General features: G+C 39.7%; 4 protein-coding genes across 4 annotated transcripts; 3 read left to right on the forward strand and 1 right to left on the reverse strand.

Annotated features, from left to right (window-relative positions):
* The first annotated feature begins 6859 nt into the window (after positions 1-6859).
* LOC131371207 (leucine-rich repeat and immunoglobulin-like domain-containing nogo receptor-interacting protein 3) lies at positions 6860-53114 on the forward strand. Its single transcript, XM_058419055.1, has 3 exons — positions 6860-7308; positions 45370-45885; positions 45978-53114. Exons 2-3 carry the CDS (start codon positions 45415-45417, stop codon positions 47319-47321), a joined length of 1815 nt encoding a protein of 604 aa, XP_058275038.1. The 5' UTR covers positions 6860-7308; positions 45370-45414; the 3' UTR covers positions 47322-53114.
* Positions 53115-54985: 1871 nt separating this feature from the next.
* Positions 54986-81540, reverse strand: onecut3b (one cut homeobox 3b). Its single transcript, XM_058418006.1, has 2 exons — positions 80125-81540; positions 54986-61967 (listed from the first exon to the last, which is right to left on the reverse strand). Exons 1-2 carry the CDS (start codon positions 81170-81172, stop codon positions 61675-61677), a joined length of 1341 nt encoding a protein of 446 aa, XP_058273989.1. The 5' UTR covers positions 81173-81540; the 3' UTR covers positions 54986-61674.
* A 14000-nt stretch (positions 81541-95540) lies between these two features.
* On the forward strand, positions 95541-104298 carry pias4b (protein inhibitor of activated STAT, 4b). Its single transcript, XM_058418050.1, has 11 exons — positions 95541-95673; positions 97876-98209; positions 99393-99477; positions 99631-99672; positions 99827-99917; positions 100232-100357; positions 100503-100608; positions 102100-102173; positions 102853-103013; positions 103403-103536; positions 103865-104298. The coding sequence occupies exons 1-11, from the start codon at positions 95647-95649 to the stop codon at positions 104026-104028; spliced, it is 1344 nt and encodes a 447-aa protein (XP_058274033.1). The 5' UTR covers positions 95541-95646; the 3' UTR covers positions 104029-104298.
* Positions 104299-106166: 1868 nt separating this feature from the next.
* map2k2b (mitogen-activated protein kinase kinase 2b) lies at positions 106167-112166 on the forward strand. The gene is made up of 11 exons (XM_058419042.1): positions 106167-107155; positions 108189-108399; positions 108916-109062; positions 109338-109415; positions 109522-109573; positions 109836-109960; positions 110125-110329; positions 110457-110509; positions 110612-110673; positions 110786-110831; positions 110963-112166. The coding sequence occupies exons 1-11, from the start codon at positions 107067-107069 to the stop codon at positions 111071-111073; spliced, it is 1179 nt and encodes a 392-aa protein (XP_058275025.1). The 5' UTR covers positions 106167-107066; the 3' UTR covers positions 111074-112166.
* The last annotated feature ends 6619 nt before the right edge of the window (positions 112167-118785 follow it).

A 118785-nucleotide genomic window follows, 5' to 3' on the forward strand; every position in this document is an offset into this window, starting at 1 on the left:
TGGCCAAATTTTATCCCCATCTAATGTATTTTTTTTAAATGGCAGAAAAATTGTAACAGTGAGTTAGGAAAATTTGGAAAACATCATGGATGTAAATATCATTTTGTTGCATCCCAGCAGGTGTGTATCCCAATTTCTTCCATGTTTTTGATGCATCATGTGGAATATTTTTCATTTCTGCTGATTGAGCGAACTTTCTCACCCTGAGCACAATGAGTATTAAGATCAAAATATTCTCCGAAAAACATTTAGGGTGAAATTTCCATACCTTAGTTAGTCACCCTAGTCTTTTCTGTTCATCTACATTTACGATGAGAAGGAAACTTCTTTTCTGTGACATTCAGTCTAAATAAATTTTGTTCATATGTGTATCAACACAACACAGACAGGTTTTGTGATCAGCACTGGCCAGTTGATCTACTGGACATGACAGTTACGGTCAATCTTATATTTTTTTTTAGACTGGACTTTTACTCTTAAGATTACTTTTAAGATGCTGAAATTAGAAACGTCAAAACATAACAAAAAATATGTATTTTTCCAATCGTGACCAATGCATTATGTGAAACATAGCATCTTTGAGAAAGGCTTAAGCTCTGCCCAGCTCACACAATCACATAATGTCATATATCCCATTAAAGCCTGTTTTCTGATGGATACCTGACCCTCACACACATATGTGGGCCTTCATCAAACTGCCACAAAGTGACAATGTTAAATTCTCTCCCACCTCTGTGTATTTTCCTAACATGTATTTGACATAAAACTCCCACATATTGATTGCTATCTATTGTTTGTTTCAATCATGACCAATGCATGACGAAGGCCTAAGCTCTGCCCACCTGTCCTAATTACGTAATGTCATAAATCGCTCAAAATCTTGTTTCCTGATGGACGCCTGACCCTCACACTCATATCTGGTTCTTCCTAAAACAGCCACAAAGCTGGACGCACACAATTGTATAAAATGTCTTTGTATATTGCATTGAGATTTCCCTTGACTGGAGCTAAAAGGCTCAAACCTGTTCCAGCACAGCAATGCGTCCATGAAGTCACGGTGTCCCAAGTGTGAAAGAACTTCTCGACCTCGAATTCAACCCTGCTGAACCCCTCTGAGATGAATTGGAACATAAACTGTACATCAGGTCCTCTTGCTCAACACTGGTACCCTGACCTCACTAATGCTCTTATAGCTGAATGAGCACAAAATCCCCACAGCCACACTCCAAAAATCCAGTGGAAAGCCTTCCCTGAAGTGTGCAGGCTTTCTTAGTAGCAAAGAGGGGAAACAAATACAAAATGGGATGTTCAACAAGCACATGTGGATGTGATGATCAGGTGACCTTATACTTTGTGTGTCAATTGTCAGCATACACAATTATGTTGTACATATTTAGAATAAGGAGTTTGAATTGCGATACTATAAGAAATAATGTAATTGCAGTTAATCCATTCCAGCCACTGAAAAATATTACCAATTTCCAACACTATAATCATATTAATCATATAAAAACAGCTGCTTATGGTGAATGCTGGCCATCTGTACTCTTTAGCAAGATCGCTCGTGCTGCTATTTTAGCGATGATTTCTTTCTTAATTTCCACTAAAAGTAGCTCCCTTTTGTTCTTGCTACCATCCTTGCTAACTTTCTTGGGACCCATGGCGCTATATCTTCACTAAATCTCACACAAAACGCAAAAAAAAAACCCTAATGCACGATAAGAACTATGTAAACTGTATGGTTGCTTACAAAGAACTGACCCAAGCCAAGCATTCCATGTCAAGGCTCCTCACAGGAAGTCGTGCCACCAAGCTTGGGTTAAAAATAGAATGCCACCAATCTGTCAAACAAAAAAAAAAACGTGCGAAAAAAGCACGTAGCTTTTGAATGCATGTCGAAGGCAGTGTTGGTATCGTGGTTGACTCTTTCCAAACAGCTTTCGCCGACTGACAAAAAAAAACCATAAAATTCGTAAACTCGCTTTGGTTAGCTTCGCTTGGCTTTCTGTTGACGCAGACCAGTTTCGGTGTTCGGTTCAGTTCTTTGTATGCCAAAAATGCTTCGTGTGCCGATTGAAATTTCATGCAATATTTCAATTCTTTACGCAAAAATTCATAAGGGAGGGCATTCATAAGGGAGATCATTATACACGCATGTACACTGCTGGAAATTCCAACAAACCTCAGTTGTAAATGCTCTCCCAGTATTTTTTTCCAAAATAATGTTTACTGATGGATTTATCAGATGATTATACTGGAAAAAAAATCATTAGTTAATAACGTGCACAGTATTTTGCTGTATGAACAACTTTTGAACAGGACACTGCTGTTCCGGTCCAGTATTTATCAGTAGAAACAAACTTTATAGCCAGTCTCAAGTCTGATATAAAAAGAGTCAGTGAGACGTGTGTTTTTCCCACTGTTGGATAACCTTACACAGAATTTTAGCGGCTGAAGAAACACCTTGAATTTTTAGATGCTTAAGAACAAGGGACGTCTCAGGGAGAGCAGAAACGGGTTTGATATCAGCATTTACTTTGAAGATACAAACATTTGTGTGGGAAAGATTTACCGTTTTTGTGGATTTCTGGAACTTTTCTATGAATATTTTGCCCCTAGTAGGTTAGATAAAAACAGAAGCATTTATGAAACACAACAATTTCTTGCATCCCAGAGTGTCTACTTTCATATAAGCTTCATATTAAACACCACTGTGGAGTGAGACATGGCAAAGACATTCAATGCTGAACACAGACACAACAAAACAAGGCACAAACTCCATTTTTTTGGCCTCTGGGAAAAAGAGTTACGCCTCATTTGCATCGGTGAAGGTATGTATTTTAAAATGTTCCAGTAAATAAAACTGGCACAGATTGATATTTATTGTTAAAGAAAAAAAAACAATACTATACGATATGAAGTTATGTGAATTTATTTCTTCTTTTTAACTCCTTGTCATGACATATATTATATATTTAAGTTTCTCGGTCTTAGCCACTGTAACAAAGCTTCAACTTGAGATTGCTCACATTTTTAAGGCAGAGCTTTAATTTCTACATTTAATCATCCTGAAATGTTTTACACTATTCACCTGTAGTGTCTCACCTTTAAGCACATTGTTTATTACCATATATATTCATCATGTTTGATTTAAGCCGCTCGAATCATCAATCCCAGCTTCCATTTCCCACCATTCTCTCCCTTGCACTCCCTCTTCCTTATAAACTTCACACACATCCCCTCTCTCTCTCTCTCTGCTGATTAAGGCGAGTGTGTTAGAGATGGTCTTCATACTCTCTTCCTTCGCTCTCTTTTTTTTTCTCTCTCCCTTTTCTCTCTCTTCCTGCTTAATGCTCAACCTAATGAAGCTGTCAGGCCTGATCTATCGTTCCATGCAACACTGCCATATAGATTTTGAGCGAAGGAATGCTATTTGTTCAGAGCTGCAAGCAAACACAAGTAGGTAATTGCCTTATGTATCACTGAAGACTGGTCAGTGCCTGAGCAAATGAAGTAATATATCTGAATGTGCATGTATAAATGTGGCTGAAAAACAGAGATATTAATTTTGCTCACATTGTCACGCAAGTTATTATAACCTCAGACCTCGCTGGGACTTTTCCCCCGCAATCTAACACTAACCTCAGGCGTGCTGTGATTATAAATCCACAAGCTAAACAAACTGGTTTGCTGATTAGCGTAAAAGATCGGGACGCTAATATCAAGAATGCATTCCTTAATCAAGAGAATGTGTTTAATTGTAAAAGTTGAATTTTACTCGCAAACTTGTGATTGAATCAACCTTCCAGCTGCAGCGTTCATTGTTGGGTTATTTATGTTTTCGGAGGCTCCAAGAGTTAGCAGCGCATGCTTAATGTGATTGTGGCAAATTTATTTAGGTTTAATGAGTTTGAAAAGTTTTTTAGACTCAATCAAAAACTCAATAGCTAAACCAAGTAAATCTAAAGTTAGCCTTTATCTTCGTTACACTGATTTATTACTTTATTTTTAAGTGAATCTGGGTTTGCAGTAGCCTGAATAGCAGACCGACAATAATTTTATTATTATTTATGATATAATTATATCATTTGTTTTAGTTTTCTTCTTATTAAATTTGTTGAATAATACAAAGGAGAAAAAATAACACTGGGTTGTTCTTTTAACCCAGCGTCAGAGTTACACATCGGATGTTTTGTAGTTTATTTCAGTTTTTTTGTTTTATTATTACCTTAATTTGGTGAGATTTGCTTGAGATATCCTGGTTCGGTGAAAGCATCTTAACAGTTCAGATTTCGACAGAGAGAACTTGCTGTGTTGATATCCAGCCTGCTGCTTTGCATAAAAATAAAAAAAAAAAGTTAACAATATGCCTCCCATGTTGTTGGAGGCTTTCATAGAATTAATATTCTTTCATTTCTTATAAAAAAAAGTTGCATAAAGTTTACAGATTTTATTTGTGTTCGATTATTAAAGAACTCCAATGCTGTTAAGGAATATCTTGAAATAAGTTTGACCAATGCTAAGAATTCATTTTAATTTTTAATAATAACTTTTCTGCTAGTCGCCATTAAAGATTTGATAATAATGGGAAGAAGCAGGTGGCAGAGACGGCAGCAGTTGAAGGTTAATGCTTTATTCTAAAGATAGACAAACAAATCCAAAACAATACACCAGAACATGGTCATAATACAGGCAAGGGAGATGTGTGTGTGTGTGTGAGAGAGTGAGAGAGAGAGAGAGAGAGAGAGAGAGAGAGAGACTGAGCCCAGGTACAAACAATAGTCAATAATGAAATCAATAATTAGGTGCATTGGAACATGTGGCATGGAGCATGTGTGTTGGGAGAGCTGTGCATTCTGGGAACTGGAGTTCAATGCTGATTCTGATCCACCCCCACAAGGGGCTGTTGTTTCCTTAAAAACCCTGTTCATATGCACACAACAGTGTTGACCTTAGACAAGTGATTTGTGAAAAGTTTGTGCCATGAATAAAGCTCACTTGTAAACCACTAACAGAGAATCTTCAGCCCACACCATTCTGAGTGTGTGTGTATTATAGCGTCGCTTTTACTGAGCAAAGGTATTTGTTTAAATACACATTTTATAAAAGCTCACTGTGGGGTGTATGCTAGTTTTAGCTAGCGAGCAAGATATTATGCTAACAAACATGTAAGTCTGCTTATTTATACATCTCATATTATATAGGTTACATAAATGTATTTGATTGTATGTTCGTTGCATTCTATTCGTTGTCACTGTCTGTGACCCATTTCAGTGCATCCACCCAGTATGTCCTTTTGTCTTTTGTTTTTAAGGCGTGAATAAAGGGGTGTAAAGTGTAAAGATGTGTGAGATAATGCAAAAGAAGAGGAAAGACTGAACAGATTGCAGACTTCAATTTCTCTAAACAACAAAGAGGATTTATTTTGTAATGCTATTCTCGAAGGTGGCCACTTCAGATGTGACCTCAATTTGTCTCACTGAAGGATGGACTTTAAATGTCTTTGTGCAGTTGAATCTTTTAAAAGTAAAGCTGGCTTTTCGGCAGCACTCACTCTCGGAGAGAAAAATAAATAGCGTTTCTGGTTAGGAAAACACGGGTACTACAGGACAGCTGATTATATCTCATATTCCTTTTAGGACTGAACAAAAAATCCAACATCATGTAACCTTTATCTATGCTATAATGATGTTCATGAAAGGTCAGTGGAGTCATCATTTGGATTACATGTTTCAGCGTCTCATCACTTAGTTTGCTTAATCCAATTTTATTACATCCGAGCTCTGTGCTGAGAAACAGGGTTAAGCCACTGGGATCATGCATTTAGTTTGAAAGCTAGCTAGCGGCGTTCTGAGCTCAGAAAAGTAAATAGTGTTCCTACTATCTGTAGCTGTATTTGTATCCATTCAAAACATGGCATGTGTTAAATCTGATATTCATATTCAGTTACCACCCTATAGAAAATGTTGCACTATTCTATACCACATAGAAATATCTGAGGTTGTTCTTTTAACCTAATCACACCGATCAGGCATAACATTATGATCACCAAGAGGTGATGTGAATAACACTGATTATCTCCTCATCATGGCACCTGTTAATTGGTGGGATATATTAGGCAGCAAGTAAACATTTTTGCGTAAGTAATTGAGCGAGTTTGACGAAGGGCCAAATTGTGATGGCTATACAACTGGATCAGAGCATCTCCAAAACTGCAGCTCTTGTGGGGTGTTCCCGGTCTGCAGTGGTCAGTGTCTATCAAAAGTGGTCCGAGGAAGGAACAGTGGTGAACCAGAGACAGGGTCATGGGCGGCCAAGGCTCATTGATGCACGTAGGTTAATGCTGGTTCTGATAGAAAGGTGTCAGAATACACAGTGCATGACGGGTCAGGGCTGTTTTGGCAGCAAAAGGGGGACCAACACAAAATTACGAAGGTGGTCATAATGTTAGAAATGAACAAAATATCTTAAACATAATAAAAGGTAACTCAACAGCTGGTCCAATAGGATAGGTGAAGAAACATACCCAGTTCAGTGATTTAAAAATAACCCAACAAGGAGAAGGTGTTATATCAGCCCTTAGCTGGGTTAATAGCTGGTCTATTTTCAACCGAACAATCTTTTACTGTGGTGTTATCTGTTTACACGCAAACGTGTTAAAATAGTCTGAGAAAAATGGCTCCACTGTATATGTGGGAAGGTGTAGCATCATATTAATGGCCTCTCTCTCTCTCTCTCTCTCTCTCTCTCTCTTTATCCACAAGCCCTAAACCAGTTTACGCTTTCGAATCGCGGCTGCACTTGTGAGACGCTCCCTTTCATACGAGTCGGTAGAGCGAGCGGTGAAAACACAGAGAGAGAGAGAGAGAGAGAGAGAGAGAGAGAGAGAGAGAGAGAGACTCATTTTGTGGGAGGCTGAGAAAAGAGAGGAACAGACACATTTCCCACTCCCATCTTTAATGCCCTTGCTATTTAACGGAGACTAGTTGCTATATCCCGTTATACATCTCTCTCTCACACACACACACACACACACACTCCAGGCTGTAGGAGGAGAGGAGGTGAAGAGAGTGTGATTGGCATGTGGGAAAAACACACACGCACCTACACACACCTGGAGCAGAGGAGAAACGCGGACGCCTTCGCTTGACTTATGGAAAGAGGGAAAGAGGTGACCGAGAGCGCGCGACAGCACACACACACACACACACACACACACACACACACTGATACCTAAATACCTTTACATCCACAAACTCACACCGACAGACAGATGCGGTGGGAGCAGGAAGCACGCTCCAGCTGTTGGTAAGTAAAGTTATTTTTATTTTCTCCCTCTCTCCCTTTTCTCTCCTAAACACACAGATAACGATGATAAAAAGTTACATTCGGGATAAATTCACTCGAGGTTCTTGTGTACAATCGGGAAATACAGCTAGTGTGTTTAGAGTTGTGTGTCTGCCCAGGAGTTTAAACGCAGGTTATTGATCACTTGATCATTTGACCAGTTGTGTAACAGCTGGATGAGAAGGTCAGACACAGATGAACAGGTAATATTGTGGATCGATGGAATGACCTGAGAGCTCCGTTTGTTTAAGCTGTTTCTATACTACAAAGAAACTATACTAAACACACCAGGTTGTCCGATTATAATCAGATCTTTATTTCATCATGGGGATCATCCGGTGTCCCCCAGATGAGATGAGGTTCAGTTTTGAGTCTGGATCTTCTCAAGGTTTTTTTCTTCCTAATATCTCCTCAAGGAGATGTGCCTTGCCATATTTGCCTTGCTCATTATGGATAAATATAAATTATTAGAAAAAATATTTAAAAAAAAAAATTAATATTCTGAATTTTTATACTGCGGTAAATTATTATTTTTCTCCTGTCACTGTCAGATTTTATTCAGTTGTTAGTTTTAAAATATATGTTATTCAGTACCCAGCATCAATTAATCAGTACAATCAAGTAGAGGAAAGCAGACTTTAAGGGGTTAAATAAATCATTCAGGCATTTTTCAGCTTTATAAATGTGCTGCTCTCATTTTGCTGGCACTTTGTAAACAATCCCCATCATAGTACATCTCAAACGTTTATTTTAGTATTCCTCATATAACCGAACACGGTCCCGTCATATTGAAATCCACAGTTGAAGATCAAAAAGTTCACGGAGTTGTTCTGAATCGATCGAGTTTCCTGTAAGGGCTTAAACACTCTGATTGTTTCGTAATCGCTCTGCTCCTCTGCACAGCAATAGTCCAAAGTTCTAGCGAATGATATTTTGCCTATTCCTTGGGATGCTTTTAACATGCTATTATATTTATATATATATATTTATTTATTTATTTTATTTGAAGGGTGAAAGAAATGCAAAGGATATCTTCGAATATCAGAAACTGTAATAGATTTGTGTTTGTGGAGTGATGAACTGAGATCAGTCGCCAACATGATTCACACTCTGGGTCCCTCTCGTCTGCAATTATGGCACTGTAATGTGTGATATTGAGATGCATGCTCAAATTGTGTGTGTGCATGTGTGTGTGTGTGCGTGCAGACACACACAAACCTGCAGCTGTATTACAGCAATACTATGTGACCATCTCGATCCCAGATACGTAAGCTTACAGATGCTTCTGTATGGTTGTATTTTTGCCTGCATATATGTTTGTGTGTGTGTGTGTGTTGCACACACATTCGTGCTTTCTCCCCTCAAGCTCACTCACCCTGCCATTATCAGCAGGAGTGTGTCTGACAGGTCCTTTACCATGTTGCCCTGGGCAATAAGGACCTTTAAACAGGGAACAGGAATAGCTTCAAATGGTGACAGGAACATCACAAACAGCTCAACAGAGTGAGGCAGTAAAAAAGTCCTGAAAGCATCAGCATCCACTTCCTTGTCATCGATTCTAATGTTTTGTTAAGGGACAAGTTTACTATTTCTGATTATTTCACCATCTATGCTGTGACATTCCCCACTGGTTGCTGTTTCCTCTTCACCTGTGTTCTACTGACTGGCTGGTGTTGAGGAATAAATTATGTAGAATGTCTCAGTTTTAAAACCAAGATGTTATGAAATGAATCATATTATATATTAATCAAGATCATAATCTGCTGACACAAGGAATAAGATATGACAACCGCCCTGAATTTGATTATGCAGCATGTCGTGTTTTCTTTGCTGCTATTTCATATTTGTTTAATCAGCTTATGATCACTTTTAATGTTGTGAAACGTCCACGAGACAAGTTCCTATCACTATCACTTGTGTTATTGAGTCGTTCACTCACCAAACTCTCATTTTTCACACTTTTCACAAGTTCAAGATGCTGTTATAAAATAAAACAACCCCATGACCATTTAGATTCAAGACTTTGCTATTGGTGAGCTTAGTTACGATCACTGTTTAAAATGATGAGCTCCATGTTCATGCTTTAACTGTTTTGGCTTGCTTATGTATTTATTCACTCATTCCTTTTTATTTATTAATTTCTTTATAGCTAGAGTTTAGTAGTTCTACTTAAGTAAAGATGAGATGTGCAAGTTTTAAGACAGACCACTCTTCACAATAAGCTTGAGCTTGTATGTCAAGAAAGCTCCGCCCCTTCCACGAACACTGGGGTCTTCTGCCCGTGTTTTGGAGGTGTGGCATTGGAAACCATTTTTGTATTTGTTTTGATCTCAGTCACGTGGAAAAACTGTACAATTTGTGATAATGTGTGTTATCATAAAAGGCAGGCTATAATTTGATCCAGATTGTGGCCTGTATATTTAATCGATCGCAGTGCAAACAAGAAAGCCATGAGCTGTAGAGACATCATGGATCCATACAGAAATCCAGATGCAGCTTGCATTTAAATGAGTTAATTCACACACTAAATGTTTATTGTCCGTTTAATTCGAGCATCGAATTAAAAATAACTCAGAAACATTAATCTTGCAGGATGTAAAATGTAAAAAAACGTAAGACCTTAAAAGCGGACACAGAATAAGCCTGACTTATACACACATAACTAATGAGTTTGTCCTTTAGGAGATAAGGGGTTTTTCTAATAAAAGTCTAATTTGTAAGAGCATTGTGTGTTTCAACTGTGGATTTATTAATTGTTGCCTTAATAACAGACTCAATTATGGAGGCCGTCCAAAACGCTGGTCCTGTTGGCGCCACTGTTCTGTACAAAATCAACAGATTACAGTGAATATACTACATTGTTTATTGTTCTGATTAACTCAGACTGGACACACTGTGTATCCTGTGGACAGGGTTTGCATCCTAATTGTTCCTGAGTGTTGGAGTGTAAAACTAGGAAGGGAGAGCATGTGTGTGATTTCTAGATAGCATGTGCCACATCCTGTCTTGCACTAGTCCATTTCCTGTGTCTGGGTTCCATAATGCCAGGTGGAGCATGTGGCGAGGCACACCTTGTCTTTCTGGACCTATGCCTGATGAGAACACCATCATCATGTATGCCCAGTCTGGGCATACACACCCGATTGTCTGTTCCAGTGGGGCTTTTAAACTCGTTTTCTGGATTTGCATGAAATCAGACAGTGACAGACCTCCTACATGTGCCATGCAGTAACTCTCTTTGCTGGCATTATTAATGCTGGCTGCGTGGGTTTCTATTCAGTCCGCGTTATCGACTTGTGCACTTTAGGAGGCTGTGGGTGTGAGTGACTCGCCTGAAGGCAGTGTGTATGAGAAAATCTTTTGGCTGCTATTATTCAATTCATCATTATTCATTATATATATATGAGTATATATATATATATATATATATATATATATATATATATATGAGTAATTCCATTATTTTTACCGACGATGTCACATATAGTCCCTATCATCTTCTTTAGGAAAAAAAAAAAAAAAAAGAATTAGAAGTGAGTGGGAGAATCAGAGAGTAAAGGAAACACGGAAAGCTGCTTAGTAACAGAGAAATCAATTACACGGACAGTAGTTGAGTGTTTTTAACATTTGGCCAGCAAACTAATTGAAATTAAGGCAGTGGAATTGCAGCAGATAAACAATTAACCCTTTCAATGCCCAAGAGTCTCATAACACACTCTCATAAAACTGGACACCTTTGATAGATGAACTGTAGCTACTGAATAATATACTTTAAGGTGAATAACTGAGTAATGAAATTGTAAATGGTTAACCAATAGAAAGAAGATGGGAATTAGCAGTCAGACCACAAATGAAGAAAATTCCTGCTGCAGAAACAGCAGTTTACTGAAGGGGAAAGGACCTGGTCATGGTTACAACCACTTTTAGCATTGTCTGTATAGTGCTATTATAGTTAAAATGATTTTAGTTATTTATTTAGTTTATTTCAAGTGTAAGGTCTTCTTCTTAAATGAAATGTAAGGGATATCTTTGAATATCAGAAATTGAAATAGATTTGTGTTTGTGGAGTGATGAACTGAGATCAGGCGCCAACATGATTCACACTCTCGGTCCCTCTCGTCTGCAATTATGGCACTGTAATGTGTGATATTGAGATGCATGCTCAAATTGTGTGTGTGTGTGTGTATGTGCATGTAGGCACACACAAACCTGCAGCTGTATTACAGTAATATTGTGTGACCATCTCGATCCCAGATACATTGTTCTGTAGCAGCCAGACCAAAAATGGAGAAATTTCCCCCCTGAAGAAATGGCAATTCATCGAAGGGGAAAGGACACAGGACATAAAACTCCTGGTAGTGGTTACATTTGCTTCACTTTCTGTAGGTGAAATCTGACCTGTGAATCCTCACACGGTGATCCTTGGGTTTGTGAGCCAATAGAAAACAAGAGTTGGACTGTGGTCTGAAAAATGATGCTGGTTAGGGTTTAGCTGGTCAGTGGCTAGTGATCTAGTTAGCAAAAGTATGTTTCCTTAGAGTCTTACATTCATTTTCTACAGCAGCACCACTTATTCCCAGCGACATTTCAGTCTCTTTTTTCTCTGTCCTCTAAGCTTCTAAGATGGCGGCGAAGATATGGCTTGCTAACACTTCTAACAGTTTCTACTGACGTGTCACATGGCAATTGCGACTCAACTAAAAATACTGACTTGGGAACTACAGGAGCAGTATTTTTTGTGAACTTTCTGGAATGGTCCCAGGCTTAGGCAGTAGAAAGGACTGATGCTTAACAAACCAGACCCGGATCTGTGTACACCTACAGTAAATTGCCTTTTCAGTCTTTTTTTAGGCTTATCAACATTAATTATGATGTTTCGACCCATCTCTCTAATAACTAACTGCAGCTGTCTTCCTTCACTAAGCTCCTTAAGCCACTTGCATTTAAAAGCACCATTTGCAGAAAAGAAAAACAGTGCCATGTCTCTTATTAGCATCATTTTGTTAATCATCTTCACACCCAGCCTTTCAAGGGCACACCATATCAAGCAAATCTCACGAATGTGTGAGCACATGCCCTGAAAATCAGCGCTAATTGTCTAATTCTTGCGTTAACGTGTGAAGCCAGCAGAGCATGTGGGAAAGACATGCTTCAAGGTCAAGGCTTTATCTCTTCTTTGTTTTGGAACAGCGAGGGCAGCAAGAGACTACCGTTTCCATGGAGTTTACTCCATTACCCCCCTTTTCCCATTTCAAAGCAAGGTGCAAAACACATTTCTCACACATTTAAAGTTTTCGAATCGGAGACGTTTCTGGGCATCGAAATAGTTATTGAATAGATCTAATGATGTACAGTGCATCCTGGGTGCCGCTGTTTTCACTATAGATTTAGTGTTATTTTTTGAGGTCTAGCTTTTTCCCGATAGCTAGTATTTTTAGATATGGAAAAAAAAAAAAATCAGGCTTCGCACCTGGGTCAAAAATGATTCACAAGATCTCATGCAGCCTTGATCAATAATGCATTTGATTAATCATTAACCTATCAAAGGGGCAGGTGTCCGGTGGAAGGCGCTCGAGGGAAATCACACCCCCCGTGGACATAATGAGCGTTGGATTCGGCGCTTTATGCTTGCAAGATTTATTCTATTGATTCAATTTTTAATGCCCTCTCAAAAATAGCACAGCCAGCCTGAGCCCCAGCGCTCGAGCCCTGGCTTCTAAACTGAATGGCAGCAATCAGAGAGGGCAGGGGAGAAGTGCTGGGTTTAACAGGAGTAGGCTTAGTAGGTTGTGTTCCATTTATTCTTGCAATATTCCTCAATTATGCCATGCACCAGAACTTAGGTCTTTCTTTTCAACACACGTAACTGTAAACACTGTGCATATACTGCACATACTCTGTGTTTCTGTCTCCTTTTGATTAGCAAGAGATTTAAGCTTCAGGCTCCAGGATGCTCTCTGAGCAGAAGCGATGCTGATACTCTATCCCTCGTCAATCGGAGCGATGCTTACCAATCATGATTGTCTGTCAGCTCGTGGATGCAGAAGAGATCAGCTATTATTATACTACAAGTGCCTGGTGATGTAGCATACAAGATCCTAGATATTTAAATGTGGAATATAAACGCATCAGTGGCACTGCTTGGTTCAACACCAATGCTTTCGTCGGAAATAAAGGGCATAGGATGTGTAACTCACACTATTTAAGGAGATACATGAACAATAATCTGATTAAGCAGGTAGTAAGTGCACCAGGGGTTTAAAAAATCCTCTGCAAAATTTGGTCAGTTATAGAAAATACATTTGATACATGATATTATTTGGAAATATTCACAGTACTGGCAGGTCTATAGCTACTATGATTAATATTTAATTAACATTACTGTAAATTGACCTTCCTGTTTCATCAAACATCACAACGTCACTAATATCAACAAACCAGGGCAAATGAAATGGGTTTAAACTTGCAGTAAAGCTAATCGGGACACCCGTTAGCTTTTGATTAGCTACAGCTGCTATGTTTAAAGAGATAATCCATACAGTTGACAGCTATTTAAATCTAGATTATAAATTATAACAAAAACCATTAGCAACAGATGGTTTTATTACTAATGACTGGCATCTTACACTAAAACTAATCCAAAACAACAGCTGAGGTAACATTAATGTTGCATGCTAATGATCTAATCAGAGTAATACCTAGCTAGCAAAGGTAGTTCACTAGCTACTAGAGAAACAGTGAAATGGATGGATTAATAAGCAGTTGTTAGATTATTTTTTTTAAGGAAAGGTATTTAAGGTTTATATTTGCATAATATTTTACAGCAGTGATTTTTCATGCTAATATATGCTTATTTGAATACAGTTTAGTCCTGTAAATGTACAGCTTGCACTCTGTTGAACACAAATACAGTGTGCCTTTACTGTAAACATGTTTTACAGGGTGAATGCTGTAAATATGAATTAATATGCAATTATTATTGTGTGGGAATTTTTCAGGGTCGTTTTTTTTATACAGTGCATCCAAGTAATATGGGCTATTATTTTATTTCTTATATAACTTACGTTCATAAATAATGAAAGACACAAGTTTTGAGTGTGTGTGTGTGTGTGTGTGTGTGTGTGTACGTGTACATGGGAAAAGTATATGAGACTAAGGCATGACTAGGACTCGCGAAACACCACTGAAGCATGAGTAGTGACAGAGCCGTACTGTTTCTGTCCACTGTCCTCTTTATTCTGTCCACTGTCACTTACTCCTTCACTCTCTTTTCCTGTAAGAAGTGACATTGCTGTCATTATTTCCCCCAGTGCCTTTCTCCTATCCCTCTGTGTGGTAGTCAGTTCTCCTGTCTGGTTTTGTTTTTGTGTTGTTACACTAAATATATTCTGTACACAAGGCATTTTGACTCTGTGTGTGTGTGTGTGTGAAGCAAGAAGTTAATCATGAAGGCCAAGCTGGTGTAATACGCAGACGTTTGTTCTGCTACATCGTTCAGCAGCGACGGAGCGTGCGCCTCAGATTCCCGTCACTCCATCCTCTATCACGGAGGAGCTTTTAGTGTCTTTATAGTGATGTAAGGACATCACCTCTGACTCAGTGAGCCACGAAAAATAGAATTTGAAAGAGAGAGAGAGAGAGAACGAGAGAGAGAGAGAGATTGCTGAACCTGGTGTATTTTGTTTTGAGGGGGTGGATCCTCAAGTATTAGTTCTACATCATTGTGTCAGAGTCTCTGTCTCACACACACAGATACACACACACACACACACACACAAGACCTTGAACCTATATACACACACACAAATACTTGTCCTCCACACCTCGAATAAGAACCAGCAGCCTCTTACATTCACACATACTTCAATAGCCAGGCAATTGTGCCAAAAAAAAAAAAACACTCTCTCACTCTCACACAAAGTGTGTTTGAACCCAGTCACCCTTCCAGATCGGCTCCGGTGCTGTTAGATAGGGGAGAGACGTTGGGAATTAGTTATGACTAAGTGTGGAGAAATTCCAATCGAAATATGCTAATGCATTATGTAAAAAAAAATAAATAAAAAAATGCTAAAGTCGTTTTTTGGGGTTTTTTTTTCCTAAATCCTTTTCAATTAGATTTATCTAGGCCATGGATGCGTGTGATAAAATAATGGCTAAAAAAGATAATCATGATTATATTTGTTTAATATTAAGACCGTTAGAGTGGAATTGCAAAATAGTTGAATTGCATCTTTTCAGTTTAAATAGACAGAGCAAGAGGTCTGCCTTATACTGTGGCTTAGTTTAATATAGATAGATAGAGAGATAGATAGACAGACAGACAGACAGACAGATAGATAGATAGATAGATAGATAGATAGATAGATAGATAGATAGATAGATAGACAGACAGACAGATAAATAGATAGATAGATAGATAGATAGATAGATAGATAGATAGATAGATAGATAGATAGATAGATAGATAGATAGATAGATAGATAGATAGAATATGTAATGAGTGTGAAAAAAAATACCAGGGATATGTCAAGCACGTAAATTATGGTTTTAATAAAAAAGATCAGTAGCGGCAGTCTAATTTCTAGACTTATTTATAATTAAAAGCTAATTATAATTAAAAATTTCTGCTTGTACAGAACTACATCACATTCTGATTGACAGTGGTGTCGCCATGGCAACATAAACAACTCAGTTGAATGTGCTCGTGTTAGTGAGTAGAAATGGCCACTACATGGCTTTTGATATTTCTAGAGACATTGGGAATATTGTGTTTGGTTTTAATAAAACCATCTGCTTTAACTGACATTTAAGGGTAAAACAGAGTCAGTGTCAGCTCAATATTAGGTTGAATATTAATACAGGTTTGATATTAGGAGCGATTCCCACATCATGTCCATCCCTGAGAAGATAAAAGCTCTTACTGAAAGATTTCTGATATCGGTGTAATATCTTAAACAGAACTACGAGATCAGGACATTCCTTCACAGCTCTCTCTCTCTCTCTTTTTTTAAAACCACACGTTCTTATCGCTGTTCACGTCAACGCCGTCTCCGTGCCGTGCCTGAGCCTCTGTGAGTCAGAGCGAAGAGAGAGAGAGGAGAGAGGAAGATGAGTGGCGAGCAAGAAGTGAGAAAAGACAGCTCCACTTTTAAAACAGCACAAACTGCGTCAAGCATGAAATGTCATGATCATAGTTTTAGTGCGGAAAAAGTGCTGAATTATTCATAGAAGACTGCTGGTATGTATGAGACAGGGAATCAAAGCTGGATTTCTGACCCTGTGAAATTGATGACAGAGGAAGAGAGGGGTGCGCCGAGAGGAGGGAGATGAGACAGAGGGATTTGGAGAGAGCCAGGAGAACAAAAACAAATGGCGAAAGACGGAGAACAATCCAGAGACGAACTTTGTAACACACACACACACACATACTCACAAATTCCAGGATCATGGGTGTGATAAACAGTGAAAGAAAAGACAGAAGGGATTAGAGAAGCTTCTGCTCTCAAAGGACAAATAAATGTCACCTCTATAATAACCGTTGAGGATACACACACTGTACACCGAGAGACTGCTACTGTACATTACTGCTGACGGTGGACATATTGTTCTTCTCATCTGGAAAAATATCAATGTAATTTAGATTTAATACTAAATCAGAATTTATTATTAAATAAGTGTCAAAATCGTTCCAGGGAATATAATAGTGGGGCAGCATGGTGGCTTAGTGGTTAGCACTGTTGCCTCACACCAAGAAGATCCCAGGTTCGAACAGACAGGAGCCTTTCCATGTGGAGTTTGCATGTTCTCCCCGTGCCTGCGTGGGTTTACTCCGGGTACTCTGGTTTCCTCCCAAAGCCCAAAAACATGTACATTAGGTTGATTGGTGATTGCCCATAGGAGTGTGTATGGTTGTCTGTCTATATGTGTGCCTGTCCAGAGTGTACCCCTACCTTTCGCCCCATGTGTGCTGGGATAAGCTCCAGCAGATCCCCATGACCCTAATTAGGAATAAAGCGGGTATAAACAATGGATGGATGGAATATAATAGTTGTTAATCAAAAAATCAAGATGGCAGATGAACGTAGAGCCACTTTTTTTGTCTGTGAATTTTTCTATTTCTTAGTGGAATAAATTCAATTTAAACAGCGCTTAACGTCAACGTTTCTACTCAGGAACTCAGAAACTTTCTACTCAGGAACTCAGAAGCTCTGAGCTGGATTTTTTTTTTTTTTTTTGCTTGTTTACTGTCAGTATGTTTTTTTTTTTTTTGTTGTTGTTGTTTTTTCGATCTTGAAAGAAAACGAGACAGTGAATGCGCTGATGTGGGAAGTAGGAAGTTCCGAGTCAGAAAGTGCAGAGTTTCCAGTTGTCATGAATGCATTAAACTGCAAACGCTCGTCTAAAAATACTCCGCGAGAAGCGAAGGTTCAGCTTCGATTTCTCGAGCTGGAGTACGAAAGCATTCTGAAAAGGAAAAATATAAAGAAATAAGAAAAGAGTCAGGGTTGTTAGTCAGATTGTTCATTTTTTTTTCCTCCTGACTGGAAATCAGCTGGCAAGTAGCGCTCATCTTTTTTTAGTTGGTAGTGATCCTGATAACCTGCAAACTAGCTTGCATAATAATAGCAATAATAGTAAAATGTGTCTGTTTTAGATTTTATTCTTGATCCTTAAACCTGGTTTAGAACTAACGCATGGCTTTGTTTGTACACGTTGAAGCGGCGGTAACGTGAGTGGCATTGGTGACGTTCTCGCCTGCGTACTCCATGCACACGTGTAGAAGTGAAGCGGCGTTACAAGACCGTAGACATGGCTGCCATCTTGAAAACATGTATATCTAGTAGAAAAAATATGTAATCCAGCCTTCAGGATATGGCCCAATGACTATTTTACTAGCTTTTATATGTAAAAGTGTGTAAAGCGAAGCCAAAATAAACAAACAAAAAATCAGTGTGTGTGTGTGTACTGTATATAGTTGGCTTTTTGAAGCAAAAATGAGGTCAGTTTTCCATAAACTTGGCAAAGAAGAAGGGGTTTAATTCAGAGTTAAGCCCATGATTCAACTATAAATGAATAAAACATCTGAGCTCATGCCCAGCCTGGTCCGCCCACCCTTGTGTCGTGCGCGCTGTCATTTAAGACTCCATCCTGTTTTCTTTTTGTGTTTTATCACAGGCATTGACATATTCTGATTGATGTTGTTTTTCAGTCTTTTAGAATGGAAATGTGTGTGTGTGTGTGTGTGAGAACATCAACAGCGTTACAGTCTCTTTAATAATTCGTTCGCCGCCTCAGATTTAAGACTTCTGTTTTCCGAAAGGGCGAGGAGAACGCTTTATTTACCGAAGGTCCTGCTTTATTTAACGTCTCACTGCAGTAAATTATTCACGAACGTTCTCCAAAGGAAAGGCTCTGTGATTTCTGCTTGATTAGATTGCGTTAAGGAGAGGTACAAAACATTTCCACACACATGCCCTGAACACAGAAGCCATAACTTGAGTTTAAACACAAGTCTGTGGTGAGAGCTATTCAGAGTATTCAGCTAAGGAAGGAAGGGTGATGTTTCAGCGTTCGTTAATTGAAAGTGATGTGAAAGTGACTCAGGATGTGATCATCCTGACCAATCGTATGAGGTTTAAGAGTTTTTTCCATAGATAGATGGCTAGCTGATTGGATAATTGCATGATTGAGCGGGGTGTTTCTAATAAAGTGGCTGGTGAGTGAATTTAAGATAAGATAAGATAAGATAAGATAAGATAAGATAATCCTTAATTTGTCCCACAGCAGGGAAAATTTGCATAGTTACACTGGCAAAGGGATAGTAGCTAAAGAGGAAGATAATATCAAGGCAAGGTGACTTAAGCGAGAGACTTAAAAAGACTTCACATAAAAGTTATATAAAAAAAAATACACAGAGTATACAAAATATATAAATATACAATAATAAGAGTAAACATCATTTTTAATCTGTTATAAAAATATACAAAATATATAAAGAAAATAATAATAGTAGTAGTAATAATAATAATATAAAATCAATCTGTTATAAAAAATACAGAAATATACAGAAACAAATATTATTATTATTATTATTAATAATAATAGTAACAATCTGTTATAAAAAATTTATATATACAAAAATATATCTGCCGCAGTAACCTTGATAAGTACAGTTAGACTGGAATTCATGCAAGTTTTATGCCTTCTTCTAACTTCTTGTTTGTCAGTTGTTGTTGTTGTTTTTGCAGAATTCAGGGCTACAGTAACTTCCTCAGATGTCTAGAACAATGATAGACAACAGCCTTTTTTTATTCACTTGTTTACTTATAGATTTGTGTGATAACTGGAGGTGGTGGTGTGCGAACCACGTAATAAAAGAAAACTGTTCAGCGGTACAAAATCTAAAGCAATTTTTTCCTCTAATGCCCAACATTAAATCTGCAGAACAGATTTCAGTAATCTATCACGAGGTCGGCTTCGTCTCCTATCTCGGATCTCATCTGCAGCCTGTTGTGTGTATAATCGTATTCACTGTGCTCTCCACTAACACACAGTGTGATGTGAACAGTGATGAATGAAGACGAGAACGGAAGCGAAGCTCACCAACGGCGTGACGATTACATCCGAACACGTTTCTGTATCCGTGAAGTTCTTTACGCTTATTGTCTATCTGCAGCAGGTGACCCTCAACTGACCCTCAGGTAACCTCACATCAGCATCTGTGTCTCTAACATCCTGAAGCGTGGGGTTTATGCTGGTGTACTGCTGTTGAGGCTGTGGGGTTGCATTCTGCTGAGACATGTTGGGGTTGTCCTTCTTTCTCTCTGAACCATCCTCTTTCTCTCTAAGTGCTTTCAAACCCTGCAGACCTCCTGTGGTGAGAGCCAGATTCCTGCAGCTTTAAGAGAAGATGAAATCTCTCTCTCTCTCTCTCTCTCTCTCTGTCTCTGTCATGAATTTCATCCTTTATAAACTAGGAACCTGCCAAAATCTTGCTTTTAATTCTGTTATTTTTTCCCCACATCACTATGAGATTGTGTAACCTTGCCATCCTCCATTCTCTCCATGCCCCTTTTTTCTCTCCTGTTTTCAGTTCAGCATGGAGGCAGGCGGTGTCACCTCTGATTGGCTCCTTCAGAGGCTGGGTGTAATCATTTTCCACCCAGTTATACTGACCATGTTGCCACAAACACACTTAGACACATACAGAGAGAGAGAGAGAGACAGAGAGAGAGAGAGGGAGGGATACTGTATATTATTATAATATATACAGTAGACATACTGTCTCTCTCTACACACACACACACACACACACACACACACACGCGCTTAGTAGCAAGATTGAGTCGGGAATTTTTTGAAGTTTCCACCATTTTTCTCATCTTCCTCATGCATTTTCCACTCTAACTCGCTTTTCCACTCTATCAGTCTAAGCTTCTTATCTCCCCTTCCTCACCCTCCGTCTGCCTCGCCATCCCTCCGTCTTTTCATTTCCCCTCACACCTTCTGGATTTATTGGTCATTTCTTGCCATCATCTGCTCCTCGACTTTGAGAGGCTCGTTTAGAGCCGGAGAGAGTTCGGGAGAGAAAGAGCTCGGTCGCCGCTTTATCTTTTCACAACCCAAGGACACTCCTGACGTTCCACTCTTCATTCGTTCACCTGGCAGAGAGAGATACCGTCCTCCCAGCTTACCTCCTTTTATTGTCTCTCACTATATCTCTGGTCTAGCATCCTCTCTCTCTCTCTCCTTCTCTCTTTCTCCTTCTCTCTTCCTCTCCCCTCTCACTGTCTTTCTTTCTTTCTTTCTCCCTCCCCCTCTCTCTTTCCTTCTCTCTCTCCCTCCATCTCTTATTCTCTCCCTCCCTCTCTCTCTCTTTCTGTTCTTCTCTCTCTCTCTCTCTCTCTCTCTCCTCACTGTCTCACTGTTTCTCTTTCTTTCTTTCTTTCTTTCTTTCTTTCTTTCTTTCTTTCTTTCTTTCTTTCTTTCTTTCTTTCTCCCTCCCCTCTCTCTTTCCTTCTCTCTCTCCCTCCATCTCTTATTCTCTCTCTCCCTCCCTCTCTCTCTCTCTCTCTCTCTCTCTCTCTCTCTCTCCTCTCACTGTTCCTCTTTCTTTCTTTCTTTCTTTCTTTCTTTCTTTCTCCCCCCTCTCTTTCCTTCTCTCTCTCCCTCCATCTCTTATTCTCTCCCTCCCTCTCTCTCTTTCTGTTCTTCTCTCTCTCTCTCTCCGTCTTTCTCTCTGTCCTTCTCTTTCTTTCTCTCTCTCTCTCTCTCTCTCTCTCTCATCCCCCCCCTTGCCTGGCCCTCTCACTCTCTCCCTCCTCTTTCTCTGTCCTTCTCTCCTTCTTCCCTCATCTCTCCCCCTCTTTCTTTTTTTTCTTTCTTTCTCTCTCTCACTACCTCTCTCTCTGTCCCCCTCTCTTCTCTCTCTCAATCCCTTTCTCTCTCTCTCTGCCCCCCCTCTCTTTCTCTCTCTCAGCAACAGCATGCTAGTTACTGTGTCCTCGTATCTCCTCCAGCCTACAGCAGGCATGCCAGTTCTTTTCATGAGGCAGCTGTAATTATTTACCGAATTGTTGGACGCTGGCCTCCTTCAGTCGTGATAGAAAACTGGTCAAGATGGATTTCTTTTGTGTTTCTAGTTCAGTGCATCGGCTCTAATCCATTTGATTGGACATTCTTTTCATGTTCACATTTGAGACGTTGTGGAATATAATTCACAAAGATGCTTTTTTTAAATTCGAACCTGTTTCAGGGGAAGTGCCGAGGAGAGAAGCTTCCTCTTGGTTAGTTAGTGCTATGTGAATGGCAAGCTGAGCTGTACGTGTTCGCTCATAGCATTCCATAATGGTGATAATAATCATAATAACAATGATGTAATAGTTTCTCAATGTGGCATAAAGAAATATTCAGATTTGCAATACTTAATAAGAGGTGAATAATGTTTGGCAAAAAATAAAAATAAAGAACTAAAACTAATATATCATCGCTATCCAAGGAAAAATGTCAGTATACCTTTTTTTTTAAAGCAAAATCGTCAACCTCTGCAACGTTGAGAATAACTGATACCTTGAACCTCCAGCCAAAGGTCAATCATTGATTTTTAAATTGTATCAACAGACTCCAGGCCATATTTTCTGGACACGGTTAAAGTGAAGGGCAGAGCAGTCAGCTGAGTTGGACTGTTACAAAGGACACTGACCGGATTTACCTGGTAAAGCTTTTCCAGAAGAGCCTTTAAGGATGGCTTGGGATCATCTGGAAGAAATTTTGATGCCAAAACTGTAGGGTCTGGTGAATGGATTGGAGTGAGTTAAAGACTTAACAAAAAGAGATAAATATATACGTGAGCATCAAACATGCTGAAATGAAAAATAAAAAGGAATAATTAAATATGGAAATAAACAAAATGAGAAAATATAATAATCACTGTTTTATTTTTTCACCTTTTTAGATGAGCCTTTTTTTATTTAGACTCATGCTAACAAATACAACAGCAGTATAACAGAAGGCAAACATTAGTTAGGCGTATTAGGTCCGATCCTACCCCGAAACCCTATTCCCAGTGGACTCATTTACAAAAGACATATACTGTACAGTAACATGTGAAACACAAAACACAGGAACACAATAAAACAAGGGCAAAAGGATGCTAATTATAATACACACCGATCAGGCATAACATTATGACCAGTTATTATGACAATTATTGCATTGTCATGCTTTGGGCAATGTTCTGCTGGGAAACATTGTGTCCTGCCATCCATGTGGATGTTACTTTGACACGTACCACTTACCTAAACATTGTTGCCAATCATCTACACCCTTTCATGGAAACGGTATTCCCTGATGGCTGTGGATAGTGGATAATGCACCATGCCACAAGGCAAAAATGGTTCAGGAATGATTTGATGATCACAACAACGAGTCTGAGGTGTTGACTTCCCCAGATCTCAATCCAATCGAGCGTCTGTGGAATTTGCTGGACAAACAAGTCCGATCCATGGAGGCCCCACCTCGCAACTTACAGGACCTAAAGGATCTGCTGATAACATCTTGGTACCAGATACCACAGCACACCTTCAGGGATCTAGTGGAGTCCATGTCTCGATGGGTTAGCGCTGTTTTGGAAGCAAAAGGGGGACCAACACAATATTAGGCGGGTGGTCATGATGTTATGCCAGGTCGGTGTATTGAGCCTGTGATAGATGAAATCAGGGAGAGAGAGAGGGAAAAAAAACAGAAAGTAAACAATGCGCAGAGGTAAGTCAATATCAGTTTTCATGATTGATATGTTTAGAGGCTTCTCTGTATTGACTCGTGCAAGCAAACAACTTGTATATAACATATATCTCAAAATTGTGCTTTGTCCAAGAGTGTGTTGATGAAGTCAGTGTTGTTGTGTTTTAAGCCAGCAAGCCAAATGACTTCATTAGATTAGGCTTTTTATTTTGTTGTTTTCTTTCCCCAGTTCAAGTTGTGGTATTGTTTATGAAAAACTCTTGACACTCACCCCATCGCTTCACATTTGCATAAAATGAAACTCACTGCTTCACTTTTTTCCTTCACCTGATGCAACCAGCCCAGACATTGCCTCCTATTGCTTTAAATCTCCAACTCTCACTGAAACTAAATGACTCCCAGCCCATTTAATCCAAGAAAAATGGTAGACGAAGAGCTACCAGTTAAATAGCCGGTATTTTTAATGCCACCTAAAATATCCGATGCATCAAAACGAACAGAATTAAGAAAACGCCCCGGCTGCATTGACCCTGATTTACAGAAAGGATTGGTTAATGAATTTGGGTGTCCATCTTTCCTCACTACATCCCTGTTTATCAGTTATAGCTGACTACCACGGCTAATAGTCTGTTACTGAAAAGTTAAACTTAGACTCATTTTTCAGGACCAGCTGACGTAAAAGCATGGGTGGCTGACTTACTCGTTATTTTGCTATTAATTAGTAATACATCAAACCAGACATCAAAGCACATAACCCAACACAGTAAAATGATGCAAATGATGAAAAGCCCGTCGCTGAAAAACTCCTAATGAACTGTCACAGTTTCAAAAAAAATAAAATAAAACAGATCAACGTGGCACAAGTTCACTGAACATAATAGTCTTTGTGTCCTGCGCCATAATTAATGTGTACTGTCATAAAGCAACAGCAGCTTTTCATTTGACAAAATGTTACGCCACTTACACTAATTATTTATGCTCTGGCACAAGCTTCGCAATACCAGTGTGAATGGATTAGCATAATGTGTATAATCTAGCCTTGAGTTTTTAAACTAGACGTCTTTATACGCCCGAGCGTTGTCCCAGCTGCAGCTGGATGTTGTCCACTGTATGTAGGGTTGCCAGATTGGACTGAAGATTTCCAGCCCGGCTACAGCTTAAAACCCGGCCATTAAAATAAAATACCAGCCCAAAATGCACACTGTTATAACTAATACAATAACAAACAGTTATAACAGTTAATAGCTTTCTGATATCGGCTTAACGAGTAGAACGATTACAACAACCCGCTAAAGACTGAAGTCTGATTGGACAGAACCTTACTGGCTAAACTGAACCATATAATTAAAGCGTCCACATTACTTTATTGTAAAGTTCTTTTGAATAGAAAATTAAGAAAATATCACGTTTATAGTCAAAAATAAAAATCCGCCAGTTGCATCAAAAACCAGCCCAAATTTTATCAACCCGCCCAATGCACTTTTTCCCGGTGAGACGTGACCAAAAAGAGGCCAAGGAGCCCAATCTGGCAACACTATAACTGCATGTCTCTGGATTTCCTCACAGCACAGACAGCGATATCTATCTATAAGCTGGAACGGTGGACTCGGATCAGCGGATGTCTTAAGGTTGAGCCGGTTCTATAATGTCGATCATTAGTATGTAGACAGAAACTGCACAGACAGACCAGAGGGGAGGCTCGAAAGTCTGTGCCCTTTTGCCCTGTCGCTGCACACTTATAGTAATTGTATTTTATATGATCTCTGGGGATTTACAGAGCAAAAAAAGCCTGGAGTGAGCCCTGTTCCTGTTCTTGCCTGAGATCTAACATCAGAGCTGAAGTGTAATTGGCTCATCTGCATCCTGGAACATACATATAGTGTTTGATTGAGCTTTGGTGCTGTAAAGTGACCCCCTCTCATACAGCGCTTAGGATATTTCACCGTAATAAGCCCCAAACTGTCATGGATACGCACTACAGCATCGGGTAACTGAACCACAGAGAAGAGAATTAATAGAACAAACTGTAGTAGGACATCTGTTCACAGGCATTTTTCAAGGTTTCAAAAGCAACCTTTTTTTTCCCTGCTCACTTATTTACAGAAATAATTCAGGCAATACAAACACTGACTCTGCTTCCTATTTTGAGACGCCGACGCTGCTCATGAGGAGACGACAGTCTTGTCTTTCTCTCTGGAAAGTTTTTCAACTCCCGGTCTGAATAACAGAATGCTTTCCTACATGAGGTGAAAAACCTACATCAAAATTTAGTTGAAGTGAAACCCAGACTGATGATTTCAGCTGTAACAGAGATCCATCGAATATAGTTTTCACTTTTAACCAGGCCAACTTGCAGGAAAGTTAGAATTGTGTACATGGAAATTAATTACCTTATTAATTATGTACGAATAAATGAGAATGGGCATGCGGTTATAGGAAAATACATCAACGTCTGATTCAGAAGGCTGTTATTACCTCGTTTGTCTGCATGACATTTACAAGCCACATCTGAAATTGTTTTACTTTTCTAAAACTACAGCAATTTTCCAATATCATAATTTTTATTATTTCCATTTGCATTTAAAATCTTAAAACAGTTATTTCCAGTTATTATTTAACATAAACCGTATAATCTTTCTCCGGCTTCTGTTCATTTCTCTCTTCCTTGAAGTTAATAAGAAAATGCTGCTTATCTTGTTACCACAAAAACCACAAAGCCCTCCATGCTAAAGACTTTTTAACATCCGAAAACGTAAAGAAACTGCTTTGCCTCTGACTGGTATAAAGCTGCAGACTCCTTCCAAAAAATGCAAAATAAGTATCTCCTCACAGAACATGTCAACATGTGGCTCATCTGCCATATGCTGTAACTATAGAAACGCTAACACATAAAAACGAGACACTATAATAAGTGTGATGATTTTATTTCACTTATGACAGATACTAAAAACATGAGAGTTTTGTATGGAAAATGTACAAATGCTAACCTTAACCCTAATCCTAACCCCAACCCTCATCCCAATCCTAACACCCAACCCTAAACGCTAACCCCAACACTAACACCCAAACCTAACCCTAAAAGTAACCCCAACCCTTACCAACCCTAACACCCAGCCCTAACCCCAACCCTAATCCTATCCACAACCCTAACACCTAAACCTAATCCTAACACCCAAACCCAACATCACCCCAACCCTAACACCAACATCCAACCCTAATCCCAACCATCACCCCAACCCTAACAGTCAAACCTAATCCTAACTCCAACCCTAACATCAACACCCAACCCTAATCCTAATCCCAGCCATCACCCCAACCCTAATCCTAACAGTAACCCCAAACCTAACACCCAGCCCTAACCCCAACCCTAAGAGTATTTTACCCTAACCATAACCCAAACCATCACCCCAACCCTAACACCCAAACCTAATCTTAACCCCAACCCTAACCCCAACCCTAACAGCTAACCCTAACACCCAAACCTAATCCTAACCCTAACACCCAGCCCTAAACCCCAGCCCTAAACCCCAGCCCTAACCCCAGCCCTAACCCCCAGCCCTAACCCCACCCCTAACACCCAGCCCTAACACCCAGCCCTAACCCCAACCCTAACACCTAACCCTAACTCCAACTCTAACACCAGCCCTTCATATTATTATTATTATAATTATTATTATTATTATTAGAGTCAAGAATGACACTGTTGCACTGATATCCTCCAGCTGTGATTGTGCTGTTGTTAATTTATGATTATCCTTCATCACTGGTTAAATCTCTTGGCAGCAAACAGATTTAGTTCAGAAACAAGATTAAAAAATAACACCCCCATATTTTTTTTGCGTCTGTATTGTTTGTTTTTATTATTCCTATCCCTCAAATATAGATGAGATTAAGATATGTGTGAGGTCTGTGAATAGATTTTGAATTGATGGTAATATAATATGTCGGGCATGAACAGATTTATATGCAACACTAAGGCTTACCTGAAAGCTTTGATCTTTGAATATTTCATTGCCGTAACATTGCGCATTGCATACTCTCTTTAACAGAACCACTGATCTATCTAATGTGGACTAATTTAACGGCTTGTACAGTATGGAATTTGTGTGTAACCGTGATAACGTCTGTCAAATAATGTACGCGCTAATTTAGCTGCCTAGTCTACAAAGGATTGGCTTTCAAATGAGCAAAATAACAAACGTGTTTAGCATATTAAACATGAGGATTATGCAATGTGGAATGTGAAAAATACAGAGTGGTGTCGAAGCAAATAGATGAATTTAGCGCCTACTTTGTGGATTTTCAAGGCTGGAGGTCACCTTGGGAACGGCGATTGTGTAAACAAATGAATATGACCAAAGGCCAGGTATTAATTTTGGGGAAGTGCTGAGGTTTTGTTTTAAGGACAAAAAAGGACAAGTTTATTAAAATTGTGGCTTATTATTACTGTGGCAAAGTTGGTTTCATATTACTATTCAGTACGAATTTTGACTTCAGAGGGAGCTTGTGGAAAGGTTTGCATTTACATACGCAGATAAAAATGAAAGGATTTTGCTGCCATGGGAGTGGTTTCATCCAGGATAACCCCGCCCCCATCGGCAGAGCGTCGGCTGGTCTCGCCGAATGGTTTGATGAGGATCGACATGCAGTAAATCATATGATCTAAGCTTCACAGTCACCATAACTTAACTAGGTTAAACACCTATGGGATTTTGGAGCAATGTCCAAAGACTCTCTCCATTACCACCATCATCCGGTTTTTTGAAAAAACGATGTTCATTACTCCAGAACATTTCCAAAGACTTGTAGATTTATGCCACTGAAGGCGGTGACCCGATACACATGAAATCGGATTATTTTTTCCTTTAATTTGTCAGCTGGACATGTACACATGATGCACTTTTGTGTATTTGGAGTCTCTTCAAGACCTACACTTGTGATTGCTAGTAATGAAAATTAGCATGTGCAATTTGTTTTACATGTGATGCATTTGCATGTGATGTTCTTAAGGGATTAGTTTTTCTTTTTTTTTTTAGAATTACTCCTTTAACTGTACATTTTATAAGACTATACTAGTAAATTAGTATTTTTAGTGCGAATTGCATGTAGGTGGGTGGGGAGTTTTCTGAGAGCTCAAGAAGATACCTTTGTTTATTCAAGCTACAGCACTGTACGAAGGAAACGATGAAGCTAAAGTGTTTCTGTCTGGACGCAGATTACCACTCACACACATATGTCCATCTGTTGACCTTCACCGCAGGACAAATTTCTTTGCCTTCTGTTGTAGCCATCGCAGTTCACTTCCCTCCATGTGGTGACTGATAATTAAGTAATGCACTTTACTAATCCAAGCTATATTTAGACACTTGCATGTGGGGGGGAAAAAAGAGCTATGTTGGAGCTAACCCCTGACCCTGCAGATCTTTTTTTTTTATGTGACCAAGCTTCACTTAGGAGCCATCATGTTGCCGTCAAGTGTCAAACATCCCGCTGACAGCCACTGCTTCTGTCCTGAAATAGCATTTTGGATGCTGACAGGCCGAAGTCTGGCCATCAGTTGAGGAAAGAGATTGAAAAGTGGCCAATTCCAGCAATGCTGTTATAATTGGATGGAGCTGAGCCGGCCATCTGTCATACTCTGATCTTGAAGGAGGAACCGACGCTACCCGTGTCCGTGTCTGTGTTGGTGGTATTTTGCGATCACATATGTAAAGACTTTTTAGGGATATATGCACATAAAAGTAAGACCGAGTCAGATCTAGGTGGCACTTTATCTTGCTAAGCCTCTATTACTTCTTTACCAGCTCACAGAACCCAATTATCTCCTTTTCACTTTGGCAGTATTAGACTTTGTGCCAGAAGCTACACTGACAAAGAAAGGGACGTGTTCTGACTCCGTCTCAGTGCAATGACAGTCTTCCTTTTCTACTCAGTAACAATGTGAGCCTTATCAGCTCTGCTCTTCTGTTTTATTATCCACTCAGCCTTCTGTGTGCAACTTGATGGAGTGTTAATTCAGGCTCATCCAAATTTGAGAAATTATGCAGCACGACCGAAAAAGATAAGCTGGAGAAATGAGTTGAGCAGTTGTGAAATCCAGAATAGCTGTGATTTCTTTGAATTCTTTGTTTTCAATTCGCTTTCACGAGAACCTTAAGATTACCTTTTGCTGAATATGCAGAAGTGGCTACCATGATGGAAATCTCAGTTCACTAACACAATTCATTTGTGTGATAGCTATCATTCGGTATTAGCTGTATTCACTGTTGAGCAGTGTTGTATGTGATGATTTCCTATCCTCTGGACCTGCCTGATTCTTCCCAATGCTCTATTTCCGCTTGGAGCTTCTGCACCTGTGACTCACATTCAGCTGGATTCCCTTTAGATTTGTACTTCCCAAAATCATTGTTGCACAAACCCTTGCTTTAGTGAATAATCTCAACAGTGTGCTGTAGATTTGGACTTAAGAACTGCTTTAATCATAAACACTGCCCTCTGCTCATCTCAGGACTCGTATTCGCAATATATCCATGCTAAAAATCCTTTCAAAACACTTTGAACATATCCTTAACGATTTATCGTTAAAATCCCACTCATCGGTGTCACCCAGAAGAGGTCGAGTTCCCTTTTAAGTCTGGACGTTTTTCCATTCCACTTTACCTCTGGGATCTAAGTCTACACCCACATCTGGATTTCTAAGGCCGATTAACAATCATGCTTATTCTTAAACACGCTATACGATTCAAATTGAATTGTTAAGTATTTCCGAAACTAAAAACTTGTTATTGGAGCATAATAAATAAACAGCGTCACCCGTGCTTTGGGTTTGTAGGACTTTCACAGGATTTGTTGCCTCTGCCTAAAGTCGAGAGCTTGACTCTATCTGCATAAGCCAAATTAGTCACATCTGTGTCTATGTGCTAGCTTATTAGCCAGTGATGTGTCTAAGTAATCCCATAATATGGTTCACAATGAAGAGAATTAGCATAAATTTCAGAAATACTCACAGACAGAGAGAGAGAGAGACAGACTTGTCCAGAGCTGGGGTTTTTGTATTTTGTATAATTTTAGAAGTGGACTCTAAAAATTACTGCCACTTAGCTTGCCATTCTCCTGATGGATATTAGCAGTTAGCTTGCTTAAGCTGTTATTAGTGCGGGACATAAAGCATGTCTGAAGGTGCCTTGGTGCTTACTAGAGTAAATCCTGACATTTAAAATGCTTCATAAAACATTGGAGTATTGAGCTAAAGTAATGTAAATTACAGGCTAAAATCCTGCATTACATTAGCTAATTAGCTAGCATTGATTTGAGCTGCTGAGGGTATAACTGCTTGTAGTTAAAAATTTATACCGACTGCGTTTATTTCAATGTTCAGGCTGAAGTCATGTTGCATGTTTAGAGACGACCTGAAATTAAAACTGACCCTTTCTACCTGGCTAGTTTGCATCCATGTGTATGAATCATTCCTATTAAAGCACTTAAAACACAATTTTTCCTGTGATCCATCATAACCCCTACTTGTCCCTAAATACCCTACATGTCCTTTAGCTTTCTGAATATGTCACCATGCATGTGGATGCAGTGAATAGGAATAATATTAATCTATAATCTCATGTTATCTCATTCTCCATTAACAGCAATTTTAAAGAAAAACATTGTGCCTGTTTTGTGTGTGTGTTGGTAGTGATTTGAGATAGTAGTCTTCGAGCGCAAACTCTCTGATACGCTCTCTGACCACTGCTGTGATGCTCTTGACCGATAGGCTGACCGCATAGATGATACGAAAAATTTTAATTCTGTAAAGGATCTTTAAACCCACTTGGAATAATGTTTCTATTCTTACTTTAATCGCATATCTACTGTATTATTAGAGGATCTTCATATAGTCTTAAATAAATGGAGAATTGATCAATTACATATACAGTCATATAGATTTTACTGAAATTTACTCAGTGTTACTAAGTGTTAGATTACGGCACTGTTACACTAGCCCTGGATATTACACCTCCCTGCCAATAGAGGTCTCCTTTCTCCCTTCACTGAGTTCTAGTTGACCACTTCTAGGTCACTTCCTGTTTGTATAAAGGTATATAAGCCCTAGTTATGGCACGGTTTGTAAATGGTGTAGAAATGTGGTGGTTATAGTTGATCTGTGTTTTAATACTCATTCACATCTTTAACTTCTGATTTCGCTACTGCTTGCTTCTAAAGTAAATCTTCTTCAGTATAATCATTACAGCATATTGAGTCTGTTCTGTTTATTTTATTTTAATTATTATTACACTATTTATTTTTTGGTCATTTGTAGTAGGTCCTGTAGCGGTGGCCCTCAACTTCCATAGCTGGGATATGTGAAATACAGAGTTTCGCTGTGCTGCAATGTAATATGTGGTAATAACAAAGACGACTGCTTTCTTCTTGTTCTTCTTCTTCTTCTTCTTCTTCTTCTTCTTCTTCTTCTTCTTCTGCTTCTTCTTCTGCTTCTGCTTCTTCTTTTATTTACACTTAAAACTTGTGAGGCATTCCAAGACAGGCATGCTTCTTAAAATCAGGATACATTGAAAGCTGTGCACAAGGTTCATATTTTATCATCTCAAACGAACACTTTTACTGTGCTGTATATCAAGACATGCTGCTAGTCATGGTGTATTATTTTGAGGATTTTCAAGAATGTGCCATTTAAGCTCTTCACCTCAGTCCAGACCCCAACTGTAAGAATTTAACATGGGATTCTGGTTTGTACTGATCGACAGGTTTGAGACAAACGCTTCTTCTTAGTATTCATGAATGTAAATTATATGAAATACAAGGCTGACAAGTGAAATGATGATGAAAGTAATGAGATAATCTCCCCCTGAAGTGTTTAAATGGTTTTGTTGGCTTTTTTGCATGCTAATAGAGACTGGAAATAGGTCAGAAGTTAGATAAATCATATATTAGATATTATTCTGTTGCTATTTTTAGCCAGCGTAATCATAGAAGAGGTAAAACGTTGGGCCATTGCACCCTTTTGAAACATCAAATGCCCTCTTGAAGGACATGACTAACGAACTTCACCCAAGCTAATGGAGTATTGTAATGGCCTTCAAGATGGCACAGCAGATTCCCCTTAGGGAAATTAGCAAGGGCACGTCAATGAGAGCGTGTCAAATAATGACTAATGAAACAAGGCCCTGTTTCCTCTGCAGTGCACTAACTCTCAGCGTCACTGTACACACCTTGCTTAAGAGTTCAGAAGTTACAATCACGCTGATCCCTAATGCACACCGATAGCTCTCTGTGATAAACAGGATGCTTAGCATGCACGATTGTTCACAGTGCTTCTTTACAGAACGGTAGGTGCGTCACAAATCGCATATTTATGCACCTTTATGCGACTCGTGGATGAGTCGTGTGTTCACGCTGAAAATTCCAACAAGAAGAAGAAGTGCACTTCAGGTACCTGGATGATGCACTTATTCAAACAGGAAAACGAAGCGTGGAATGTTGGACACTTCATGCTATTTAACACTCGCAGCTTTGCTCATGTAGTGGAAGAGAGGCGGGGCTACCAGGCGGTGACACCGAATCAGAAGAAACTTTCAAGGTGGTCTTCAAAAATCAGCCCACATTGTGTGATTTATTCTCAACCTTTTTAATATTTACAGTATTTTGCTAAACCGCATTATATTACGAGTGTTTGACGTCATCAGGGAAACGTCTTATACTTCCAGTAAGTAAAAAAAATGCATTAATGAGACGATACGACTCTTCTGACTTTCATACACTAGACAGTAGTGTGTAGTACGTGACTTGGAACGCGGCAAATATTTTAATTATAAATGCTTTTGAGCAATGAAGATCCCTGAAGTGACTAAAGCATTAAAATAACTAAAAGCCTCGAGTGAATACAGTTCTATTGTACATCTGAGTATTTGTTCTGTGAATTCATCATGTTCCTCTCTGCTGCACATTTGCAGTCTTCACATGGCTCACAAAAGCAGCGGGTAAGCATTCGGGCCACGTACCAATTCAATTCCCTATAGCAACATGCTGTTAGCCCTCTACCCCATCACATTAATAACTCCTAGAGGCTCGGTTAATCATGCCACAGGTCTCTCCGCAGCCTGTCTGATATCGGATCGCTTCACATTAGTCCTGAGTCAGCCTGCATTGACAGATCCCTTCAAACAGCCAACTGTTGCCATTTGTTTTGGCTGCTTTTTTTTGTTTGTGTAGTAAATCACAATGGAGCATGCTGTTACAAGAAAATAATCCAGGACGTGTGGTGGTCCAACACGAAGCAGAGTTGGAGTTGTTACAACCTCCACTAACATAAAGGTCCAAAGCCTTAATTATAAAAAGCAGTTTATATAATTATATTAAACCCCATTTTGACCAGTATACTGGTATTCCTTCCCACAAGCAGAATTGAAATTTTTTCAATCAGTATAAACAAATGAATTATTTTATGGCCAGTCTGATATAAAACGAGTCAGGACTCTGTTAGCATTCAGTGTGTGTTCTTCCCTCTGTTGGATAACAAGAATTTTAGTAGTTGAAGATAAACACCTTCAGATTTTAGATGCTTATGAACAAGCGCTCGGGTCTCGGAGAGCAGAAATTGGTTTGCTTTAAAGATAGAAACATTTGTGTGGAAAAAAAGAACCGTTTTGGAACTTTTCAATGAATATATTACCTCTAGTAGGCTAAGTAAAAACAGAAGTACTTATTAAAAAAAATACAAATACTTAAACCTCAATACCCCTTTATGGCATACTCTCAATCTCCTATCGATCTCAGTGACACGAGCCAATCGTGGGCATCTCTGAGGTCGTGTAGGCAGAAGAGGGTAGAGTTACGTTGTCCTGGCAAAGATGCAAAAGTACTGCTAGGTTAAAAGAAACTTCACATTTATAATATATTTTCTCAAGATTATTATTTGAAGAAGAAAAATGTCTGAGTGTTGGTGGTTCTTGGCCCAAAGTAACACAGCCTTTAGAAAAGTTTGAGACTACATTAATGCTAATTCAACAAGAGGAACTTGTGCTACTGCACACACACACACACACACACACACACACACCTGCTCGCATATTTTCAGAATGATTTTATTGGACAAAAGATTCCAATCTCATACAAATACTAATTAATTTAAAGTAGCAATTAAATCGTCTGCACAGTCTCTATTTGCTACAAAAGAACGACGCCGAAATGTGCAATTATTCACATCTTCTCACACATACATGCCCTAAATGCTTCAGAGACCGAGAATAAACAAGCTGTGGCATTATGGTGGGTTTTCAGACAGCTGCTCAGCCCCTTTTTCTCTGCATCTGCCTGCTCTGGCTCCCACTTTCTGCTCACGCTCTGCATGCAGCCTGCTCCTCTGTTAAGTATTACTGACAGGTCAAACAATACACACACACACAGATAAAAACACATACTGTATCCACATCCATGTGCAGTATATTTTTATCACAGAATGTCAGATTAATGCACGTCAATGGTGTCAGTGCTTCACAATGACTTTGGGCAGCTTTGTGTCCATGCCATGCGTGGGTCACTGTAACCATCACACACACATACACACAAAAGAAGGACATCACATCCCTTCTGACTAAAAGAACTTGTTATGTAACCCAGTGTCTGTGTCTTAACCACTAGACCCACTTTAATCTGCATGTCTATATATGCATCTGAACGGATTCCATAAATCTATTTCTATACCGCTGCATTAGATCATCCCCAGGTGACGCAAAAGCACATGCAAGCTTATGCTAAGGAAATCCTGTCAAGTGGAAGTGAAAACTGTCCTCACTTTCACCTCTTCGTCCTTCCTATCCAGCTGCGAAGAACAGTAGGGTCAGTTTAGCTCCTCTCGAAGTCTTTTTGTCAGTCTATAAGATTATAAATGCACATGCAAGGAGCCCATGCTGCTTTAAGACAGGACAGCTCTATATTCCCACTGTGCAGTCTGACTTTGAAATATTGTCACAGTCTTGCCATGCCTGGGGATATGCTCACTTTCCTAATTCGAAGACCTGGGTGATTTTTAGAAATATCTAAAAGTGGCTATAATCATGTTTAAATTAATTATAAATTCCCATTTCAGCACTTTTTGTGATTTTTATTTTATTTAACTCAGTATAATAACAGCAATTATAAAAAAATTTTTTGCATATCTTTAAAATCATGGTTATTTATTCCATTCAAAGTGATGGCTGTTTGTGATATGGAATGATAGACCTAAAATAAATCCTACTTACTGTTACTATTATGAAACAAATGTGGTTGATCCTGGTAGCACAGGGGTCCGATATAAGCATAAAAATATTCTGCATACACACAGGAGCACAAAGGAAATACACAGAGCCATTCATACTTCCAAACATTTATTAGTCAAGTGTTTCATGCCTGTAATCATGCCGTGTCTCCTCTGAATAGCAGGCATGGGAAGCAGAAACCCTCTTTAAACCCTCACGCTTCCGCTGTTTGTTTCACTTTGATTAGAATTTATAATGTACTGTATGCTTTATCTGTGTTTTTAGTTATAATTTATCTTTATAAAAGCATTCTGAAAGAAATCGAGAATTATTCAAAACCACCTCATTCATGTTTACTGCACTATGCTACACCTAAACCTACTACGATATTGTATTTCGACGCAATTATCCTTCACAATCAGTACAAATAATGTGTTATGAATAACCAATTCATCATATGCAGTATAGTTGTATAGTAAAATGTCTAGGATTGAGGGTTTGTAGCTAAGATTTTCTGGTTATCACAACTGTGATACTTTACATGACAATTTTAATAATGGACATTGTCTCAAAGCAGCTTTACAGAAGTATAGAAGCATAGAAAACGAACAAGCCTCAGGCGATGGTGGCTAGGAAAAACTCCCTGAGATGAAGAAACCTTGGGAGGGACCAGACTCAGAAGTGAATTTTATCCTCATTTGGGTGATACTGGACAGTAAATAATGTAAATGTTGATAATGTCCTTTCTTCAACTGTTTATAGTCACGAAGAATTGTGCAGCCAAGAGCTCTTGAGGAACTAGTAGTTCAGTGTAGTTTCAGAGTTCATTATTGACTTAGCACTAATTCCTTTCTGCCGAAAGCTGACCGAGGCAACGGCAGTTCAAAGGCAGCGCGATAGTCTCCAAGTGGTTTTATCCACAGCAGTCCCCTGGGTCACAGGCTGTCCACACAAATCTATCCCCTAGCAGCAGTGAGCACCACCAAGCGACGAGTCTCCAACCAGGGGTAGAGCGTCTGGATGGATCAGGCAGGTCCGGAAAGAAGAAGCGGTTACACTGGACACTGGGAGCTCGGGAGTGGGATGTATAGCATGACAGAGACCGACAGAGAAAAATATTATGTATGCTTGTGATCATGTGATGTTTAAAGACAACCCTAAATCATTTTTGCAGAAGTACAGAAAGGATGTGTTATGAATGTGACAACAAGCATTTGTGTGTACTACACTCCGTGTAAATTTCCTGTCAGGAATAAGCTCTCACCACTGTGACCCGGGTTCGATTCCATCCCACTCACTGAGGGGTTAACTCTTAGTGCCGGTCCTAAGCCTGGATAAAATGAGAGGGAAGAGCATCTAGCATAAATTTCAAATCAAATATGTGGATTGTATGATCCACTATGGTGACCTCGAACAAAGAGGAGCTGAAAGACATCAACAGCATCTGTCAGGAATAAGCTGGTTACATCAATCTGCAATCTGGGCTAGAAAGAAATCAGCCCCAGTCTGTATTTACCATTACTGTGTATTTTTATTAACGTTCCACAGAATGGAAAAACAATCCACTATACATTGTTGTCTATTTACCTTGCAGCAGCTTCGTACTTGACTCGAATAATTCTGGACCCAAATATGTAGGAATAGAAGCTGAAAAGATGGCATTTGTAAGTTGTTCTTATTTATGAATAATGACAAAAGATGGATGTAAAAACTCTCGTTCCTCGCGGCGTTCTTTATTAATCGTGTGATGTGCAAACGCCGCAGACGACGATCAGAGAAACAAACAGTGGTGTTTGTGTGACTGAAACAGCAGTGTACACACACGGCATGTGTCGGAGGCAGGGGGCTTTTATCCCATCGTTGTCCCTCTCCCTCTCTCTCTCTCTCTTCATTATTTGCTGCTTGGTGGGTGTTTGTAATCAGTGTGAGTTTGTATGAGGATAGAAATTAGTCATAGCAAATGCACATTTCCCCCTTGAGTTACACAACTCATTGCAATGGCAGCAATTAGGAGATAGATCTTACCTGCACAGTAGAGTTGTATTAAAAACAAAAAAACCTACCCTGATTATACACCAACGGAAATATACAGTGTAATATAAAAAAACTACTTTAATGACCAAGAAACTTTTATGGCACAGGAACATTTCCCCTCTCATTAGACGAGCTCCCCAAAATAGCTAACCAGCTAGCTAACTTCTAATAGCTCATATTTGTCTCAGGGTACAGTTATTACTGGGATTTTCAGTAAGTTTAAATGTGTGTAATAATCTTCTCCTCAGCTTAATTGCGAGTAGAGAAAGAGGTGAAGGAGCGAAACATGATTTTAATTTAACTTTCAGCAAGATAATAGTACACGTTTAGCTTGTTAGCGTCACCTGATTTAGGTTTTGTTTTCTATAGTGCTCTTGTGTTTTTGAATCATTAGGTGTTGTGGTTTTCAATGCAGATCTGATACTAGCAAGGTAGATGGCTAATGCTGGTGTGTTCGGCTTAAAAACAAGGCTCGGTTGAAGGGAAAATGATTCTCTGTGAAGTCTTAGAGGCTAGGTTATTTACCTCGAAGACAAATAAAAGGAGAAAGTGTTATTTGTTATGGTGGTTGAGTCTCAGCATTACGTTGTGGCAGAAATTTGGGGTTAAGTCTTTACTGGCTAAGAATTAATATAAGTTACCATTACAGGGGAACTCATAGCAGCTCAGAAACATTCTTCCTTGATTCCCTTTTAACCAAAAAACATTATATTATATTCATTATATCATAACATTATATTCAGCATAGTTTTAAAATGTCTAGGATTTAAGGTTCAGTAACTGGAACGTTTCTGGGTATCACAGCTAAGTGATGTTTAACACTCCCTAAATCATTTAACAAGACATCTAAAACAGTGTTAAATGGGGGAAAAAATGTTAAATTACTTCCATGTTTGATGATTTATTAGTTTTACTCAGTTTTTAGTTTAGGGGAAAAATCTCATAGCAGGTGGGAATCTATAACACTGTCATGTGGTTTGATTTCTGTCTGTTCAGTTTATATAGCAGAAGGTTATGTAATGATTTAATTAATTCCCTCAGGTTTTCCCTGTGGTTTATCTGCAGATATCCAACCGCACCATGGTTTGTTCAGTGTTCATCCTCAGCACACACTCCTTCCTGTTTCACTCCTTCATTCTACTCCTTTCCTTGGCATCCTTGCTCTATTTGTGCTGTGAATGATGAAGTGATTCCCAGGCCACGCTTTCGCTTTCTTATTCGGCCTTGTGGTCGAGGGCAGAGTGGGCATGGTGGTATGTAAGGTGATGGCTGTGTGTTGGCCCGTGTGATGTTTCTGCACTCACAGTATAAATCACAGTGCAGGGAACCGATCCCAGGGCTGTACACTTTCTTCATGCATGAGCACATCAGTGCCTGCAGGACCTTTATCCTTCATGGTCATCAGGAAGAAACAAGGGCATGCACAAAGCCGGATGCATATAACCGACCTGGTTTTAGTAACATGTTACTAAATGGTCTTGAATCAAGGGATTATATGCGTTTGGACCTTTTTCACTGTTGTGTTACAACCTGGAACTGAAATCAATAGTCAGAAAAGCCAACAGGAGGCCAAGTGTAACTCTGAAATCTAGCTCATAGTGTAACCATAGACCGGACACTGTAGGGTTTGGGCTAGGATTTATGAAGGATTTATCTTGTTTGGGGTTTGAATAAGGACATGTTAGAGATTCATTAAATATCTAGTCTGACAACAACAAAGAACGCCAAAAGCAATACATTTGGAAAAATACCCAGTGATCCCAATTTACCCTGAGAAAACCTGTACCACAGTGAAGCATGGTGGTGGTTGCATCATGTTGAGCTTCATCCTAAGCTGTTTTTTTAATCATTATTTTTTCATGTTCATTTTTTTTGCACGCTGCTGCACAGCTTATATGCTGATCAAACATTCAAGGTTATGTCTACAACTGAATTTTTAGATTTTGTAGAAGGTTTTTTTTTTTTCGTAGAAAGTAAATAAAAATGTATAGCAAGCTTCTGAAAAAGTTGTTCTTGTTCTAAGAGGGCGGGACCACCATTATGCTACTGGATCTCCAGGGACTTTCGGCTGCTCTCTGTTCAGGGTCACTGCAGCGGATCATCCTTTCCACATATTAAGCTCCTGAAAAATAAATTCCCAAAAAAGCAGTTCAACCTTCAACAAGTGGCTTGTTGCTATGCAACATCCTTATAACTAGAAATGTTCCAAACATCCAGTGTTTGAATTTGTAATAGTGTAGATCTTAGCAGCAGGGTCATTTTTAGCTGTTCCAGTTTGTGTGGCTTTTCATCCGTCACAACCTCAGACAGACAAATTGGCATGGAAAGAGTAATATTTTGGAGTCTGACTTACTCCATTTGCAGCTTTTCACTAAATCTTAACCATAGCTTTAGATGCAGGTCACTTTTTCTAAACGTATCCGATGTCTATTATTGTATTTGTTAAGATATTGTGGGTAGAAATACAACAGAATGGCAGCACTCCAAATCAGTCAGAGAAGAGATGCTGACTTAGACTACCATGCAGAAACACCTTTCAACCAGTCAGGCTGTGTCACTGTAAGTAACTGCTGAAATGTATAATGCATTGAAGTATATTACTGTAGGGACTGCAAGAGCTCTTGCACCAACAGTATTACACCTGTCCTTCTTCCTCCCCAACTGCCATCGAAACAGTCACATGCTGGATGCTGAGACACCGGCTGTGTCCTCATTCTGCCACAAGAAATGTCTAAGCCAGAGCTTGGGTTTTGTTCACGTGTTTGATGTGACACAATACTCCGGCAAAGCTTGCGCACAGGTTTTGTAATGGGTTTTATTGTAGCTTTGATGTGAAAGCATTAATAGGAGCACACAGTTTGTGGAAAACTCCTTAAATGGGGTGCACATCGCACGCAAACAAGACGGAGAGAAAAAAGTCAGACTCTAGTGCAAGAACCTATTTTTAGTATGGGAACAGATTTCAGAAGGATTTTAAAATAACGTTAACAAATTCCTCCTCCCAAATCTCAAGCCATCTCAGACCATGCATGTTTGCGGGGTATTTTTGTAGCCGAATTATTTTAGGGTAAATGTGACTCACGGGACTTATGATGACAAATAGAACATGTTGTTTTGAATCTTTTACACAAAAGACTTGTTGACATGAGGGGATTATTATACTGCTCTCGTTCCTGTGTGTCTATTTATAAAAACATCTCATTTGCATTTACATTCTCCATAAAACTGAATTTCGGCCTGCAGATGTGTGTGTGTGTGTGTGTCTTCCACAGTCTCCTGTCTGTTTTTGAGCTTATATTATGGGATGGAGGTAGCCAGGAGTATCTGAACACCACACTGCCTGTGTGTCTGACAATCCAGACTATCTGACCAAAAAATCAATGTGTATTTATAACTGTCTGCTGCAGCGGTGACAAAGTAAAGGCCGACTTCACTGGGAGCCTGTATTCTGAGCCTTCAAAAGAAGAGTTCCTTTCTTTCTGTCTCTCTCTCTGTCTCTCTCTCTCTCTCCCCCTGGAGGAGGGAGAAATGTTAAATAATGGATCTTGAATAATGAGTGTCTAGAATACATGGCATGTCTGGCATTCTCAGCCTCAGTTAATTTGTAGATGACTGCAGTCAGTTGGATGTCTTTAGGCAAATTGCATTAATCAGTAGGGCTGCAATGAATGTTTGAGCCATGGAATGTTTCTTTTTTGGCCAAAAAATGACCAATTTAAAGTCCATTCCAAGAGATGCGACAATAATGAAATATTTCCTCATAGCAGTGTATGATCTTTACTATATATAGTATATATGACTTTTTTAGATATATAAGTGTGTGTGTATTTTAGTTTTACCAGACCAGACAAAACCATAGCATTAAAGGCTTCCTTGACTTATTATACTTTCTTATATTGTCAAAAGTTTCATAAATTGGAAAATGTATGCATACAACGTTGAGTTCAATCCGATTATCAGCTTGTTTGCATGAATCTGTTGCTGAAAACCTTTATTTTATTTATTTATTTTTGCACTGCATTCTGTGCAGTGCATTCTGTGATCTATAATTGCACATTATCAGTGTCCAGTGACAAAATTTCAGTAAAATGTATGCAATGGAGGCCAAAAGGGGAAAAAAACGACATTCCAGCACATGGTGTGCAGTTTCCTGTTCCAGTTCTCCCCCTGGCGAGTAATTAAATTCAGTTTCAGGCAGGATTTTTAATTACGGCGATTCACTATTAATCACTGAGTTAAAGCTATAGCTTCATCTCCGAATGTCTTCTAAGCCACTGTATTCTTACTTTGCTATTAATTATCCATAGGTCCATGAGAGCAAAGACTGCAAATGTACCCTGAAGAGTGTCCCAGTCTCCCAGCATGACCATGCAGAGTCTGTGATGACAGATAGCCATCATAATGAGAGTGCAGCTGAAGGCAGAAAGTGGAAATGTGGAGCATAGTACACAGGGATGTGCAGAATTAACGCGCTACAGAATATTAACACGAGGCATAGATGCACTAAAAGGATATCGGTCTCTGACAGGCATTCCTTTACTCACCATAAACACTTGATTTCTCACAGTCCCCTGGAGTGCTGGTGGAGTAAGTGATGATGACGTACATGTGAGCTGAAGGCGTGTGAGACACTGTGGTTCTTTTTTTTTTTTTCTTTCGTGATGGAGTCCGCTAATGTGTTAGTGTTAGTTTGAAATGACAAAAAGTGCCGTGCGAAAACAACAAACTGTATCTCGGGTGCTATTTGACACACAGCTCAATTGTACCAGTACATCAGTTTAGTGGAGGAGAGTGAATGTCTCAACCATCAAGATACTGAATGTGTCAGTTTTTATCGATGTTTTTTTTAGTATTATTATAATTTTCACAGTCAAACCCATATGCTAAAATATCCGTGGAGAAACAAGCAGAATGCTAGTTCAGAAATGTGTACTTTTATTCCACTGGCCTCTAAGACTTTTTCAGACCTCCTGCTGCTTGATTGGATTTTCTGTGCCAGTTAGTTGCTGTCTTTGGATGTTCTATTTTGTTTCTGACAGATGGATTAGTCTGTTGATATTTGTTCATACAGTATACCTTGATACCTTTTATAAAGTCCTTGAGCTCTGTGAATGTTTAATCATTTTCATTTCAGGCCCCGTGGTAGCTGTTGGCTATTAACATGTCGCTTCATAGCAGTGTATTGTGAGTTTGCTTAAAAAAACTAAAGCTTGTCCATCCTTCCTCCTATTTTTTTCCCCCGCAAATGTGGTCACCTGCCAGTTCCCATCCGTTAGCACAACAGCTACAAACCAGAGAGGGTGAAGGCTAACACATGCTTCCTTCAAGTCAGCCAACACAAAAAGTCAGCCAAAATGCTGCTCATGCTGCATCACAGGGCATCATAACACACCCTGAGGAAAGGGCTAGCTTTCAGCATGCATCTCACAGACATTCACGATTGGCTAGTGTCACTGTGGCTGACTCTGTGATCTCTCCCATTCAGACACTGTGGCCAATTTTGCTCCCTTTAGCTCCCAGCCATGGACGGCATGATCATGTCGCGATTAAGAAACACACAATCACGGGAGCCCGGGTTCAGCTTTCTAATAAAGATAACCTCTGAACTGATCTCACTGAACCTCAGCAATAATGGAAACTCTATAATATGAGCTTCTGTACAACTGTGAAGTATTTCTATTTTTCCAACCAGACACCAAGAGACAGGTAAATTCTTATAATCAATTATGACATTAGAAACATACAGATATATTCACACAGTAATTATACTTTACTCTCAAATGCTAAGTTCTGCCTCGAGCATTTGAATGGAAAACGCTTCTCAGCCACAGAAGACCAGAGCAGTACTCCGAGTTTCTTTTTCTAGCTTCAATGACACACATTGAATTTTCACCCTCAGCTAATTATTAGGCCCTTCATACAGTGATGAACATATGTTGTGGGATGTAGAAGTTTGTAGCTGAAAATTTCTAGTGACATTTTGAGACCTTTCTAATTCCTCAGCCCTAAAAAGGTGAACTTACTGTCGGTTAAATGTACTGACACGACTTGCTGTGACTCTGAAGCCCTCTGAGAGGCAGCGAGGGCTGTAGAGAGTGTTGGATTTGGCAATTACACGCTGCTCTCGGCTGGCTGGAATCCCTACGAGATTCAGAGCAGGGTGGAACTATGCCGAGTGACTCAACTTTTAAATGTGTGCCAAAGCCCACAAACAGCAGTTTTAACGTTCATTGGCTCTCAGTCCTATTGAATACAAATAACTTGATGTGATGGGCTTTAATCTATACACTCGGCAAATGTATTATTTATTTTGTGTTTAGAAAAATCCCCTTTGTTTTCCTTTGTTCCCAATTAGTCTACTTTACTCTTTGGTAGTTGTGAAAACCTTGTTAAAAGTTTTACAAGATGTGTGAACATAATAATGTGCTTTGTGCAATATTGAGGTCTTAGGATTTAGTTCCTTGTCTACAATTAAAGTGCAATATTGGTGTAACTAAAAATAATTTTTATGTACCATTCCAGTGTAATTAGGTCCCAAATAAATCACATGACAATAAAGCCACTGGGCATAAATTAGTTCCTGGAAAGTTTATAAGAGAGCTAGGATATGCAATATGTCTTCCACTGATTTGCAGTCAGTGAGCATCTTAAAGAGCATATAGGATTAATTTAAAGTGAACCCTCCTCGCTTTATAGGTCACAGTAATTCCTGATTTCATAGGAAATCTATATAAGATTTGCTTCTGCTTTTGACAAAGGTTTTATTTTATTATTTCTTTTAACAAAAGTCTTGGATGGATATAAGTGCCACTGAACATGGCTCTGACTGCTGAGATCAGTCGTGTGGTGCTCTTACATTCGTAGCATAATTGCTACATAAGGTGTTGAGAAGCTGTGTGCAATTTGTCAATAGTCCAGTTCCATCTGCTTACACACACCAAGAGATGTGAGCAATATAAACAGTGTATTTAGTGTGGAACAATAGCTCTTTTAGCTCCTGTTTTACCCCCAATTCAGTGTTATCTGCTGTTCAGCCGGTGCAACCAATATATCCTCCTTTTACATAATCAGAAGGTCACACATTATCTCCTCGGTTTTAATTTATTCAAAGTGAAATGACGGTCTTAGCAGGCAAGCAGGCAGTCAGGCAGGCACTGAGCACACAAAAACACACATTATGCACAGGCTTTCTGCAGGTGTTTCAGAAATGTGTTCGGGCGTTTGCTTGTCTGCTTGAATTACTCAGTAGATTTGATAACTTGTATGCAAAATCAACCAGTCCTTGATGTTATTTCTAGTTCGGCACAAAGCTTTTAAGTAAGAAAATGTAGTCCTAGACATTGATGCTATTATATCAACACTTACTGTTGCAGTGTGGCCTATTTATATGCTAATGTCACATATTGCACACACAGGTTGCACATATGTTATAATTACACACCTCCCCCACTTTTTCCTCTGTCTCATCTCATGTCTCATTCTCCTCTGCTCTCCATAGGTGTGTGGTAGACTGATTCCTCAAGAGTGAGGTGGTGGGGTGCTCATGGCTGCCCTATGGGGCCTGGGCTGGCTGGGTGTGAGCCTCACCCTGTTGGCCCTCGCCCCAGTGTGCCAGAGCTGCCCGCCACGCTGTGACTGTGTGGCTCAGCTCCGCTCCGTGTCCTGCCAGCGCAAGCGTCTGTCGGGTGTGCCTGAGGGCATCCCTACAGAAACCCGGCTGCTGGACCTCAGTCGGAACCGGCTACGCTGGGTGTCACCAGGAGATCTGGCACCGTATCCACGGCTGGAAGAAGTGGACCTCAGCGAGAACCTCATCTCTACGCTGGAGCCCAATGCCTTTGCCAGTCTGCAGGCATTGCGAACACTGCATCTTCGCGGAAACCAGCTGAAGCTGGTGCCTATGGGCGCCTTTGCTCGCCTGTCGAACCTCACTACCCTGGACCTGAGCGAAAACAAGATTGTCATCCTGTTGGATTATACTTTCCAGGACCTTCACAGTCTCAAACACCTTGAGGTTAGAATGATGAATTGTTCATGATATTCTAAGTTTAAAAACAAACCTAATTTGGTGTTTAATCTTTTTTCATCTTTTTTCCCACTTTTCAGGTTGGTGACAACGACTTGGTCTACATCTCTCATAAAGCTTTCTCGGGATTGCTAGGTCTGGAAGACTTAACCATAGAAAGATGCAATCTGACTTCAATCTCTGGTCAAACCCTATCCTACCTGCGCAACCTGGTGACCCTTCGATTACGCCACCTCAGCATCTCTACCATCGAAGACCAAAACTTCCGCAAGATGTCTGCTTTGCGTGGTCTAGAGATAGACAATTGGCCATACCTGGAATACATCTCCCCGCTTAGTTTCCAGGGTCTAAACTTGACCTGGCTGTCCATTACTAACACCAACATTACTGCTGTCCCTTCTGCTTCTTTCCGCAACCTTGTTTACCTGACATCCCTTAACCTGTCCTACAACCCCATATCTGTGCTGGAACCCTGGGCATTCAAGGATCTTATAAGACTGAAAGATCTTCACATGGTCAGCACTAACCTGCAAGCTGTGGAGCCTCATGCTCTGGGTGGTCTGAGGCAAATTCGGGTTTTGAACCTCTCCAACAATGAGCTGGTCACACTAGAGGAGAGCTCCTTTCATTCTGTCAACAGCCTTGAAACTTTACGAGTAGACGGAAATCCACTTTCTTGTGACTGCCGGCTTCTCTGGATTCTACAACGCAGACGCACTCTGAACTTTGATGGGAAAATGCCAATATGTGCTGCTCCACCTGAGGTACAGGGTAATATTCTGAGCAGCTTTCCGGATTCTGCATTATTTGACTACTTCACTTGCCAAAAGCCGAAGATTCGCAACCGGAAGCTTCAACAAGTGACAGTGCGAGAGGGTCAGCTGGTGTCCTTCTTGTGCCGTGCTGATGGTGAACCGGCCCCTGCCATCATCTGGATCTCACCCCAACGGCGAAAGATCACTTCTAAAAGCAGCAGCAGGATCACTGTCTTACCAGGTGGAACGTTGGAGATCCGATATGCCCAGGTGACTGACAGTGGCACGTACATCTGCATCGCCAGCAATGCAGGTGGCAATGACACCTACTTTGCCACTCTGACGGTGAAAGGACAACCGGTGGACCCTGCTCTGTTCGCCAACCGTTCTCTGTATGCGGTGGACTTTAATGACACTGGTCTGAACAGCACACGTGTCTTCCTTAAGTTCACACTTGACCTCACCACAATCCTGGTGTCTACAGCCATGGGCTGCATCACCTTCCTGGGTGTAGTACTCTTCTGTTTCCTGCTGTTGTTCGTGTGGAGCCGCGGAAGGGGCCAACGCAAGAACAACTTCACAGTAGAGTACTCATTCAGGAAGACAGAGGGGCCCACTACCAGTTCCACCTCTGGAGGGACCCGCAAGTTCAACATGAAAATGATATGAAACAACGCAGCCAGGGGCCCCCTGGGGGAGGCATAAACACCCAACATAAACACACAGCTCTGACTCGCAGTAACATCAGAAGACATTTTAGGGACTAATGTGATTCAACTTACCTTGATCTCTCTGCATTTGGAAAAGGTGTTAATGTATCAATTAAGTCACTTGGATTTGATAAGCAAATAAGTTTCCTTTACCTAAATATTGTTTGTTTGGTTGGTTGACATTGTTACAACATATTATTGCTACTGCTAATGATTTTGTTGTGCAAAATCTAAGCAGCACCTCAGCAAATATGACCACCAACCAATGTTAGAGTTAAAATCCATTAATGAATTTAATATACGTTATAGTGGTTCTAAGGAAATGACATGCAAATTTAAAAAATACTAAATTCACAAATAGCATTTGGTTTTTAAATGAAACACCCGTCATGCTACAGTTGAAAAAGCAACTGCCCAAACAAGTGACCCTAAAGGCCTTTGAATCATGAGTTTCTGAACAACACGCTTGGCTTTCTGTCATGTCTGCGATTAGGTGCTGTGTAAGTTGGGACAAGCACACTGGCCGCAACACTGTGAGTGCACTGCTGCTACTGCCATACAGGTATTCACTTAGCAGCATTGTACTATAGTGGATATAAGCTAACGTGCAGCCAGGACCTCAGGGTCTGGTTAGGAAGCCAAGCCTTGGGTACTGGCTGCACTATTAGTGGATGTATAGTGCCTATACCAGGCTGGTGGTGGGCTGATATGGGATTTTTTTTCTCATATCCTCTCCACCGCCTGGCCTAGGCACACACTGATGACCCATAAGCCTTCATGGGGGGAGGCTGCGGGCGCCAGGTCCATTTGATGTCAGACACTTGCTGTATGTACATGTCAACAAATGTACACTAAAGCCATTACCGAGTGACACCTGCACAATACAGTTATAGCTTTATTTGTTTACAAAGCATAGTACTATGCAGGGAAGATGTAAGACATATACAAACTTTCTTCAGCACACTTGAGTTTTCTTGTGTTTGCATTTCAGGGAATGGTAAAAAAATGTGACCAGAGCTTGATTTATTTTTCTATTAAGCTACTGTATAGACCTTTGTTTTAGGTAAATGTCATTCGTTAGTGAATATGTTCATTGAGAAGAATGTTGTGTTCATGGTTATTGCCTTAGCTTTACCATGCACTTTCGTTTTAATTATGCTAATTACTGTTTGGTTCGGTTTTGCAGGCGCTAGCAGTAATAGCATCGAGTGCAATAACAGAGAAAATCTGGTTTACTGTCATTTGCTTCTGAGACTTTGTACTGGATTAATAATGTAACATAGGCATGACTCTTCTCACGGTTATACCGAAGCTGTTCTTTTTAAAGCTGGCACATAGGAAAACTCAAAATAAGAAATCAGATCCAGATTAGATTGTCAATAATTGATGGTGTTGAGAAACTCCAGATTATTTTATATACCATCATGAGAATAGAAACACATTCAACATACGCACATATATAAAAATAGAAGAAAGGGTGATTGGTGATGCTGTAATCATCATCATCATCATAATCCCTCTCTTTTTCTGACTTGTTTCTTGGCGGCCAGTGTGCAAAAGTCTCTGCTTCTCCTGCCCAGTCTTCATCCCCCCATTAATCCCCGTTCCCAAAACCCCGACTGGGTCTCAATGAGAGAGGGGTCCCTGGCTGGAGACCATGGATGTAAATGAAAATCATGACACCCATCTAACCCATGTGTATTTGACTGTAGAAGGTATTTCTTCCTTTATGTCTTTAGTTTGTGTGTGTTTTGTACTTTTTATTCTTTTTATTATTAATGTTGTTTTTTTTTCAATTGCTGGTTGTTCTACAGATGTTCATGTTAATGATGTGAAGGATGATCTGTTCTCAATACTACAGTGTTTGGATTGGAGCTTTGGTGAGGTAAGAAGGTGAAATATGAAAATCAAGCTCCAGGGTCCCTGCTGCAATCTTGAGCTTGGGTTGCTGTGTCTGTGGAGATTTACATGCTCTCCACATCACTCCAGGTTCTCCGATTTCCTCCCACCTTTCAAAAACAGGAGCTGGTAGGTGGATTAACCCTCCAGCATTTGTTCCTGCTTCATGTCCAGTGTTACTCGGGCTCCACCGTGACCCTGACCAGGGTAAATCAGTTGAAAATGAATGAATAAATGAAGGAAAGTCTAACATTGAACGAAGGCTGTTCTGCCAACATTTTATCTGTGACCTTGAAACAGTCTTTAGCTAAAATGTGGTGTTGAGAACAGATTAACAAACCAAAGAGCCATGAGTAGAAAGCTTCTTCTAGGTAAACTTATCACTCTTTTGCCGCCTCACCCCTCTACCTTATTTTGCTTATCCGCAAACCTAGCTAAATGTTCTCAGACCTCGCCGACATCATCAGCCGTGCAGTAGGATGGAGTGTGTTCGTCATCAGTACAGTCGATGTTGTCCTTTTGGCCTGTGACTTGTTTCGATGTCGTTCGGTTGTACAATCAGATTGGTTTATTAGTTTTTTGTCAGCATTAGCTACTAGCCGTGCAGTCAGTCACTGTGTTTAGGTGTGGTGTGGTGGTGGACGGTGAGAAAGGAGGCTCAGCCGGGGATGTGATCCCGGTATCACTTGACCCCTTATATCCCGACCCAGTTTTCCTCTTTACGACACCAGCGGCGTCCACGGACTCGCGTAGCAGCTGGAACACTCTGTATCTGTCATGAGTACATTGATTTACTGTTTACACTTCAGATTACGGATCGGAGTGTGAAATGCAGACAGATCGGGCGTGAGCGGGATCTGTCAAATTGCAAAGTGTTTCTTAGTAAACGGAACAGCGCCGAAGAAAAGGTGAGATATTTTTAGCATGCCGAAGTTACTCTTCTGAAGTGATGACAAGTTTGAACACCACATGCTATAATCTCATTTATCTAAGCTCTAATATTGTGTGGTCAGGTTTGAATTTGTTCACTAGCTACAAACTTAACTACAAAGCGTTTGGTCTGGTTGAAAATGTAGATTCTAAGGGCAGGAGAAAAGCGTGACATTTCTGATGGAACAGTATCTTCCTGGCAGTGGTTGACAGTTTTCAGATCTCATCAAATACATTCAGTGGAGCTGCTCCACTTCTGTCACTGCCTCTGTTCTGCCCCCCTGATGAGTGTATCAGCTGTATGGATGATAGACAGACAGATACACTCATTTTTCTCTCTGTCTCTTTTTCTCTCTGTCTCTGAGGATTGAAGCTCTGACACCTGCCTCCCAGACACACACTTTGCAGCAATAGCATAAAAAATGGATGGATGAGCCTAAAATATTTCATCACTTGCCTGGAAATCAGAGGAAAGTTGCCTAAGAGGAGAAGATATTAAATTGAATTATTTCCTCGTATGATAGAAATGGTGAGATTACTTAAGCAGAACCTGATTTGATACTGTTTAATTGTGCATTGTGATCATTTCCTGCATAAGCTTACACACAAAAATGCCCAACTTTGACCTATAAAAGGGCACAGCCTTGATCTTTCAAATATTATTAAACCAGATACAGTGATAAGTATCATATGAATTACCATATGAATTTCCAAAAGATATATTATGAACAGAATAATATTTCTTTTTTTTCCTTTGAGCTTTAGAAAGTAGGTCTAACGCTCCCTCGCCCCCTCAACAGTCTGCTCTTGTCTGAACTTTCCTTCCCGCATACACAGGCAACAGGAGACCCCTCGGTTTCAGATACCCACATGCGCACCGCTTCATGACACTAGTTTTTTGCCCATGGAAAGAAAGATGTGTGTTTAGCTAATGTAGTGACATCATCACTGACCAGGATGCAGGCTAGTACCATCACAGAGCCTTTCATTTTAAGACAACATGAGCAAAACATTTAAATCACTCACTGAAAAGAACCAGGTTTTGATCAAACCATGCTAATTTTACAGTGAGATTTTCTCTAATGGTAAGAGGATACGCTTCATTTTCTGAATCTTTTTTATTCCCCCACAATGTGTCTGGGTGGTGGATGTCTTTTCGGTTTTTCAAGAGACTCGTTTTATTTTAAAGTGTATAAAAAACATAGCAATTATCTTTTGTTCTTCTTGTTGAGCCTGACAAGTAATCAGCTCATAAAAGGCTGCGTCCCAAACTGTGCAACTAAATTTACAAGATACTAGCTGTGACAGCTACAATGCTAGCTGTGGCTGCTAGTTGATTATTTCATAACGTGTGCAGTTAGCTAAGGACGTAGCCCAACATACAGACCGTACAAATTTCTAACAGGTTTCTTCTATATTAAAACTAGGACTCTGCTGCCATCTGCAGGCGATTGTATGTAATTGCATGAATTCTATTTTCCCCTTATTATACTGTATAGGAGAATTTTACATAGAGCTTATTACCTGCCATATGCTCTCAATTATTTTACACAGAGCAAATTGTGACTGTTAGATGAAAAAATAAATAAATAAATTCAAATAACAAACGCAGATATACACCAACCAGGCATAACATTATGACCACCTGCCTAATATAGTGTGTTGGGCCCCCTTTTGCTGCCAGAATAGCTGCCAAATGCATTGTGTATTCTGACCCCTTTCTATCAGAACCAGCATTAACTTCTTCAGCAATTTGAGTAACAGTAGCTCGTCTGTTAGATCGGATCACACTTCGCGCCACACACCTTGGCCGCCCATGACCCTGGCCCTCACTCAAATCCTTACGCTTGTCCATTTTTCCTGCTTCTAACACATCAACTTTGAGGACAAAATGTTCACTTGCTGCCTAATATATCCCACCCACTAACAGGTGAGATCGGATCATCAGTGTTATTCACTTCACCTGTTAGTAGTCATAATGTTATGTGTGATTGGTGTATAAAAAAATCATAGAAGGTTTGGGTTGAATTTTACAAAAGTGTATCAATATAGAAATGATTTTGATTGTTTGTTTGTTTGTTTTCTTAAGAATAAAAACAGTTACTAATGTCTATTCAAACTGTGAAAGACTGACTGGAATACGGATAGGCCATACAATCTATATCTGAAGTGCCATGGTTTTCGGGTGACACACTTCTTGTTATTGATTTGTAATTATGACCAATAAATCTTGTTTAAGAGATTAGGAATTATACTGTTGAACCTTTTCTCTCTTGTGAACTAGCGGATCTGTGTGATCTATGCATGCCTCTCCTTGCCAGACACACTTGTTCTTGTGTAAAAAAAAATCTCTTTTCGTGTCTTTTAATGCATACTGCGGGGTTGGATTAAAAAGAAAAAGAAAAAGAAAAGAAATATTATCCAGGATTTAAATCCTTATGAATAAGAGCCATATATATGTGCACGGTTACCTGCTGGTGTGATGTGCTTTAATTAAAAAACAAAAAGTACTGACTGATTTTCAGAACTAGGTCTATTCTTTGAAAACATTATTTTTCTCTTCCAAGGACCAACATGTCTGCTGATCATTTTAAAAAGTTATTTAAATATAGTTATATAAGTTATTTTAATTTTTTTTTATTATTATTATTACAATGATTTCCTTTATGCATTTATACTGTCTCAATTCCCACACAAATCCTGATTTTTTTTCATTTATTTTTTTTATTTATTTTTATAGAGGTTTATAATATTGTGTTCTGGTCTCTGATTTTTTTCACTCAGTCCTGCTGATTAAGGGGGGAAAAAAATCCACACTCACAGTGCCACAGAGAGCCACAAGATGCTTAAAACACAAACGGATGATGTATCATGATAGATTGTTTTTCTTTTTATTGTTTTTTTTTACTGAAATTGTACACTGAAGAGAGACATGCTCACTTGTTATGTATAGACGTCATTCATTTTATGTTTGTGTTTGTGTTTGTGTGTGTGTGTGTGTGTGTGTGAGCCTTTGGACAGATCATCTGTACTACTTCATCCAACCCCACGGCAGCTCGTTCCAGTCTCGGTTCCCGTGTTTTCTAAGCATATATGTGTGTTTTCTACTGTTTGTCTTACAAAAAAAAAAAAGAAAAGCACATTGCATTCATAAAAGCATGTTGTACACCGTGGACCGTCTCTTTGTTGTCTTTTGTCATGTGTGTTTGTGTGAATGTGTGCTCTCATGACCCCTTCAGGCTGACATACACATAAACATATACACGTACTGTATACTGACATGGCGCCTCATTCACGTTCGGACATCAGTGACATTTTTGACAAGACGTTTTTCTGCTTCACCTTCGTTGCTTAATTTCCGTTTCAGGAATAAGCTGCAGAACGTTCTGGATTTTCAGGGAAACTCATTTGAGGGATGGAGGAATGGAAAGCGGGAGAAAAAAGTAGTGAGATATGGTGTGGTGATTCCGTGGATTGCAGTTTCTTAAGGAATTAATGACATTATCAGTTTATATATAAAGGGTTCGATTTGTATCTGTATTCAGATTTAAACCCATGGCCTAAACCTAAATGGGTTCTTCCTTTCTGTCGTTTTCTTCCTTCCTCCTTCCTGTCTACGCCCCAGAAACGCTAGGGAAAAAAAACTCAGAATAGAAATGTCAGCACTGTCAATGATGTGTGAATTCTGCCTCTCTGACAGTTCCTCAACCTCAGCTGCATTACTCATGTTCATACCTGGTCTCAACTAGAGATATGTGTACAAGGCTGTGTTTTTTATTTACTCCTGTTTGTACAGTTATTTTTGTTTGCACCCGCCTGCTATATTTTCTAACACTTGGTTCTATTTCTCAAACAAACTAGTAGCCCCATTTAAATCAATGACCAGTTCCACCCTGACCAGGCAGTTAATATAGATGAATGAAGGAAGGACATTTTTGTTAAGAAGCAGCGTTTTTGTTTGTCCTGTGAGTTTTATATCTGACCGTTTGCTTATAAGTAAGTAAGTACAACTCTTTTTTTGCTATGTTCTCCTCTAGTTTCTGAAGAAAAAAAACATACATAGTTTATACACTAACCAGGCATAACATTATGACCACCTGCTGTTCGTCCCACTTTTGCTGCCAAAACAGCCCTGACCCGTCATGCACTGTGTATTCTGACACCTTTCTATCAGAACCAGCATTAACTTCTTCAGCAGTTTGAGCAGCAGTAGCTCATCTGTTGTATCTGACCACACGGGCCAGCCTTCGCTTCCCACGTGCCTCAGTGAGCCTTGACCGCCCGTGACCCTGTCACCGGATCACCACTGTTCCTTCCTTGGACCACTTTTGATAGATACTGACCACTGCAGACCGGGAACACCCCACAAGAGCTGCAGTTTTGGAGATGCTCTGATCCAGTCGTCTAGCCATCACAATTTGGCCCTTGTCAAACTCGCTCAAATCCTTACACTTGTCCATTTTTCCTGCTTCTATCACATCAACTTTGAGGACAAAATGTTCACTTGCTGTCTAATATATCCCACCCACTAACAGGTGCCATGATGAGGAGATCATCAGTGTTATTCACTTCACCTCTCAGTGCTCTTAATGTTATGCCTGGTCGGTGTAGAACATATTATATTCGATGTTCATTCGCAATAATGTATTAAGTTACACTAACATAAAGAATAATTAAAAATTCATGTCAGATTATAGGACTAGAAGCACTTGACAGCCTACACCTTTAGTTTCTGATTCCTGTGTTGAGAAAGTGAGAGTCAAAGAAAGCTTCTTTTGTTTTCCAATTGCTTCTTTATTTAATTAACCAAAAACACACAATCGATTTATGTATCAATACTAGTCGTTTTAGTTCGTTTATGTTCTGTAACAGTTATTACTCAGTTTTTGCCTTCTTTAAAGGACACAACACATGAACATAAGGAACTGTACAGGCCCTCTGTAACGATGAGATCAAGACAGAGAGAACAGATCTGAGGAAATGACAGAGCTCTGTGTGTTGTACGTGTCAGAGAGTCATCACTGGGTCGTATGCAATGAATGAAGTGATGGATGAAGAGTTAGGTCAGTTTAGATTGTCAGTCCTACAATCTTTGGTTCCCACAGGCACTCTCGTAGTGCAGAGATCATCACGTGTGCAAAGATCATGTGTCTGACCGTCTTACTTGTCTCATCATTCTCTCTACCAGTCTCTCTCTCTCTTTTCACTTGTTTAATCTAGAAATTTAAAATGCAAATTCTAGTGATGTACCTATTAGGACTCTAAAACCATGGTTTAAATTGTGTGAGTGTGTGGTCTGAGCTCCAGTTCCAGATCCGAGTCTTAATTCCTTGCCTACAGTGCCACCTAGTGTGAGAAACAGAGAGAAACCTGATAGGGTGGATGAGCATCGGTGCATGTAGCATAGGCACTTCTTTGAAAAATAAAGCTGATCTTTTGTCCTATATGGAAACAGCGTGACGGCTATGAGCGAGTTCCTGTGATAATACACTGTGCTGTGATTGTTCCTCCAGGCATTTAATCCCAATACCCTGAGTGAGAGGTGATGTCGAGGAATACCATGCATGGATGGATGGATGGATGGATGGAGGAAGAAAGGAATGATGGACCGATGTAGGGTGTGAGCATGAGAGAGAGAGAGAGAAAAGGATGTGGGGGGTGTTTGCATAGCTCTCTGTGCAAAAATGATTTTTCACTCCTCTTTCTCTTCTCCAGACACTACACACTTTATAGCACACTTGTGGAAAAATGACACTGAAATCTAACTTTTATGTGTCTTTGTAGGATTACAGTACCCTTACAGAAAAATCGCAAACATTTCTCATGTGATTATAATAACAGATGATGAAATGTGGAAAAAAGAAAAGACATTCACACGGGATGTAGAAAGCATCTGAAATCAAAGGTGGAATTTGGAAATAAATATACTGGGTGTAAAGATCCCAAATAAATCGATTGTATAACAATTATGTGGAAATAAATGACATAAACTGGGAAAATGCATATTAATCACATGTGAAAAATCACATGTAGACACAAAAAAAAGGTTTACAAAAAAAAGCATGTGTAAAATTCAGGTGAAAATAAATGAATCGTTAATTAATGGTAAGAAATAAAATGAATGGTAAGGGGGGGGAAAAATCAATTGTGTAAAAACTCAGATGAACATAAATGAATTGTCTAAAAATGGAAAGAAACTGTGGAAAAGTCACAAATGAATCATCAAGAGAAAAACCAAACCAAACGTGGTGTGAAGTTCATGTAACTTTCCTCTAAGGGTACATTTCATTAGATGACCAGAATTTACAAAGCTCTAATGTTCTACCTCTGAGGATGTGGTTACATTTATTCAGTGCATTAAAACGTTAAAGGGCTGAATTTGGTCGTGTTATTCATCTACCAAAGATGTTTGTGTGAATCAGATCAATATGGACCCACCATTTCATTTCCAGACGAGAGTATATAATCCTGTTGGACTGGGAAAGTGGGAGGCCTTCATGAAGATCGGTGTGAAGGGAAATGTCATGGCGAGAGCGGCGTGTTAATGACTCGTGTTTATTAAAGGTCTCGGACTAAGATTGCTGATCAGTGGTAGTCGCACTCACAGAAATAAAAGGAAACCTTTAAGAAATGAATAATGTGGACAGACCCAATATGTGTGAATCAGAGGCTACAGAGGTGATTCGGACCAGTCCCTAAAAACCGAATGTTGTGATTTTTATTGGATTTAAAGGTCAGTGTTTGGAGGAGAACTCTGTCATCTCTCTGAGGATCTCTTTCACCCGGTCTTTAAATCTCAGCCGCTGGACAGCGACTTTACCTTTTCTTTTCCGAGCATTCTTTCTTCTAATTTCTTTCTTTCTTTCTTTCTTTTTGGTTCCTGTCTTTCTCTCTCCTCCTCATTGGAAATTGATTGTCTTCTACCATCACAAAGACACTTGTTTTCTGATTGATTTTCGGGGACCAGAGGAGGGAGAGAAACATGGCCACTGGGGGGCTTCGAAAAAACGCCCTCCAACGCTCCACTCCGACTCAAGAAGATGACAACGGCTGGAAGGAGGGGGCCGGCCGCCTGGCACACGGACTATGGGGGTCAATAGACAACAGAGTAAATCATAAAAGCAGAAACGCAGTGTGAGGAAAGAAAATAAGACAGATAGCTGGGCGACCGAGACCCTCCATAGCTTATCAATTCATATATACAGTTTAAATGCAACGTAAGGAAGGAGAGGCGGAGGAGAGGAGAGAATACAACGCATGCGTTTCAACAAGAGAAGGGGGGGGGAAGCAAAGCAACAACAAAAATGCACAAGAAATAAAAAACTCAGATGGCCTTTGAATCCATTTGGACGGACACCTATCCCACCCCGGTTGATGTGACTTCATTCCTCCCCCTCTCCTTGGCCAAGACGGACAAATAATCCTGCGGTTTTTCTACACACTTAGTTTAATATCCATGCATAAAAGAATGGTCTGCATCTCCCTAACAACAGAGCTGCTGTTTCTGGATTTCTTTCTTTTTTTTTTCTTTTTTTTTTCTTTCTTTCTTTCTTTCTTTCTTTTTTTTTTTTTTTTTTAAATATCAGAATCACTGGAACAACACACAAGTAACATTATCTAAACAGAAATGCAATTGCGTATATGAATTCAAAAACAACCCCCTCCCGCCCAAAATAAATAAATAAATAAATAAATAACTTAATCAGATTTGCTTATAACATTTCAGTGATGGTTTTGCTCCATGAAACATTTCACGCTTCAGCCTACGCTCCCTTCTTCCCCGTATCCCTAAAACCTACAACTTTTTTTTTTGTTTGTTTGTTTGTTTTTCTATTTTTGGTATCATTTAAAATGTATTCATTTTGTCCAGGCTCTATCTGACATGACAAAAAAAGGTAACTCTGCAACACATTTTTTTTTTTTACAGGTCTAACATTCAGGAAGTCTTGCCTTCAACTTAAATTAAAGAAGATTTAAAAAAAAAATAATAATAATAAATAAATAAATAAATAAATAAATAAATAAATAAATAATAGGTGGAAGTTTAGGGAGCATGCTACTGGTATAAAAACCCAAATCAACAATGGCAAAGCGAGAGAAATAAACGAGATTACAGAACAGTATAAAGCTTCAAGTCACAATATTTCCAAAACTATTATTTAAGCAATATTCATCATCTTTAGGTATCAGTAACTATCCTTGTTATTGTTTCATTACATAGCCTTTACATTAAAGCTTTTGAGGTATATCAGAATTTTCATTGTCAACACATGCCTGCCAGGTTGTACCACCAGCCGAAGGACACGTGATTGGCGGAGGAGAATTAATCGGTAATCGGATGGGATTTGGCCAGATGTTTATGATTGTGATTTTTTTTTTTTTTTAATAATAATAAATAAAAGGCATGTGATTAAGTTGATCACAGCACCACCAGCACACATATACACACTCCCGGAATACTGTAAGACACACAAAAATAGCTCTGTTGGGAGTGTGTGTGTGTGTGTGTGTGTGTGCTCCGTTGGTGCCTTTAGGAGCAAAATCACACTGCACACTTAGCAAATCGCTCCTCGGTGATCCAAACACTTTTTTGGATGGAAAGAAGAGGAAAAAAAGCACCCTTTTTAAATAAATACATACATACATACATACATACACATACATACATATGTCAATAAATAAATAAATAAATTATGAAATAAATACAGCAAAAAAGAAAATGTTTTCTACTAAAACAAAGTGCTTCTTTATCAGAATGGAAAGTGAGGCCTCTAATAGGACACAAGAATTATGCTATGTGTGTGTGTCTGTGTATGTGTGTGTGTGTGTGTGTGTGTGTGTGTCCAGAGCAATCCCACCCGTGGTTGAAGGAAAAAGGCACTCAACGTATACTGCATAGGAGCCACCTCCTTCACCGTGGCATAATGCAGTCTGACTGCTCTGTGTGTGTGTGTGTGTGTGTGTGTGTGTGTGTGTGTAAGAAAGAGAGTGAGAGAAAGAGACTCTGTGCTATTGTAATAAGAAGGAAAAATTGTTTGTCGCTACATTAATATTATGTAGTTGTGTGTGTGTGTGTAAGAGAGTGAGAGATTCTGTTTGTGTGCTATTGTAATACCAAGGAAAAGCTGTTTGTCGCTACATTGATATTATGTAGTTGTGTGTGTGTGTGTGTGTGTGTGTGTGTGTGTGTGTGTGGAATGACATGGAGAAATGGAGTACGGCAATAATGAGTGTGGTTTGGTAGAACTGGCAGGCTGAAATATCTTTGGTATCAGTGGCTGTGTCCCATGTGCCACTATTATTCTGTGAGGTAGCCGCACTGGTTCTCACTACAAACGATGTGTGTATGTTCAGATTTTTTTTTTTTCACATTTTGACTTTGAAACAACATTGTTTAAGAACCTTGCTTTAAAAAAAGAAAAGAAAAGAAAAAGAAGAAGAAGAAGAAGAAGAAGAAAAACAGAAAACCTCTGAACCTCTCTGGCTCTATAGCTGGCTCTAGACTTGGTCACTAATCACTGATCACTTGATTTTGTGTGTGTGTGTGTGTGTGTGTGAACTTTTCTGTTCGATGCTACAAATATAACTTTGGCCTTTTCATACAATACATTCACACTCTAATTTTAAAAATGAAATTTCAGGTATGTTGATGATAGCCACTTGCGAACTCAATATATAATCCAGAATCCAGCCTGATGGCGTGCAGGTTTCCTTCTGCGGCCATGATCACGACTGTTACAGATCTGATCTCAGAGAGGTTGAAGTTCAGAGGTCGCTCCAGTTTCAGGAGTCCGGTTTTTTTTTTTTCCACAAACTTTGTCCTGTTCCGGTTTACACAACAACCCTTTTTTTTCTGTCTCTGATTTCGGCAGTTTGTCTTTCTCAGAGTTTGTTTGTTCCGCAACTTCGTTAACAAGGTGCTTCTTCACTTGTAGTTTATGCACAACAGAGCACAAAGAGTTACATTTAATAGAAACTTTGTGTCTATGGTACTAAATACCCGCATCATTATTATAGAGGAAAAGAGAGGAGGAGGAGGAGGAGGAGGAGGAGGAAGAAGAAGACGGGTAGGGTGAAAAGGAGGTTAGGGAGTGGGATGGGGATAGGGGGAAAAGGAAGAAGGAAGGAAGAAAGAAGAAGAGAAGATATTTACATTTCATATTTTTGGTATGGTTTTAACCTTGTGACGTAATTTCAACACATTTTCATGTTGAGAATGAGCGGCTTTGCATGATTTGTCGGTTCCTCTGTTACTTTAGAGACTGGAGGGAGGGACGAGAGGGGTTTTTTTTTGGGGCGGGGAGACAGAGCGGCTCGGAGCCACGCCATCCTCCGTGATTATCATTAAGGCATCTGTCATTGGCACTCAATCATACAGTGACATTTTACCTTCACGTTTGGCCACTAGACACTGCCTTCCTCCATGCACAGGAGGAAGCAAGCAGCAGCTGAACTCTACCCTACTCCCTCTGATTCATGATTGTTTCTTCTTTTTTTATCTTTGGTAAATCAAAGAGGAAAAAAAAAATCCTTTGGATACAAATATCAAAACTCATGCAAACAAAAAAAGGAGATTATTTGGCATTTGGGCGTTGTGAAACTTTGGTTGGCCCCCATAAAACTGGTGAGACTATCAGACTGCAGGAGCTGGAAAAGAAAACTCGAAGGTGAATGTTGGCTGTTGTCCAGGAGGTGGCGCCGTTGCTCTGTGCATGTGGACCGCTCTGTCCGGCCCCTTGGCGTGAAAAAAAATGATTCTGTAGGCGCCGGCTCAGAGGACTGATTGATTCTTTCCCCATCCCTTTTGTCGTTGTGCTGAAGCAAGAGCACGGCGCCACGCTGGCAGTGAACAAAACCGAGACGCGATCGAGAAAATCGGGACAGGAAACGTGGCCAGAGAATTTAGACGAGTGGCGCGTCTGAGGCATGATTGTAACGCGCAAAACTCCATTTTCGTGTAAATTCTCGCAGCCAGTCCCCACGACTCTGATTATCAAAGATCAAATTTGTACCAAAAAAAAAAAATGAATATGATTAAAGATTTCGAGCAGGACAACTGATTGATCACACTATAGAACTATAGGGGCACGCGCCAGGACACTTATTGCCATCTCTCCCTTATTTGTTACTACCTAGTCAAGAGACAAAAACAAATCCTGGTTCACCTGGTGCAACTCTAAAAAATGAAGGGAACTGAGGAGAACTGAAGGCTTAAGGCTTAAATATCAAGCCTCCCCTCAGACCAGGCCTTAGGCCTTCTTGGGCAAATGACATGAAAACGAGAAATGTCATTGAAATAAAACTTCCATTCATTGCATCCTAAAGTGAATTTCAGAATGTAAAATAAAAACACACAGGCTAAAAGACAGTGCCCGCCGACACTTCTATCACCGATCACGGGCGTCTGGTGTCCAACAACCAGGGCATCCAGTATCAGCCATGCCCAGCCAAGCAGGTTTCAGTGTATGAGTTTGGATGGACGTTCAAGCCTTGGAGAAGGTGGTGGCTGAGGTGCCAGGCTGCCCAGGGCTGGTGCTGGGTTCTTCGTGCCAGCGGTCCACACAGCGACGGCGGGCATTCATGAAGAAGTTGCTCACGGTTGAGAGCTCCAGTCCGAGCTGTTGCGAAATGGTGAGCTGCATCTCTTTGCTGGGCCGCTTGTTCTCCTTGAAGATGGCAATGAGCGTGCGCCGCTGCAGGTCGGTGAAGACCAGCCGCTGTTTCTTTGGCGCCAGGTTGCGGTCTTTGTGCTGCTCCTGCTCCTTCCTTTTGCAGGCTAACACACAGAACAAGAGAGTCACAGACACACTGAATAGAAATACCAATAAAGCCACAAATCAAAATATAGATTGCTGTGTGGTCATGTGCATAGAGCTGATGAGGAACGAGAAATGAAATAGAAACCATGCTGCAGTGTGAAGGCAGGTGGAATCAGAGGTGAATTTGACAAAGTAGCCTTTTAAAACATTTCAAGCAAATCTATATACATACTCTCAGGGATAAAAGTAGCAACCTGCACTTTTCCTTGTTGCTGAGGTGGTGTTATCAAGGTCCATCCTTTGTTCCTTTATTATGTATCTTTATACCAGGACCTTAAGGACCAATGGCCTTTATAGCTACACCATCTGAATCTTTTCAGGTGAAAGATACATGCAAAAGAATTAAACCAGGAAGTGTACAGATTGGTACCTGTTTTTCTAAGAAACCTACATTGACTAGGGGTTTGAACCAGACTTAAGATTTAATATCACAACAATATTTGACTGTTGCTTGGAAATGTCTTCGGATTTTTAAGTATTTCAAATATTTTTTGTGATTTTATTGTTGTTTGTTTGGGGGTGGGGGAGACAACCGTCCTCGCACACACACACTCTCTCTCTATATATAGTAAATATTAATATTCATAGCTGAACATTAACTATATATACATAAAGATTATGGGTTTTTCGGCTAAATTTGTTGATGGGACCTAATAGGTTTCGGCCTACCTAAATCCTTTGTGAACCTTATGTGATGTAATATATGTGATATCATTTTTCCTTTAAAAATCAATTTCAAGAAGCACCCTACAGTACAGTAAAGACAATTTTGGTTAGCTAACATCTGTCAAAATACACCTTACTAATCAAAAATATATTGATTACTGCTAAAATAATAATAATAATAATAATAATAATGGTCCACATCATTCTCAAATCATGATCATCTCAGTGACATCACAACCTGAGCTCATACATCACACTTTCACACCTTCTATTTTTTTTATTCAGGCAAAACTGAGAACATATTTTATTCTCTTTTTTTTCTTTATAAATATACAGCCATCCAAATGTTTTTAAATCCCGTTTTTGAGTTCAGCAGTCCTTTAATGTTCGATTTTTTCCGTCGGAGGTGATTGCCTGAAGCATGGAGAGTAAAATGTAAATGTGTATCTGTGTGTGTGCGAACAGGTTTAATAGGAAGCTGTCATCCTCAGGGACTTATATCAGAGAACCCTCGAGCAAAATCCACTATCCTACTCCAAGCTGTTTGGACTCATTCAGAGGAATTACATTCATATGTAAGCTAGTGCTTCCTTTTAGCCTTGCCGACTCTACAGATGAGACCGACAATATGGCAACAGGACTCTTTATAAACCAGGAGTAATGTGTGGAAGATGGCAATAAACTGTGATCATTTGCTTTAACGGCGCTGTTATTCGTCTATACCGCCAAATTATTTTATACAGGTTTTATAAGGTGGCAATTAAAGGTACAAATGCAACATTTAATTCGCTTGCTTTTTATTTGTGTTTTATGTGCTTACTCGGCGCGTGGCTTTGCATGCATTATTATTTTTTTTTAAAATGCGCATGCATAGTACTGACAGGATCTTCTCGTTTTTTCGGTGTATACTATCATCTCTTTCTCGAAAGCATCCATCACCCTCAGCCGTGCACGCTCTCTTCCTCTCTTCTCCCTTTCTCTTTCTCTTCCTGTCTGTCTGTCTCTCTGTCTGTCTAGCGCTCTCTTGCTTCTTCTCTTTCAGCGCGCGTGCGTGTGTGTGTGTGTGTTGCGGCGAGGGTTCCCCCAGTGAGATTGTGCTGAGAGTGGAAAAGCCAGGCCCTAGCGCTGTATGTCTAATTACAGAGAGCCATGAGCCGATCGATCTCTCCTACACAGTCAAATCAGTTTACTGCTGCCATCTAAAGCAACAGCACACTCATCCATCATTTTCATATACCACTGCACATCACATTCGCACACGCGCGCGCGCACACACAAACACATACACACACAAGAATGCATAGTTAAACCACTTGCGTTACATGCACAGAAAAAAATTCATTAGTGATTAAAACACTACATCAAGCAAAAACACTACATCAAGATGTTATGCTCGTGCGTCTACATAAGGGTATTTGTCTTCTTGGATGTAGGATGTATAATTCTGCAGCATGCTTGAAGGGCACATCAAATTGCAAACAGCATTTATTTGCATCCACACATACACGCGCTACCTCAGCTACCTTCATCACGCGCATACATATTTAATAAACATTTACTGTTTGTTTTTTTTTTTGTTTTTTTGCAAACTTACAGAGCTACAAAACCGACCCAAATGTATATCAAATGAACGACCTATTTTTCTGTCTGTTCTTTTTGCTATCGAGCGCGAGACTAGCACCTTCTCGCTCGTTCCCACGTTCTGCCTCTTGATGTCAGTCGTTCCGGTGCGGTTCTCGCGCCTCACCGTGAGCGGGCGCGCGCTGGGCTCGGGGGGATCAATACGGGTCGATCGCGCGGGAAGGGGGCCCTGATTGCTGGACCACGTGCGCAGGAGAAAACGGGGGAAAATCGATCATTGCAGCTTTTAGGGCCACAGCCGCGCGCAGACTGAAAGAAGCAAAGACGCGCATTTCTGCCTCGCGCATTAAAACTAGAGCTATAGCCGTGAATTCCATAAAGGAAAAAAATCCATCCAGCGTGTTCAAAACACTGAGGACACATACCGCCGTAATCGGCAACTCGAGTCCACATACAGATGTGCAGGCTTTCACTTCATATAGTCTTTCATTTCATTTTCCTTTTTTGCTTTTTTTTCTTTTCCTAAAAGATCTCCACGAGACCGTTTCATGGCTGAGTGTAGAATAAAGACCGATATGGATGTAGGCTATGATGTGCAGGCTGATGCAAAATAACAGGCGTACCTGTCAATAAAATTCTCCCCGTAGTCCAATTTCACGCATAACCTAGTCTATTCTCCAGAGTCACACAGCTTTAAACGGGTGCGTTGCAGTTCCCTGCTTAATGTACACAATGCATAATTACCGCAAACGCTCTGCAGTGCTATACGGTGCATTCAGAACCACCAAACTACCGCACACTGTCTTGCAAAATAGTAAATGGACGTGTAGAGTGGACTGACTGTCCCATATTGACAGCACACCTGTGGTGCCTCTGTTCAAATGGACGCAGATGATCACTACAGTTGTAGATTTAACACAGCACGCGTTAATTCAACACTATGCAGTTAGTTATAAAAAATTATAACCTGTCCAATTGCTTTCTACAAACTCAGTCTCCAGCACCGTGATTAAAAAAAAACAGACAGCGTGTTGCTATTGTATTTTAATATTTATTTACAGATTATTGTGCAATTAAACTCTACGTTATTATTTAAATAATAATAATAATAATAGTAGTAATAAATCAGTCATCATATAGCAGTGTTTACCCTTTCCGTGATTTTTTTTCTACAGCCTTCTAGGCCTAAATGCTGAAACCTGATTTCGATATCAGCCGTATTTAAAAGCTCTCATTTGTTTCCTCGTATTTGTTAAATAAACACTGGAAATCACGCAGGCCATAATATATTACAGCCTAGTTGTTTTAATGGCTAGGGGCCGAATAAAGGTAGTCTGTATTTGGAAAAGAATTATTTTTAAAAGCTTTTAAAACGTTGAGTCCTAGAAACATTAGCAGTAAATTGTTTTACAAGTCCGTGATAAAGAATTTCTCTAGAGATGCATGCAGACGTTTAACAATGCAGTTCAATTTGCATGACGTCATTCCCTCCCTCCCTCCCTCCCTCCCTCTCTCTCTCTCTCTCTCTCTCTACATATATATATATATATATATATACTTCTAAAGGTTCCTAAGATAGATGCTTTATTTTTGTCAGATGGTATTAAAACAAAGAAACAATGCCAAATGTCCTATGTGTCTTTAAAATCAGTGATAGAGAAGGCCTATGAAATATACACTGCACTGTGCTATATATATATATTTATATATATATATATATATATATATATATATATATATATATATATATATATATATATATATAATTCAGTTTATTTATGCATTCAACATATTTCATCTATTCAGGAAGAAATTAGCTGGTGAAACTCATGTTCTCATGTTCTCTTCTGTGAGGTGTGAGATTGACCTAACTGCAAAACTGCATTATGGGTACTCAGGTACGTCATTCGGACCCACAATGCACTCTATACACTACAATGCATTGTGGGATTCCAGGTGTGAACCGGATAAACTTCACTACGTTTTCAGAAACGATAAAACGTCCTAACTAGTGCAGTAAATAGTGAATATTGTGTGATTTCAGTGTGTTTATGTTCCGTGTGGATAGTTTATCTTTTATCAAAGCTGGCAGCGGAGTAACGGATTTAATCTGAGCTGAGCTAAATAAACAATCATAAGAAATTAAATAAACAATCAGAATCAAATGATTGATAATCAATAAGGGGGCGGGGCCCCGAATGAGAGTTTATTTACTGCTCCAGGCGTGAACCGAGCATTAGTTTCAATATCTGTAGGCTATTCTTATGCAACAGAGAGTGTAAGAATGTTCTGGATTTCTATGCAGTGGTAGGTATGGATATGTGGCCCACGCACAAATCCGTTCCGGTCGACGGTTCGAGTTTTCTTATGGAGCGATAGTCCGTTAATATCGATTAAGCTGCGCTTTAAGACCATTTCATGGGGCATTTCTTTAATTCAGTCTTCACCCACCCGAGGCCATGCCAAGCTTTCTCTGGCTCCGACTCTACTGACTCAATACTCTATAATGTAATGAGCGAGTGTTGGCACTAATATACTGATAATTTAATACATAATGTCTGTTTTCCTTAACCAGTCATTTACTTTCAGGCGTTTTCCACACTACAAACAAATTTGCTTATTTGTCTTCCCTAAGGCGCAGTCCATTTTTCGATAAATAAATGGACGTTTACCATAGCCTTCAGGTTTACCTATGAGCAGGAGATTTAAAATGAAAAATAAATGTGTGTGTGTGTGTGTGTGTGAGGGGACTACTTGCTCTAACGGATGAAAATTTAATTCATGACAATACAACAACTTCAATAATAATAATAATAATAATAATAATAATAATAATAATAATAACGTCGTTGTTGCTGTTTTATATAAAGATTGTAACTGTAACTACATTTTATAATTAAAACAAAATTGCATTTATGTGGATCCTTTACTATATCTTTGCCGGAGAATAAATAATTTAATTATCATTTTAATGCCAAATCTGACAAATCAATCACAGAAACAGATTTGCTGAAATTACATCTCTATGATATTGAATTATATTCACATGAAAAGCGAATTCACTTGAGAAGGGAATATAATAATATAAATTAGACGGTTTTGTTGGCATCTATGTGTGTGTGTGTGTGTGTGTGTATGTGTGTGTGTGTGTGTGTGTGTGTGTGAGAGAGAGAGAAAAGCCCAGAATACTTTCCGGAGACATTCACAAATGAAAGCCTACTTTGTTCTTTGCCTGTTTGCAAACTACATTTTAATTGCCCGAGACTGTTTAGTTTCGTAATCCAGTGGTAATCACACTTATTGGTATGTTATCACTAAGATGGATGGAGTTCTCTATGGTTGTGGCCGAAAGCAATATTTTATTCTGTTCCCTTGAATACTGTGCTGTACTTTTAGGCTATTTGATTGCTGTAATAGCATTTTTTCGTGTATTGAACTTTAGAAGGTAAACACAGATAGCTCTTTTCCCTGCCAACAGTTCAAACGATATGCTCTGACCAGAGCTAGACTAATTCGGTGTTGTGTGAGTATTACTGTCATAACTTGGCACTTATGAGAGTCTTGGACATTGCACTGGGCAATAAAAGATTAAGATATTAGCACTTAAAAAAATTATACAATGTTATAAAATTCAATTTTCCTGGATGTTACATGTTCATATACATAACAGTAAAAAATATATATATATATATATTTTTTTTTTTTTTTTTTTTTAATTATATCAAATATTAAATAAAAATAAATACTACAGACGGTCGAATAAAGGGCCAGTTTATATTGTATGCATTTTTTTCAAATTCCCTTTATTTGTATGCTCATATATTTATTTTTTATTTTTTGTTTGCGTGAAATGTGTTTATTTATTTATTTATTTATTTATTTATTTATTTATTTATTTACAACGATCTAATTCTTTCTAGACGGTGCGTCTCGAGTCAAATTCTTAACTGCATTTGTACAAATGGTTATGGCCAGATGTCAACATCTGTCTTTTTAAAGACTTCAGTGGAGGCTTGTGAAATAGAACGAAATTCATCTATACTTTCCCTCATTAGTTCAAATGTGTAGGAATTTGGATGAGAGGTCAAGAAGCGCGAATTAAATTTCGCTTTTATTTATTTATTTTTTTATTTTTTTATTTATTTATTTATTTGAAATAGTACACTAATTGTTCTCTAGATGAATTATTTTCTAGTGCATTTAATGCACCCTGAAGCCACACGCCTACTATATACTATACCCGGTCGCAGGCTGGTCATTAGACTATAGAATCATTTCACCTACATGGAAATCATAAGGGTCAAAAACTGAGAAAGTAAATAGGGATGAAGTTTATTTTTTTAATTATTATATAAAATAGGCGAATACATCACTAGAGGCCGTAAATTCTCGGATTTTTTTTATTTTATTTTATTTTACTCTGTATAGTACATTTGACCTAAAAAAAAAAGTGCATGTATCCTACATTTTAAAGCTTTAGTTTTGTTTTATGCAACTAAAATACAAATATTCTAAATAATTTGTATTCTAGAGGGCTGTGCATACTTTATAGGCCTTCTCTATCACTGAAGAAGCCCATTTTATGCAGACACTTAGGACGTTGTTTCTTTATTTTAATACTGACGAAAATAAATATTATCTTAGGAACCTTTAGGAGTGTTTTATATATATATATATATATATATATATATATATATATATATATATATATAGATATATAGATAGATAGATAGATAGATAGATAGATAGATAGATAGATAGATAGATAGAGAGAGAGAGAGAGAGAGAGAGAGAGAGAAAATGACGTCAAACTAAAATACATATTATTCTGTAATAGCCCTATCTATTTTTATATTTTAGATAAATGTGTTATTTCTTAAGTATCTTGTACATAGCTAAATGTATCTATTTCACTTTTAAATATTTATCAATATCAACTAAATATTATCTAAAATGTGATTACAGTCCATTTGTGTACCTTACATCCAAATTTCCAGCTGAAAGACTGCGTATTAAAGGTACAGAGTTTGAGTGGTTGTGTGTGTTTATGGTGTATTCACTGACAGTGCCCTCAGTGTGTTTTTTTTTAATGCTGTACCAAGTCAACCAACACCGAACAGCAGTTTATGGGCTGTGTTTGCAGATAAGTGAGTAGTAGCCTGTGTAGTTCTCGGTTTGGGACACATCCTGAGTGTTGGTTTGAGAGAGAGAGCCGAGGCCGCGATCAATAACTAACCGCAGCATGCAGCTATAAGCGCTCGGCTGAGAATCGATACCCAGGACCGATCTTTTGTTTTTTGGGGTGCGGTGAAAAGAAGCTATCCAGAGAGTTAACTGCAGTGTAACTTCAATAATAAATGTAAAAAAAAATTGGTTCAATTGCAGAGTAGTAGTAATAGTAAGCTACACAAAGTTTGTTGGGAAATAGAGCAGAGGGGTTTATTTCCCAACACTTTTCACAGGTCAGTTTACTGATAAAACTTACACTATGCTCTGTGTTTTGTCTTTCATTTATGTAAAAGCGTGTACACCCCAACATGTGTCACGTGCTTTTTTTCTTATTTATATTTCACCGAAAGTGCAGCCGTGATGATGGAGGCTGGAGAAATTTGAATGAGATTCTTCATGGCCAAGCACTGCATCCTCTTTATGGGTGATTTAAGCGTTAAGTCAATTTTGTCCATCAATACATTGACAAGATCCTCTCAGATACAACACCAGGCAGAAATAAAGCCATTTCCATTCGATTCTCACATTTCCATCAAAAGATGAATTTTGCCCCGTGTCATCTCCATAACCCGCACAAAACTGGACACAGAATAAGAGCGGTGGAATAATAGTAAGAGAAACTGATGATTTCACCAAACTGAAATATTACAAACGTGTGCATATTTTACATTACAGCAGTTTAAAACCATTGGCTTTTATATACAAGCTATTATCACAATCAATATTAGTGAAAACACTTATTTCACAAAAGGTTAAAAGGAATTACAGCAATTTTTGGATTTTTTTAAACAGCAAATCTTTTGGATTTCTTTTTCTTTATTCATTTGGTTAAAATGTAATATTTTTTTTGTAATATTAAACGATTGTTGATATTAAAGGTTTAATTGTTATGTTAAAATGAAAAAATAATAGTTTTTCATGATTATTATATGTAAGAACATTTAAACAATGTTGTTGTCTCTGTGATTTCTTAAGCTTGCGTAAAATGTCGCTCTTGTTTATTCACAAATAAATAAATAAATAAATAAATAAAAAGCTTTTTTTTTTTTTTTTTTTTTAAAGGATTTTTTTCTGTATGGTATAAATGACGCATATCATGTGCAACCCGAAATAAATAAATTAAAAAAGTGCAGCTCTCTAGTTAAGAGGGAATAGATGAGTAGTGTTCTAGAAAATCAGGGAGGGAAAAATAAAAACAACTTAACACTACGTTTTGAAGCTGTGGCTAATATTTTCAAGCATATTTTATTTATTAGGTAATACGGGGCTGTGATCAACTCGTCGTCTATGAGTTGAAAGTGTTTAGGAAGAATAAAACACAGCGCCATGAAAACAGCCAGACCGCCGGAACATGAAGGAATAATAATAATAATAATAATAATAATAATAATAATAATAATAATAATAATAATGTTCGATTTACAAATTCAAGCAGGAACGCGTGCGCACACACACACACACATACAAAACAATGAAATCACTATATATACCATTAAAAAATGTAATGAACACACTGCTATATTAAGGTTGTTGTGCTATCACTCATATAGCAGATTATGTAACTCTTTATTAACTTTTATTGCAGGTTTGGATTGCCTACAAAATTCTCAGGCCTCCTACATGATAGTGACACCTTTTTCATTTGTATAAATAAAACAGAAAGCAAGGGAAGCTAAAGAGTAGCATTTAAAGAGCTAAATTCATTAACACTAATGCTACAATGAAATTGGTAATGATGAGGCTCATCTGAAGGAAATGTCTAAAACCACAACATATGCACTGATTTAATCCTTTTATTTCCTGCTTTTCTGGTTAAAACTGCCTGATAGAAGCAAATACACTATACAGTTCTCCTTTTCTGTAATATGATCAACTTCCACATTTCCTCAGTCCACAGTTCAATGCAGCTGAGATGTATGGCATGGCACCTGTTAGGCGTATCTAAGGAGACTGGCCTCATCTTAACATCTCCACACTAATTGGATAAGAGACAGTGTGGGAACATTACACAGTAAGTTTGGCCTTTAGAGAGTGGTGTAATAGAAACCAAGCATTCCTATATTTCAGGTCAGGGGCAGTTCCTCTGTGTGCACACCGTTTCCTAACTGCTCACCAAAATCAATTGCTCAGTGGACAAACATCTGACGAGCCAGATCTATCGCGAGCAGCTCAATTAAATGCCATTCATAGACAGATGGATTGATCTGGAAGCCGAGAAGTGAAAGATCTATAACAGATCTTATATTAATCCCACATTATACTGTTAGAGCCCTTTACCACCATCTCTGTGGAACAGGCTGTGATGCTAGCTTTAAATTCGCTCTTAGACTTAGGTGTGAATATCTGAATATTCCCTGTACTTTACATAGCATTTGCTTTGTTTTTCATTTCTGTGTGTCATTAAATCCTATTTGCTCGGTTATTACTAGGTTATTACACCTAAGTCAATAAATCAATGAGTTTATGTGTATTCATTAAAGTCAAAGTAAGGGATTTAATTCATCAAGTCATTTTTGTTGAACTTATATATGTTGGTCATTTCATATTTACTCTTTAAGTACTGATACATCAATAATCAAAGGTCAGTATATGTTTCAGCGCTTCGAATGTACACTTAAGCGCCATAATATAAATATAAATGATAGAAATTAATGAATAAAAAGGAAGTCTCTAATTATTTAATGTCCAAAATATGTGATATGTACTTACACTTTAAAAGTACACTGCATTCACTTACCTAGGTCAAATAAATACACTACAGGTCCAAGACATATACCAGTCCAGTGGGTCCAGTAGGCCACAATCCTTTTGAAGACGTGCGCTGAAATGATTGCACATTCATCCTAGTCGTGTAGACTGAAGCGTGTGAGAGAGTAATTAATGTGTGTGTGCTAATGTATAAGCTGAACCAGGCTATAAGCTTGAATTGAAGTATTATATAATGCTTTCAGCGTATGAATATAATAGATAGATAGATAGATAGATAGATAGATAGATAGATAGATAGATAGATAGATAGATAGATAGATAGATAGATAGATAGATAGATAGATAGATAGATAGATAGATAGATAGAAGTTGCAATAAATGTACTTTCATACATTTGGCCAATGGTTCTGCTTATAAGCACATTATTTATCAATTATCATTATGAGAGTGAGGAATCCTTGGTCCTTACAATCCTTGTTTTCCCTCTATTAGTTCTTATTGGGTTTCTTTTCCATATTCATGCGCTCCCATTAGTTTAGCAAATAAACGCAAATAGAGAAAGTTTGTTGTTGTTAAATCCCTTATTGTATAGTTAAGGTGTTCGTTGTAATAACTAATAATTACATTATGTGATTCCTGAGAACACACAGAGGCTCTGTATTGAGGAAAATAAAGGACTACACATGTAATAAAGGCTCAGTGAGTGTAAGTGTATTTCATATTGTTTATGTCTTAGCAAACACATTTATACTTGACTGTTCAATGATTAATGGAAGCCTTTATTATATTTACCACGATGTCTGTGGCTGAACGTATTCAGCTGGGGGAATGTTTTCTGCCGTCTTTCAAATAGAATCTGTTCTTTTGTCTGTGTGTGTGTGTGTGTGTGTGTGTGTGCAGAAACCAAAAATCTGTTGGTGGGAAAGTATTGTGAGCAAAGACCCCTGCTTGACTGGTTGCTGCTGCTGGCTGTTCCTTGTGTGTGTGTGTGTGTGTGTGTGTGTGTCTGTGTCTGTGTCTGTGTGTATGTCTCTGCTTGGCTAGCTGCTGCTGGTGGGAGCCCCAGAGATGGAGGGAGAGAGAGAGCAGGGGAAAGGAAATCAATACAGATTCAGAGTCAGAGATTCAAGTCAGATAAGCCTTAACAATATATAGCACAGGCACACTCTATAACCCAATCACATACACACTCATAAACACACACACATAACGTACACATGCCCACACACGCACTCTCACAATGCAACATTGCAACACACTTAGACACGCATGCATGCACACTCATACACACACACACACACTGCCTCCCATGAGTGCTCCTGTCTTGCTATCAGACACACAGTACACACCAGGACATACAGTAAACCCGTGTGCACATCACAAGCGTGCATCCATATGCATTCGATATGCAAACGCACACACCCTCTGACCCTGAACACAATACATGCCTCTCTCCAACCTTCAAATATCAAATGATTACAACCTTGGATGGCACTGTACTGTATTTGCTGACGAATACAAAATGATAATGAGCGGAGCATGTAAATGAGCAAGTGCTCTTTCTGAGGCTATTCACATCGTCCACACACACACACACCCCCAACCACACCCTCTAAATACTCCTACGATTCAAGAGTGCTTGGCCCGGATTCTCCGTTTTTGACCTGTCCTGCCATATATCTCCAGCAACGTTAATGTTGTCTCTAAACATTCACCGCACGTTCCACTTTGCTTACCGAGAACTGACTTGGTTACAGCAGCCACAACCCTCGCCTCCCTCCCCGCCTTCCCCTCACGCTTATCAATTATTAACGCCTGAATCGATCATTTCAGCAGCTCGCCTCGATCTGCTGCTTTTCACAAAGTCAAATCTCTCCCACCCTCAATCAATCGCAGTGCCCCGCCGTCTGCTTTTATCTCGCCGAGCACACATTTCTTCGCGTACGATTCGACGTTTTGGGGAGTTTGAAGCATATTTACATTCATTTCCACAGTTTGGAGGAGATGAGAGGAGATACCAAACAGATTTTTTTTTTTTTTCAAATTCTTTTGAACTGAAAGAAGCAGAAGCCGTGTGTGTGTGTTCGTCTGTGTGTGTGTGTGTGTGTGTGTGTAAGTGTCTTTGTATCTTATTCTGGCTCCTGACATGAAGCTATTTTAAAACTAGACCAATAGGGACCGGCTCTTTTTGTGTTTAATGCATTTCTACTTATAAACACAGACATCTGGATATAAGTTGCACAAATGGAAGGTGTCTATTTCTATTTACGTCTTTTAGATGATGAGGTTTTTTGTTTTTTTGTTTTTTTGCTATTATGAGTACTTAAATGCTCTCAGACCAGACTGACATTTTCCGAATAGTTTAACTGTTGTTAGGGAATAATTTGTAGTAATTACTGAATGATATACTTTAGGTGTAGATGAGAGAATATTGCTTTGGGAATTTAAGTTTGGTTCAATGAGCAAGCACAAGTTCAGAAACAGAGCTTTGGATAAATAGAATAAAAACAAAGAAATGTATGTGCATGGATTCATTTCCGTAATCTTGTAACATTGATGTTATATACGGTATGCAAATGCTTCTGTTGCATATTTGCAGATTTCCAAACCTCTAATACACCTGATGTGGCATTAATGCCCATTAAAATATGCTTCATGTGTGTTTTGTGTAATCATGCAGTGGATCAAATGGACAGATTCTGAGAAAAATGAAGCCTAAATGCTAGACATTGATCAGAGAGCGTATATATTCGCTCATGTCTGGAACAGCTCACACATTAAAATGCATGCATTATTAAATCTCTCTCTCTCTCACACACACACACACACACATATTTATACACACACCAGTTAGGATGAGCATGAAAATTCAAACACACTTCATCAAAGTGGACATTTTGTTTGTCACTGCCTAGACCTCTCATCAGGATCATAATATCAGTCGTTGAATTATTATTATTATTATTGTTATTATTGTTATTATTATTATATTTCTGCATTACTCCATCAACAGATCTTATTCAGTACTACTGTGGCAGTGGTAATAGATGGCAGGCCATTTTTTTGTGATGTGCTGCAGAGAGAGAAGCGAGAGAGAGGAGAAAGGGGGGATGGGAAGCTATGTTATTGATCTCTCATACGTGCAAAGCCAGGCAAACATATGAGAATGACAAAGCCGCAGGAGCAGTACGAGCTTAAATGGCGCTATGTGGCCGGGCAGAACTGGAGCGGCGGTTTCTGTGATTCTGTCACTGCCAGCGATTCTCAGCAACTGCTGACTTTCACTTTTGGATTCAACTTACATTTAATTATGATATTTCCTGAGACGAGCAATTTGATGTATTTGCTTCACTAAAGCTGTTACCTTGCTGTTTGTTATTCATGGAGAAAAGGCACAGATATTGCATGTTAAATTGGATTGACTTTAAATCATCCCCAGGCTGCATAACGAGACAGTACACTATGTGATGAAATTATATTACAAATTCATATGTCTGCATACAGATCCACAATCAAACCCTGACGCATACAGGGCACGCTGAGACAAAGGTGATTGTTTTCTTCTTACATTGTGTGCATGTCAGGATTGCATATAGTTACCTACATATATCTTATTACATCCAATTATACTGGGATTTGGTTATCATACAGAGCGCTCTGGTGAGTCGGACTGGCCGCTTATTGATTATGTAAGGCTTTAAGTATTAACATCACCTTGTTCTCGGTCCAAATGACTCAAATCCTACCCTTTGTTTCGCATTATATACTCTGATCTACAGCAAAATTGTTTGTAAAACAAAAGGTACTGCCGAGGCTGTCTTAATTAAATCCTACACACCACTTGATGTTGGCCTGCATTGGGAAGGCCTTGTTATGAGAGTATGGAGAGCTCTTGTAATATCTCTCTGAGCTTATTCTACAGAAATGCTGGACTTCACCCAAGAATTTTTCTACAAAGCCAATTTGGTTTTTTTTTCTTCTGCAGTTTTCGACATTGACTTCTGAAAAGAAGAGCTACCGCATACAATAATGCTAACATCACTTATAATGAATAAGGCTAATAGGGGCCTGTTAGAACGTGAGATTAAGCTGAATGGTTGGTAGTACTGCTCACACATTGAGAGCTTGGACTCAAACATGCTTTACTTACTAACTAGGACTAGATGAATTCATTTAGCGACTGGCAATTTTATTCAAAATATAATCAGATCGATCAGGTTTAGCTAACGTAAATACAACACAAGCAGGAGTTTGCTACAGCGATTGTTATATAAACCTGGTACAAGATTAACTTCGTGCTCTGAAGAGTAAGGTTTGATATCATTCAATACTTTAGACCAAATCAATCTTATAGATACTATTGGAAAGTGAAGCGTCCTAACAACAGGTTCATAGCGACTTCTTAACTTGTTCTCGTCTAGATGATTGAACCCTGTCGTCTTCTGTCATCTTCGTGACCTTGAAGCCACAGAGTGATAACAACACTATAATCAACCCACTGAGATCCCGCATGGGGTCTTCACAAACAGGCTTTTACTATTTCACACCATCACACTTCGGCCTGTTCAGACTTGTGGCCTAGAGAGCATGCAGGCAGGGATAATTCTAGTAGAAGTGTCTTAGATTCAGCAGGAAGTCAGATGTCTGACTTGGCGCACTCTTGATTTGTTCTACACAGGTGTATCTTTGTATCCATAACCGAGAGATCAGTTCAGTACCATGTTTCATTAAAAGAAAAGAGATCAGATCCAATAACGTCCATCATGAAAGAGCATCAGATCCACAAAACTGTAACTAATTTCTCTCTCTCTCTTTTTTTTTTTTTTACTTTCATTGCAATACTTTAGCAATTATTTCTCCCTAGGTCTTAAAACATCTGTTATTTCTGTTAATGAATAATTTAATCATTATGGATGAGAGGGAGAGAAAGAGAGAGAGTGTCTTGACTGTGCTGAGAAGCAATTAATCACGGCTATCCATTAGGCATTCAAACGCGCCCAGATTGGACGTGTGTCCACGTGCAGGTCACTAATGCTGCCCTCCCTAACCGCGAGACCCTGTCTCAAGGGTCCAGGAACGGGCAATCCATACCGCCTCCACAAGCCTAAGAGAAAGAGATTCCAATCTTGTATCGATTGGGATCATAATAAATTTGATATTATAACCCTAACTCTATAGAGTGAAGTATTTCACCACAGAATGCACTGTAGATTAATAACTCTGAGTTGATTTCAATAGAGAATGTCAGATGAATATGCATCTGTGGATGGGATAGTGGGTTGTTGAACAGATGGGGTTTCGTCTCCATCGGCTGTGGAGGCATGCATTTTTAAAGCTATTACATCCCTTTCCTGCCTACTTATGCTATTTTGTAGTCACACTGGCACTGAAAAATGTGACCTCTGAAAAATAGATATAATTTGGAGTGCTTTTTGAATTACTTTTGTTGCATCAGACATTGATTCGAATGCTTATATTTGCTCATTTACATTGTTTCGCTTGCTTTAACTGTCCAGCAGTAGCAGAATTCATTGTTTGACCGATAAATGGATGTAGAGATGTCTAAGCGGTCATTGAATTTCCCATAGCCCTATTGGAAAGCAATATTTCTGTATGGTTTCATGGCACAGCATCTCTATCAACCTTTCGTTTTGGGATTTACTTCTTACAAAACTACATTCATGACTTTATCATATTAACCCATATTGATTACTACTTACAAAAGCTTCCCAACCCTATATGTGAAATATCTACACACCGAATTAAAAGGGTACTGAACTGTCTTTCGTACTTGTACCATTAGTACTTTTTTTCTTCTTAAAAATAGAAATGGACCTGGGGAAAAGGTCTGAGTGTGTATAATTCCCCATATAATTCTCTGGAGTGATATGACACTGGCTATAAACTGCAAAAAAATGAGTATTACTGTAGTTGTATTGTATTTTAATATTTATATTTCAGCATAATGGCTTCCTTTACTAAAGAATGGCTAAAATCCAAATGGCAACCGCTGCGCAGTGAAATCCAAATGCCAGCATTTGTCATAAAATACATAAATGAGCGTGTCACGGTTTAATAGGAAAGCGTTAAAACCATAGCGAGCTAAATTAGATCCGAGGAGCAGCAGTGCGGTTATATCTGCGCTTCCAGTTCTCAATCGAGTATTGATTTGTGCGCTCCATTTAAAGGGACGCGGCTCTGATCGGCTGGAGGTCACACTGGATCCCAACGTGAGGCGAACACTCAAAAGGCCTGAGGTGGGCTGTTTATTTTCTCCCTATAGGATGCACTAATATCGGCAGAATATTTGGGGTTAGGAGACCAAAACGAAAAAGAGAGAAATTAATAAACTGGAGGTCAGCTGGAGGGTCACATGTCCTGCGCATATTCATCCTTTACCAACAAAAAAAGAAAATTAAAAAGCAGAAAGGACCAAAGGACGCAAAATGATGCCTACTCTGCTTATTTTTTGCATTAAAAAAAAAAACAAGAAAAGAAGAAGGAGCTTACTTCTTAAGGCGGGTTAACAGATTAAAACTGTGGGATTGTATCATATTATATTAGTGTTATAAGCGCTACAGAGGACAATGGACACAACTAAATGCTCAAAGAGAGCAGAGAAAAACAAAAGAGCTTATAATTTATAGTCTTAAGTAATTAAACACTACAATCTGACAGCCAGATAGTGACTGTTGTAATTATAACGATGGAGTAATAGCTATATTTTAAATCACTCTCTTTTTGGGAAAGCACTCTCAGGCAGTGGCTCAGGGCCGATTAATGAAGTGAAGGAGTTTACTGTACACAAGACCTCACGAGGGTTCGTTTCCGGTTGACTGGAAGGGGGGTGCATGCGGGTTAACATGGCCGAAAACACAAAAAGTGACCTTTTGCAGGAAAGCCCACTGAGAGAGAGAGAGAGAGAGAGAGAGAGAGAGAGAGAGAGAGAGAGAGAGAGAGAATATCCCCCATCTGTTGTGGGAGAGAGCGGTCTGTACACACTCATCAAGCCGCTGACAGGAAATCGTTTCTTAAATGTCTGATGGCCATCCAGTTTAGCACTCATTCAGAGCCTCTCTTTTTCTGTGTTAAATCTTTAAAAAGCGCGAATAGGCCTCAGTCATGTGCAACTGCTTAATTACACACTCAGCAAAATCTTCAGCACTGAATTAACACCTGAGTGTTAAATTAACTCAAACGGTTGCATAGAATTCTGATAGTCCGTATTGTGTGTGTCCAGCTGAAGTGGACACTCAGTAGGCCTGCATGTTCATTCACCACTGGGAATTTTACAATGTGCGTGGTCTGCCTATTTTTTAATAGGTTTTTTTGTTTGTTTTGGTTCTTGGCGTCTTTAAAAGTGTTGGTTTATTTAATCAGCATTTAGCAAGTGAAAGCTTTAGCAAGTAAACACACCTGAGCTCACTGTATCATATTGTCGGCCTTTTAAAAAGCATAAATACATGAAAAATATGATAGAAATCCTGAATAGTTTGCACACTTGTATTTCCACAATTATTAGATTCTTTGGAAAATTCTATCCTAAATAATGTGTTTTCTTTTAAACGCTTGTCTCTCTGAAGGATTAGAGTGTAAACATAACATACTCGCCCTGAATTCACTGGACGAAAATAAGGATGAAAATAAGATAAGCAGTGACATGGTGAGCAGATATGTAGTGTTGCCAGATTTGGGTGTTTTTAGCTAAATTGAAAAGCTTCTGGATTGAATAAAAGGTATTCTAATTCTTGGGAAATTTACATTTGACATGTCATGTAGAGAATTTGAAGGAGATCCAATCTGGCAACGCTGCAGATATTACTCTGATATAATGGCATGCTATCATGACATTATTTCTGTCACATTCGGCGTTGTAACAATGTGGTCATTAAACAATTGCAAAACTTACAAACGTGAGCGCGCACTCACCGGCCAACCTGAGCGCGGACATCCTCTGAAACTCGGGCTCTTGTAACCACTTCCACATCCTCCGGAAGGTCTCGCGACCGGACTTCAGCTTACTCCAGGGCTTCGGGTTGCGCAGCAGGTCCGACAGGGTGCCCTGCGAGCGGCACAAGATCCTCTGCGCGAAAATGGCCTGCGGGATGCTGTAGCGCTTCAGCTCGGCCGTGATGCGCTGAGCCACTTCTTTCGTGTTGATCTCCTCCACTTGGCCCGAGCCACCACCGTTCCCGCCAACGCCATGCCCGCCTGCAGCCGCGTGCCTCTCGCGTTCGCCCAACATGGATCCGTTGGCCTGCGAGTGCAAGTGTCCGTGGGGGTGCATGCCGTTCAGGTTGGAGATCATGCCGTGTCCGTGGCCCCCCAGGCTGCGGGCTATGTGCTCCTCGCTGCGCGAGAGCATCGCCGCATGGGAGTCGAAGCCGCCGGAGAGCATCTTGTCGTTGGCGAGGTGCGCGCTCGGCCCGTACGCGGACAGAGCCTGCTGAGAGTTGTGCAGAGATCCGAGCCCGTTGGACAGCGGCGACAAGGGCGGCGCTATAGCGGACATGTCTTTAGGATAGTGTCCGTACAGGTTGCTGACGGAGGCCAGGCCGCGGTCATCTCGCATGAGCGTGAAGCTTCCACTCACGTTGCCCGTGGCGAGGCGCTGGTGCGCGGCGTGATGGTGCGCGTGCGGGTGCGGGTGGTGAAACTTGTCCGACACGGTCGAGATCGGGGGCAGATGCTGGAGCGGGGTGAGGGTCGTATAAGTGTTGGACAGGCTCATGCCTGACTCACACATACTCATCGCTGGGTGCAGGTGGCCCGATAGTGCTGGTTCTGGCCGGTACTCGCCGGCAGTGCCCTCCAGAATAGAAGCCATGCTGGAGACCATCGCTGAGCGCCCGTGCGACACCAGGTTCCGGTGGGACGCTGATGATGACGGTCTTCCGTGCGACGCGTTCATCAATTCTCCCGCTTGCGAGTGCGAGACGCCATGCATGTTGCCGATGTTCTCCATTGTAAGTTCCATATTGAAGAAACACTGTCTTTCTGCCTCCCTCCCTCCCTCTCTACCTCTCTCTTTCCCTTTCTTGCTCTGTCACTCGCTCTCCGCACAGCGCGCTCTCTCCACAAACCTCCCACAGAAGCAGATTTCTTCTTTTGTTTTCTTCTTCTACTACTACTTCTTCTTTTCAGGAAAACGATTTCAAAACCAATCCATCGATTTCGGAGCGTCGACGATCAGTCAGTCGAGCATGATGCTGTAAACACTCGCTCTCCTTCTTCGCCGCCTTCACGCTTTCAGCAGGGTCACTGTGTGTGCCTATGAGTCTGTGCGTCTGTGTGTGTATGCGCGCGCGTGTGTGTGTAGAGTGGACGATGTAAGCGTGCGGCTCATTCACTGTGCAACAGCGCTTCTACCGAGAGACTGGAGCTGGGCGCAGTGTACGCGTCCGAGCGCGAGCGCGCGCTCCCGTGTGTAAATCTCGCGGTCACGCGCACGCTGTCTGTGGTCCTGAAGTCGCGCCTTTTCCACCAATCCAGTGAACGATTGCATTATTTGTGTGTACGCGTTCTGCACCAGCATCTGGTGAATTTTCTCACTTTCTGTTTTAAAGTATTGTCAAGCTCAATAAATTTTGTCTAAATATCACATGTTTTGCATAAATATATGAACTTGGCATTCTTTCCATATCAATTTCGGAAATGTAAGTATTTTGCCCAAATGCACATACATATAAATATAAATATGAAAGACAGCAAAATCTTAAATAATGAATCAACCAAATTTTGAGCTAACTCTTAGGCTATATATATATATAGTGTTCAAACAGGCCAACTCAACATAGATGAATATTAAGACTAGAGGCATCAAAACTGTAATAATTATTCCACTAAACTGTATGTGGGCTCTTGATACACATCATTAAATGGCATATATTGAGGCCAAATATGACATTTTTAATTTAACAGCGGATTGTTCAGTCATTCATTTGGTAATTAAATATCTAAGCCACGAAATATCCTTTTCAGTAGCCTAATATTTCACTTTGGAGCCGAAATGCTGAAATGGGTCTTAAGCGGCAGGAGTGTGAAAGCTTGGCCTGTTTGGCGCGGGGAGCGCGCTCTCGCTTTCCGTGGTCATCGATAATTCAGATCAATATATCGACTGACACTGATTAATGATGTTTTCTGACCCGGGGTGAGGAGCAATCGTGTAGGTCAGAAAGTTGGGAGCAGAGAAAGGAGTGAGAGCGCAGTGCAAAAACGGACAGGATTTGGCAAAGCGGACAACCAAGGTAAACCACATAACATATCGCTGTGGCACTGTTCTATAATGTTGTTAAGTGTTTGTAAATATGTTGTAAACAATTGTATTGGTGTTGAATTAACACGATTTAACTGGAAGATTATGGAATTGTTTGCAGGTGCAAAGGCTATCTAGGCAGCATCTAGGCCTAATTGTAGTGTAAGCAAAGCTGTCTGGGTAAATATTATTATGGAATAAATCTAAATATAAGAAATGCCCAAAACAAAACATGTAAAATGTCCAGCAGTGAACTTAAGTGCACTAAGTTGGTGTAAGCGGCCTGGAGATGTAATGGCCGCACTTTAGAGCTGTCTCAGTGAACGGTGCACACAAATGAGCCCCGTGTCTTCTCGCTTTAATGTCCCTCTATCGATGAGCGCCTTCTATCGGAAATAAATTACGGTTCCCGTTAACGCCGCGCGGCACAGCGAAGCGCGAGCTCCGGCATCGGCGCTCTGACTACACAAGGTGATGGATGTTCGCGCGCGCTCGCATTTAATTCACTTGCACTTATGCACACACAAACTCTCTCAGCTTTAAACGGGTGGGTGGAGGGGGGCGTTTCGACTGTGTGCGCACTGTATTCTGTGGCCTTTATGTTTTTGTTGCATTCAAAAATAACTTAGTAAAACTTTTTTGGGGGGGTGAACTTTCTAAAATGTCCACCTTACTTTTTTTTTTATAGCTCTACAGAATTTTATAGAGCTCCTTTCTAAGGAGCTCTGGCAGTTATGGTAAGTGTAAACGAACCTAAAGTATTAGTGCAGAGCTGATTAAAACACTGCAGGTGTTAATTCAACACCAAGGTTTATTTTGTACAACTATGTTTTACAATTTAGTGCTGCACATTTAGCATGCTAATATTTTCTTCCTTGCATTGAACAGGGCTCAACAAACTCAACAGTGTTCATTTACATCCGGCTGTCTAATTTTCTACTGGGCCTATGACTCGAGTTAGCTCTGAAATACACTCAGTTAAATTATGTCCATGTCTTTAGGAAATATTTGTCTCTTCTCCAAATTGTCTGTATGTTTACACAATGTTTATAGAAGCGAGGAACGACATAAATTACAGATGTGCAAGAATTCTCTATACTTGCACGTGTTAATTCAACAGCTTGGCTTTTCTTCAGCATCACGATAGTCATCATGGTAGTGTTTAATGATCTGATTCATTTAAGACGTTTCATAATTCAAGCTAGGGTAGGTTCATGATTATATAAAGCTGAATCAACTTACTTTAATTTTATACCTTTTACAGAACAGAATTCACAGCACAAACACCAGACAGTAGTTATTATGAAGTTAAAGTTAATTTTTATTATAACTCAATAACACAATTATACATTAATAATATCATTGCATTATGGCAAATTGTGATAATGATATGTTCATAATTGCAGGTTTAGTTTGCCCGCATTTTTGAATTTTTTAGTTTTTAATTATTTTTTATTTTGGTCGGTGGTAAAAATGATCAAACTGAGTGTGTATATTATTCGTGCATATTACACCGCATAGATCTGGGTCAATAGTCATTGATTAATTAATAGTTGATATTTTGTTTTTGTCATTATTAAATAAAAAAAACATTTTCGAATTTTAGGACTACAATCTTCAGTTCAATCTAACTCAACTTTAAGCTTTAGGAGTTGGTGAAGTGCTCTCTAATCACTTTTTTGACATTAGTTGATGATTTCGTTAGACTCTGTATTAAGTCCATTCCTTACAGTGGAAGAAAAATAGCTATGTCCGGGAAAAATAAAGTGTTTATTAAATGCATTATAATTAAGGGAATCTTGGCAATCCCGAAAGCATTTGCACTCCATAATTTTCTCCGCTCCTTTTCACGGCCGATAAATTTGAATCTAGTGCAATCTTTTATTTGTTCATGCTTTTTTTCCCCGAATTGATGAAATGTGGAGCAGCTGTTGCATTGATGAACTATTGATTAGAGCCTATAGGAAGATCATCAGCTAAACTGATGCCCTGAGAAGAAAGCCAAGACTGACGGGCTTCACATTTTTCATCTGATAATTTCTCAGCATGGATGTTATTATAGACTGATGTGCTCTATTTCTGTTTTGTTTTGTTTTTTGCCTTGGATTGTTTTTATGAAAATCTGCAACTGCGTATGCCCTATTAATTCGCTTAAGCAATATTTTTAAATTTAGTAATTATGTCTTTGCAGTTAAGAATGACTTTCCCTATATAGACTTATTAGGATATTGTGACTTATTAGGATATTGTGTACGTGAGAAGTGGAGTTTTAGCAGTGTAGTAATATATTATTATTATTATTATTATTATTATTATTATTATTAATTTGTATATATCTCATTTATTGTATTGCTTTAAAGTTGATATTATTTTTTGAATGGTGCATAATAAATCTGCTTCTTTTAAACCAGCCGAATAAACAGTTGAATGAAATCAAAGCAAATGTATCTGTTATTTATTGGTCTAATTCAATATTTTTGCAATTTTTAGTCCTTTGAGAATTTACTCATTTACAAATATTTTACACCTAAATGCGGAGATTTTTTTTTAAATCGTAGCTTTTTGATGTACCACTTGTATGTGTGTGTGTGTGTGTGTGTGTGTGTGTGTGTGTTATTATTTGTAAGAAAAAAAAAGTGCAAGTAGTTTAGCAGGAGGCATTTATGTAGAGTGTCGTGATGAAATGGAGAGGAAAACCATGGTGTGTGTGTGTGTGTGTGTGTGTGTGTGGTAAGATGAAGACGCGCTTCCCTCTCTTGCTTCGATGTGATCGGAAATCAATATCCTTTAACTCAATGGAATTGTGCGGATTTGAATCTCTCGGTCCTGTTAGAATAAAAGACAAAGGTTGGAGTCATGAACTCGGGCTGGATGAATTGCCTGAGATTTTGCAGCCACTCTAAGCCTTGCGTCTTAATAGTGCGCGTTAAATAAACGTGTTAAATAAGTGCTCTTCAGCAATTAATAATAGAACAGGGAACAGATAGCGGTTTAGGATTTCCAGGGAAATTTTGAGGTTTTATTTGTGATGTAGGAGTCTGCTTTATTTCGACTTGAAAGCTGTTTAGTTCGGATTACTTTGGGACTCTTATTAAACTCATAGAGAGATGCTGCTTGTGTTAACGTTCATAATAAAATCACATATATTTCATCAAATGTGATTCTTCTCTATAAATATGAATGTGTTCTTATATATAAATAATGTGTGTGTGTGTGTGTGTGTGTGTGTAATCACGCGAAAATTGCACGTGCGACGTCATCAAATGTGTGGAAAATGTGATAGTATATTTAAAAAAATGAGAAGAAAAATAGCAAAACCTCATGCGATAAAAAATAAAGTGAAAACGTAAAGTGTGAAACAAATGTGTGAAACAGGGTCTCGTGCACATTTCCTGTGGCTTTTGTAAGCTTTAAAGGATGCTAGCCGTAGATATAAACACGAATAGAATATCTGTTACTATATCTATCCAGTGGTGGTCCCATTAAAAGATGGGCCTCTTGATCAAGGATTATATATTGTCAATATTAAGTAAGCAGTCTTGTATGGCTGTCATTTCTATCCCCTTTCAGATGACGTATGAATTGTTTTTTTCTTCACTCAACCCATAAACATCTACCAAGGCTTTTATTCATCACTGTGTAATGTAGGCAAGTAAAAGCAATGTTCATTGTGTTTTTGATATATATGTGTCAATCCAAATAATTATGAAATTGTGATTTGAGACTTTTCTTGTTAAAAATCATTTAGAACCCAGCTTCATGGCCTTTCCATGTATATGATAAATGACACCATTAACAAGCACACTCTCTGAAATAAAGGCTTTTCCTTGTTGCTGGGATGGTACAGTATACAATCTTTCACATAGAAATATGAATATTATATATATATATATATACATGATTAAACCTTAAGGAGCACTGATATATCTATTTACTTTCAGCTTTATTCTAAAAGGGTAATAGGTATATATAGGTATATATTGAAGGTATGAAAGTAAATTTACCCTGTAAATCAAATGCAACAAGGAGGTTGTTACCTTTCTTTCCAAGAGTGCATGTATAATAGTTTTCTTTTTCTAGTTCTCTTTGTTCTGCATATGTGTTGTATATAGGTCTATACACATGCAAAGGGTTTATCTTTACATGTAAATAGATTTGTTTTTTTGTTAGCCTTCTTTAGAAGATCCCGGACTTCTTATGATAGAACACAGTGTGCAGGGGCGTAAGCCTTTTACTGCATACATTTACAGACCCGTGTTTACGTTGTTCATTTAAAGAAATGATTTTGAAATGTTTCAAAAAGCTCGAGACTGTGTTAATAGGGGCCAAAGCACTGCAAAGGGGGGAAAAAATCACCATTTTGGAAGATTTTTGTTGATAATAACTGCTTTGGGATGTGAAATGAAAATTAAAGATTGATTATCTGAAATAAAAAATGAAAGATGAGATTTAATCACGACATAAATGGATGGCAAAGCTATAGAGCACGTTAACATGGAGGCCAGGCACCTTAACTTAATGTACTGGTTTACTCCTTGCATCACCGGCTCAGACAGATCCATAATTTGAAAAGTTATCAGTGAAAGAAAATCTTTTCAAAACTTAGTTACGGCCTTAAAAGTAGACTCGGGTATCTGTTCAAAACTAGAGTGATGTACTTGTCTTTTTAGAAATTGAAGCATTAACACAGTTATTACCTTTAGCCTATAAGGCTAGACTCATTTCAGACTACTTAGTTGTGAGGTTGTCCAAGTTCATTGCTCACACATGGAGAGACAGACATTCTCCAGGCTTTCTGCTGTAGCTCCTTACTTAATGTTTTATTCCTGTTCATTATAGTTATTGCATTAAAAACCACAATTGACTTCCTTTAGATTGTACAGTAAGTAAGTCCTCTCTTGGGCTTAAACCCAACTGCATTTGGAATTCTGCACTTTGCCCAATGTCTCGGTCGGAATTTGCATTAATGTCCAAACTGTATTGGGCAGAAAACATGCCGGCAGGAGCATCTTAATGTAAAAAGAAGAAAAAAAAAAAAAAACAATAATAAAACAGCCCACCCTTTAAATTCACTGGAGCACTGGTTGCTAAGAAACAGAGGGAGAGATGGATTAAGAAGGAATAGTCGATCAATTCTTCAGGGAGGTGTGTGTGTGTTTGTGTGTGTGTGTCTGTGTGTCTGTGTGTTTGTGTGAGACAGAGTCTATGTTTGCTAAAAATGCTCTCGTGTGCATGTTGTGCAATAAGAAAAAAAATATATTATGATATATTAGAGCAAGAAAGTTTGATCCTCTCCATGTATGTGGTGACTAAAAGGCCACCATGTTTATACTGATGCAGGATCACACTCTTGCTGTTGACTATCTGATTCACATATGCATGCTTCCTGTAAACCTACATGTCCACAGATTTGCTTTTTGTACATAATACATTAAAAAATCCCCCAGATATATAAACACACATGCAGTCGCAGACAGGCGCACGCTCACACACTCACGCACGGCGTTATGCATGTGCATATCGAGAATGAGTATTGATCTCTACTGGGAGTCAGCTCCATTCTTTCATAGCCTGCTGTATCTGATCTCTATTCTTCACACACAATAGTATTTCTGGGCTACAGTAACACTAAATGTCAAACTCCTACCCTCCTTCTTTCAGTCTTTCCCCCGTTTCTGCTTCTCTGTCTCGCTTTTTCTGTGCGTATGTCTGTTTCAAAGGAGGGTACAGTGCTGAGTTTTCTCAGAAAAGGAAGCGAAAGATGGAGTGCAAAATTTATATTAGGACAGAAATAACCACAATCTCTATGGAAACAGAGAGCGAGCCGGAGAACCCCTGTGCATGTCCCACTTTGCTCCCTCGTAAATATTTAGACAACGACGTCATTCTGTAAGCTGCTGAATTTTCACAGGTTAAACTAATGACCTACATGGCTATCAGGCTATACTTCCTATTTACTTTATGGGAAATTCTGGCACCCAAAGTTCAATAGCTTGAGATGTAGGAGTGATAAAAGGTGTAGTGTGGGTAGTGTGTGCCATCATTAACCTTTTTTATTACACTTTATTCACATCCATCTCAAGCAAAGCCATCAGTGCCCTATACGTGTGTGCGTGTGTGTATGTTTGTGTGTGTGTGTGTGTGTGTGTGTGTGTGTGTGTTCAAATGACCTCTATGAGTGAACACTCAAAGCTGGTGCCCTTAGGACATAGGCACCTGGTGAGGTCACAGAATGTCCAGTGAGGTCTTAGGGATTTATTTGATTTTGCCTGGCTGGTCAGCATAGGGAGCACACATTCCCTCTTATCGCAAAGAAACAAGCCGCATGCAATTAGACACACAGGGCCATCACTGCTGGCATTCACAATGGGGATTAATAGATCTGCTAATACCAGCAGATAAAACATTATGGACCCGCCTGCTCAGCACCACGGACCAACCGAGACTCAGCGTCCTGCATTAGATAAATAACGCTGGCCAATTAGAACCAAGGTAGGTAAAGACGGACAGCACGGAGGAGGCGGGCTCTTGTCGGATGTGGCGAGTCAATTAGAAATACATTGGTGCGGGAGTAATCAAAGACAATGGGAATTGGATTGAGCACACTTGTCCTTCTTCACGCCCATGTAAACAAAATGCATCCCTTCAAGCGTTCAGTGAACATATGCATCATCACGTAATATTAACATCACACCAGCGTCCAGCTCACTGATAAACAAACACACACACTTGCAATGGACATGCTTGAAAACTACAATACTGCATTCATTAAGCAATGAAATATTCCCTCCTCTCGGAATTTAAAGATGGCCTAATTCTAACCCTCCGAGCATCTGTATCGCCTCAAATCTCCACTCATAACCGGAAGAGAAATATGGCTGCCTCTTTTTTTTCCACAGGCTTATTGATTTTGTGAGGGGGAACAAAGGAAGATGGAGAGGAACAGAAATGCTGGGTGAGGAAAGCATGCCATTTCGTCCAGGAAGGGTGCTTCACAATGCATAGAATGGCAAATTAAACTTTTCCTTCACTCAGATATTTCATTTCATTGGCAAATTTCCATGGGATTTGATTTGAAAGAGGCAAAAATGAATCTACTACAAAACTCTCTGTTAATTACTTATAGCATGAAGAGACAGGGAAAGAACCTGATCTGGGTGTTTTGATAATATGTGTGTGTGTGTGTGTGTGTGCATGAATGCTGTGTGATTGTGTGCACATATGGGGGTGTGTGTTATTTTCTTACAGTATGAGAGTGAGAGTGTTGAGCTTGTGTGTAGGTGATTAGTCTGGCTGGCCAGCGATAGAGAGAGTTGATCAATATGGTATTGATCGCAGCCGGGTAGTGTCAGGGGGATTGGGGGGTGGTGGTGGGAGGGAGGAGGAGAGGGAGGCAGTGGGCTGCAGGTTGACTTTTAAAAATCCTTTACTCTGCAGATGACAAATAATCTTTGGAATTAGAGGGAGCAGGAAAATACTCATACTTCTGGTTGACTCTGATGGCGTTGAAATGGCGCGGCTGCAGTCCACGGCTTTCTCTTCCTGATGGGGGTTTATGTGCTCTGCATTGTGTAAAATAAACGGCAAACTCCTCACATACAATTCTTCATTCGGAGGCAGACATGTTATTTTCAACATCCACAAAAGGAAAGCAGCGAGGCTGACTCGTGTGACTGCTTCAATATGGCAAGCCAAAGCCATCAATCACCTATAATGTCTTTTTTAACCCAATAAAATGATGATCCATTACACTCCAGCCATTTGAAATACCATTTTTTTTTAAAAAGAGCTCGCCTTTTTGGTTGCCAAAAGGGCGTTTGTTTGTCTCTACGCATGAACTTTTGCCCTCGGCGCTCAGACTCATTGCTAAGTTCTTGAGCAAAACACTGTTAGTAATCAGTATCTGCAGTGGATGATGGTTTTCTAAACTGATTGAAGAGCCCTCATTCACCAGAGGAGGCCAGAATGCCAAGAGGAAGCTCGCCTAACAATGGTAGGAAGCCTCATGAGGACTGCAAAGGCATGGTTAATATTATTGATTTAAATCCTTGACTTGGGTGTGAAAACGTCTCCTGTTATAAGGCCAGCATGGCTTGTTTCTTTGTGTGCGATCTCTTGTCCTTGATTAGACACACGCAACAGCTCTCCAATCTCGGCTGGAATTTTCAGCCAGGAGAACCCACCGTGGCTGTAGGTGTAAACATTTCAGCTTTTAAAATGTATAAGCAGCCCAGTGAGCAAAGGGTTTTATTAGCCAGACTTGATTGAATCCATACAAGGTATGCATCATTAAAGGAATACTCAGATGTTGGGGTTTTTCTGTCGCATTTCAACAGCAGCTGGAGAAATCCTAGAAAAGAAAACACTTTGAATGGAAGCCTGAGAGCAGTTGTTTTTATATTAAGTGAAATTGTGAAAATCATCAGCGAAGCTGTCCAATGCTTCATCAGTTCGCAGCACACGTTCACAAAGAACCGCAAATTCTTTCCTTTTTCAGAACCTAGTCCCGTCTCTACAAGGACCGATTTATTTTATTTTATTTCTTTTCAAATATCCTTAAAATCTTCCGACAAATGTGCTGTTGAGTTCTCGATTCTGACTGGACAGAAGCTGTTGATCAATTTGCTAAAACAGCAGCTTCGATTATATTTCTGACCACAAGGTTTATATTAATGCACTCGTTTCAGTACGTTCTATATGTGTAGTTTCTTCAATAACGCAATTCACAGGGACTTACACGATGGACCACATGATCCACATGATCAGGGTCGAATCAGAAACAAACTGATTAACAACATACATGTAAATTAGCAAATAAAACATATATTCAGCGCTTGCATGATTTTGTGATATTGTGATCGCGGAAATGGATGCAAAATCTACTAAACTCGGTGATGTTCAGAGGAGCTTGCAAAATAAAGAACGATTTTTCACAGATTTGGGCCAAGACATGTCATGTGAGGTCATCAAAACACGCCTTCCACTGAATCCCTCTTCAATGCATGCACATCATACATGAGTACAGCGATCATAGAAAGTGTCTTCACTGGCAGGGCATCGCAGGCAGTTTTGATCACACTAATCACAAAGAAACTGACAGGACTGTATAGTTGTTGATATGGTGAGACGTTCTGTAAGGAGTTTATTTAATGGAGTCTCCAGTGTCAGTGTATAGAAGCAAAAGTAATAGAGGTAAAGCTGTACATTTTCAGAAGTCTTTCCAGTTGATTTTTTTATTTTATAAACCTCAAGAGAGAGAAAACATAGAGGCTGGTATGGGAATTGCTATAACAACATGAGTTAATTTGTCTGAAGGACAGTCTATAACATTAAATGTAACTAGAAACAGAGCAAATGTGTACACTCCTGAAAAAGAAATAAAATAGAAATCACTGGCAAATTATTGTGGCATAAAGCGGAAAAAAAAACTCTATTACTCTACATATTCCTATAATTTCTTTTGAGATTTCTTACTTGCCCTAACATCCACCTCTATTATTCCATCTTTTCTCAGTGTGAGGAAAAGTGTAAATAATGAATGTAATTGGCTACAGAAGCTGCTCATAGAGAGTATGTCAAAATCCATGAAATATTCTTTTCTAATTTTCTCATCCTTTGTTCATTCGAAATGGTACAAACTTGTATTTTGTATGTTGGAATGTAAAATGGCTGCTAGTTCACTGACCACTTTGAATCGAGTGGCCTAGCTGCTTATCATTCCCGATCCGGGACACTGTCTCCCTTCTGATCCGGACACGTTGCTTTTAGGACACGAGCTCCGATGAGTCGTGTTTTGAAGCTTTGGTCGCTCAGTTCACAGTCTGTTTCTCTGTAAACAACAGAATCCAAAGCTTCAATTCTTAAGGAGCGAAGAGATTTTCTTAGCTCTTTAAGATATTGTCGTCAAAGAGCGCAATCCCGGTGATACTGCAATCAATTGGAGTGCATTTTTAATGTTGTCAGTGCACTGATTTCAGCCGCATTTTCAGCTCTCCATCTTTACTACAGAATTCTTCTAGCTGCACTTGGATATTGACAGCTGTACTCCTGATATGCCATTAATTAATAGGTGGATTTCTTATAACATTGATTATTTCTGCTCGACAAAAGGTCATGTGTAAGGTTTCGGGAAACATCTATTAAACTACGAGAAATCGCTGCTACTCTATGTGCCCATCATGAATTCTTAAAGAATATAATATCTCTCCTTCTCCATACATATAAAACACTAAACATTCATGTAAAGGCAAAGCAGATAGAACAAGACAGATAGAAGGCTTTTTTGTGGTGAGTGGATTGGAGAGAAAAGGGACTACACACATAAGATTGTAAATAAATGTGTGTGTCATCAGACAGTAAGATCATACAGAATGTGTGGTATCAAAAAAACGAAGAAAATGAATATTTCTAGGTAGTCTAAGCATCATGTGTAGGCTTCTCCTGTCCAACATCAAATGACACATCAAATTTTACAGTTTGCATTTCTAGTGAGTGTCCTGGCCATATGCCAGAGGTCATGGGTCATAAGGCAGGGGCTTCTGAATCACATCACTCTGATCATCTCTTTGACCTTCGGATGCACTTACATTGTAGCCCAAACAAAGCATGGCCTATCTTTTCACCTTTACAGCTTGACATATTTCATTTTATTTTCTATTACTTTATTTTAAGTCCTCTCATGAGACTTGAAACGTGAAGGCAACTCTGTGTCTCTGTGAAATTAAATCGGAGCAACGGAGAGACATTTTTCTTCCCTGATGGTATTTATCACTTTTTGACAGGAGGATAACATATGATCATAACTACACTGTAGCTTTCTGAGCAGTCCATCCATCCATCCATCCGTCCATCCATTTATTCCTTCGCCCATCCATCAAGAGTCCCCTTCTCTTCTGTTTCCAATATATTCTTCTCCCACTATTCTCGCCTCAAAAGCCTGGGATGCTGCAGGGTTCCGTAAAACAGTAAGGAGGCACTTTATGAAATCAATCACTCTCACCGGAAAGGAGGGCGACCCTCTCACGTTCGCCATCTCTCCCCAAATAGACCTGTGGACCTGAGGTTCAGAGGTCAGGGGCGAAAGAGAAAAGTAGTCAAAGGTACAGCGCTTGTGTAGCAGGAGGATTACGTAAGCGCTTGCTATCGAGCTAGATGGCCATGTTTATGATCTGTCACAAGTGGGAAATGGTTTATCAGCGCTTCAAAGGAAGCATTTTAGCGAGGGGTCAAGAGGGTTCAAGGAGTATTAACCCTTATTTTAAATAACGGGGTACTTACCTATAAATCATGCATGTTCAATATACAGCCCTAAAATTTTACTGGCAAATCACTATTTCTCAATTCTGTCACGTTTTCAGGAAGTGCACCATAAAAACAGCGAGACTCCCCTCAAGTGCACAGGCCTGTTCACAACACAAGGATCATATTGATGTTAGCCTTCTGACTATGTGAGAAAGATCAAGAATTCAATCATGAATTGCCATAATGAGCTCACAGGCACTCGGAGTGTAGTGTTGAGCTTACTAAGCATATAAACACGACAGTTTAGTCATGAGAGGCTGCTTGAAATTCTCCAATCCACCCCTTCAGCTGTTAGGCTATTGACCATCCTTTTGGTCAGCGTTATTAATCTACTGTTGAATCATACCACAAAACACAAACCATTCAAATTTCCTCTTCTAGAATGGGACCACATAAATGGCATTATTTCTCTTTTCTTCATTTCTCTTCGTCTCCTTTCTTTGCCCTCATCCTCCTCCATCTCCGAGCTCTAACACACAGCTCTCTCCAGAGCACGGTCCGCCTTTAAATTAATATATTGATATTGACAAGCCATCTGCCACAGGCATAAATTATTGGAAGGAAGAAGGCTTCAGTCACGTGACTTTTACCATCCATAATGATATACACACCCCCTCAGGGATGGACACTCCACTCACTGTAGGTGCCATTTTGAAATTCGCTTGGCAGGCAGACTGTCTGTGTTTGATGATAGGAAGTCCATGTGTGCAAACATAAGCTTATGCCTATTTGGAATGTTTTTAATGCCTATTAGGAATGAAAGCAATCACAATCCACATCCTAGCCTAGATTTATTTCATATTTCTCTGTCGGTGTTTGCAGTTTGATTGTCTTTGTCTTCCATCAAGCGACCTTTGGTGTAAGAAACACGCTAAATAATTAATGATTTCTTTTATTAAATATATTCATGTAGACAGAGAAATCTTCCGAAGACCTAGATCTTCATGCATGCGTCTAAAGGGCGTGCGGTATAATGACAGCTTTCTGCTTTTTCCATTTTAGACAGCCTGCTCTCTGTAGCTTGGCAAATTGGTCAATGTTCCAATCATTTAGATGAGGCTTCAGCGAGTTAAGAAGATAGCCAATCAGCCAAGTGCCCAGTGCCCTCTGGCCAGTGCTGACCTGCTGACCTCTGATGCTGACCCTAGGGTCAAGGGTCACTTTCTAAGGTCAACAATCGCTGGACCCTGCACCGGACAGAGCTGTCTCCATGGATACACAGCTGCCCCAGGAGACAGTGGGAGTCATGGCAACGACCCTTAGAAGCGCCATTTTGAAGTGTTTTACAGGACTTTAGCACAACCTGCTGGCGAAACATTGAGCATGAACCATGAAGGAGCTTCATCGGCGCCTGTTGTGTACTAATGCATTAAATGCACCACGGAAAATCCAAAACGAATTGAATTTGTGATATATGTATAATAAAAATATTTCTTTTTTTTTTTCTCCTTCCAAGCGATAAAGTGATCCAATATTGCCATTTTTAAGCATGCTAATTTGTCTATTTTATAAGTCATACAGTATCTCTAAACTAGTCTGGAAGCATCTGCCTGATTTCTTCAAATAAATCAAGAAAAAATTTTTGCATTTGATTTCTATCCTCTTTTTCTGTCACAGATATCAAACTCAACCGGTTCAGCAGGTTCTGATCATGTGGTCCTGGCTAAATCCCAAATACTTCTTTCTCCCTATATAAGTGCACTGCATCATAGTATGAAATAATGGACTTACATACCTTGCGTAGTGACCTATTTGTCCAATAAAATGCCTTTTGGGATTTCACCAGGCATGGCTTTGTCAGCTGTATATTGATGACTGTTGTGAGGCCTGTGTATTGGCGTGTAATCGGTTAATTGTCATTTAAACTAATTTTGGTGAAAGTAAAGTAAATAATAATGGCCGGCCAGCGGATGGAAGCAAAGGTAGGTTTCTGTGAGAGTTACAGTTTCCTATTTATTTCTTTTACATGTCCTTCATTTGCTTGGGTTTTTAGGCGTAAACAAATGCTCTTATAAAGACGGAGAAAAGCAGCTATTTTGAAGCTGAATCACTGTAATGAAGTGGAGGGAAAAAAAATCTTGGTCTTCTTCTCCTCAGTGCTCGATAACACACAATAGAGAGCAGGATTTCTATTTCCATTACAATATTACATCAAGTGTTGCTGCTCGGGAAAGGATTATGAGGAAAGAAACAGGCTGTTTGTAAAAGTAACTTGAACTAAAAGCTGCAGTCATGACAGGACAGCCTTAAAGGACAACTGGACCCTACATGTTACATCTGTTTATATTGATACATTTGTTATGTGTGTAGTCTTTCAGGTGATACATTTGTTGTTCAGGCATAACAATATGACCACCTGTTTAATGTTGTGTTGATCCCCCTTTTGCCCGTCATGCACTGTGTATTCTGACACCTTTCTATCATTAACTTCTTCAGCAATTTGATCAACAGTGCGTCTGTTAGGGTCAGCCTTCGTTCCACACGTGCATCAATGAGCCTTGGCCGCCCATGACCCGGTGTTCTTTCCTTGGACCACTGCAGACCGGGAACACCCCACAAGAGCTGCAGTTTTGGAGATGCTCTGATCCGGTCATCTAGCCATCACAATTTGGCCCTCGCCCAAATCTTTACGCTTGTCCGTTTTTCCTGCTTCTAACACATCAACTTTGAGGACAAAATGTTGACTTGCTGCCTAATATATCCCACCCACTAACAGGTGCCATGATGAGGAGATCATCAGTCTTATTCACTTCACCTCTCAGTGCTCATAATGTTATGCCTGATCGGTGTATGGTGCTGTATTTGTTGTGTGCCGTGCTGACATCACATGGGGACATGGCTAATACAGTTATAATGTTTTTAATAGGACGAAAAACTTATCCAAAAAAACACACGCATTAGGATGTTCTGTATGAATCACTGTGTCTGATTATTTGATTATTTTGCAATAACTACATTTGGAATGATTTAATCCTTACTTTTGGCAGCACTAGTGATGTAACCAAGGCATTGATTTCAGTGGGGTTGAGGAAATATAGTCTACTAAATTCCATCATAGCATGATCTGTACAGTGAAAGTGTGACACACTCGTCCTTTCGGGGTGGATGTCAAACAGCAGGATGAGAGACAATTGGCAGGAAATTATTTACACCAATCAGAACTTTTTCCACCCTCAGTGAAAAACAATCAGAAACCATTTGAAGGAAAATAGAAAAAAATGACAATAACCTACATTTAAAATGACAGTAACCTAGTTGCTTGTGTGGTTTGTTCCTCAAAGAGCTTTCTTCATACAAACAGCTTGTCGTTATACATGTGTTGATTAAAAACAAAACACAAGAATGATCTAATCTGTCAGGTCTGAAATTGTGATCCTCGGGATCTTATTGCTTCCTTTCTGTCTTTCTTCCTTAAAAGAATAATACTTTTTCTTTTGGGTGCCAATAAGTTGCATATGGTCTTGAGAAACAAAAGACATACACCGATCAGGCATAACATTATGACCACTGACAGGTGCCGTGAATAACACTGATGATCTCCTCATCATGGCACCTGTTAGTGGGTGGGATATATTAGACAGCAAGAGAACATTTTGTCCTCAAAGTTGATGTTAGAAGCAGGACAAATGGACAAGCGTAAGGATTTGAGCGAGTTTGACGAAGGGCCAAATTGTGATGGTTAGACCACTGGATCAGAGCATCTCCAAAACTGCAGCTCTTGTGGGGTGCAGTGGTCAGTATCTAAAGTATCCTTTACGTCCTCTAAGGATCTGCTGCTAACATTTTGTGCCGCATACTACAGCCCACATTCAGGGATCCAGTGGAGTCTGTGCCTCGACAGGTCAGGGCTGTTTTGACAGCAAAAGGGGGACCAACACAATATTAGGCAGGTGGTCATAATTTTATGCCTAATCGGTGTATAAGGCAAAATCTACAGATAACTGAAGGGAAACATTGTATGACACGAATTATGTAAAATGATAATGACAACTTTGCTGACCATTTTTTAATAAAAAAAAAAAAGCTAAAGGTTATTTAAAGAAATGTCCCTAGACAGTAGTTGTGGAGATTGTAGTCGAGCCACTTACTAACTACTAACCGAGACATCCTCGATACCTCTGCAGATGATGGTGGCGAGCTTGCGGGTGGCTGAACTGCGGTCCCTCCTCACAAGTATGGGAAAGGACAAGAAAGGGCTGAAGAAGGAGCTGGTGCAGAGAGTGAATGAGCTCATCTATAACAACTTCCGTCCAGAGCTTTTCTCTGCTATCCAGGAGCTCTATGACCACCGCTCCAACCGCAGACGCTCCCAGGTCATCACAATGCCGACTGCTGTGGACGTGGTGGCCGATTACCCGGTCAAATCCTGCAGAAAGCCGGTTCATAAACTTGAAGTGCACATGTTCAAGCTTCCATTCTATCAAACTTTGGAGACTATTGTTGCACCAGTATCATTAGGTACAGTAGCAGCCTCACTGAGCCATTATGTGCCAGTTACCATTCACTGGTTTGTTTGTGTTTGCTGATTAATTTTAGATTGTGTTATTTGTCTCACTAAAGGCAGAAGTGTGGAGATGTTAATAAAGTAGTCTTCTTTAAGTATTCACATAATTCAGCAGTCATATGCATCGTCCCAAATGATGCCTTAAGCCATGCAGTTCTCATTTGAATGTCCTCACTTTGGTGACATTTAGGGTGACGAAAGACATTTTTAACTTTCCTTCACTAGCTCGTCGACATCGGCTTTATTGTTGCAGATGAGATGTTGCTCTCAAAAATGTCATCCTCAAGAAAAAAACACTGCTAAGTCAGCATCTGTGCAGGCTTTGGCATAGCATTAACCCTTTTTTTTTTTTTTTTTTTTTACCACAAAATAAGAAATGGGTCACTTTGTGGTCTCTAAAACGTCATAGGCACCTGCTAAACGAGGAGCACAAGTGCGTCATTCGGAACACAAATTTAGCATTGGCCGTGGTGGCAGACACGAGTGGAAGCTCCAAGTGAAGCAAGACTCCATGACGGCTCAGAAGTTATTCAGATTGCAACGTATCTGATCATATTAAAAATCATCAGTGAGCCTTGGCCGCCCATGACCCTGTCTCCGGTTCACCACTGTTCCTTCCTTGGACCACTTTTGATAGATACTGACCACTGCAGACCGGGAACACCCCACAAGAGCTGCAGTTTTGGAGATGCTCTGATCCAGTCATCTAGCCATCACAATTTGGCCCTTCATCAAACTCGCTCAAATCCTTACGCTTGCCCATTTTTCCTGCTTCTATCACATCAACTTTGAGGACAAAATGTTCTCTTGCTGCCTAATATATCCAACCCACTAACAGGTGCCATGATGAGGAGATCATCAGTCTTATTCACTTCACCCGTCAGTGGTCATAATGTTATGCCTAATGTGTGTACATGGATTAAAAATCACCCCATGGCAAGACCGGCTCGGGAAGTTATTCAGATTGCAACTTAGATAGGCAGTCTATCTGATTATATTAAACCCTTCCGTCATATTCCTGATCACTTGGTTGGGGAAAAAAAAACCTCTCCGTCTTCTTGAAGGAACTAGCATCATCTATACTTGTGAATTTTGTGAAATTGCATCTCAATAATAAACTGATTTCTTCTTTCCCAGTGCCCTCATATGGACTTAAGCAACAGGTGAACAACATCATGTTTTGTCTGACCTCAAGACAATCAGCCCAGATTATAAACTCTCAGTAAGTTACACACCTCCTCTCCTCAGATTCATTAAAATAAAGTACATGTATTTGGATAAAGGTGAATTTAGCAGGGAGGTAGTTGATGTTTTTATTATAAGCTAAATGTAAAGTATGTTTACTAATTGTTTTTGATGGCCCTCCACTGCTCAGAAAGACCAACACGGGAGTGGTGTCTGTTCAGGTGGTGCTCAGGTGAGTTTGTATTCTGACGGTCCAGTCTTTATGAATCAGACTGCTGGTGCACACATTGGTGCAGCATTAAGACATTAAAAAATAGTGATCCAAAATTGTGTGTTTTTTAAAACCCATATTAATCACAAGGGTATGTGTTTTCTATGCATTTCAGAATTTGCTACACAGAGAGTATTGGTGTTGAAGATGATCAGTATCCACCTAACATTGCTGTTTTGGTCAATGGCTTTCACTGTCCTATACAGGTGACTCATGATAGCCTAGACCTTAGCAATGCATTAAAATGGCTGAACAAAGGGTTAGGTTTTGTTTTTGTTTTTTTTTTGTTGCACAGCTTAATATTAATTAAGGGTCAGACATGCACAAAGGGACCATTTAGGACCAAATATAGGGACAAATCCCATGATTACAATTGGTCAGTAGGCTTTCTGCATTTTATCTTATGGATTCCTGGTGCTTGGATCCCAGTGATCACTGCTTGCAGAAATATTTTATTTTATCTGTTTATGCTTTTGTATTAAACTTATTGTTACAGAATATTGTTTTGTCTCACGTTCAGGCTCACTACTCTACCAAGGTAAAAGGACAGGAGCCTTCTCACCCTTGTCGTCCAATCAATCTCACGCCATTTGTGAAACAGGCCGCCGAGAATCACGTCGCCGTCTCCTGGGAAAACTATGGCAAGGTACACACTGGTTCTTCTCATCATGTTAGTCCTGTCACTGTTCAAAAAATGATAACTAATATATTTTGGAGAAACAAGTCTCATTCTTGCTCTTTCTCTCTGTACATGATTGATTGTGTGTGTGTGTGTGTGTGTGTGTGTTTAGTTTTACTCTGTGGCTATATATGTGGTGAAGGTATTCTCTTCAGCAGATTTGCTGGCACAGCTCCAGACAAATGGAGTGGCGAGTGTGGAGTGCTGCAAACAAAAAGGTATGTATCCTGAATTCATATCAGACTGAATTTTGAATTATTTCCCTTACAATACTGATTGATGCTTAATTCTAGGCGTAATTTTCTGTAACAGAGGTTTAGAGAATTGTTCCAGCTGCCAGGTTTACATTAACAGGCTCATTTTAAAAATTATTATATTATAGATTCTATAGTAGCAGCTTACACAGGAACATTACATTGACCAGGCATAACATTATGACCACCTGCCTAATATTGTGTTGGTCCTCCTTTTGCTGCCAAACCAGGCCTGACCCGTCATGCACTGTGTGTTCTGACACCTTGCTATCAGAACCAGCATTAACGTCTTCAGCAGTTTGAGCAACAGTAGCTCGTCTGTTGGACCGGACCAGCCTTTGCTTTCCACGTGCAGCAATGAGCCTTGGCCGCCCATGACCCTGTCACCGGTTCACCACTGTTCCTTCCTTGGACCACTTTTGATAGATACTGACCACTGCAGACCGGGAACACCTCACAAGAGCTGCAGTTTTGGAGATGCTCTGATCCAGTCGTCTAGCCATCACAATTTGGCCCTTCGTCAAACTCGCTCAAATCCTTACGCTTGTCCATTTTTCCTGCTTCTAACATCAACTTTGAGGACAAAATGTTGACTTGCTGCCTAATATATCCCACCCACTATGAGGGGCAGTCATGATGAGGAGATAAGCAGTGTTATTCACGGCACCTCTCGGTGGTCATAATGTTATGCCTGATCAGTGTATATAAGTGGAGTAAAAATCACTTCACTGTTGATTTGGTTGAAGTTGGATGAAGGACATCTAAAGTGTGAGAGGTTAAAGTGTACCTATATTTTCTTCCACATGTAATTCTTCAGGACAGACGGCCTTGTGATGTCTCTATAGCAAGAAAGAGAAAAAAAGAAAGTATGGTGGAATAACAAATGGTTAGCTGCTTTAACATGAGTGATAATGCAGCGCTTGTTTCTTGGACATTGTGCAACATTAAACACAAATAAAAATGAATAGAAATTATAAAATTGCCCCCCCCACCCCCACCCCCCTAAGTTAACAACTTCAGGACATGCTGATATTGGAATATAATATACATATATAATAAACAATAATATAATATTGCTTTTTGTATCGAGACATATCACACCCCTGTCTTGTTGATGAATTTAGCATAACAGCACATCCTGTTCCTGGTAGGGTTGCAAAGGGGCAGAAAAATTTCCGGAAAATTTCCATCGAAAACTTCATCTCTGGAATTTTGGAAATATTCCAAGTTGGAAACTTAACAGACTACATTTAAGTTCCCTGTTATAGGCTAACCTGCAATTTTGCAAATTCCCATTAATTCCCGTTAATTCCCATATATTCCTGTTAATTCCCATGGAAAGTTTCCAGCCTTGAAAACTTTGCAACCCTAGTTCCTGGCACTGTAATTTCTCCAAACTACAATTGATCTTGTTCCTATTTGGTCCTAAATTGTGCTTTCACTCCTGTTCGGCAGTTTGTGAGAAGCTGCAGTATAATCCTGAGAATGAGATCACCACCACAGGGCTGCAAGTGTCCCTTATCTGTCCTGTAAGTCTTCGAAATGCAGGCAGCTAAGTATTATGAATATGTGTCTAAAATTCGAGTGATGTTGATCGATTGTTTTAATATCCTTTTCAAAAGATTTCACTTGTATTGTTTATGACTTAATTATTTTCAGGCTGTAGCAAATGGCCCACTAGCACAAGCAGAGATTTCAACCTGTTGTAACTCAAAAACTCTCTTATAAAGGCAGGAGTTGGGGCTTGATTAAGCATATATGCAAAACAGAATGTTTTTATGAATTAATCTCTAAATATCTATCATTTAAACTCCACTGGAGCAACCAGAAATGGCGTGAAACCTTCAGCAAGCTTCAGTGTGTGGTGTTGGGTTTTTTTTTTTGACACTTCTACTGTTCGAGTATAGAATTCAGTGTTTTTTGCTTAGACTATGTAATAGAATTTAACATCTGCTCTTAGGCTTAGAAACAAGTTGCAAGTCGACACAGGTTATGTACTTATCAAACAAATAAACTCCATTTCACTACAGCTCACAACTCGCTGAAAGCTTGTGAGGAAATCCCACTCAGCTAGCAAGGCTTTACACGTCTTTTAATAACATCTCCCTGTTTTATCCCAAGACCCCCACACATTTGTTTTCCTAACGAGGTGTTGATATTGACAGGAAACTGGTCTGAGATTTTAAGAGCTTCTATCTGTCTTAACAGCTGTCAAAAATGCGCATGTCAACCCCCTGTCGAGCGCAGACGTGTGCCCACCTGCAGTGTTTCGACGCTGCCTTCTACCTGCAGATGAACGAGAGGAAACCTAGGTGGACTTGTCCTGTCTGCCATAAGCCTGCCCTCTTTGACACTCTACAGATCGATGGGTAATGTCCTCCCCACAGACACCTTCTTTTTTGTTGTTGTTGTGGCAGTCCATTCAGGTGAGCACTCTAGAGGCATTTGTTTATGGCTGACAACACCAGCTATTTAAAGAGGACAGAAACGGACATTTTAGCCAATTCAAGGTGCCTTTCGCTTCATGCATCTGAAGTAAGGACTGTGTACGCTATCACTATCTGTTTCCCATTGTTGGACTATTAATGGTCCAGTTTCTGTGGAGAATAGAAAACTGAGATGTTGAACACATGGTGTTCCCTAACACACACTCTCACACACGACCGGAGAGAGTAAAAGTGTTGAATTTGCTGACCACAGTGTTGATTGTTAGTGGCGGTGGCAGAGGATGATGAAGATGGATGTTGTTGTTGTGTAGTTTGCTGAGTGGCATACTCCAGTGCGCAGACGAGACCGTGAAGGAGATTGAGTACCTGTCTAATGGCTCTTGGAGTGCAGTGGGGAAGGAAAAAGAGTGCAGCAAAACTACAGATCTCTCCTCTTTCAGCCACAGTAAGATCTGCATCATCTTAAAGGTGCAGTTTGTAATGTGTAAAAAAAAGTAAACATAACCATTCACTTTTGCATTATTATTGCATGTCCTTTGTTTTTGTTTTGTTTTTTCCACAAGACATACCACATAGCAGAGAGCTATAAAAATCACAGACAGCTCCTTTAAGATTCTAAACTTGGAAGTCTCTGATGTTTTATCAAAAGATGTCTCGACCATGGACCAAAATTCGATTCTGAAACGACTTTATCTAGCGCATTTGTTTTTTTATCATCCTAGATAGTTGTCCTTTGATTTATTTGATCTTTCTGCTTAACAACTGCTCTACAGAGAACGATCGTGCAGTACGAGATGTCGTGGATCTGACCGAGTGCTCATCTGACAGTGATGATGGTGGTGATGCCATGCAGACAGAAGACAGAAGAGATTGTTTTAACACCATTAAAAATGAAGAAGTGCATTTCTCCAAAGGCAATGTGTATGTGAAGTGGTGATACCTGCCAGATTATGTATTTTTCTAGTTCTTAAACTATATTTATTTTTAAGCTGCTATGCTGTTCATGTTCAGTTTGTTCTATACAGTTTGTTTCCATATTTTATGTACTTTATGGCAAATAAAGCATTGTTTATGTGTCTGTATTTGTATTTATTTTTCCATTTTTCTGTTAGTCAAAGAAAAATATATATTTCTGGAATGTGTTTAGTATTTTATTAGATGTGCATGTTATCTCACTCACTGCCTTAGACCCAATGATACCAACTATTTTTTTTTGTTTGTTTTAATAAAAAGCCAAATCTAGCCTGCTCTAGTGACTTTTTGACTAATCCATTCAGCTCTCCCGTTGACTTCACTCCAGTACCATAAATAGACTACATTGCCAAAAGTTTTGGGACACCCCTCCAAATCAGTGAATTCAGGTGTTGTTTTTCATGGGTTGGGTTTGGTTCCTGTTGAAGGGAACTCTTAATGCTTCAGCATACCAAGACATTTGGGACAATTTGTATGCTCACAACTTTGTGGGAACAGTTTGAAGATGACCCCTTCCTGTTCCAACAATCATCAGTACTCTGAAAGTCATACGGGATGGGTCGAGGCCCGGGTTAACAACAATCGCCATCTGCACCGTTGACCTGCAGGGCACAGGTGGAAATTGGGCTACTGTTGGTCAAAGAAGTAGAGGAGGGAGGAGAGGAAAGGTAAGAGTGTAGGAACTCTGAATGTTGGTGCTATGAAAGGGAAAGGTAGAGAGCTGGCTGATATGATGGAGAGAAGGAAGGTGGATATACTGTGTGTACAGGAGACCAGGTGGAAGTATAGGAGCGGGATTCAAGCTGTTTTATTATGGTGTGGATAGTAAGAGAAATAGGGTAGGGTAGGTCCTCCTGAAGGAGGAGTTTGTGAGTAATGTTCTGGAGGTGAAGAGATTGTCAGACAGGGTGATGAGTCTGAAGTTAGAGATTGAAGGGGTGATGTTGAATGTTGTTAGTGGTTATGCCCCACAGGTAGGTTGTGAGTTAGAGTAGAAAGAGAGATTCTGGAGTGAACTAGATGAGTTGATAGAGAGTATTCCCACAGGTGAGAGTGGTGATAGGAGCAGATTTTAATGGACATGTTGGTGAGGAGAACAGGTGATGAGGAGGTGATGGGCAAGTTTGGAATTAAGGAAAGGAGCACACAGGTAAACTACATCCTATGTATAAGAGGCAATCTGAAAGAGATTAGTGACTGTAAAGTGGTAGTGGGAGAGAGTGTAGCTAGACAGCATAGGGTGGTGATGTGTAGGACTTTGATGGTCTGTAAGAAGAAGATGTCAAAGATAGAGATAGAGAAGAAAACCAGGTGGTGGAGGCTAAAGAAGAATTTTGTGAGGAGTTTAGACAGAAGTTGCGGCAGGCTCTGGGTGGTCAGGTAGTGCTGCCAGATGGCTGGGAAACTACAGCAGAAGTGAGACTGAGTACGTGTGTGTGAATGAAAGGGAGGGAAGTGAAACATTAAAATTACAGGGTCAAGAGGTGAAGTAGGTACAGGAGTTTAAGTACTTGTGGTCAACAGTCCAGAGTAATGGAGGGTGTGGGAAAGAGGTAAAGAAGCGAGTGCAGGCAGGTTGGAATGTGTGGAGAAAGGTGTTGGGAGTTCTGTGTGATAGAAAAATATTGTTGAGAATCAAGGGGAAGGTGTACAGGACAGTGGTGAGACCGGCCATGCTGTATGGTTTAGAGGCAGTGTCACTGAGGAACAGACAGGAGTCAGAGCTGGAGGTAGCAGAGCTGAAGATGTTGAGGTTCTCTTTGGGAGTGACAAGGTTGGACAGGATTAGGAACAAGTACATCAGAGGGACGGCTCATGATAGACGTTTGGGGGACAAAGTTAGGGAGGCCAGATTATGATGGTTTGGACATGTTCAGAGGAGGGAGAGTGACTATATTGGTAGGAGAATGTTGGACATGGAGCTGCCAGGCAGGAGGCAAAAGAGGAAGGCCAAAGAGGAGGTATATGGATGTAATAAATGAGGATATGAAGCTAGTGGGTGTAAGTGTTGAGGAGGCAGAAGATAGGGATAGGTGGAGAGAGATGATTCGCTGTGGTGACCCCTGAAGAAGAACAAGAAATATTTAAATAGTAGTGTGATCTACTCCCTTTTTTTGGTAAATAGTACGTGCTTCCTTTGTTTAGTAAATGACCAAAATTATTTGAGATAAACTTAGTACACCTTCGTACAGCAGTAAAGGAACTCCCGAACGAAAAAAAAGTATCGCAAGATATCGCGAGATTCTAGACGTTTCCTTAGGTAGTGCCCCGTACGGAGCTAGCAAATTAGCTAGCTAGTTAAAAAAACAAAACAAAAAAAACAACCAAGCTGTCTTCTTAGCTTGTTTATCGACTGTAACTGGTTGGTAACTATCACGTTCCGTCCCACACGGAGATTGCTATTATTTCATCATAATTTATTTTTCTTTAAAGGTATTGTCATTTTCCGTAAAGGCTAGGGTTTATGCGTTTTAGGGCGCGAGCTAACTCTTCGGTAACAGCCTTTAAAGAAGTGCGCGCGATTCATTGAGCTTCGCGAGATGTGCTACAGGGTTAGCAAACGTTAGCTGGTTGATTTTCATATATTGCTGTTAAAGTGTGGTTCGTTAAAAGCTGTCGGGTTTAAGTGGGCTTTAACGTGGCTAATAGCAGGGAGGGGGAATGCTGTGGTGGCAAGTTTGACAGGAGTGTTAGGCTTGGTGTACATCGAGAACAGATCTAATATCTGTGTTCATATTCACTCCAGGCTCTTCATGTGTCTGCACGCGCTGACCCTTTAGCTAGGAGACTGGTTTAGAGTAAGCAAAACAGTTAGCTAGCACACCTAGCTAGCACGCGACTGAAGCAGGCGTCTTCCTGGAGCACCTGTTTAACTCGACCTGAGCTAAAAACGCTATTCCTCCGATCTCTCATTTACCGTCGAGACAACGCGAGCTTACGGGATCATGTGGATCTAGAGAGGTGATGCTTGTAAAGGATTGAGGAAAGATTGTCAAGTTGAACATGGCTCCTAAAAAAAGACCAGTCCCTTTAATCATAGGCGGCAGTGGAGAAGCTCAGAGCACAGCTTCAAACCTAGGGGCTACTTCAGAGTAAGTGCATTTTGGATTCATTCTTCTTAATAATAAAACTAATAGTGTGTTATTATTACCCCCCTTCCTTTGTATTAATGTTCTTCTTTTATTTCTTTGAGTCCCTTTTATGTTTAATAATTTGTTCTTTATTCTTGTAATCTTACCATTTTTATTCATCTCATTTTTTTCTCTTCCTGTTTCATTATTTTTCTTATTCACTTCATGTCTTCATCTTTTTATTTGATATTTTCATTCATACACTATATTGCCAAAGGTTTTGGGACACCCCTCCAAATCATTAAATTCAGGGGTTGGGCTCGGCCCCTTAGTTCCAGTGAGAGGAACTCTGAATGCTTCAGCATACCAAGACATTTTGGACAATTTCATGCTCCCAGCTTCCTGTTCCAGTATGACTGCACACCAGTGCACAAAGCAAGATCCATAAAGACAGGCCAAAACTGGGACGTCTTCCTTTACATGCACATGAATGTAATATGGAGTTGGCCCGCCCTTTGCACCTATAACAGCTTCGACTCATCTGGGAAGGCTTTCCACAATGTTTAGGAGTGTGTTTATGGGAATTTTTGACCAAGCACATTTGTGAGGTCAGTCACTGATGTTGGAGAAGGCCTGGCTCGCAGTCTCCGCTCTAATTCATCCCAAAGGTGTTCTGTGGGGTTGAGGTCAGTCAAGTTTCTCCACAACAAACTCACTCATCCATGTCTTTATGGACCTTGCTTTGTGCACCGGTGTGCAGTCATGTTGGAACAGGAAGGGGTCATCCCCAAACTGTTCCCACAAAGATGGGAGCATGAAATTGTCCAAAATGTCTCGGTATGCTGAAGCATTAAGAGTTCCTTACACTGGAACTAAAGGGGCCAAGAACAACCCCTAAAAAAACAACACCTGAATTCAATGATTTGGAGGGGTGTCCCAAAACTTTTGGCAATATAGTGTATCATTGTCTCCTTTTTATTCCTTCTTGTTCTTATTTTTATTATCGCTATTATTCCTAACCCATTTGTTTTCTCTGTGTTTGCTCTTTCCTCAGGGCCTATCTTGAGACCCTGCAGAAGAAATTAGGGGAGCTGGACTTGGATGAACAGCAGAGGAAGCGCTTGGAGGCTTTCCTCACGCAGAAAGCTAAAGTGGGAGAGCTAAAGGATGATGACTTTCAGCATATATGTGAGCTGGGTGCAGGAAACGGTGGTGTGGTTAATAAAGTCTGCCACAAGCCTTCTCGACTGATCATGGCCAGAAAGGTGAGATGAACTCAAACGCCAAGGACAAACGATGGGGATTAAGCTACATGAGTCCCATCCCAATAGCAGGATGAATAAACGAAGCTACCTTTTAATTTATATGAACAGAGCGTGAAGCCAAAATTGTAGCAGCAGAACTCTAGGAACCATCTTTACACCACCAGGAACCGAGAGCAGAACCAAACTTCAGTATTATGAACTGATTGAAATACACATCACATCATATGAATGTTGTAAAGTTCACACTGCTTTATGTAATTCCATTATTTGGGCAATCAAGGCTGTGTGTTAATGCCTGTGTTTGTACACATTATTTCTAAGGGTTTATTGTATTCATTGCATCTTTACCAGTAAACTGTGACACCAAATATGACAAAGAAAACTGAAAAATTGGAGCTTTAAGAAATAAAACTTATCGTAGTTTTGCCCAGTAAAAACTGCTAACCAGAGTCTGTTCTTTTTAGTCTCAAGTTTATACAAGCTTCATGATTCAAACTTTTCCTTTGTTCCATTTAGCTCATTCATCTTGAGATCAAACCAGCAATCAGGAACCAGATCATTAGAGAATTGCAGGTCCTGCATGAATGCAACTCTCCCTATATAGTGGGCTTTTACGGTGCTTTCTACAGCGACGGAGAGATCAGTATCTGTATGGAGCACATGGTGAGTATGTTTCCGTAATCATGAGTATGTTTGAAAACCACCATGCTTTGAAATTTGCTGATGATTCTGGGTACAGGATCTCAACCGCTCTGCACTATTCTGATGTCTTCCCTTTACCATTTAGCATATTAATTACATAGATGCTAATGGTGCTGGATTGAGTGAAGCAGGGAATGTTTTGGATGGAGGGTTAGGAGATTGACGTAGTGATGATGAACTAGGGGCTGGTTGAAGAATAAAAATCTCATGTGAACTTTTGTGATTTCTTGTTACAGGATGGAGGTTCTCTGGATCAGGTACTGAAAGAGGCTCGGAGAATTCCAGAGGAAATTCTGGGGAAAGTCAGTATAGCTGTAAGTATCTGTGATGTAATGGTGTGAACATTCATATACTGAATCGCACCTTTCAGCCAGGAAGACCTCACATGCTTACTTTTTCTGGTTGTTGTTTTTTTTTTAGGTGTTAAGAGGTCTTGCCTACCTTCGAGAAAAACATCAGATCATGCACAGAGGTAAAAAAAAAACAGACGGGGGCCATTTTATTTGAAACTATAATAGTAATGGTGCTATAATAAAAATAATAATGGAAGCCTAAGGGGATTTTTTTTGTCAGTGTTGTCACTATACACTAATCTTAGTTATAAGATTATTAGTTATTCATCAAACCTTTGCTGCTGTATTCCTTTAAGAATAACACGTACCTCTTTTGTGTCCTTTGGTTAGTTGGATGTATTCGGCATTCAGTTTACAAAATCGATTTTTTTCCCCTTACAGATGTCAAGCCATCAAACATACTGGTGAACTCAAGAGGGGAGATCAAGTTGTGTGATTTTGGAGTCAGTGGTCAGCTTATCGACTCCATGGCCAACTCTTTTGTAGGCACAAGGTCATATATGTCTGTAAGTGTGTAACCTACTCTTCCCAAGTACTCATAACGCTACTATTTAAAGCTTAAATTCTATTTAAAGCTTCACACAGGAGTGGTTTTATTCTAGCTGTGATGGGCAAATATTCTTTAAAAGAAATCCTCAGTACCTCTGTTTGTGTCTTGTCTCTGGTTAAGCCGGAGAGACTGCAGGGGACTCATTATTCAGTGCAGTCAGATGTGTGGAGCATGGGACTGTCTCTGGTGGAGCTCTCCATTGGGCGCTACCCCATCCCTCCCCCTGATGCCAAGGAACTGGAGGCCCTTTTTGGCAGACCTGTAGCAGAGGGGGAACCGCAGAGCACCGCCCCACGTCCCAGACCTCCAGGGAGGCCAGTCAGTGGTATGATGCACAAAATAATGGAATAAGCATATTGAACCATATTGATCACAGTATTTAAGATTCCCTGAAAATTCATCTTCATCTTAATAGCTTAAAATCAAATGGGTCTTATCTTTTTGTCATGCAGGACACGGCCCTGTCATGGCTATATTTGAGCTGCTGGACTACATAGTCAATGAGGTGAGGAAAGCTGACCTTTTGGTTCTTCATAAATATACCTACTGAGTAGTGAATATCTATTTAAAAAAAAAAAAAAAACACCTTTCTGTCTTTTCTGCACAGCCTCCACCTAAACTGCCTCATGGAGTCTTCACTGCAGATTTCCAGGACTTTGTGACCAAATGGTGAATATCCAGCTTTGCTTACATAGTAGTTTGGTCAAGTATAGTATTTCTGCTTTGTGCTGATTGCTGAGTGTGTGTTCAGACGTTCTGAGAGTCCTGTTGTCTTTTCTAGTCTAATCAAAAATCCTGCAGATCGAGCGGACCTGAAGATGCTAATGGTGAGTATGATGGACGTTTTCGCACCGGCCGACTCTACAGATCTGTAATTTAAACCTGAATGTAAGTACATGCCTCTCCTTAGAGTTCCCTTTTCAGGGCAACACTAATGGCATTTTGTGTCTCTCTACAGAACCACACGTTCATTAAACGCTCAGAGGTAGAAGAGGTCGACTTTGCAGGCTGGTTGTGTAAAACAATGGGGCTCAACCAACCCAGCACACCGACCCGGACGACTGAATAACTGAACGAGACAAATGCCCTGTTTCTTAAAGAAATGTTCCAGCATGTTTTAACCTAATATCTGTCTACCAGATCTGCAGCATATGATTGATTGCCACAAACGGATAGATCGCAGTTCAAAGAATATCCAGTATGAAAGAAATACTTGCATATTAAAATTTTATATTTAGCATAATTTTCAGTGGCGTCCAAGAGTCTAAATGTAGATTTCTATTATTATTATTATTTTGTTAATGTCAGTGTTATTTACCTCTTGCATCATCTCTAGTGATACCACAGCGATTTATTCCTTTAGCGTTCTCACCTCTTCATCTGTTCAAACATATCAACTCCATCCTTAATGCTGATACCACCATCCCGGTCAAGCCAAGCCAAGCCGTGTGTGTGTGTGTGTGTAGCTGCATTGCATTCTGTAGCTTTAATTCCAACGTTTGCTTTCTTCCCAACTTTGGATTTAGGAATAATCTGTGGTTATGTATTACGTTATCAACTTTGTTGAAATGACACAAGACCTTTATGGTCTCATCCCAACCCTTTTATTGCTAGAGTGTGATTGTGTAGTGATACATTTGCATTATATAGATGAGATATTTGACATTTTTCTCTGATCTATAAGTAGGCTTTAGGTCAACGGATTTTCTGTTCTCTTTTCATAGTGTGGAAATTCTCAGCGGCGCATGGCCGTGGCACACGTGTACAGATACGGTGGATAGTGATTAGGTTACTATTGCTGGAGTTTTTCCTTAAACACACTTTTTTTTTTTTTTTTTTTTTGGCACACAGGACCTATTTCCAGAGCAGTCTGTGTAGCAAAAGAAAAAAGAAGAATTATACGTTCACATTTACATATATGCATGCATGCAGGCACACATCAGTTAAAGGCGTCTCAGGTGAATCTTATATTAAGTTAATAATTGTATAGATATGTCTTTATCTGGACCTAGATCACGTGCTATCGTTTAATATATAAAGTATATGGACAAAATGTTCACCTCAAGAACGTGGTCGTGATGATTTCAGACCTGTTTACGTAAAGGAGAAACGATGTACATGGCTTAATGCCTCTGTCTCAATAAAACTCTATTGTGAATGTATGTAAATACTCTTTCATTTTATTCTATCCTATTTTATCGGATTGTGTTTCGCAAATCAAAATACAGACAGGTTGCAGTGTCATATTCTGACCAGCAGGAGGGGGAAAGACAGCACAGAGTTGTAGATTTTGACCGAAATGATTTAGAAGTACAGAGCTTCATGTGTTTTTGGGTGTGGTTTGACCCCTGTGGTTAATCTCGAACTGTGTAGTTCATATGAACTCATGACATTTTCAAACACATGGGGGAATTTTTTCGATTTGGTGTAAAAGGGACTTCTTTTGGTGTAGATGCCTACATTCATTCTGATAATAAAAAGAACAGATATTCCTATAAACGGTATAACCTTATTAAGGTGTATGTATAGGGGGAAAAAAGATGTGCAATATACTACGCAGAGGGGAGAGAAAATTAGAAACGAATAGAAAATTGGGTTAAAACGCTGTTTATTGACGAAGTTGGGTTTTTTTTTTTTTTATTCAGGTCAACAGGTTAATGTTCTGGGTTAGTAAGTTAACTAATGTTAACTGTAGATAACGTGGCACTTCTTACAAAGTGATAAAGGTTAGCTAGTCAGTGTTTGCTATCGTTGGCAGTTAGCTGAGCAAAGTTGAAAAATTATTCGTGCAAATTCATCTTTTCAGCATGTCTTGCTTAGCCTCGGAAATCTCTCAGGAATAATGCTACTTCTTTATTAGCCAAATACTTTTTGTAGCTGTTTACACTGATAACCCGTTCTTACTGAAAATCCTACGCTAATTAACAGCCCCAAAAGTGGCCCTTAGGGTAACATGCACAATACTGCCAAACGTTTTGGGACGCCTGCACATGGCACAAGGCTTCCCACAAGGTTTAGGAGTCTGTTTATGGGACCATTCCTCTAGAAGCACATCTGTCAGGTCAGGCACTGATGTTGGACGAGGCTCGAAGTCTCCAATTTTACATGGCCTTCCACTTTGTGGCTGAGTTGCTGTTGTTCCTAATTGCTTCCACTCTGTTATAATACCACTAACTGTTGACCGTGGGATATTTAGTAGTGAGGAAATTTCACGATTAGACTTATTCCACAGGAGGCACCCTATCACGGTACCACGCTTGAATTCACTGAGCTCCTGAGAGCGACCCATTCTGTCGCAAATATTTGTAGAAGCGGTCTGCATGGCTAGGGGCTTGATTTTATACACCCGTGGCCGTGGAAGTGATTGAATTCAATGATTTTGAAGGGGTGTCCCAAAATTTTTGGCAATATAGTGTAGATTAACTAGTTTAACCAGAAAATATGGCAAGTCTCCATCTTTGATATGAAAAATAGCCTATCTATTACTGGCTAGTTAACTAGCATCAACGAAAACAGCGCAGTGTAGTGAGAAACATTAGCTAGCATGTTAGGTAGCATGCTGATGAGGAAAGTAATAATGTTATTCATGTAAAAAAAAATAATCAATTCTTATTATTTATATTTTAAAAAGAAGGCTTTTATATCATGTAGTTTCGTTTACATTTTTCATTTCAGTGTTAATTTTCAGTGTGTTCATTTTCACACGATTTGTGGCTTCGTGTCATTGACTTGTGAGTCTGTATGCTAACTAGTTTAATTTCAGTAGACCACACTGTTATGCAGATATAGGTCAAGAGCTTCCGGTGGTGTTCATATCAGACATCAGAATGCGTGAAAAAATGTGATGTGAGTGATTTTGACCATGGCTTGGGTGTTAGGACCAGATGGGCTGAATTGACTGTTTCAGAAACTGGTGATCTCCTGGGAATTGCTCTGAAAGTGCCTAGAATTTACAAAGAGTGGTATGAAACACACACACACACACACACAAAAAAAAACACTCAGTGAACAGCAGATCTGTAGTGGAAACACCTTGTTGATGAGAAAGGTCAAAAGAGAATGATTAGACCGGTTTGAGCAGACAGGAAAAGTCCGGAAACGTAAATAACCAGTTTGTACAGCCGTGCTGAGCAGAAAAGCATCTCAGAACCTTGATGTGAATGTGCTACAAGGGCTAGACACCTTTCAGCCAAGAAAAGGAATCTTTTTAGCACTTCTGTCTTCCGAATAATCTCGTTTCTGCTCATTTCTGCCGTGACACGCAGATGATAAGAGTCATAATTAGGCAGCAGGAGCAGGAATCCGTGGAGCCAAGTGTGTAATGGCATGGGGAACATTTCTGCAGCATACACCATGCACCTTAATGCCAATCATTTGAACGTTACAGCCTCTTTGAGTATTGTTGCTGATCCCTTTATGACCACAATTTACCCAGCCTACAGCATCGTAACACACCAAGTCGTCTCCAACTGGTTACACGAGCATTACAGTGACTTCTGTGTATTTCCATGGCCTCCCCATTCATAAACTCTGAATCTGACAAAGCACATATGAGATGCAGTCCAGTGTTAGTGCGGCGTTACTAAAACAGACAAACAAAAAAAATAATAATTCCAGTGACAGTATCACAACCTTCCTAGTCTTCTTCCTGATCTGCATAGATACCGGTGCTGGTGTAAAGAACCAGTCGAGGGCCTGATCATCATTATTGTTGCCATAGAAACATAGATATATTACAAATTGCAACAACAACAAAAAATCCTCTTGCTTGGTAGCATCTTTAACTGCGAGTGGCTACTCCTCTGACAGAAAGAGGAAGATGGGGAGCCAGATTAAAAACTATGGCAACACAGCACTGGGTCTGAGTGCCGGAGCTCTGAGGAGTCAGCTATGATCATTCCTGCCAGCACATATGACCAGTGTTCGTGACTAACAGATCTGTAAAGCAGGAATATTACATCGTGTTTAGAATATCACTTGTTTATTGAAGAATCAGAATTTGGCCTTATTAAATATTTACTCTGTTTTAGGCAAGACACTACAGGTCAACGAGATCATTAAAAAATAAATAAAATTAAATAAAATAAAATTAAATTAAATTAAATAAATAAATAAATAGCCTCTACAATCACTCTCTGCTGGTTGACCTAATATTCTTACAAGTAATTATTATTATTATTTTTTTTTTAATGTTCTGGAACTTTTTCAAGAAATGTGACATTTATTTGTGCAAATCGTGCCTCGCCTAATTAAATACGCATATATTTACATACATAATACAAAACAAATAAATCTAGCCCTTTTGATGTTCGATGTAGAATTAAAATAGTTCTTCCTCCGTCAAGACGCTCGCCAGACACCATTGTCGGATTTTTATTTGTTTGTTTGTTTGTTTATTAACCAATACCTTGCATTATGAAACAATTTTTCTGTGTAAAATCTAATGGAACATAATTTCCAATATTTTTCTCTGTAAAATAATTCTAAATATGGTGAAGACGTCCTTCTGAAAAATGTGTTATATTGTTCGCAAATACGCAAATATTATGAAGAAATTTATTTCTTTATCATTTTTGGTCGGAAAAGTAATGTTTGGAAATAAAAGGTGACTGAGATTTATATTTCTTCAGGTCAGTTTTTCTTTGTGTAGCTTTACAGAAATATATACGTTCAAGATATAAAATTTGACATTTATGAATTTATCCCTAATTTTAGATTTATTTGTAAAAGTAGCTTTTCAGGGAGAGTTTGAAGAGTTTGCACTGGGTGGCGGAGGTTAAACTTTTTTCACACTTGAGGTACTGAATGTTATATGTTATGTCTAGGGGTCTCCCTGTGCTTCAAGGGGTTTCCTCCTTTTACTCCAGTTTCCTCCCCCAGTGCAGAGTAGGAGGTTGATTGGCATTCTTCAAATTGTCTGGAGTGTCTGAGAGTGTGTGTGTGTGTGTGCGTGTGTGTGTGTGTGTGTGTGTGTGTGTGATTGTGCTATATAATAATCCGTCCAGGGTGTCCCCTGCTTTGTCCCCCAAGTCTCCTGGGATAGACTCACGACCCTGTGGAGGTTGGATGTTATGTTATTATTATTATTGTTATTAATGTGTTATTATATTATTATTAACTGTTTCTATTATGTTCCATTGTTGAGTTGAGATTTTGACACTGCTCTTTCTCACCGCCGCCACCAGGCTTAATGAAACACCCCCAAATTGCTTCAGTCTGATGTTCTCATATGCACAGCCTCAAAAAACCTCGCCATCCCCACACTTTGGTCGCTTTAATGAAGGCTGGCTGCATTTCGGAGCGATTGTGTGGATTTTGCCCTGCGGCCGTCTCAAATACACACACACACAGAGGCGCACACACATACACGGCGAGGTGGCTTTAAGCCCTCTGCCTCACTGCGGCAAAGTCTGCAGTCATTAATATGCACAAATGCAAATGAGTGGGTAATTAAGAGCGGGAGTTCTACAGAGGCTCTTTGATTGCTAATGAATTCTAATCCGCAAGAAAGGGGGATGGGTTGATGAGAGAAAGAATGACGGCGGAGAGAAAGCGCAATGAACTTGACGTCCTGGCTCGCCCCAAAAGAAAGACGGAATGGGGGAACAAGCCTTTCACTGTGGCCAGTGATAAATAGTTGATTTGTCCTCTATAACGGAGAGAACATGGTTAAGCTTGTGCTACAAGATATAGGACACACTGAATCATGCAGACTATAATTTAATGCCCAGAGCACGATGTCGCCTTCAGCTGCAAATGATGGTGACAGTTTCTGGGCTGTATGGAGAGGGTGTGGCTGAGAGCCTTCATAAATATTTTCCCATACGTCTCAGACGTGTGTGTGTGTGTGTTTCTGTCTGTCTGCCTGTCTGTCTGAGTGTGTGTGTCTGTGGACATGTTTTAATATCTTGGTTGAGACAAAATGTGCCCAGAAGGATAGGAATATCTGACCGTTTTGACCTTGTGGAGGAAATTCGCCTGGTCATTACTACGAAGAACAAGTTGCAGCATTTAGGTTGGTGACTTAGGTGTAGGCATAGCATTAAATATCTACATTAATAATTATGTCTCACAGAGGATTGTATGACCAACGTGTGTGTGTGTGTGTGTTTGTGTGTTTTTTGGCACTAGTTCGCATGTTGCTGGGAGTTGCCATCTGACCCCCTGTGGAGAATGCAAGCGACGGATCGGGGTTAGGTGTCTCGGCATGACTCGAACAATGGCAGCATATGTGTTGCGAAGCTCAAATGATGTCATGTTGTCGTTTTGGCAAGCTCCGACTTTTCCTGCACACACAACAGATCTGTTATTGCTGTTTACTGCTCCCCCGGTACCCGATTCACTCTCACACACCCATGTCCTTCTGATCCTCAGCCTCCTGACGTTCATCTGCGCACCACACTTGCAGCACTAACAGCCTCAAGGTTATGTTTTTCTCCATTCTTTACAAAACGCGTTACCGTGTGAAACTTGAGATTTATGGTCAGACAGGTTGCCAGATCCTGCCTGTATAGAGAAATCCAATTCTCCATATTTGCGAATTGAGTGCAGCACTAATCTATAAAAGAACAGACTAGAACGCTGAAGTCTTTCCCAACAACCAAATAAAACTCATGATTTGCCTCTGCTTTCTTTCTGGAGGCAAATCTGGAGTTCTATTGCTCTGTGAGTTCTATTTGCTTTACACACACACATATACACACAGACACACACTTCCTCTATTCACCTGCACCCCTGTGACCGCAGTGCAGCACAGTAGCACAGTGTTTAACTTGTTGGTGTATGCTTGCAGGAAGTGTGTGTTGTGTGTCCCATAGCATGAGCGTGGGCGTACAGACAGGGCCTCCCCGAGAACAAGACCTAGACCCTACATTTTTTTCCCCCTTCTTCTTCTTGTTCTTCTTCTTCAGGGCCTCCTTAATATAGCACAATACAATCTAATAGCTATAAAACTATACCATTTTACAGAGCGCCTTAACCGAATGAAAGATGCAGATTCTGGTAAGCCTGCCAACGAATTGCCTTCAGACATGAAATGATGAGTTAGCAAATGGGTTGCACGCTCAAAGGAAATGGTGCATGTGTGAAAGCGGGGGAAAAAAAAAAATCTTTGAAGCTGCATGTGGTGGGCTTCAAGTGTATGTGTGTGTTGTGTGTAGTACTATCCCCGGCATGACTTTTCATGAGAACAGTAAACCACTAACCCGTGGTGCGACTGCCAATTTCTCAGCTCAAGGTGTACTTCGCTAGAAACAGGTGCACGACATCGTCATTCTGTGCATATCAATAGACCACACATGAACCACTTTGCATGGGGGTGGGATATCACCAACTTGTGAGATTAGGGTTTGTATTTCTTTAGAAGTTGTAGTAGTGCTGTCTGGTACATGACATTCACGTGAGGAAAAGGTTTGGTTTTATATTTGAGTTATGAGTTACAAGTGAAATTGAGACTTTTAAAGGGTTGCAGCACTAATCAGAAACGAACTCGGGCAAGACAGACAGACGGCTCAGCCATTGAAACACAATGAAAAGTGAACAGTTCATAGTCTGGTTTTAGGACTCCACACTATGAGGGCAGCGTGATGGTGCAGTGGGTAGCCTTACCACCTCACAGCTCCAGGATCCTCGTGTTCTCTCTGTCGGTTTCCTTTAGATTTGCCGGTTTCCTCCCATCTCTCAAATACATACCAGTGGTGGATGAGCTATGCTGAATTGCTCTTGTTTTGAATGTGTATATCATTAGCAAATGGGGCCCTGTGACGAAGTGGAATCCCACTG

Source organism: Hemibagrus wyckioides, linkage group LG20 (genome assembly GCF_019097595.1).
Source record: "Hemibagrus wyckioides isolate EC202008001 linkage group LG20, SWU_Hwy_1.0, whole genome shotgun sequence".
NCBI classification, from domain to species: Eukaryota; Metazoa; Chordata; class Actinopteri; order Siluriformes; family Bagridae; genus Hemibagrus; species Hemibagrus wyckioides.

Bases quoted from the DNA above. Each gene is read 5' to 3' on its own strand.
- LOC131371207 (XM_058419055.1), top strand. From the start codon at position 45,415: ATGGCTGCCCTATGGGGCCTGGGCTGGCTGGGTGTGAGCCTCACCCTG. The intron at 45,886-45,977 runs GTTAGAATGATG...CCCACTTTTCAG, and splicing joins ACAGTCTCAAACACCTTGAG to GTTGGTGACAACGACTTGGT.
- onecut3b (XM_058418006.1), bottom strand. From the start codon at position 81,172: ATGGAACTTACAATGGAGAACATCGGCAACATGCATGGCGTCTCGCAC. The intron at 61,968-80,124 runs GTGAGTGCGCGC...TCTGTGTGTTAG, and splicing joins GTCCGCGCTCAGGTTGGCCG to CCTGCAAAAGGAAGGAGCAG.
- pias4b (XM_058418050.1), top strand. From the start codon at position 95,647: ATGGCCGGCCAGCGGATGGAAGCAAAG. The intron at 99,673-99,826 runs GTGAGTTTGTAT...TATGCATTTCAG, and splicing joins TCTGTTCAGGTGGTGCTCAG to AATTTGCTACACAGAGAGTA. The intron at 100,358-100,502 runs GTACACACTGGT...GTGTGTGTTTAG, and splicing joins CCTGGGAAAACTATGGCAAG to TTTTACTCTGTGGCTATATA.
- map2k2b (XM_058419042.1), top strand. From the start codon at position 107,067: ATGGCTCCTAAAAAAAGACCAGTCCCTTTAATCATAGGCGGCAGTGGA. The intron at 107,156-108,188 runs GTAAGTGCATTT...CTCTTTCCTCAG, and splicing joins AACCTAGGGGCTACTTCAGA to GGCCTATCTTGAGACCCTGC. The intron at 110,832-110,962 runs GTGAGTATGATG...GTCTCTCTACAG, and splicing joins CGGACCTGAAGATGCTAATG to AACCACACGTTCATTAAACG.